We start from the raw sequence: 141029 nt of genomic DNA on the forward strand, positions 1-141029 counted from the left end.
GTCGGGCTCTCTGGCCCTGTTCACGAGCCTGTCCCCAGAGCAAAAGCTCCCGCTGGAGCTGCTCTAATAAAGCTATAATTCACTTGTCACTTGGCCCACCGCCAAGTGAAGCTAATAAGACCAGCATGTCATTATTTTGCTTCCACGATCGAACCCGTATGATCCCAATCTATTGAATTAATTAAAAGTGACCAGCAGTCCATTAATCTGACAAGAAATTCAAAATTATTGATCTGAAAGATCACTTTTGGACATTAATGATTCAATAATTTATTTTTCTTCTTTGAACAGTTGACATCCTTTCATAATCCTGAAGCACTCACACTTGAGTTACTAAATCAACTCAAATCCACTACACTTAAATCAGCATATTGTATTATGTGTTTTTGCAGGAACCTCTCTTTTATGAACTAACCGTTCATAAACTAAATTGAACTTGTATTTTCAAACTTAGTGCCTTTAAAACTCGAAGTTTTCATAAAACAAATATACCCATGAAAACCCGACATTTTTCATAAAAATCATGTCATTAGAACTCGAATGTTCTAACTTTGATACTTATGGATGTTTTATTATCCATAGCATTATTCACAATCTTGTTACTTCCATTAAGTGGATTGTCAAACCGTCACAAGTTCAATTTTCCTGATTTGGACGTTACTAATAGAAACCATTTTATGTGTGGTACAAGACGTAAATCTCCACTTGATTATCAAGTAGCTAAGAAACCATTGTAGCCAACAATGGCATGGAAGAGCTGAATAAGCCTCTACCATGATTTTCATTCGAAAACTTATGCTCGAAGCATTACCCACTGGAAGTACTTCCCGAACGAGGATTTCATGGCTCTTTGGCTCACTTATATGAACTGGTTAATCATGAAAGACATTGCCTGAAGCACACCATGATTACGTCCAAGAATGAGTATAATTATGAGGTTCATAAATGCAATCGAATTTGACTGGAGAATATTTTTCTTGTCATTCCATGTTTCTGAGTCGCTCTTGAAAAAGCAGTGTAGAAAGTGAAAGTTTACCAAATTCTCGAATCTAATTACTACCACAAACGTGATAGAAAGGTATAGACCCATCTTCTACTGGAGTTTACCAAACAATATAGGCCCAGTTGGGCTGGAGTCTACCGAATTGCTCAACCTAGTTTGGTTAAAGCCTACCGAATGGTGGTGCCCTACTTCGGTAGGGGTGCATTGAAGAGCATACTTTGCTTCGGCAGAGGTGCACCGAATGGTATTGCTCTGCTTCGGCAAAGCTTTCCAAACAAACCCTTCCAGCTTCAGCTAAAGCTTATGAACCCAAGTTTAGGTCTGTCTTTCTCACGATCCAACTTCAAGTTTGTTTTTATAACCTATGGTAGAATTAGGATCTGCCAAGGTGTGGCATCATGCCCGAAGTGTGATCCTTGACACCTTAGACCTAAAACTTCAAGAATAAGGGATAATATTTCCAAACATTAACCTTGCAGAATCTACTTCTGTCTTAATGGAATAGATCATTAATTATGCATCTGTTCGTGCCCTTACCAATGTTGTTAAGGAGTACCATTCTAGTAGTCAATATGTGAAACTAATTTGGCACTGAACATCGTTAGAAGAGCAGACTTTTGACATGGATGGCCTTGTTTTCTGAATCCCCTTAGTAAACCATTTACTTTATGAACACTTTTCCATGTTCTTGTTCAAGTTTGATGTATGTTTTAGTTAAGGATAATCTTATTGATATTGTCCTCGAATATGAGTTAATTGAATCATATTTCTTGTATACATGTGACCGAATTCAATTAAACACGTGATTAGGTACGAATGTGGGAAAGTTAGTTGCCTGGATGAATACGATACTACGCACACTAACTTTATACCTAAATCACACATTGAACAACGACTTTAGGTTCATCCAACTTGATTAAGAGCATTGGCATGCTCATCGTTGTATGAATGATACTAAATTACCATTTAAGAGACCTTATATTCTTCCTGTTTCGGAAGAACGTCGTTGAGTCTTAAGGATATTCGAGAGAACAATGCTCATGAATGAAATCACTGAAGAAAATAGAGTGGAATATCTTTTCACCACCTCCAAAAATGAGCCTAATGCTTTGATTTGGAGCCAATGGGTTGTCTACCAGTTGAGAACACACCACATGTGGCCAGCCTAGAACCTGGTGATTGAGTAGTTTACTTGCTTTGGCATGACCATTTGGGACATTTAGGTTAAACAATGATGTTACGACGCATCTCCTTACCCGAAATAAGGATCATGTGCTTACAAGCACACTTTGCCAAGCCCGCTCATTTCGGAAATTTAAGTTCTAAATCATCCCTCGCAAAGACACGAAATCACCCTCTTTTCACAATGGATTCAAGGGAATATATGTGGACTAATCCAACCAAAATGTGGACCATATAAATATTTATGATTTTGGTTGATGAATTGACAAACTGGTCACATGTTTGTCCACACACATTGCTGCTAAACCTCCTAGTTGATTCTAAGTGTTCACCACCCTCCTTATCCCATAAAGTCTGGAAGACTAGATAATGCATGGGAGTTTATATCTATGATTTTCGATAAGTATTGCATGTCTTTTGGGTTTATAATTGAATGTCGAATTCCTATGTTCACCCCAAATATCCTCGCATAATGATCATAAAGTGCAATTTAAATGATCGCCCAGACCTTGGTGAATGTACAAAGATTTTGGTTTCTTCCTAGGACTATGCAATCATGTACGCAACCATGTTGGTCCGCCCTGAGGCCCATTGCCACCCAACCATCTTCGACGTTACAGTTGGTTACTGGATACGAACCTAACACTTCATATTTATGCATTTTGGGTGTGCATTCCATGTGCCAAGTTGTGCTGCTGCAACGTACCAATATGGGTCCTCAAAATAAGGATGTGAATTTTTATCAATTACGATTCTCCTTCACACTAGCTTCTTAGAGCCTTTGCATGCAATCTCTTTACCGTTTATTTGTGGATTGTCACTTCAATAAGACAGTGTTCCCGCTGTTAGAACGTTAATGTTCCTATAGAACGTCACAAATTTGTGTGGATGTTGCCCACTATGTCTCATCTTGATCCCCATACCGCACAAGTGTGATAAGCAAGTGCAATGAATTCTAGCTTTCAGAATGTTGCTCCAGACATATTCCTCTGATCTAGCTAAAGTGACGAGAGCATATACCATACATTCTTAAAGGACATTGAATCAACATCCCCGAAATGTGTGATGCCCTTGTTGGACGGTTTGGCCGCCCTTGTTGGACGATCCAGTACATCAGTGGATAGCCAATCAATCTGTCTTGGCCTGAAGCACGGTAGACCACTAAATTCATAGGATTCACTTCCCTAGAAGAGGAAGGTCATGACACAACAAGGAATCCATACTCGATCGCTGTCTCAAATCATTTCCATCTCATGAGATTAATCCGAATTACTTTCAAAACTTGAAGATCTTGGTCCAGTATACTAGTTTTCATGAGTTAATGGAATTGAAATGGGATTATCATCGATGATGTTTTTACTTATATGGTAGCTACCGACTTAAATGAAAGCGACGATATCGAACCGTGTTCCTTGATTAATGACAACATAGAACTAATTGGACAACAAAAATTACAATCCAGGTTAAATTCCTTACCAAACTGTGTTTTTGACCTATTGTTCCTACACTACCTAAGGTAACCCTGTCATGTTACATGTAAGAAATGAGATGTAATAAGATGAATGGAATAATGTGATATGATGCACGCCTTACGACACAAGGTTTCTCTCAAGTACGCTATGATTGATAGCAACATTATGAAATGTAGTTAGTGTTTCTCCATGGGGATAGTAATATGGAGATTGACATGTAAGTTCCGAAAGAATTATGTGGACTGGTTCAAATAGTTTCAAACCATGGAACACCCTCTTAACTGTTTAAGGCGTTCATTTACGGATTGAAGCAATCCGGCGGATGTGGTATACCCATCTAAGTGATTATTTGATCAATTAGGTATATGAATAAATGCCCTTGCATGTTAAATTTTGAAATCTTATTCTGAATTGCTAAAGTTACAATTTATGACAAAAGACATGAATCTCACTAAGACTCTAGAAAAGCTTGAGAAAACTGCCTCGCACCTGAAGATGGAATTTGAGATGAAGGATCTTGGGAAAACTCGTTTATGCCTTAACCAGAAGTTCAAGTGTTGTTTTGACGGTACTTTGGTACACAAGCTAAACTACACCATGAAGGTGTTACCTTTGAGTATACCTATAATCTTCTATACTTTATATGCAAAGATATCCTTGAAGAGGTTATGCAATCTGAAATTTAATAATTGAGTTCAACTTTGCCCTTCGCTGTACTTAGCTCATTGTATTAGCTAGAACATCTCCGTCACTGTTGATCTGTTGGTAAAGATGTAGCACCACGCTCACACACAACCACCGAATTGGTATTAAAGACGTTTTTCCGCTACCCTGAAAGGTACTACAGATTTAGGCTAATACCAACGCATTTCCAGCGAATCCGACCCTCTTAATCCTCAGAATGATGCTTGCCTTATTTGTTATGCTGAGGTTGGTTACTTATCAGACCCGCACAAAGCAAAGCCCCAAATGATTATGTCTTACCGTTAGGGATATCGCAATATCTTGGAGGTCCACAATATGACCTTTGCGAAATCTTCAAATCGTTCGAAGACTCACCTTAGTTCACTACACTATATGTGAGACATGGTTAGGAGTTCTTGTTGAGCATATTCGAAGTACTTGCTGTTTTTCATCCATCGTTGAGTTCCGATGATGATCCATGAAGACTATGGCGTATATATCTACGCGACCAAGACATGATACATCAATGACGTCAACACCAAGACGTATTGCGTCTACATCACATCAATAAAGCATTAGGAGATTGAAGTCATGCAAGCCAATCCTAGACAACCTTGTCGACCTTTACACGACGTCACTGTCGAAGTCAAGCTTTCAGAAGCTTGTCTGAGGAATTCGTATACCTAACTATTCATATGCAATGCTTGTAGTTCTCATTTGGAAGTTTTGTCAAACTTGGGGAAAGTATCTAGAAGTATACTCACTGATCTTAATGTACTCTTTTTCCCTACAACTATGAGCATTTTTGCCATTGAGTTTTTGCTGCCTAACTAGGTTTTGATGAAGCACCCATCCTGGGCTGGTCATGCCCCTGTGAGCTCTTCTACTTGCGTCCAGAAGACGTATAGTTTTAACTTAATGCAACTTCTCACTTTTCTCCTTAGTCTATGGGTTTTTATCCCACCTTTGGTTTTACCATAGCAAGGTTTTGTGAGTTTTACCTTTTATGAATTCTTCTGTTGATTTGAGACTCATATTCGCTCATTGTGCCGACGACTTCATCAACTGTACTTGCTTCATCGCTGAAGACCTGATATGCCATTTAGTTGAGTATTTACACACTAAAGAGGGAGTGTTGCAGTCTTACTAGATTAGGAATGTGATTGTGTAGATCATATTGTATCTAGGTATATCTTGGAATATTTTCTAGGTTTAGATATTATCCTATTAGAGTTGTAATCCTATTAGGGTTATGATTTAACTTTCCCTACTACTATAAATAAAGGCACAATGGAATGGAATAGAAGACACCCCACAATTACATCTCCTCTTCTCTCTATGTGCCGCACCCCCTCTCTCTGTGACCTTCATAATTATTCAGTAAATTATGCATATAATACGTGTTTTTTTCTCTATCTCATAACTAATCGTGGCCTTATCCAAATAATTAGACCAAATAATATTCTATTCAACACGATTATGCACGCAAAACGTTTTTTCATCTGCTTTACTTTACTTTTTTGTTGTTTGATATATGTTTTTGCTTCAATAATATCCACTAATCATTATGTTCCCAAAATTTATACAACTTAATCACTGACTGATTAATTTGGACCCCTTCACCAAGACAAGAATATTCTCTCTTCATATAATATTAATTAATTTATGATAAATGCTAAATGAGACTCTATGCCACCTTACAATTTAATGTTAATTATAGTGCTAATATTATGAAATATTATGCAAAAAAAATGACGTGGCAGAAAGTTCATAGAAAATCTCACTTTTGAAAAAATTTCTTAGCATTTTTCTTAATTTATTTTCCATGCAAATTAATTAGGCAAGCATTTGTAAGATTTGGATCAGATAAACATATATGGAATTTGCAGACTGTACTCCATTGGTTCATAAGAAGAAATGGAACAAAGTTACAAGGTCCACGCGTTGGTTGCTTTGCTTTGTTGAACTATGATGTGTCATTTCTGTCATTTCTGTCACTTCTGTCGTGCATGGGCAGGGGTTCCCCAATAATATTCCCACACGCTTTCTTAGTTTCTAGTTTATTAATCTTGGTGATCAGCAAATGTAGGTTGAGGGACCATCGATCAGCCTTTACATTGTCTTTTGGAAAGGAGTTATGTTGGATGTAATCTGTGAGCAACCACCGATATGAGTGATCCTTCGTTTATTTTACACTACTTTTGGCTAGCTGTAACCCTATATGGCAGATTATTGTGTGTAATTGCATGTGATGTTATTCTTTTTTTGTGGAAGTATGTGATGTTATTCAATTATCCAAATTATAACACGTGTACATTTAACACATGCTTACCTAATAAAATTAGACATTGAGATTATTTTGATTCTTAAAATTCATGCGTTCATTAAAACATGGATGATTCATTTCAGTTATGAAATAAGAAAGGTGAGTTTTTTTTTTTTATTAAGAATTGTAATCAAATAACAAAAAAATCGTGAATTGGATCAACTAGCTAGGAGGATTAAAGTATAAACTACGTTGACATTTCGCATAAATAGTGACTGTTAGCGGATATCCTATTGAATGTGTTGTTAGGTCATCTCAGGCCATGGGCTAGACCACTTTTAACCTGAATTTGTACAAAACGCATCTTTAGCCAAGAGCCAAAATGAATCTGTTAAAAAGAATCAGGTTAAATTTATTCAAAGTTGACGGCATATAATAAGTTGAGGCCCCTCGATGAAACCCAACATGTGCATCCCAAGCCAAAATAAAAATATTTAGCTCTGCATGGTTAGAGATGAAAAAAATTTGACCCTACAAATATTCTTTAAAATATTAATTTTGAGAGGCTAACACATAGCCAACGACAACGTTTAACTCTGGAGAATACAAACCATAGTATCATTCTTAGTATTATACTTTGAGAGTACTGTGCATGTCTATAGTTGAATATAGTTGGTCAAATTTATTCCATGTTTGCTTATGTACATGTTTGATAGATCATATGCAATGGTGGCAGTGCTTGCCGCACGATCCAGCGATGCAAATTTGTTCAGAAGAAAATTTTGAAATGTGGAATACAACCTTTCCTATTATGTGTTTGAGTTGGATGCCACTTCACCTACCCCAACTCAAACACTCTCTTTCAGAGGTTGAGGTCAGAGCTCAGAAGCCAATTTGCGGTTGTAGATAAATGATAGGTCCACCTGGTCTTGAGACTTTCATGGTTTCATACTGGGAGAGGCTTCTGGCTTTTGGGGTTCATGGGCTTCAGAAAACCAAAGAAAAAGCACTGTTTTATGTCATTGGTGTGTACTTTTTAAAAATTTTGATTAAACTAGTACTGCAAGCCCTTTTAATTTCTAAACGGGACAACATGGTACCTGAAACTGAAACTGCAAACAAGATATGCATAACAATGTCTGATAAAGTTGGAATGTGTGTGTGTGTATGTACACACACACACATACATGTCTGAATTTACAGTAGTGATTATTATGTACATACGCTAACAATGGAGAAATTCTTGATTGAGGGTTACAGTTTGTATACATAGCCTGATCACGTGAGGAGAGATGAGACATAACGATGCTATGACCGTTTCACATAACCTTGGCGCAACACAAATGTTGTTCATTTGTGACCAAAAGGACACGAGTTAGAGTTGTGATCATAGCTTCTTTGCAAAAGTAAGGGTAAGACTGCTCATCTCCTGATTCTTACAAAGTGATGAGTCTTGTTGGCTTGGAACCGCCCTTTTATCAACATGATGATGTAAAAACCAATCTGACAAAAAAAAGGTGGTGCTACACACACACTCCCTGTTCATTTTTCTCTTTTGGTCTTCTTAAATTCATGCAACCCCACAAAAAATTGAGAAGATTTGGTATATGAGGAGTAAAAAAAAGATGGTGCGAAAAAAATTGCCACTCACCAAAAGTGGCTTTATATTGTTGCATTAGATTTACAAAGATTCAAAATTTATTGGCACATTAACATAACATCGGTTACTAGTGTAGATAAAGTTGCAAATCTAAATCCAACAGAAAAATCTAGCAATTAATTGTTTCATATTAACTAAAATGTACGCCAAGAAATGATGATTGATGGGAAATCAAAAGCTAACACAACTTTAGTGAGGTTTTTGCTTTATCGTTCAAGAGGAATTTAAATAATTGGAGACAAAATCAAACTTTTAAAAAGTTTAATAAGCTTTTGCTTTATGGAAAATTAATAAAAATAATTTGAAAACTTTGAGTTTTAATGATAAAGACAAAATAAAGAGTAAAGTGAATAGTACAATGATTGACTTTTTAGTGTAAAAATGTAATTTTTCGTTAAAGTGAACAGTACCTGAGAGATTTTCGTTAAAGTTCAACAATAAACAGGTAAAAAAAGTAGGGGTAAATTACATTTTACCATCTCAGATTTGAGGTCTATTACAACCTCATACAACATCTTCAAAATATTTCACTTTCATACCTCACGTATTATTTTATTTCAATATAATACATCCGTTACATTTTTCATCCATTGATCCGTTAAGAGCTGACGTGACGGTCACATTTGTGCCACGTGGCTGCCAAATTTGTGCCACATGGTAATTTATTTATTTAAAATATTATAATAATTTACCCTAAAAAATTATAAAAAATAAAAAACCACAAACTAAAACCCACCTTCCTGCAACCCCCCAAATCAAATCAAAGTAATTGAACAGCAATATGCAATTAGCAGAAATCCCAGAAGGCATCTTGACCACGGAGACAGTCATCAACCTACTCGTGAGGACGCTACTCACCTTCATGGCAGCCATCGAATTCGAACCCTCCACTAGGAAACGAAGAAGACATTGCCAAACCCCCAACTGCTCTTACTTTTTTGAATGTTCAACCCGATGACATGACGACGTTGTTCAGGAACTCATGATTCCCTATCACAATTCCATACGACGACAACTCAGTAGGAGGCGAGGTGGGGAAGTGCTCATAGAAGTTGTTGTAACTTTCGACGAGCACAGACTCTTGGGGGGTACGTGAGGCGGGAACAACAGAAAGAAAAACCGAACGGCTGGTATCAGAGGAGTGACGTGGTGGGGGGATCATTACAGGAGGGGGAGTTGGAGACGGGAGGCGATGAGGTCGGGCGAGGCAAAGAACTCGACTTGTTGGACCTTGGGAGGTTTTTAGGGTTTGTGTTGCGGGGAGGTGGGTTTCAATTATTTATTTATTTATTTTAAGGGTAAATTATTATATTATTTTAAATGAATAAAAACAAATTGTCGCGTGGAACAAATTTGGCAACCGCGTGACACAAATATGGCCGCCACGTCAGCTCTTAAAGGATCAAAGAATGGAAAATGTAACAGATGTATTATATTGAAATAAAATAATATGTGAGGTATGAAAGTGAAATGTTTTAAAGATGTTGTATGAGATTGTAATAGACATCAAATCTGAGGTGGTAAAGTATAATTTACCCCTACTTTTTTTACTTGTTTATTTGAGATAAAAATTAAGAGCTCGTTTAGATGTACTTTTAAAATGACTGAAAGCGCTTTTAGTGAAAATATTTTTGAAAATAATCCTTAGTAAAAATGCTAGTAAATTCTAGAAAAGCACTTAAAGTGCTTCTCGTAGAAAGCACTTAAAATACTTTTGGAATCCAAGTTTTCAGTCATTTTAAAAGCACATCTAAACAAGTATTAAAACTTTTACTTAATGAGTTAGGTAGGAATACAACTTTTGACGAACTTAGACATTTTTTTTGTAATATTTTTTTAAGTGATTTTTATACATTTTTCTCCCCGTGCATGCCCGTATTTATTTATGTTTTTTTTTAATACAAATGATATTGCTATTGCTATTCTAAATTATTCTGACCAAAAACTATTTGTGTCACCCCGTTGTTATTCTCAACTTTCTTTTTAATTTCAACTAAATTTGAATGAGTTGATATACCTGCTCAATTGCAAATTTTTATAATTTTAGTCAAGGGTAACCAATAATAATATATTCATCGGTATTTTCATAATTTGCATATTGATATTTCACATATATTGATATTTTAAACACTAAATCAAATGACAAAAATAAAGATTGGGCATGAGATTATGGGTGTGTGAAAATCAATTTTTTTTTGGCCGTTACAAAGAAAATGATTTTCTGCTAAGAGGCACTGGTAACACAATATATAAAGTTTGACACCAGCCTAGTGTTGGAAGGTCGACAAGAGAAGTGTCTTTATATTAGGGGTTGTTCATTTTAGTTTTTATTTTTATTTTAGATAAAAGGAGGACAACTGGTGGTAAGTCACGGTTATCCTCTTTCGGTCCCAAAGAAGCTATAGAAATTTCACCTTACCTATGACTACAGTCAAGCAGACTCACCAACTTAGAATGTTCTACTTTAGGGTTGGGTAAAACTGAAATTTCTAAACAAAAATTTATAAAGGCAGTGATTTTCAGAATCTCGTTTTCTTTTTCGCACTCCTCCCTCGTTTTTATAATGAAAAACTACATTTCTCCAACACATTAGAGAAATGCAAAACTAGACGTTAATGGGATAATACCAGCATCCTTGATAATCTTTATTGAATTTCTTTCTTTTCTCATCATCCAAACACTTAATTTACACGGCGGGATATTTTCAGGAAGAAATAAAAGACAGTTCATCTATAATACAGAGAGCAATGGCATATAAATACAATCATTCAGCTTACAGCTCTCTTCCTTTCATCATTGACAACTTTAAAAGCCCAAATTGTACCAGAAATTGCAGGGATCCTCGCGAAAGTGAGATGACACTTTTGTGGAGCGCTCAGTCCTAACGCAATGCATCTGAACTGATGAAACCAGTAGTCTAATCCATTTCTAACACACGTATGCGATGGATAATGTATCTTTCATCCCCTCATTGACCATGGCTTTTCCTTCTTTCTGAAGAGGAATGGGGTTGGAAGTCTGGCTGTCGAGGAGAATTACTCTTTGATGCTGAATCGCTGATAGTATGACACATGCTGTAACCCCCAGGACTGCAGTTTCCCTTGTTCAGCGAACCTTATGAATATCGCCATTGTCAAGAATGATGGAAAAAAACTCCTGTCTGAAAGGGCTAAGAAAGATGCAATATGACACACAGCACTTCTTAAACGTTATCATCTGTTCCAAGGGAAACTTTCCTTTGTACTACACTGTACGCTAATATGGAACCTTACCACCTTCATTCTTCCCTCTAGCATTCTCAGATATAGAACAAATTGAAAGAAAAATGAACTTGATTCTTTACATCTTGCAGATTATTGCTAACCTCATGAACCCGTTTCTCCTCACATCAGCCATAAGAAACGCCTTTCAAGAAAGCTAGTCCCATTTTTAGCTGCCAATTCTCAATTTCGGTCTCAGAATGGAGGATAAGATTTCCATGCCCTGCCTTTACTTGAACACCACCAAACCTCAAATTTAATGGCATGGACAAAGAAACTTTGTTCATTTCACGTGAACTGTTTTCTTTTGTTAAAGGAACCTGTGAATTTCAACAAATGTCAAACTTAATTTTATCTTAGATCAGCACTCATCAATAAAACCATCAGCAGATTGTAAAACAAATCTTCCTCTACTAATTTGAATTTGCTCCAGCTGCATGTCCAAAAAGAATAAAAAGATTAGCAAATAATACTGTTGCCGATGTCCCTTGGCTTCATCATTACTGCAAAACGTTGAACAGCACTCAGTTCCGAGACGAAAAGTGATGTTCTTTTGTGTTTTCACAATAGACGGAAAGTGACATTTTGCATAGTTACTAAGAAATTTCATTCTTCTAAGCATCTACAAACTGGATCATACTGTCAATATTTCTATGTTCTTCTAGCTAACTCTTTTGTACTAAGTAAGATTGTATGAGAATTAAACTTGAAACTGGATTCTATGAGAAGATTAGAGAAACATGAAAAGATAAGAAAACAAAAGGTTGTACCTGGTCCAGTTGTTGCCCTATTCAAATAGAACGTGTAGGCAAGGCTCGGGCACTCTGACATTGTCAAAAATAGCCAAAGGTGTCACTACAGCTTAACAGCCTTTGATATACTTTTTCGCCTCTTAATCAGCCCATTCATCAAATTAATGTAAACATCTTTACTTAACGTCGTGCCTTTCTGCATTGATTCTTCCAAAATGTGCATTGCATCCTTATATTTACCTTGAAAGCAACACTCAATGATTTTTTCTGAATAGGCTCCTGTGCTTGAATCATATTCAACTGAAGATTCGGCCACTCCATTTTTAACCTTCTCCAATTCTGGGGGCCAATCAGGTAACTTTCCCATATCAATCATTTTCAAAATAAATTCTTCTGCTTCCTTAATCCTACCAGTATCCGTAAGTGCACCAAGAATGGCAGTGTGTGTATACTGGTCTGGCGCTAATTTCTTTTCTTCCATTTCCGAAAAAAGAGCAAAAACATCATCAAACCTTCCTTCTTTGCAAAGGCTTGATATCAATGTGTTGTAAGTAACTGCATCAATGTCTTTCCCTTTCGAAATCCATGTGTTAAAAAGCTTAAGAGCTTTTTCTAACATACCCTCTCTACATAGCCCACAAAGAAGAATATTACATGTATAGACATCTGGCTTGAATGATTCCTCAACCATTTTGTTGTGGAACTGAAATGCTTTCTCAACATTCCCCTCACGGCAGTAACCATGAATTATCGTGTTGTATGTAGTTCCATCAGGGACTAGACCCCTCTCTAGAAGCTCATTCAACTTGTCGAATGCTTGATCAGTTTTTCCAGACTGGAAGAGGCCTCCAATTATAGTGTTATAGGTGACAATGCTGGGAACAACCTGCTTCTCCTTCATCTCATCCCAAAGCTTGAAACCCTTGTTGGCCTTTTCGTTCTTAAAGCATCCCGTGATCAAGGTTCCATAGCTTACCTCATCAAGAATATAACCCCGCTTAGTTGCAGTACGAAGCAACTCAAATGCCTTGTCCAGCTTCTTCTCACTGCAGAGAGTGTAAAGAAGAGTATTGAGAGTAAAGATGTCCATCTTCAAACCTTTCGTACCCATCTCATTCATCATTTTAAATGCTTCTGCCATTTTCCCTGCCTTGCAATACTCGTTAATCAAAGTATTATAAGTGACACAATCAGGAGCAAACCCATCTTCCTCCATCTTCCTTATAGTATCACTGGCTTCATCCAGCTTCCCTTCTTTACAGAACCACTTTACTATTATATTGTAAGTAACTGCATTTGCTTTCACTCCCTTTTCACGCATCTCCTCAACCAACTTAAAGGCCTCTGAATCACTGCTCCACTCAAAATACCCATCAATCAATGTGTTATACGTGACAACATCAGGCATCAACTTCAAATTTTCCATCTCAACCCGAAGCCTCAGAGCCTCCTCAATCCTACCCTCCCTACACAACCCCTTAATCAAGACATTGTACGTCCAAATATCCGGCAACAAACTGTTCTGTGTCATCAACTCGATCACCTGCATTGCCTCCTTCAACCACCCTATCTTACAATACCCACAAACCAAAATGTTATATGTGTTCCTATTCGGAAACAACCCTCGATTCTTCATGTCCAACAACAAGTCCCGGGCTTCACTCAACTGCCCCTTTTTACACAGCCAGTTCAATATCGTATTATAGCTCACATTATCGGGCACGCATCTGAATTCACTCATCCTACTCAACAACTCTACAGCATCCCTAAACTTATGCTCCAAGCAATACCCACATATCAAAATGTTAAAAGTATTCGTATTCACTTTAACCCCTAACTCAACAGCATGCTTAAACACACCTCTAGACAATGAAATCGAATGCGATGACCGGTACCTCACCAGACCATTAATCAGAGTATTGCAGGTGAGCAAATTGGGCTGAAGCCGAAGCCGCTTCATTTTATCAAACACTTGGGCTGCAAGGTGGGGTTTCCCGGATTCCACATATGCCCCAATGGAAGTGTCCAGAAGGGCCTTCGAGGGCTTCCGCACGGTGGGGTCCGTTCGAAGGATGAGGCGGTGGAGATCGTTCTTGCGATCGGCGGCGATGAATTGGACGAGGAGTGCTTTGGCGTCGGAGAACTTGTGGTGGGTGAAGAGGGAGGGGAGGAGGGCGAGGAGGGTCTGTGGGGATTGGGTTAGGGAGGGCGTGTGATCCTGGACCCACCGGAAGAAGAAGAGGAGGGCCGTGGGTTGAGAGGCTAGGGCTTTGGAGGAGATGATGGAGAGGAGGAGGGGTTGGGTCAGGTGAGGAATGTAGGGTTTTAGAGGTTCTGGGTTTAGGATTTTTGTTGAGGTCAAGAGGTTGGTTAGGGTTTTGAGGAGTTGACGCTGAGTTAGGGCTTGAGTTGGAGCTGCCATGGGTTGCGAGTGTAAGTTGCAGTCGGTTGAAGAAGAAGAAGAAAATGCTCGGTGTTTGGAGTTTGGGGAAGCTCGAAACCCTGCGTTTACTTAGATTCAAGAGAACGGCAGCGTTTCGATCCTCATCCGTCGGAAAAGGACGAGTAGGGAACAGAAAATTTCTACATTTGGATTTTTATTTAGGAATGAGGATCCATCCCGGATTCTTTTTGTGAGAATCCGGATATCTTCGAATCACACTCTATTTGTAGATTGTACAATCAAAAATGAAAACTGACCGCACGATATATAAACAGACATAGTTAGAGCAAAGAATAAAAAAAGATGGAAATCTACAGCAAGTCAAAGCCGGTGGAGCTCAAGGCCATCACAGCGACTCCGGAGAGCTTCGGAGAGTACGGTCAGGTGGTGGAGGCGTTGCCGACGGCGACAAGTTTGGTCCTTGGGATGCTCAATTAGACCTCATCATGGAGCTCCAAGATACCTGGCTTGTTATGTCAGTCGACTTCCGAACTTATTTCAGAGATGTGTATCTTAAATTAACGGATTTCAGTACTCAAATTTCAGAATCCGGAAGAAATTATGGCCATGAAAGATTAGAAGTCATACAATTTGGAATATTCAAATTAAAAAATAAAAATTATCCTGTTGATGGTACAAACACAAGATCTGTATCTACCTAGGTGAAAAACAATATAAATATAAATACACTCCCAAAAATTGTTCCTAGAGTATCAAAAATACAAATACACTCCCATCAACCAGCACAAGAACGGTAGCATTGATGGATCCGCCGAGGAAGCAAGAACTTGATGCTCCATCGCGCCACTATTCACCTCCCATCATCTGCATAACAAGGATGTATGTTCCAATAAGAATGCTGCTCAGTTATTTCAAGACTCACTCAGTTTTTTCCATGGAACAGAGTCTCCGTCAGAGTTGTATCGTTATTATTTTGTGGATAACTGTTCATAAGAGTTCAACTCCGTTACAAGCTACAATATTGTGGGGAATGCATAATTACCTTGAAAATCTCGCCGAACATCCCCATCCCTTGCAGTGGATTTCTGCGTCGTACTCCATAAAACTTCTCCGCAATTTCATCCAGCAACTAAACCATAAATTCATAGTTAGCATATACCTTTGCACAAAAGTACACCTTAGTGAGAGCCATTTAACACAAATTTGTAAAAGGTTGTCACGCATAAAAAATCGCATACCTCATGAAATGACGGTTCTCTGTCTAAGCTTGATTTGTATTTCGCTCTCAACATATTAAAAAGCGGAAGAGCATCTCTCAACAACCTGCGTTGAGAATAACATTCAGAATAATTCAGCAATTTGTAAACCTCATAGTCATAGCATACAGATCAATAATTGAAGTTCCTTCTTATTTCATAATCTAATTAAATCTTAATGATCTCTCGAGACTTTGGCTATCGATATTTTGATGCATGAAGATGAGGGGCATAAATAAATTGCATATTTCCAGTATGATTATCGATATTTTGATTGCCCAAGTCACCGAAAATTACACTTTAGGATTTTACTTTTTAATGGCTTGATTCAATATCGATTGCCTCTAAAATGAGCAAAACGGAAGCCAAGCAACAGTACATTTCATTTTCTTTTACCATGCTCCAAAATCCATTTAGACAGATAAGATTTTTATGGATCCTTCTCTAGAGATGGGGTATAAGATTGTTACGGTTCATGAATAAAAAGGGAGAATTGAACGCAACATACGTTTGCAAAAGAAAATTGATGAACTGGATCAAATCGGATTTGGGAAAGTCAAGCTGCTTAGACTCCACTTGCTTCTTTATCTCATCCATGAGAATATTGGCATCTCTCAGATTACCAACTGACAAATACCTACAATAGAAAGACACAAAATCAGCTCTATAGGAAAACCGAAAACAGAATTAGCTGGATTAGCCTACTGCTCAATCTCAGAACAAAAGCAAAAGGAAATGTATATAAACATGGCGAGACGGTAGTTGAATGTGTATGTTCAATTGTTCTCATAGTTCCCAAAAAAAGATTATAATTTAGAAAGGGAATTTCACTTTACATTGTAATCAAGTTATTGTTCTCATTTTTACGAAAAATTCACTCAGGTTATGGAGTTATTGCACTCATCGTGGACTTCAGAAATTGAAGCTAATCCAGGATTCAGGTCCGATAATCCAGATTGGGTGTTCAACTATCATCAATGATACCAATGGGAACAAAACATTTGAATTGCCTATACAAGCACATAGTGGAGATGTGGCTTACATTAAAATAGCTCGGGCAATGGCCACATCATCTTCCCCTGGATAACACTGCATGGTCAAGAAGTGTGAACCACATAAAAACTTCACATAAAAAAGGTAACTATAATTCCATTCACGTCAAAGCATACATTTTTCCGAATTTTTGAAAATTGATTTCAAGTGTTAAGTGGGGGAAAAAGCCTCACCTTGCCCATAAAATTTACTAAAGTCGAAGCAAACTCTTTGGGGTTGTTTCCTCTAACAAAATGATGTGACACTCTAACCATGTCCTGTAAAGCAATCAAACGAGATACTGGTGTTCACTCTACGCTAATAGCAAGAGTCAAAAGTACTCAAGGTATAAACTGGACCTTTTGGTTACACGTTTCAAATTCAAGTACATTAGAACAAGTGAATACAAGAATAGCTTGAACAGTATAAAGAACCTATGAGAAAAAAAATGATTCCAACATTTTCAAGTAGAAAACGACAGTAAATAAATGTGTATAAATAGTGATCTGTTGGCCAAAATCAAGTTGGTCCAATATTCCATTTGACCCTACTAGCAATTAAAAAGCAGTTATTTGTGAAAGGTGGACAAAAATTGGAACTCCCAAATTCTAGATATGGAGACTATGCATGAGATGTATGCACTTGCGAGCTAAATACAAAGATTGAATATGTATAGATATAGATATAGATATATAAATGTATATATACAAACACATATATATCAAGGTGCTACTTACCACCTCAGGAGATTCAAAATATATGTAGTTCGCTAGCATAACATGTATTTCTGGAGCTCCACTCCTGGGTGCACCAAACTCCTTAGACCACCTGAAAAGAGAGAAACAGCAACGCATTTTCAGTGCTCGATGACACTCTGGGATCTGATATAAGTAAGGCGCATATTTAATACATATTGCGTGTGCTCATCAGGTACACACATATTTTGTACAATCACGAATTTAACTAGGATGTAAAGAATCAAAATTGATATTTTCCTTAATAGGGATAAGTTGGGGGAAAAAGTTGAATATGAAGTGCGGTTGTGGGTATAATTGGTTTTTCAATATTTAATGAGACCAATTTTGTCCTGAATATCTATAAAAATGCTAATAAATGTTGGAAAAAGCGGGGCTCCGGGATGGAGGAATAGCTTCCGTTAAAAGGCTATAAGTAACAGCATTATCTTCTTTCCCTTAGCATTTATGACAAAATCTTCACTTCCTTGCACTTATCCAACATGGGAAAGTAAACGATTTCTCAAGCCCCTTTTCCCACCAACCAAACGCTTAGTTAGAGTTAAATAGCATGGATTAAACAAAAGAAAAAAAAAGCACAAGAATATCATATAGCATTGAATAGTCATGATAGAAAGGAATCAAATATCTTCACTCCTGCATAAAAAAAAAAAACCAAAAACATAACCATAAAATGTCTTTCAAAATTGGGAAAAGTAAAATATTGCACAAAAACTCACTTAAGAGCAGCCTTTAGGAATGATGAGCAGCCCTCAACACATGTTTTTGCTGCCCCAAGTGTTTCAGACAGTTGTTGCATGTCATCTAAATCCCCTAACTGTTGCGGCACAGGTATCCGAGGAAATGCTTTATAAATTTTCCTGACACGAACTGACAAAAAATTGTCATAATCACGACGAAATAGAAGAATCATAATACAAGAAAGACCGAAACGCCAAAAATGGCCAGGAAAACATGTGAATCATGATTCATTTCCAAAAATTCTATTTATCATAACACTGATATTCTGATACGAACAGAACCTGCTAGAAGAACCATGTGACTAGAACCAACCAAGATAAAGTTCCAAAGCATTTAAAATTACTACAGAAGATAAGAACAAGCCAACAGTGAATCAATCGAGAAATGAATTCTATACCTAAGATAACAACTCACCTAAGGTTTCATCGTCATAAGGGAATCTTCCTTGACAAGTGTTTCCACAAACAAAGCAGCTAACTCAGCACCACAAGTAACCTGAAATTGTTTCCGTAATACAGAATCAGTAATACAGATTTGATTATGAAATGTCATGTTATATTTTCTGCATGTTTGTATCTCAACTAAAGGTAAGATAAGTATTGATGAAGCAGAACCATGAAAGTAATGACCTGCCCATGATTCAGTTGGTTGCATGCGCCGGACTGAAGGATATCCACAGCCTCGGAAAACCTCTGAGCAGCTACATATCTGCAATAAAGCAGCCATATTGATCAAGGTGCATGCCTTTAAAAAAAACAAAGGAAGAAAGTGGGTTACTGGGTTCCTCAACAGCCATGCTGACAGTTACATAAAATGAGGCTTTCTCCAATGCGGAAAAAGCCTAGCTAGATGTGAACCCAGCCGATCAACCGGGCACTCACATCCCTTAAGATTGATCCCACATTGGAGAATTTCTGTCACTACAATTCCCAAGATTCCCTGATTGATCATACTCTTGAGTCCCGAAACTAAATAATAGAAACTATGTAAGTAGAAATTATAAAGAGCATATCACTCGTACCTTGCACTAATTGATTTGTACATTTGTTGAGCTCCATAGAAATTACCTTCCTCTACAACTTTCTCTAATTTCTGAATATTCTGCATTTAAAGTAGATAAACAAAAAGGCAATTGGAACCCTTCCTTCCTAAAACCGTTGCTGATAGAATGCAACTGATATCTGTTCTGCATTGAAACTAAGCATCGAACATCAAAGAAACAAAACACTGAACATCGAAACAAGAATTATCGTGTCATCATAATCTCAACAACCAAATTCAGGCTGCAATTGTTACTTTGAATGTAGGAAATCTAAAGCAAAAACGTTTTGTAGAAGAAATTAAACGTTTATACAACAAAAGCCAAAAGCCAAAAGCAGCTTTATGGACTAGAATCTGCAAATACGATTAACGCTGAGCACATCACAGTCCAAATCAAACAGCACAAAACAGTGCTGATCACATCTATCACAATTCTTTCAAAAGTAGAGAAATTACGAATCAGAATCTCAAATCTGAGAAATTGCATTAATTTTCAGTACAGAAAACAAAACCCGCCACATGGATTTATTTAATTGAAACGTTTTCGAATCGTGGAAGCAAAGACTAGAGCAAAACTTGAGCAAAGATCCAAACTTTTTTCTTCGTTTTCACAAGAAACCGAGAAAGTTGAAAGGACGATTTCGGGTAGCGTACCTCTTGGGCGGGAGGCAATGCGCCTCTTTTGGGTCTCTCCCGCGACATGATGATGGTCTCAATTTCTGGGAGCGTCGAGTTCAAAGTAAGCAAACGTTGTACTCTCTCCAACTCGAAACACACAAAACGAATCCGGGTTTGGTAGTTACGCTGAATTACATCTACACCCCTTAATATAAAAAAGGATGTGATATCACATATCTTATTTTACTTCTCACACACTCTTTTAATTTTCGACCGTTGGATCGGATAAATTGAAGAAGATCAACGGACAGAAATTATCAAGGGTGTGTGAATAGCACACTCCTATAAAAATCCATGGCTTAAATATCAAAATGATCCCTGTGTTATAGTCATATGGCTAATTTAATCTCCGTGTATTCAATTTGGCTAATTTAGTTTTCGGGTTTGTTTCTGTTAACTAATTAAGGACATTTCATTCAATATTTTATAAAAATTTCATAAGAAAAATCATATGAGAAATAATTATCATTTCTTTTTACAGAAAAATGCAAATCAATGAAATATAATACATATAAGAAATAAAACTTTTAGTCTAAAAAATGATTAAAGTTGTGACATAGAAAAGAGGGGGGTGATTTTTTTTTTTTTTTGGGGGGGGGAGTGTCGGAGAGTTGGGAGGAGAATAATATTTATTTTAATTTCTAGTTTTATTTCATTTAAATCAAATAAATTATAACAATTATTTTTTTTTTTACAAAAATTGAATGGAAAATCCTTAATTGGCCAATGGAGATAAATACAAGGATCAAATTGGTCAATTTGAAAACACATCAACTAGATTAACCCAATGACTAAAACACATGAACATTATTTTAACATTTAAGCCCAAACCAATTTTATTTTATTTTAATCAATATAAGACTCAAATTTTGACACCTATACTTTCTATAATCGAAATTGCTACGTGTCGTCATAGTTCAATAATTAAGTGTTATGTAAAAACTTTTACAAATGATTGTACGTTGTTTGCTTGAAATGTTAAAGTGATAATAAATTTGTTTTGTATAAGTTATTATCTTCACAGATTGTTAAAGTTATTTATGTGTCACAAATAAAAAACTTGCTATTGTTACAACAGATGGCGCATAAGCACAACATCATTGAAATAATTAAGAGTGGTGCTACATACATCAAATAACATAGCACATTTTACATTATATAAATTTATATTGTGATTATTAATCAAATTCATTTTAATGCCAAGTACTCTAATTTGTGGAAAAAAAAAAAAACTAATACAATCAAATTTTGTTTTTATAATAGATAGCAGTAGCAACTTTATTTTGTTCCTTTTGCTTAATTTGGCTTACCCATTAGCCTACATTAGTCGTAGAGTCGTGGGATGGAGAGAAACTTACCCGCATATGATGGTACGATTGGCACAGTGGTTGTATTTCAAGTCAATCATGCATTATCATGTGTTTTCTTTCGCACATGGCATTGCGTGATTGAATTGGGAGACCGCCACCGTGGAATCCAGACTCGAGGAGGTTCTTCTCCTATGGGGGATTAGGTGTAGCCATTTTCATGGACCCAGGTAGCAATTTGGCAGTGGTGACACTTTGTTTTGCTGCTATATCTCAGTTACAAGCGGTAGAATTTTGCATTTCTGATTTGTAATTGTGCAGCCATTCGGTTAGTAGTGTCTGTATACCTCTTGCCCTTTTGTCGTTACCCCCTCCAAACCTTGTGATATATAACGACTTCATGGCACAGAAATGAATGAAATTACAAGCAGTTTATGTTATGAAAATATCATGAAATTACACCTTCATGGCTATGCTACTTTTGTGGGTTTTTTCTTCCTTTCCTTATGAAGATCTTCAAGCAATATTATTGTTGTTGAATTTTACTTTCTTTTCATTAGCCTTGTTCAAATTTTTACTGTCTTGGTGTCTTTTCCTTATATAAGAAGTTTCTAGTGTTTTTCATGGAGTTTGAAAGACTTGCTTCCGATATCAACTAAACGTTCAACCCTTTTTGTGAAAAGAAAACATCTGGTTCCTGGTGCAGGGTGGAGATATAGAAAAGATAGTATAAGCTTGAGACAAAGGTTGAAAATGAGCGGCAAGGCTTTGCAAGTTGCTAAGGTGTACCGTCACCTTCTCAAGGCCATGAAGAAACACGTTGCGAAAGAAGAGAATAAGAGGCATTTTATAAAGTACGCAACTGAAGAATTTAGGAACAACTGCAAACTGTCAGACCCATCTTCCATTCAGCGTAAGAAGCTTGCCGAGAACTACACTTTACTTCTCAATAGTGTGCACCATCACAAGGTACTGCAGACCTTCATTGCCCTAATCAAAGTTCTTTCCTTTGTTTTTTTTTACTTTTTGCAAAGTTCTTGTGATGTTTCATTATATTGGGCCGCTTTCGTGATTGCTGGATTGAATACATGTCTTGTGTCGTAGGATAAACAGATACTGAAATGGTTTCCTTTTAGTTGCATCAAGTTCTAGATGTGCCATTAGACTTGTTTACTAGTTCAATATCTGCAGTTAGAGTCTTCTATTACCATTGCGCTTGACTGCCCTTTTAATGCACAAATATGGAGTAAATTAGTATTCTCGTCCAGGCTGAGTACACAGCTTCTTTCACCGCTGTGCCTCCTAGCAAGCACTAGTTTCTGCTCCAGTAACTTGTTATCGAAGAAGCCCTATAGCTGCATCGTAACGTTGTCGTTTTATCTCCGCTAAAGCCTCTAATTTTGTGTATTTGTTGTGCAGGACTTGTTCTCTTACAACATTGCTGTGGATAGAACAGATGAGATGAAGAGAGTGCTTGGAAAATCAGCTGCAAGCGTGGGGCTTCAACTTCCCGACGTTTATCAGCCTTGATTATTATTTGGGCTTTCATAAAAATAATTAAATGTATATATTTTTTTTTTGCTACCAAAAATTGGAACGGAAAATTTGTTTGAAAGGTTATATGTTCCAAAAGAAATAAGTTCTGCTGCAGCAGCTGAATCAAATCAGTACTTTTACCCTATTTCACATTTTTTACAATTTTTCTTAATTTAGCATTGTATAATATATATATATATATAAGGCTAAATTTTTTTTCTTGATCCTTGTGGTGAGACACTACTTTTAAATCGATCTCTGTAATAAAGTTCGTTATCAATCGTAGTCCAAATTGAAATTTATGTCAAGATCTCATCCACTTGCAGGGGTAAAAGGGTCATTCCATTCTTTTTTTCTTTTCTTTTTGGTAATTCCACTTTTTTATTTGGTAATTCCACTTTTTTATAGTCAACAAAACAAAAAGGAAAAAAAAAAAAAAAAAAGAAATCCCTCCCCAATCCCTACCCTTGTCAGCCACAGCCACAGCGGCCACTCACCACCTTCCCCTCTCTCTCTCACATAACCCTAGCCATCCCGTCCGCCAATGTTCTTCTTAAAATGAAACTCAATTCAATGTTTGCATAATAACTTATATTTTAACCTAAACACAGTAAGGTACTTTGTGATTTTTTAAATCTTGAATTTGGACGGTTGGCTCTCTTGAAATTGAAAATGTCTGATAATATGAACCTTGCAATTTTATTGTTTATTTATTCTTTTATTGTAACTCTAAAATTTTTAAAAATAAAAAAATTTATATCCATATGGCGCTTTATGATTGATTGATGGAATCAATAAAAACGAAAATAACAAAAGAATGAGGAAAAATCCAATTTGAACTATGATTGATAACAAATTTCACCACAGAATTACAATTAATAACATTTTCACCATAAAATCTATTTAAAAGTAGAATATCATCATAAAGATCACAAAAAAAAATTTGACCTATATAATATATCCCAAATACGGAGGGTGAACGCAGAAGTGTCCCTCCTCCGCCCAACATGTTGCACAAAGTTTATAATACTTCCCGTGGATCAAAAGTGCATGGAAAACCAACAGCAAAGCTTGATCTTGACACGTGTCGATCTCTTTACATCCCACGTGGCGACAAGATTTCTAGGCTGTGACACCTATTAGTAACTGTGACTTTGCCTATTTGCTTCTCTTATATAAATCCACACTTTGAGCGAAGTAAATGTAAAGCACAAAATCGTCACCCATATTTAGCACAAGTTGTGGTTTTCATTTTTCAATCGTCAGAAAAATGGGTTCAGAAACGTTTCTGGAAGTGATATTGGCAATCATCCTCCCACCTGTGGGAGTCTTCCTTCGTTATGGCTGCGCAGTGAGTGCTTCTTTCACCCTATTTTCCCCAAATCCCGTTTCATTTTTGAGAATTCGTCCGGGAACGATCATTTTTCAAATCTCAGTTGCCGAAATGAATCGTTTATCAGTGTGTCGTCGATATCAATTTTAACAGTTGAGCAATTGAAATTTGATTTCCGATCATTTTAACCAATTCCTCGTTTATTTTTATATTTTGTAAGGTTATATTTTGATTTCGATTAATTGTATGTTGGTGTTAATTATTGTGGGTGAATGCAGGTGGAGTTCTGGATATGTTTGTTGCTGACAATATTGGGATACATACCTGGAATCATATACGCATTATATGTACTCGTCGGATGAATCGGTTGAAGCTTAATTTGGATCGTCAAGAACAATAAGTGTGGGTGTTTAGTTTGTTCAATGTATGTTCGTCTTTTTTTTAATCCAGGATCTTAACTTTTCCTTTTTAATTTCAATTTTTTCCTTTTTTTTTTTTTAGTTGAGCGATATTGTCATTAAATTAGAAATTAGATTTGACACTAATGGGTTCCAACTCACGCTGTCATACAAATGCACAACATATTTCTACCATTGTGGTAAAGGACCACCAGGTTTTTAAAACCTCACAAGTAAACTGTTCGCTCTAGTCTTGTAAACAAACAAAACGAAAATGTTGTGGTCTCGTGATCACGGAACGTATGAACAGTGTGAAGGAAAAGATTGCAGTGCTTATTGTTTTCTATTTCTTGTATATAAGGTTAAAGTAACACTTTCTCTTAACAAAAAAAAAATGTTTGCACTCCATTTAAACATCTTGATTTGTGTGAGATATTGGGGCAAACTAAATGTGTTTGTCAAATGGAAGATATAAAGGATATGGGCGTGTTTGTTTATGTTTATACAATTCTACTTTAGATTTCATTTTTGAGCGATTATCCAAGACGTTGAACCACATAGTCCGCAATTTTCAATAAAGAAACTAACATTTTAGATATTTTCCAACAATGCACCGTGAGCTTTGCTCGGTCACACTCGTGCTCTAGTTATGTTAATGTTTAATCGTAGCCATCCTCTTCTTACTCTTATTCATCCTCTTCCGTAGCTTTTCTCAACGCCTTGTCTAGATGTCATCGTTTTTTGGCTTCAACCTTTAGCAAATAAACCGAATCCTCTCTAACTTGTTTCAAATGAGAGACTCGTGATTAGGAGGGTGGTCGATTTGTTTATATATTTAAGATACTAAAAGTTAGAACAGTTAGATTTAAAAATAATAATCACTAAGAAGGAAATCTTTGCTTTGATGTTTTTTTTTCTTTTTTCGCTTTTGATGATATTTCATATTTCATAGAATGTTTTCTTTTCCTGTGAACAAAACTTCATGTACTCTGTCAATGTTGTAGTAATGTATCAGTGTTTTTTTCCTGTAATGGTAAGAAGTTTGTTCACAACATTGATAACGGAAGGAGAGAAAGATGTTTCTCCTCCTGTTTAGTAATGTAAAGTTTTTTCCTTGTGAAAAAAAAGAACGACATATCAGGGCGGGGAAAGAAGTTACAGTTTCTGTGTGTGACTTGCTACATTCCAAATTCATATACATGAGTTCCGCGTGACTTCCTATATTCCAAATTTAAACATGAATTCCATGTCAAAGTTGAATATAGTTCTTATGTACAAACTTTGGTATATATATCTAGTTCATTGATCATTATTGAAAACTTTTTTTTTCCTCAAATCCCTCAATTTCCGTACAAACAACATAATAGCATTTTTGCAGATGGAGGCGGAAAATGATATATAATGCTTATACATTTTTGTACGGGTTCAATCTTCACGTATATTTTTTTCTTAATATTTAAAATTTAATCTATACTAGCGCTATCATTTATTAAATAAAAATAATATTAACAACAACATAAATTAAAAAAAAAGTGCATAGTACCATATCCATATAAAGTTATAGACGTATGATGGATTTTCATCAACTTGTAATGCTTTATCACTTTCATTGCCTTCAAGAATTCGGGATTCTGCAGGCTGTGGATCCGTATAAAAACACCAACTAAATTTTGGTAATCCTACACTTGAGAGGGATTGTTTAACAACAATTTTGTTTTCGGTTTTTAGTTTCAGGTTTTTTAATTTATAAACTAAAAACTTGTTTGTAATTATTTATTAGCTTTATTTTTTCCAAAAAAATGGAAATTGGCGAACATGCTCATTTATTGAATCCAATTGATGGAATGATAGTTTTTCAGTATGTCGTCTATATCTCTAGTTGATTTGTCTTCAATGTTTGATCATTGCCTTATGGCTCAGGCATTCATTTCTTTCCTCTCTATTTATTATCTACTAGCCATGTACAGTTCTTTTTTCTTTTTCAGTTTATTTACGCGTAAAGACATTTTTTTTTAAATTATAGTGCTCATCGTACAATTTTTTTTCTTGTTTTTTCTTTTATGCGTTGAGTAAATGTAAAAAGGGAAAAAAAATTCTATACGCCGTGTAATGCAAAAAAAAAGCGTTTTCACACATTTTCCATGTCATTCATATGTTTTTACTGAATAAAACATGTCTTTTAATTTCATAAGAAAATATTTTTAAAACTAAGTAAAATATTTTTAAAACAAAGTAAAGAAAAATACAATCAAACAAAAGATGAAACTTGACAAAATCATACAATACAACCATACTGGCATATTTGTCACAAGAAGGAAAATGCCAACAAACATAAAATAAAGCTAAACATATTCAACAATTACATGATACAGTTTAAGCACTATCCTATTGAGTAATCCTGAAAGAAGAATGCTCCATGGCATGTTTACCAGCAAAGAACCAAGCACAATCCAAAACCCTGTGAAGAATCCAAGCCCAATGCTCACGTAGAACCACTCGTCTTCGAGTATATGGTATCCTCCTCCTCCGTCTTGCTCAACTGTTGGTGGCGGTATCACTCCATTCACGCTGCAATTGTTGTTGAGCGGAGGTCCGCAGAGTTCATTGCCGATGAAGCTAGACTGGTCAAGGCTCTGCAGCTGAGTGCTTTCCGGAATTCGTCCTATCAAATTGTTGTATGACAAGTTCAAGTGACTCAGAAATGTCATATTCGTCATGCTTGGAGGAATTTCACCATGGAGTTGGTTCATGGAAAAATCAAGAGATTCTAACTGTGCCATATTACCAATCATTGAAGGAATTCTTCCGGTGAAAGTATTATTCGATAAATTGAGTGACTGCAATGCGAGCAAGTGGGTAAGTTCTTCAGGGATCTTTCCATACATAAAGTTGCATGAAAGATCCATGCTTTTTACGAATCTCAGATTCTTGCTGTATTCCACTCCTATCCCTTTCGTTACCAAGATTGCATCCTCTAGAAGTGTATGAGTCCCAAAATCAGTCGTTAAATAAGCCCCAAAAACAATCTCATAATTATCTGACAAAGATGATTCTGACAAATTAGCCATGGCGCTCAAATTGTAGAAACATCTGGGTATCGTTCCTGAGAGTTTGTTACATGCAAGGTCCAATATCTGGAGTTTTTTCAAATAACAAACTTCATAAGGAATGTCTCCTTCAAACTCATTCGATCGAAGGTTAAGAACTTTCAACCCTGAAAGGCTTTTCCCTATCCATATTGGTATGCTTCCGACAAACCCATTTCCACCAAGGTCAACAACTGACAACCAGGTACAGTTCTGTAGTGAATGTGGCAATTCTCCGTACAGGAGATTATTGCGCAAGTGCAGCGATTCCAGCTTGTGCAAGTATCCCATGGACATTGGGACTTTCCCTGTTAGGTGGTTACTTTCTAAATTTAGGAATACCAAGTTGCGCCAATTCATCCAACAATCGGGTACTTTTCCAGCGAGATGATTGTCCCCCAGATGAAGAAGAGAGAGTTGCTTCGGTTCATCTGTCCCATCACAGAAGAAGTGGAAAACAGATCCAGAAAATGATGAACTGGAAAGATCTAGCCAATATAATGAGGTGGGAACATAAGGCAATGCACCAGTGAACTGATTAGAACTAAGGTCAACCACTGAAAAAGGACCAGCAACTATATTTTGAATCTCCCCGAACAATTGATTTTGAGAGAGATTCAAATAACGTAAGTGGGAAGATAAGTTCCAAAACCAAGTTGGAATAATACTTGAAATTCCTGTACCAGATAAGCTGAGATCTGTTAATTGCGTTTGTGTCTGAAGCCACATTGGCCATTCAGGTCCCAGGAGGCATGAATCCAATTGCAAACTTTCAAGTTGAAAAGGAGGAAGCCAATCTCGACTAGTTTTGAGAGTAAATGAGTTTCCGTTTGCAATGAAATGCTTCAATTTTGTAAGGTTGCTAAAAAAGGCTTCTGACACTACACCTTTTAACGAATTATAAGATATATCCAAATCCGTTAGCATTTTGAGTTGACCAATAACTTCTGTGAAAGTTTCATTAAACTGATTTCCAGAAATGTCCAATTCTACTAAGCCTGACAGATTTGCTAGAGACATTGGAATGGGACCTGATATATTAGTACCCCTCAACAACAATGACTTTATTCTATCTGGACCACACCCATACAAACTTTCAAAGATTTCAGATGCTCTTTGAACCATGAAATTGTTCTCTGACAGGTCAAGAACTTTCAACTTACAAAGATGTCCCAAAAATTTTGGGATTTTCCCTTCCAAATGATTATCATCTAAGTGAAGATCGACAATGGATGTCAAGTTTCGAATGGAACTCGATATTTCACCACGTAAGGCATTGTGAGAAAGAACTAAGGACTCGAGATTGTTCAAGCTATACAACCATTCAGGTATGGTGGAAACTGAATGGTTGAATTGAAGTAGTTCCATCCGAGATTAAGAACTTTAAGACCAGTCATATTCTGAATATTACTTGGAAGTTGTCCTGTAAGTTGATTCCCTTCTAGAGTCAATGCAAGGTCTTTTTGGTTAAACAGCCATTTCGGAATTGGGTCAAGACTAATAGAATTGTCTGACAAATCAATTTCCCTCAAAGATGTGATATTTTGTGAAATGCCTGGAAATGGACCTTGGAAATCACAAGCAACGAGATGAAGAGAGACTAGATTTTTAAGACTGAAAACCCAGCTTGGCATCAAAGAATTAAAACTGTTTCCAGAAAGATCAAGGACGACCAGGGAAGTAAAATTTGTGGTGGGTGGAGGGGGGATGAGAGGAAGTTCACAATCGGACATATTTAACTCTACCAAAGAAGGGAGCATGTTTGTAACTTGCAACCAGTCAGATGCTTTGCTAAGATCTACAGAACTCAAGTCTAAGTGTTTCAACAGAGAAAGACCAGAAATCCACTGAAGGTTCTCTACCTTCAGATTGATACCATTGAGAGACAGATAACGTAGACTGGAGAGATTTCCCAGTTTATGGGGAATTATTCCATCAAACCCTGAGTATCTGAGATTAAGGTGTGTTAAACTTCTCATAGAACCAATGAAACTAGGAATTTGTGTTGTACTGAAATCATTGTTACTCAAGTCCAAGTATTTGAGATGCTTTAAACTAAGCAAAGAAGGATTTATCTTACCTGCCGAACCAAGAGTCGAGATCCAAATAAGAGTCAGTATTAAGGTGCAGCTCGTGGATGTGGCCGGTTATGTTACCACAGACAACTCCTGTCCAACTGCAACAGTCTGAATCTTCTTCTGCAACCCACGATGAAAGCCGATTAGCAGGGTCCTTGAGATCATGCTTGAACATCAGAAGTGCTTGTCTTTCGCTGTCTTTGCAGAGTGGAGGCCAAGCGGGATCTCCATTGCATAAACCAAAACTGAAAGTAATGGTCGCAATAGCTGCTAGAAACCTGATTAGTAGTAAAACAACCCTCATGCTTCTCTCCATGAAGTTTTAGTCTATGAAGCAGGTGATGTGTACGAGCAATGAACCATCCAGAGTAGATATACTAGCGAACCTCTCTTTTTCGTTATCAATGACAGGAAAAGATGGATTAAACTATACGGCCAGCTCTTGAAATCTTTGATAAAAATTTGATAGATGATAAGATGGATTAAACTATAATACATTTCGTGCATGCATTTCATTACACACTTCGGTACAAACATTTCGGTATACTAATTCAATATAATATTATTTTGGTACATACATTTTGGTATATTAATTCAATATAATACAGTTCGATATATACATTTTGGTATAAAAAAAAAATTAATGTGTAAATTAATAAATTCAAATATTTAATAAGGAGACATTGAATAAAATACACATTAATTAATAAAACTAAACTGTTGACCTTTGAGTTACATGAGGTAAAATGAATTAAAATCGAGTCCCGAATGACGTAGCTAAATATAAGCCTTATTTGTAATTAAAATTCAACATATATTGAGTCTAATGAAGGCCAGTTGATCTGTTCCCATATGAGGTAATGCATGACTGCATTTGGTCTAAACCACACTCAACGGCAGGAGAACGTACGCTTTTTTTTACTCCATGCCCATGAATGAGTCCGTCCGACTCTCTTTGAATGTTGGACAATGCAAAAAAGTTGACAATATCAAATTTTTTGTGGAAAATTTGGCCAAAAACTCTTTAAATACGTTAAAAAAAATCTTATTAGGGGTTGGGTTCCACATTTGTTTCATGAGCCGACCTATGAGTTTTATGGAGAAGAGAGAGTTCAACGGTCAAAGTTGAACGAATTTTGAGTTTTAGAAAATAAAATGGTAACTTTTAAGTTACATGAGGCAAAGTGAATTAAAATCGAGTCCCGAAGGACTGTTAAAAATAAGCCTTATTTTTAATTTGAAATACTCATTAAAATTTAACATATATTGAGTCTAATGAAGGCCAGTTGACCTGTTCCCATATGAGCTAATACATGACTGCATTTGGTCTAAACCACACTCAAACGGCAAGAGAACGTACGCTTTTTTTTTACTCCATGCCGATGAATGAGTCCTTCCGACTCTCGTTGAATGTTGGACAATGCAAAAAAGTTGACAATATCAATTTTTTGTGGAAAATTTCGCCCAAAACTCTTTATATATTCCATATGATGAATGCATGAAAATTCAAACAGAATAATTAATTAAAGCTTTGGCTTTTCTTGCTCAAAGATGATAAAAAGGGTTGAACTGTACAGCTGAGGTACACAACACGTAGACTTGAGAGATTTCCAAGTTCACAAGGAAGTATTCACTCAAATGATCAGAAAGTAAAACAGATCTCATCAAGTTAAGTTGTGTGAAGTATGACCAATGAGCATTGAAGACATGCCTCGTTTGGTCTCTAAGATTGTATTGGAATTAATAACATTCTAGAAATATTGAGTACAGAGGAGAATGATTTTTCATGTTGAAGGAAACTTCTCCCGTCTAATAATCCTACCATTTTGAGAGGATTTGAATGAATAAGTTTTCTTTGTAAGTAATGATAGTTTATTCATTTCAATTTAATCATCTATATCAAATGAGGCCTATTCGTATTGGGGACCAACTTTGTTGACAAAAGTTATAAACAACTCATGCAATATAGCCACATATATTAAATAGGGGTGTACTATCCACACATCTCATTTTACTTCTTACACACCTTTTGTTAATTTTTATCAGTTGATTTTCTTCAATTCATTCGATCCGACAGCCGAAAATTAGAAGGATCTGTGAAAAGAAAATGGGGTGTGTGAATATCACACCCCTATTATATATTTTTCTTAAATATTGATTCTTTTACCAACAAATGAGCTCAGCCTCTGATTGAAGTTGAAGAAACTTGCTCCTCTTTTCTTCTGAATCCAAGTTCCAAACCATGCATGCTTTGAAGCCTGAGCCATCCTAACGCTGAACATCAACACTCGGGGCGAGTCAACCCGTTCTGACTCACGAGGCATGATAATTAATGGGCGAACTGACTCGTGAAGAACAAGGAGGAGGACAGGACCAGAAGGCGGGCTATGGCGCTTTGCTCTGGAGTGGTGATATGGTTTTCGAACACGTGCGGGGCAATTTTTTTTTTTTTTTTTTCTGAACGAAAACCTCACTTGACAGCAAAGGCGAGTGAAAATAGGGACGCATAAATGATGTGGTAAAAATCGATAATGCCCATACGTTGGCATAGGCATAGATATGAGTGACGGATAGATAACCGCGATTATTTATCTATAATTGTTTAAATTTTTACTTACATAACTATTTATTCATTGAGTAATTGCATAAACAGGTATATTTGTATTCATAACTATTTATAAACGGTTAACCGTAACTATAACCATTTATAAACGGTTAAACATACTCATTTAACTGTAACCACACATCTGCTTTTTAAACAAGTTAAAGATGAGAAGAAATTCTGTCACACTTTTCTTTTTCTAACAATTAAACATTTATAGGTACATTTATCTTCATCAAAACTATATGCAGCATGTTTAACAGACTTATCACCAGGTATACACTGGACTCCTGTTCTTTGTCTTCAATACAGGACATGCTCTGACATGTGAACATAAAGATGAAGTACCAACATTGAAGGTTCATCTGATTTTTTTGTATTGGACTGAAAATTTTTAATCAAAGAGAGTAATGGAGTCACGAAAAAAAAAATTAACATTGAGATAATTATATAATAAGCATTGAACATCTTTATAAGTTCCAAGCACACAAGCAGAAGGATTTCATGTAGGCCCGTGCCTCTCCTGGTTCTCAAGTGGCTCCGCCACTGCCTCCTCACGAAACCATTTTTCCTTTAAATGCTAACCGACAATTGAGGTTTTTTTTTCTTCCCACCAGAATCATCATCCAAGCTAGATTCACTTTGGTCCAAATTTTGATCAAGATTAACTGGTTCATTATTTTGGTTTTCGCTTTGAGTCTCATTTACCAACTACTGCACATCACCACACAAAAACCAAAAGATGTAAGTATTGCACTATATTTATACACTATATATGTATATATTACATCAGTAATTATAAACCAATTATTTAGTAAAAATACAAACTAATTGGATTCACATTTAGCAACAACTATATAGCTAGCAAGAACACAGAGGAGCATATATATATATAAATGGATTTAGCTCGTGTTTATTTACTATAATCCAAGTCATGAACATATGATAATTAATCACTCATCTGAACACCAAAATAATTAATTTATTGTTATTTTGAGAAAATGCATGTTGAAGGAATGATTAGTTTAATTAAGACTCCACTGGTTAAAACAATACCCATAACCGTAATCGTCAAGTCTCAAGTGTAAATGGATGAACAACCGTGGTTACCCATATCCAAGGGTATTTTGCCAATGCTAGTACTTTTGGTAAATGTCCTTTAAAATGATTGGAAAACATCCGTAATTCCTCTAGGCCTGTTAAATTTCCCAAAGAAACTGGAATGGGATCTGATATTGATTAGCAGAATGATCAAGGTGGCTTGATTTTCTAATATTTTCTACGTTCCCTGTTTAATGAGAGATTATTGTACTGTAACGACAATGATTCTATTCGATTTCAACTACACAGAGAGAAACTCACAAAGATTGTTGATCCGTTTCCATTGAAATTGTTCAATCACAAATCAAGAGTCACCAATTGAGAGGAGTGATATTATGTGGATGGCTAGAAATTGAACCTTGGAGATCACATTCTTTTTTTTTTTTCTTTTTTTTTTGGAAAACGATAGATTTTGTTAAATTAAATATTAAAATAGTCATCGACGAGGTTCGAACTTATGTCGTTATATAAGAGCTCAACATCTCTTCACCACTGTGATAAAGAACCGCTTGCTAGAGATCACACTCTCTGAGATAAAGTAAAGAGAAACTAGATTTCTAAGACTGAAAACCCACCTAGGCATCAAAGAATTAAGTCTGTTTTCGGAAAGATCAGGTAGCGGGGGGAATGTGATTGAGTCCACAACTAAGCATATATAGTTCTTCCAAAGCAGAGAGATTGTTTATTGCTCGCACCCAAGAATAAAATCAGAAAATTTGGTGTACAGGAAAACTTAAAAACGATTCTTCGTTGCTTTATGGAGGTAGAGAAAATCCAATTTTCCAAGGGTTTTTTTTATTATTTTTTTAATGGTCTCTAAGTGGCCATTTTTTTAATTGAAACCAGTTTTTCAGTAGAAAAATGAAAATTGAATGCTATTTTTTTAGTTTTTAAAATTTAGATTCGAAAACTGTTAGTAATTAGCAAACGAGATTAAACACTCAAACAAAAACAAAAAACTGAAAATGAAAAGTAGTTATCAAATGAGATTGAACACTTGGCTTCTAAAATGTAGCATTTTTCAGTAACTAAATTCTCGCTACAAAGTTGTTGAATAAGTTCTTAAAACCCATTCAATCTTGTTTCAAGTCACAAGCTCTAATTAAATAATTATTCATTCATTTAATGATATATTGAATTGTTTTTTTTTTTATTGAATGGGGAGAATTTTGAACCTTTGTTTTGCTAATTTATAACATGTGTCACTATGAGAACCCGTATTTTTCAAATGAGTATATATATAGATTAGATGAATTGGTAAGTTAAATTTAGTGTTGGCAATTTTACGATTAAGCAAGTATTTATATTAGCATGAGAGGATTTTAATTGTTTGAGGTGGAGCTAATACTATGCACGTTTTCATGGCAGAGTAGAACCTTCTTGATTATAAACCTATCCAATCTGGAGTTTTTGCCACCCATTTCATCCAATGAGGAAGAAGAGATTTCGGATCATTTCACCTATAAATAGGAGCAGCACCTCCTCAGTTTCAAGTGCAGCAATTATATAGTCGAGAATTAGGTGAGCTCAATGTATGATAATGGCATACAATGCATGGAATTGTTCACGCAGACAGAGAGTGTGTCCAGCTAAATTTCAACCACGTTTACGTAAGTAAACTTTATGCGGATGCCATTACCTTTGTGTTGCAATGATTTGTATATAAGTAAATTTTATGCGCATAATAGATTCGTTATCAATAAAAGCAAATACGTGTCCTTCAATGTAAACAATCATGCTATTACTTAACCATTGATCTCCTATTTTGTATGCAATGGTCTTTCATAATATTATAGCAGAAAAAGTTCTCTCCACCGAAGCGGTTGCAACCAGTAACACTAAAACCAATGTAAGAAGCTTATACGCTATCATATAGCTTGCACACCTCCCGATCTTCACCAACTCCTTTGCAAAATCACTAATTTCTCTCGATTTTAAACTCTTAATCCTAGAGTAAAATATACCATATGACTACTAACTAATTAAACCAACAATTCAATTAATCCATACCAATAATCACATAAATGATTCAATATACCAAAATTCAATTCAATTAATCAAGAATCAAGAATTCAATTTTACCCTAAAAAACAGTTTCATTCATCAATAATCATTTATTGGATTCATATCTATAATCAATAATCAGTAATCAATAACTATATTAGTGTATTACTTCATGATTCTATGTTAATTAAACAAAATTTCATATTAATTAATCAACTAGGGTTAATTATAATATAAGTTAAGAAATTAAGGAAAAAGAAAACAGGAAAACCTTTACTTTTTCGTTGGTTTTCAAAAGGGCATGAGGGACGTGTGAAGACAGAGGTGACGGGGGACCAGTGATCCCACTTCAATTATTTTATTTTAACCAACTAATTAAAACACATCGTATGGTTAAGTATTTTCCAGAAAATAAAAAAATAAAAGCACTGCTGCACAGCAGCAGGAACCCAGAAAACAGGCCATACAGCCATAACTTCCGATGGAACCATAGGGGCAGAACCACCGTTTCTAGGCTTAATTTCTGGCGAGGGGAGGGACGCCCCACCTTGTTCCTCTGTAGCTTCACCATTAAAGTCTTGGGTGCTACCGAGACTTCTCTTTAAATTAAAGGAAAACTAATGAAAATGGTTTGAAAATTTTGAGTTTTAACGATAAGACAAAATAAAGCGTAAAGTAAATAATACCATGATTGCCTTTTTAGTGTAAAAATATGGTTTTTCGTTAAAATGAACAGTACCAGGAGCTTTTCGTTAAAGTTCTCTTGAATTAATTCATTTTCTTACCTAAAAAGAGAAGGTAAACTTATATTTACTTTTGCAAGTAATGTGTTGTCTTGTAAGTAGAGTTCTCTCTTCAACACACTACTCTTGGGTTCAACCGTTTCCTAGGTGGATCCACCTTAGGGTAAGGTGCGTCAGCTAACCTCCTAAAGCTCCCAAATCCTCTATGGAAGAGTTGGATATTGCTCTTTGAAAATTTGAGATGCCCTTTAAAGTTGTCCTTTAATTTATCAACGAATTACCTCTATGACACTGGGTAGAGCATCTGCTAGCCTCGTGCCTTTGGATGCACTGTTATGGGCATATGTCGATAGACTTGATCAGCATATCTTGACATATGTCGACATGCTCGCTCAAAAGTTATTGACATCAATTGACATGTTCATTCGAAAGTTGTTGGCATATGACGACAGGCGTGCAATATGACTTAACAAAAGATCTCACCAAAACTCGATGAAATGTCAACTTGCATATTATACTGTCAAAAAAATTTGGGCGCCCAATTATAGTTTTTAGAACCGCCACCTTTCATATCCTTCCCTTCCGTTAGGCTAAAGTACGGCTTGTCCTTGCGTTCGGGTTGGAAGCCTCGTGACTCTCGCACCTGTCGCCGCTTGGACCTTCCGATACTCAGACCCTCTCGCTTTCTTCATAAAGGTTCGATTTTTTCTTCATCATTTCTTAAGCGCAATCAGATTACACTTATTTTCGACCGAATATTTTGTGGGTATGTTGGATAAAGCAGTTTTATCTATTTTTATTTCTTTGAATTTGTAGAATTTATGATTGAATTTTAGAGGTCACTGGATGTTTTAACGGAGGTTGTAACTGTGAGATTACTCCATTTTGTAGATGACCTCTACTTATAAGCACACGCAATACATCGTATTCCTGAAACACCATTGCAGCATAACAACCATAGATAAATCCGAAATTAAATTTTGATAGACCTCCATTTCCAAAATTCTGTTTCGCGCGGATGCTTCCTGATTCGAATAACAGGAACTGCTTAGAAACTGATAAGTTGTTACAACTATGATCTAAACGAAAAACTACGCTACAATGACAGAGACTTAGGCATAGATGAGCTTCCTTGACAAGCTTACGACCTTGGCTTTTCCTTTTTCTCCTTGAAGAGGGCCAGGAGAGAGACACCGGATACCTTCACAACCTTGAACCTGACTCCGGGAATATCTCCCACAGCGTGGCCCTTCCGTCCGAATCCAGCAATCAACACCTCATCCTGCGCAAACCACATCACATATATACTGCTAAGTTAAGAAAACTGAGACGATATCGGGCATTCACCAAGGATTCCTAGACTGTTATTCAAGATTTAATACACTTTGCGGATGAAGACCACAATCGTTGAAATGAGATTTGAAATTAAATCCAACATCCGGGCAGATGATGAGACTTACATTTTCCTCGATGTAGTTCAAGCAACCATCGTTGGGTACAAAAGCAGCAATCTTCTTCCCATTTTTTATCAGCTGAACACGAGCGCACTTTCTAATAGCGGAGTTAGGCTGCTTAGCCTCAATACCGCTGCATTAACAATCCACAATTGAAACCATTCAATTAAACCTAAACGTAGAATTAAACACAAAACACAATGTTGAGAGAAAGAGGGAGAGATAGAGATCTTACATCTTTTCTAGGACAATGCCTTTGGCATGAGATGAACCAGAGAATGGCTTTTTCCATTCATTTCCAAGGTGGGACTTCTTGTACGACTTGTCCGCCCACCTCTGATTCCTGCGGTGGGTCTTGAGCTTACGAGCAGCTCCCATTCCACGTGTTTTCCTGCATAGCACCCACAATCTCTTAATCTCGAAATAAATTCACTTAAAAACCAGTTTACAAGAGCCAAAGAATGCAATCCAATCCCAAGGACAACGGAGCAAAAATTCCCCACCGTTAAGTTCAATGCAATCATGTAGGCATCAGTCAAGTGAAAAATTTAGAGCCAACTGCTCAAGCTTTCTCGCATTCAACAAAATCACTAAACTTCAAATTAGTTCAGAGTATAATGACAAACGAACCATTCGATGCCCCATGGTGCAATCAAACATCAATGCCCGCATAAAATTCAATTCACTCATACAGCAACCGCTACTCGTTCCCAATCATTCATAATACGAATGCTACACCATATCGCCTGTAAACTTAACGAGGCTTGATCACAAAACCGATGAACCTTAACAAATACAATGTTGCTTTGATCTCGAATAAAAGAATCAAGGCTTCAACCACATTTGTTCAAATTACATCATATTTCCTTAGAAAAGCATGTCCTAATCTCATTGCCCCAAATCAAAACACAAATTAAGCTTTGTCCAAGCTTGATTTAGCTCTTTGACGGTTTGACCCGAGCATAATTCAAAGCAACTATGTTACGACCTCTTTTAACAGTTAAATTAATCCTCTTTTGTTTCAAATGCTTTCTAGTGAACCAAACAGAAATTGAAAACAAAAGATTAAACCACACAGAAATACATTGCGAAAACATGAACCCTAATTGAAATTCTTTAAAGCTATGATTTTTACCATGAAAATTTTCAGTTTGGCTGCACACAAAGCTTGGGAAAAACCAATCCGAGCCAATAAACTTATTCCAAGTAAAAATATGAGATTGCAGAGAGAGAGAAAGATAGAGAGAGTGTGTGTGTTAGGTACCCCATGGCGGCTGAGAGAAGAGGACTCTGGACTGCAGCGAAGCTACTGTGAGGAGTGAGGCGAAGAGGAAAATGCCGGCTGCTGAAAAACCCTAAACTCCACTTTTTCAATTCGGAGATGAGGGATTTTAAATAGCGTTAGGTCTCTGTTGTTCTTTAGTTGGTACGGTGTCGTACCAGTGGAAAATTACGTATGTGTCCTTCTGACTGACTGAGAGTTGGGCTTATTGATTTGATTGTTCTTAGGACCCGGGACTTGGATTTGGGATTGTTGCTACTTGTATTGAAAAGACCATTTTACCTCTGTATACATCTTTTGATTTTCGATCGTCAGATCAAATAATTGAAGATGGTCAAAGAACAATAATTAATAGAGGGTGTGCGTGAGATAAATAAAGATATCTAGATAGCAACATCCATATTGAAAATTCTAGACTAACAATACAGTTGATCGACCAGCCATTCACATCCTACAATTATCCTCCATTAGAGTAAAGCGCAAAACTTGTAAATAAATCAGTAAGTATAACAAATAGTGACTTGTTATTGACATTTTAAAAATGTCGTCATACACTCTTAAGAAGAAAAAAAATCAAAATTGTGCTTTGAGGCTCATAAAATAACTTTTCAATAACAAAACTTTTTTAAAGTGCTAACAATAGCGCTCACTTTTTGTTACATATCTCATGAAGAATTTGTAATACCTAATAGTTCCAAATACTTAATTATTAGTGAAGAGAAGTGATTTTCACACTCTTTTACCTTCTTACACATCACTCTTTATTTTTTGGCAATCGAATTTGATAAATCGTCCAAAAACAACTGATATTATTAAATAGAGTTGCATAAGAAGCTAAAAATAATGCGTGTTTATCATTTCCCTTTGGTGATCGTCGATTATTAGGCAATGACATGCACTCTTGTTTGCCTTCGATCTCCTCTTTCACTGCACAACATTAATCCAATTCCAAGATCAATGGCACCAACATTAATCCTTGTGACTTCCTGCAGGAGAATGCACGCTTGATCTCACCAAAGAAATCTCCTGTCAATTGAGGAGTTTTTTCTCAACAGCATATAGCGAATTTGAAACACTGAAACCATTCAGTTAGTACAAGAATAATGAAGAATGCATATAAACTAACCTTGTCGAAAAAGCCAATCTTTGGAGATGGCGCTCGGAGACATGAGGGCCTGATATGTTTAGAAACACTGTTAGGATCCATAGGGCTACCTCCCATTGACATATTTCCCTCGCGTGGATTCAAGAGCATTGCTTCTTGATTTCCATGTCCAATGCATGGTTGATCATGTGAATGACTCTCCAGAATTGATTCCCGAGAGACATCACTCTCAAAAAAAGCCTGTCCGCTGATGAAAGTATTCAGACCGACCTCAGACTTCTTCAATCTTTGATTCGCAGACGCTGATGAGGATGCTGAGGACCAGCCAACAAGGGAACTAGCAGGTGATGGATAAGGGGAAGACTGCGGCGTGCGCACTAGAGTGGATGGGTGACAAGAAGTTTCCAGTTCACCTTTGTTTTTCATTGTGGATTTCGAAGGAGTTCCCATGGTAAAACCACGGGAGGCCAAACTGACAAGTGAGGAATCATTTTTGCTCCTCGAGTACAATGGAGATTACTGAATAAGGAAGAACTATAAACCCGAGACTCGTGTGTGGCAGTGGGAGAACAAAATGGAGATGTCTTTGGGGGCGGTGTAATAGTATTGGTGATGCTGCACGATACTCCTAAGCAAGGCATTTTAAAATGAAAAACTGTGTGCGCTCCGGTTAGCGTTTTACTTGATCTTCCTTCTTACCAGGGGCAGCTTTTGCAGTTTCCATTTTTCATTATCTCCACCCAAACAAGCCCTTTTCGCTGCAGGTGCATAAGATTAATTAATCCGGCTAGATATCTTTGACGGTTTGCGAGATGCTGATGAGTTCAGTTTCCTACTTACAGCAGCAAGGTTCATTTCATTTCTCCGGTCCACGCGCATTAAGACTTTGCCTTTGGGAGGTTGGCATGGCTCTCATCTGAATGCCAAAACAGACATATTCATCCTGAAATAACCTCAGAAACATGATTACTCACAAAAATTATAACGAAAGAAACTTACCCTCATCCGAGGAGAAGCGTCAGGATTCTTGGAAGCTGAAAATTTTTACGCAAAACAAGGACATGTTTACACAAAGCACATAAAAAAATACAAAGGTGAGGTTCACTTGTTATTAGCAAGGCCAGTGTATACGTACGGCGAACATTTTGCAGGCCTCTTCCTCTTTTTCGACTTGAGACTTGAAGTCGTGACACTGGGTAAACTAGTCGGTTTCTGCGCAGATGATCTGTTGTCATCAAAAAGCTCAAACTCAATGCTTGCCATCAAAGAGGAACATCCACTATGAACTGTAGTCATTGACTCAGCAGACCTCCAGACTTCTTGAATCCCTGGAAGCTGATTCGTTTCGGATTTCTTGAATCATCTGTTAACCATACACAATTCCTCAGGATCCAAAACCCCTGAGCACTAGCAACCAATCAGAAGTTTCAAACTTGTGCAGCAAGAAAATGTTCATAACAAGCACATGTATAACGATTTTCAACCCGATTAACATATACCTGCACTGGTGAAAAAGGCATTATCCCAAGCCAGGCTTTTACGAAAGCTACACCGGTTAACTCTCCGTGTTCTTTCGCGTTCCAAAGACTCCGAAGGTAAGAGCATTTCTTCATCATGCCCCTGATAGTTAATGGCATTGCCCGTGGTTCATGAATTCATGGTCTCAAGCAGCTCCTCAGGCTCCAACACCCTAATCGAACTCTCCCATTCGATGTACTCCCTTCCTTCTTCCCTTTTCAATCCTCTTTTCTCTGTTGCCTTTCCAATCCCTTCCCGTTTATAACCACCATAGCCACCACCTCTATCCTTCTCCCTCCGGCCAAGACAAATCGATCTCTCCGGCCTCTTCATTCCTCTCTTCTCTGTTGCCTCTTCAATCTTATCTCTTCTCACTTGCATCCACCATAGCCACCAAATCTTCCCTATGGTCGTTGGATCTCAGGTTTGAGATTGCCAACATGATTAGCCTTTGTCAGCGCGAGTTTGGAGTAAGGAGTTGGTAAAATAGCCAAATGAGTCGCCGCTAGGGAAGTGAAGGATGCGGTGGTCAGGAAATTGGTCTTTAGCCACTGGGGATGGGAGGGATGAAGTGGTCGGGTAATTGCTTGGGCTGGGCGTTTGACTTTTTCTGTTTGGATTAGTTTTCAGAAAATGCATACCAAACAAGGTTTTGAATTTAAAATTTTTAAATCAAAACATGTGTTTTTAGAAAAAATTAAAATTTTTAGTTTCGTTCTCAAGTTAGATACCAAACAGGCTCTAAAATATCTGCGGTGAGAATTTGTTTGAGTACCCAAATTGCCACATTTACGCGAACTGGGCATCATTGGTTGCTTGGAAAATGCAGCAAAAAATAAACAGAATTTAAAGAACATGAAAAGAGATGAGTTTCTTGGAGAGAGAGAGAGAGGACCTGGGAAGGTAAGTTGTTGAAAATCGCCATTGGAGGACATCTCTGTTGTTCTGGAGCTTCTTCTAGTGAAGATTACTACTGGGTATTTGTGTTCTTGAAGAGAGAGAGAGAGAGAGAGACAGAGACAGAGAGGTGGAGAGTGAATTCACACGAGGAAAATCAAAACTTTTTGTTGAGAATCAATTAACAAGCGATTATTGGACATACCGAAACTGAAAGAAACGCCTGATTTAGTAGTGTTTATTTGTACAGACTTTTGGGTAGAAAATCAACCATTTTATTTGCATGCAATATTCCGACGATGAATATATAGTCGGAAAAGGATGCAGTGAGGATCCTTCCGTGAATCATAACCCTTCATCGTACATCGTGCGATCATAAATCATTTTAAATTTAAAATTTTAAATTAAAATTAAATAGTACCTAACAAAAACTGACCGCACGATATATAATGAACGGTCATTATCACAAATCCCTAAGAAAAAGGATCCGGCGAGGATCCTTTTCCTATATAGTCAACCATAAGTCTACGAAAAACTGGTCAACAATTTATATAATTTACCACCCAAAAATAAAAGTGGAAAAAGTAACGTTTTCCTTTTATTGATGAGGTTATTTTAGTTTTTGTTGGATCATGAATATTTATACCCTTGAACAAGCAGAAAAAGTATGCTATCGCCCACCTGGGTAAAATACCAGCCCAGGAAATAAAAACGCACGACAGCCACCACAAGTCGGCCATAATCTTGCTAGATAATTCACTCACATCACCCAAGATTTAACCGGCATCGGAGAAAAACCTCCACGATGGTAACATTATACCGACGGATGGGAACGAAGTGAGAATGGACTCTCTGCATATCGTGCTTTGCAACCACGGGAAGAGAAGGCGCACACATACATGTATCACACACACATCACAACGCAAAAGCATGCTACTTTTTCCCCCAAGCATTAAACTTAGAATTCTAACACGCTGTTTGAAACTCCCAAGTTTCCGAGCGCCCAAACGACCCTCAGAACCCTCCAGTAATCAGCATGGTTTTCAAAAAATTTATCGGTATCACCGTTATTCAACAAGGGATAATGCACAATCATACACGATCTTTTGGCCCTATTCATCGATACAAAATGATGCCACAATTGCAGCCATCAAGGAAGGATCAGCGACCTCTGCTATACGTTCAAACAAAGAACCCTAACATGCATAAGAGTACAGAAGGAAGCAAAAAACAGGCATCTTCGTGACTAGAAAACAGCAAGAACACTTGGCACAGATTAAATTCACGACAACCAGATGAATACACGGTCTGGTTACCTCCTTCAGCAGCCGATTCAGCTGTGCTCATCCAAGGGCTTCCCAGGGCATATATACCCGCACGCTATGATTGCTATCTCTCTTTTTTCTTCTTCAGCATTTACTCTCCCTGCAATTAAACATGCAAAAGAAAAGTTAACTATTGAAACAAATTGATACCAGATAGAAGACTACAAAACCAAAGTTGTGAAAAATCGGAAGTAGAAGAATACATCAGATAATTGCATACTATCAAAGAAGGATATAGAGTAAAATTTGCGCATTATTCTTTATGCGACATGCTGTAAAACCTTATTCCCATACATCGGTCCAAGTGCCAGGGCACATAAAAGTAAGACCAAATTCAGTCTGATATGGAACGATATACATAGTTATCTCTCTCCCGATACCAAGTATAGATTTGGAAACAACTACAGAAATTCAGGACACAATGTCATTCTTTAAACTTCACCTCCCCCACCAAACAAAAGAATTTGAAAAAAGAAACTCTGCACAGGTAACTATTTGACACGAACCAGGGCGTAATAAGGCCTTTGTTAATTCCTAATTCCCCAAACCCGTGAATCTGTTCACTTCCTATAGTTTTTCGTTTTCATTTTTAAAGAAATAAAACCTTTAAATGCTACAAACCTAGTTGAAAGTTTGCAGCTAAGCAAGCTTAAGCAGAATTTCAAAGATCAGTGCAATGAAATTTAATCCAGGTCCATTATTACCTGACAACTTCACAGGTTATCGAAGGTGGAGAGATCAAGGTGCATCTGGTCATGGGAGGAAAGATCAAGTTGCATATCCAGTTGCATATGGTCGTGGGTGGAAAGATCAAGTTGCATTTGGTCGTGGGCGGAGAGATCAAGGTGCATCTCATGATCATGGGAGGAAAGAACAAGTTGCATCTCCTGATCATGGGTTGTGGCACTGGGAGAAATGCTAAATTGGATAGACGGAGTATAGTTGAGCTGAGATGGAGTATAATTGAGCTGGTAGTTTACAGGTATTGATCCGAAGATTTTGAATTTTCCCGCACTATCAATAGCTACCTCTGCATCAGAACATTTCTTGAAAACAACTCTAGCACGACTGCTCTCCCTATCAACTTCTGTTTCAGCTTCCTTCAGAGGTCCAAAGCGCCTAAACATTCTATTTAGCTTTATTTCTGAGGGAACAGAATTCACCTCAGAGAAGTTCATAACAAGTTCTGTTGGGGCATTCTCATCCACATAGCCAACAGGTTTCTCTGGCGGCAAAGCATTAACGGTTTGGGAATACCGCTTCCTGGTGTATGGCCTGCGACCCTCTTGAGGGGATTTTTCTGGTTGGGCGAGAACAACAGGTTGATAATTAACCTTCCTGCCCCTTCGAGGTGTTTGCTCTTCAGCGCCATTTTGGATTACCCTGTCTGTCCAATAAGTATCATTCATATCATCAAATTCAAAAGTTTCGGGCATCCCAAATGCAGAATTTGACTTCCTCTTTCTACCACCAACTTTGTCCACAGCTACATGCTCCATCACAGGAAGCTGACCTACAGCTACCGAATTCCTAAAATCACAGAAGAAATTAACAACAGTTTTCAAGCTATGGTAATCCTTCCGCGGATCTTCTGCTGCCGACTGAAGTTGTGACAGCAATTCATCTAGCGATGAGTACTCTGTTCCATCAATTGTTTTCCCTCTATGGACATCACCAGAACTCGGGATGGCAACATCAGATCCATCCCCAGCAGGTCTGTCACTGTTGGACTTCACAATAGGAGACCCTGTAAGTTGGCTTGCAACTCTCTGGATACATTCACCAATCTTAAAAGACTGCTTTGGGGGAGGTGTGGTGTTAGAAACTTTTGCAACGGTAACTTTCCTTCCATCATCATCAACATGATACTCAAAACCCTTCCGTCTCTTGCCAGAGGATGGTGAGACCAAACCACCAGTTTCGTTCCCATCCAACCAATCACCACCGTCTAGAGATTCTAAGCCGCCGTCCATTAATTCAGACAGGCTTCTTTCTTTTACCTTAGAATACACGCCACCTCTTAAATTATGTTTACGCTTGTGAGAATAGGTAATAATGTTGGGGCCAGAGAAAGTATCTTTAACATCCTTACCAGTAGGAGTTGTATGCTCAATCCTTTCATCTTTGTTTTCCAATATATCTCCACAAGATTGGAATTCTGGCAAGTTGTAGTAACCCTTCAAGCGATAAAATGCTAACATATGAGCCTTAGCTATCACAACTTCTAATCGGTCACTGTTACCAGACGGAAACCGTGCTAAAGCTTTTATGTATTCCAGCAATTTATTACATTCAAGAGAACTGGCACTTGCCGATTCATCCACTTCATCTCTTCTACTGGATTCTTGGCAGATCCCAGCATTTTCAACTTTCTGGAACCTAATCTTCTCATAGACTTCTTTTGGTATGCAAGAGCATGCTAGCCCCAATCCAACACGTCTCGAAACTTCTTCCAGTGCACGATTGACAGCATTCTGGAAAGCTTCTGAATTACCTTGCTTTTCTGACTGGGAAAAGTAAGATCGAAAAGGCTTTAAACTAGATGGTTCATTCCAAGCAAACGTGCGGTCCCCAAAATATGCTACCAAAAAGCAATCCTTTTTGTGATATTTCATTGCCTTCTCAGATGCAACTGTATAATCAAATATCTGTCCAGGCCACCATGGATGGCTCTTCACTTTACCCCAAACTAAATCAGATGCAGAGAACACATGATTTTCTGGTGGCAGCTCATATCTCGGTTGAGGCACAATTTCTGAGCTTCCTTCGATAGCTTCTTGTTTAAGAATTTCCTCTTCACCCGCTTTTGGTTGTTCAGCATCAGTAGCTTCTTTTTCACCTTCCCTGTATTGCCCTCCGTGTAAACCATCTAGCACAGCATCAGTAAATTGTTCTTTAACTCCTACCTCATGCACAACATTGGTCTCGGCTGCAGTCACAGAATCCAAAACCTCCTCAGTGTCCATGGGAGTAATATCCCCTTCATCTTCTATCTGTTCCCCTCCATTTAATACACCCTCAGCATCACTCACTTGTTCATTGACTTTCTCTGCTTCCATATCGGGATGAACTGGAGCAACAAAAGCAGTCGCAGACTTTTCCAAACACTTTTCAGACTCCAGGGATTGATCTGCTCCATCTACGCCAACCTGTTCAGTACCATTACCATGGCTGTCCTTTTCCATCTCTTGCTCTGTATTTGATTCAACCAGCACAGTATCATGGAACGTGTTCTTGCCTAGACTCTCTTCAGGTTTCAAGTGCAGTTCTTTTTCAGAATTCAAAAGGCCCCTTCCATCTGTTACTGAAACTACACCTCCAGCATTACTTGAGCTGGCAGAGATAAGGTAGTTGAAACCAAAGCAATATCATGAACCATGTCCTCTACACTCTCTTCAGGTTTCAAGAACTGATTTTTTTCCGAATCTTGTGCACCTGTTGCTCCCGTGTCACTTCCAAGAACTACTTGAGGCGGCATAGGAAAAGACACTGAATTTTCAGGTACATTGCTGCCACTATGGGTGCTACCACCTACTGGCTCAATCTTAACCAGCTGTTCTTCAACTGGTTTACTCGAATTTTCGTTAGTTTTATCAGTTTCCTTACCTGCAACTTTGGAAGTCAGAATATCTACAATGTCCACCCCGGCAACATCACCACCACCAGCAGAAACTTGGCTTTGTTCACCTGAGGGTTTGGGATTACCTTCTTCATTAACAGTCACTGTAGCTTTTTCAATTCCAGGATTCCATACTTCATCATCTGAAACACCAGCTTTTTGTGCCTTCAAATCATTGAGTGCATCAACCTCACCAACAACCAACTTCTTTTCATGTTCCACAACCTCCACCAATCCACCCCCGAAACTTCTACACTTTCCCTCACAACTACTTCACTGACGATAACTTGTGTTTCACTACCTACAGGTCCAATGAAGGAACCCCCAAGTCCATTTTCTGCTGTGGCATCCTCTGCTTTTTCATCCGAAACATTAACTTCCTCTAAATCCACATCCTGCCTCACAACCATCTCAGCTTCCACAAAATGAACAACCTGGGTTTCTATAACTGTTGAACTAACGTCTGCAGCCACAGAATCCAGCTCACCCACTTTACCACCATCTCCTCCGGAAGATCTCACATTTCCCTCCGACCCCATATCAACCTCAACCGACTCATCACGTCCCACCCCCTCATCGCCCCCATCCCCATTGGTGCAAACTCCACCAACATAGACATTAGAACCCAGAACCTCCACCATTATATCATCCCCCTCACAATCACCGCCTTCATCGTCACCAACATCCTCCACAAAAGACCCCTCAACCTGACCCTCACTCACACAAGCCTCGGCCCCAGCTAGGGTTTCACCAGCTACATGTCTACTTACACTCACAGTGGACTCTGACCCACTACCCACAGCAACATCCGTATCCTTTTGCTCATCCATTGAGAGATTTTATCTGGGTATTTTCCAAAACCATCAACTTCAACTTCTTTTCATTTTTTCACTTCCAAAAATTACCAAAAAATTCGAAAATTTGATAAACCCTAATCACAAAACTGAGCAAATCTAAGCATGCAATCGAGAAAATTAAAGCAGAATATGTGAAAGCAACATAATTTGAAAGTTTAAAGCTCGAAGGTCAGTGATTGTGTGTGTTTACCTCCAGATCTTCCGAACAAGATTAAAGCCTTGAGGCCTGTGGGTTTAGGGAGGGGAGAGAGAGAGAGAGAGAGAGAGAGAGAGAGAGAGAGAAAATGGGTTTCGCGATTTTGGGTATAAGGGAAGTGTACTTTTGGGAGATCCAGAAATATTAAAATTAAAATTGCACGCAGAGGCCCAACAATTTGGTTTTACGGGTGATGCTTAAAACTATTTATTCAAACCAGATATAGGGGTTAATAGTCGAATTTTTTTAACAGTGATATAAGGTAAATTTAAGACAGATCATTACGAGTTATTAGTAGAAAATAAACATGTTAGTTAATATTAATAACCACATTATATAATTTACAAAATATAATTTAAATTGATAATCACCTTATATGGTTTAAGATGATTGAAATTTTATTCCATTTTAATTTTTTTATCAAGGTTCTTCTGATTTTTATCCACGTGGCTGTATTTCCAAGGACCTCAATTAAAAATAGTTTAGTATAGGAGGTTGATCTCATTTCCTCGATCATTCAGGAGAAATCTAATTGCTTAAAATTGTGCCACATATTTAACGAGCTTTATTTCATTTTTTTTTTTTTGTTGATTTCATTCAAACCCTATTGAATCAACAAACCATGAGCATCAAATTTTTCCATGAGATGATTTTCAACACCGACGGAGATTAAAAAAATGGCCAACCAATGGCTGACGTGTGGAAAAGAATAAGTGAAGGTATAAAAAGTGATGAAAAAGAATCATAATTGTTAAATAAAAATCATAAAAAAAGAAGCTCGAAATCATGTCAAGCAAAATCAAATCATAAATTTTTGTAGCAATTGTTGACCAATTTTTCTTAATTTTTTTGGGACTTCGAAGTACCTCACGAAAAGTGAATTCGGCTTATTAAAAAAAAAAAAAAAAAAAAAAAAAAAAAAAAGAGTTCAATAGTACTATTAGGCTATCCTCAATTGATGACAGCTGGCTTAGTAGTGACCCTGACAAAGAAACATGTGGCTCTAGTTATAAAAGAATTACAGACTCGCCGGATCTTTTAACGAGGATTTCACGAATCCTCTAATTATATTCGTTCATTGTATATCGTGTAATCAGTCTTCATCCAACAATGTTTATATTTAATTTTAAATAAAAATTGATAATAATATTTTATCGCACAATGAACAATGAACAAACATAATTTAAAAATTCTCGAGATAAGAAGATCTAACGAGAATCCTCACTCATAAAAAAAAAAAAATGACATCATCATCAAAGCCAATCCAGATGACGTACTTCAATTTTATGGGATCTTTGACTATTTTTTGTTTTTTATTTAGAAAAAAACTAGCCCATAGGTGTTACTTCTTAGCTCGGCGTCTGGGATTTAATAATTGGGCCTGCTCATCCTTCTCACATGTACTTTATGTACTTGGGCTGGATGTTTTATTAGGAGCCCAAATTATTGAGCCATTTAACTGTTTTTCAAGGGTATACTAAGTTAATTTGAATTACGGAAATGTGGATTCAAATTTGGATGCATAGAGAGCAGCATATTGTTACGAATAAAGTCAGTGGACACCAAATCACTTCTCGTTCTCCTTTTTTACTTAATAATTATTTAGAGAGTAGAGAATCAAACACAATACTTTAGATACAACGAACTAAGGAAAAATGTTAAGGATACCACATTTTTGTACCATCTGATGTGCATGCCACGTCAATGATTGAATTCATCTCATGGATGTCAATGACTCAGTTGTATGCATCAATTACCACATGTGATGGTACACCAATATAATATAATATAAATATGTGGTTTCTCTTGCATTACTCCAAAATGAGATATAAATCTTGCCTTATTATCCTTTAATTCACAAGTAAATAAGTATTTTGACTTCAATTAACGTTACTCCAAACTGAGATATAAATCTTTTCTTATTATCCTTTAATTCAAAAGTAAATAAGTATTTTGACTGCAATATTCTCGAATTTGGTTCACTCTAAGAAGAGTAGTAAGGTCGGTTAGACTTTTCATAATTAAGTTAAGAGAAGATTGAAATATATATGGCTCAAAATGGAAAAGTGATAAGTCATACAACGAGAGAGATAAAACAAAAGCGGTATACACTCAGTAATTGGTGACCCTAAGTTGGTATCATATCTGTAACTAATTGATTTTACACTTATTGTCTGCATACTCCGCAACTCAAATCAGCCCAATACATGAATAGAAATTGCACTGGCTTGAACATGTTGAAGTATCGAATAGTTCTTTATGTTGTGCGAGTGCCCGAGCAAAGAATTTGTCCTACAATCTGGAACATTATATTTTATGTCTATAAAAACGATAACACAACCAGCGTTGTAAACACAAAGAGATGTATACTCCATGGACATAAGATTCAAGTGAGAAAGAGCGAGTTCATGCTGAAAAAGTCGAATGAAGCCATGAAAAGCAACCCACAAGATGTGGGCAATCGAGAGAACATGCATACAATGACTTCTCTGTTACATTGTTTTGGTTGAAGGGTTCACAGCTCAAGCTGAGATGGATATGTTAGAGAGAGAGAGAGAGAGAGAGAGAGAGGAGAATGAAAGAATTTATCAGAAACACCTAAATTAATTAAGAACACTTATGGAATTAATTAAAAATTAAATTAATAAAAATAAATTAATTGGAAAGAAAGAGCTACAACAGATCAGAGATAATAATGTTGCTCTGTGCGGCCACCACGTTCCCCCTTTTGTTATTTTGCCAACTAATTTGAATGAGTACTGCAGTGCATGCCCTTCACTTTCTTAAAGCTCTCGTCCTCTTCTCTGCCAACTGCATCTGCTATTCCACAGCCAAGCACACTGTTTCTCTAGCAATCAGTTTATATCTATTCATAACAAATATAATTAATTAATTAATTGCCTTAAACTACTACCAATATATGGAATCTACAATATCTACTTGGATTTAATGAAGAAAAATGCCAACTTGGAATGAAAACAAATAATTTTGGTCTCGCTGTAACACTGTTACGTGATATTATGAATCCATTCGTATTATATTGTGTATTGAACATAATCATTTGTTCATAATATAGTACGTGAACGCTACAAGGTTTCATATCAATATGATATAAATGAATCAATAGCCAAAACTTGTCCTGTTTACCATGTTTTGAGCCTTATATAACATTTTAAACTAGTATTATGCGAAGAAAATTGAGGTGACACAAGCCCCCTTAACATGGGCAAATTTTGAAGCCAAACAAATGGGCAACACAACTTGTGCGACGCAGATTACGTGTGGTTGTCAAGTTTCACACATGGATCAACCCGCTTTGATATCATAAAAAATATTGAGATTCGACCATAAAACCTCTTATATGTTATTTCAAGGTTTCTCATTTCATTCATGCATGACATTTTTACTTTCACATCAATACATCACGTACACTAGCTAAACCGGATAGTGATTTCATACTTCTTTTTTTCTTTTCTTGATGCACTAATTTCTTTGTTTCCGTATACTAAATTGGATGAGATGCAGGAAGAAAAAATGCGAGTGTGAAATCACTTCATTCTTGACGTATCTAAAACGCTTAATCTTAACAATTGAAAAATTATTTGGATTTAAATACGAACAAAAGTCCAATAACCATGTTCAAGCCACGTGAGTTCACCAAAATTAGAGTTGGCAATTATTTTTTTCCACGTTCCCATATGGGGACACTGACTAGGTAGAACATTTTAGCATGTGAGCAAGTACACCGTAAGATCAGTGCATCAACCATCTATCTACCTGTGTTAGGAGCAATGGATGCTGGTTTGGACATGATGGTTGGGACTGCGGCCACATGTGCGGCCGTGGTTGGCGAGTAGATGTGAGCAGGTAAGCCCATTGTATGTGATTGGTGATGATAGTGGTACTGGTAGAGAGGATACATTGGCATCATAGTGTTGTGTCCCACCATAGGCTGTGCTGGGTACACTTGAGCAGCAGAGTAGGGCCCGTTCATGTAAGCTCCACCTGTGTGGCCCACCTTCTGCAAATTCACCATTGTCATATGAAGAACAAGTATCAAATCACATTGACCCCTCAAATAATTCAATTTAGTTTAAGTCACAAACATAAATGTAAGTTAGATCAGTTAATCATAATATTATGCTCGATACTTGCACTTAAGTTTGACTTCTTTTTCTGCAACAGTAGTTTTAGCCATAAATACATAGAAAACACGACAAGAAGATTGAAGTTGGAAAACACATTACTTACATGATGGTAACTCATATCATGAGCAATGTATGTGGGGGAGTAGCTGAAAAGAGAGAAAATAAAATCGTTTTATTTCCCTTAATTGTTTGCATTATTTAACAGACGTACCAAAAATAAAATGGGGAATTAGTGGCGTGGAAATATTGGTAAAATACCCATAAAATGGAACGGCCTGGTGATGCTGGTGGTGGAATGGGGTAGTCGTCGGAGTCCCTGTTGGTGCTGGGTAGTACCACTGCACGTGATTTGCAGGTGACATGCACCTCGCTCCCCCACCGTTGGATCCTTCATAATAATCATTTAGATGCAATGTCAGATGAAAATCCCACCTTAGTGAATATCGATAATGTATCAGATATTGTAGATTGTAATATATATACCTCGTTGAGGAGGAGGGGTGGTGTTTGAAGCGGACCTAGGGCGGCGAGCCCCGAGGGAAGCGAGGTTGCAGTTGGCACGGCGGCCGTTGATGACCGGCGTGGCGTCCTCACAAGCCTTCTTAGCCGCCTCGGGCTCCGTGAAGGTCACCTACGCGTTACATTATAGAAAAACATCATTAAAAACCACCGATCACCACCACAGTAATATTATTATCAAAGTTGCCAAAAGAGAGAGAAAATAGAAGACTCACGAAACCGTAGCCCTTGGATCGGCCGGTGAGTTTGTCGGAGATGATGACGGCCTCCAAGATCTCGCCGTACTTTTCGAAGTGCTCCCTCAGGGCCTCTTTGGGAGTCTCCCACGCCAGCCCTCCGACGAAGACTTTGGTCAGCGTGGTGTCACCGAACTGCCCGTGAGTGACGTTGTAGCTCATTGTCATTCTTGCCCCCGGAAAAAAACCACCACGGCAATGCAAATAATATCCTCCAAATAACGCTTCTTGTAATTTGGCACTACTGTGTTTGTGTTTATTCAGAAAAACTTAAGCTAGAGAGAGGGGAGGAGAGGGAGGGAGGGAGGGAGGGGTGGGGAGGTTTTAGGGGGAGAGGAAGGAGGGAGGGTATATAAGGGGGGAGGAGTGGAAGCACTGTAAGGGAATGCGGTGGAGGTAATAAAATATTTGGAGAAAAACAGAGAGGCAAAGAGAGAGAAGACTTTGTTGAGGCCTGAGTGAGCACACACTAATGACTCATAAACTCATTTCTCTCTTTGGATGTGGGTGGGGAATTTGATGTGGCTCTCTTTTGTTTAGGTGAAGGTAAATTATGAGACGAGTTGTAAATTCAGATATTTTGAATTTCTAATTAAGCATACTAAAACGTTATACGTCTTCGTGGATATTTTAAGATTTTTTATGTGTAAGTTATGTATGTCTCTCTTCTCACGTGACAAGGTACACGCGAAAATAACTAGTTACAATTGTCGTATACAATTAGTACAACTAGCACCCACGATTTTGTGCACAATATCCAGTTGTACACAACTTTTGTTCATTGGTTTTGTATGTTTCTTTTCTCAAGTGACACGTGCATTGTAAATTCAGATATTTTAAACCTCTGATTAAGTGTATTAAAGCGTTACACATGTTCGCGAATATTTTAAGATTTTTTATGCATCGGTTATGTATGTCTCTCTTCTCAGGTGATTAGGTACACGCGAAAAGAACTAGTTACAATTGTCGTATATAATTAGTACAACAAGTGCTCACGATTTTGTGCATAATATCCAATTCTACAAAACTTTTGTTCATCGATTTTGTATATTTCTTTTCTCACAGTGATAAGTCATATATACATCTAAAGCATACGAAGTAGTACAACTAGCGCTCTGTTTCCTTCTTTTTACTGCATGAATATTAATTTCTCCATTTTCTAAAAAATATATGTGGTAAAATATTAATATTTACCAATTACTTGCGCGTGAACCCATGCGCCTGGTTGACGCGTGGGAACATGTTACAAAAATGGAAGAACCAATTATCAAAGAGACAGCCAGACGCCGTAAGTTAGATGGGTGGTCCCCACGTATTTTTAATGAGACGGACTTACATGACGTGCAGTCCTAGAAAGAAAGGCAGTCGACGGATCCGATATGGGCTCCAGAACACCTTCACGCGCTGGATACAAATACGACAGTACATTTTTGTGTGTTTTGGACATGATCACCTGTACCCGCATGCAACCTATATCTTCAAGGTTCGGAACAACTAATATTTTTGTACACCTTTTGTTTTAAGTTTTGTGATGTTTAATCAAGTAGCTTGCTGCTTGCCTTTAAATGAGACCAGATTTTAGTTCCTGATTTTCATGTTTTAATTTTTGATTGGTTTTTTTATTTTATTTTATTTTTATACTATTCCATGATGGTTAATAAAGGAAAGGGATCCTCTCCGAATCCCTTCCACCAAGTCTACCAATCCGGACCATTGAAATTTGATCTAATGGCTACAAACAGGGGGCCCTTTTAAAAGTTATAATAATTTTAACCGTTGGATCAAATTTCAATGGTCCAGATGGATGGACTTGGTGAAAGGGATCCGAAGATGATCCCTTTCCGTTAATAAAGCATTTATTCAATAAAAAAAACCTAAAAGATGTGGACTTTAAATGACAAATACAAAAGTAATATGTTGAGTGTTTTTGTCAAACAATAAATTTTGTTATCACATTGGTGGAAATAAGTTCAGCCATTGCATGACGGCATGAATTTGAACTCCGTCAGTGGCTAATCTAATATCTAATCTAACAAAATCTATCATTTGATAATCTATTGAGTGTTGAACTTAAGACCTTGTTGATTACAACTGGAAAAAAAAACATCACTATACGTAAAATCATTTTTTAATACATATATATTTTTTAATTCGTGGAAGAAGGAGAAGGGGTGAAGGGTTGAAGTAGGGGTGCAACTTGGTTGGGCCAATTCGAATCCGCCCATATCCAATCCGACTTTAAACCCAAACAAGTGGGTTTTTTCAGTTATAATCTGCCCGAACCCAACCCAATTTCAACCTGTTCATTGATTGGGTTGACTTGGGTTGATCATTTCCCCGTCCATCCCCAACCCAACCCAACCTGACTAATCAAACCCAATCTAACCAGATTGTAACCCATATCAATTAATGCTCATACTACACCCAAGTGAGTCAAATAAAAAAACCAACGCCCTTTCTAATATTTTTTTTTAATAAATTACCCTTTATAATTACTTAAGCTTTTAGAGAATATGAGCCTTTGATTAGTCATCATATTCGTAGTCTCTAAATCCTAAAGCTTTATAGTAGATTGATTTATGAATTTAGAGTTAGCTAGCTTTGATGCTACTTGGCTTAATTTTTTTAGGAATTCTTGGAAATAAAGTTGTTACAAGATTAAACTTGAAAAAGTTGGGCAAAACTCAACCCAAGTAAACCCTAACCCAATTAAACCCGAGCTCAAATGAACTTGAATGAAACCCAACCCAAACCCGAGCCCGAATTGTAAAAATTAGGTTAGGATTAGGTTGACCTTCCAACTCATCTAACCCACTTGAGTTGCACCCCTACGTTGAAGTGGAAGACATGGATCTCTTTTAAAATCTTTTTGCCTTTTATTTTTTATTATTTTTATTAACTGTTTGGCTTATTTATCCATACTTAATCAACTTGTTTGATAAAATTCAGTTGTATGTAAAAGGTTACAACCGTCATTTAAATGAGTTTTTAGTTCACAAAGCAGTGTTTTGCATAATTTGGGGACTGGCCCCAAAAATGGCAAAGTTGTGGTTTTGGAGTGAAACTGCTTGCTCTGTGTCTGCATGCACGTATATCATACATGACTAGATCATGCATCGAAATTTTTTGTACGCAACGATACGGTCAAAGGACAGAAACCGTCTGATCTGATGTGCATAAGTTTAATTTCATAAATATTAACTGTTTGATCACGTGGACCCACTATGAATTCTAAATTGAAGCTCTCTTCCTTGAGGAAAATTTGTGTACCTTCGCTAACAGAAGTACGAGACTCTCTCTGATTCCGAACAAAACACGGGACATTTCTTACAAAACCATGAATCCTAAGTTTTTGGTTTACGATCTATTAGTCGACTATCTATGGTTACATTGGTGTGCTTGGGACAAAAGTTTGTGCCATAGTCAATTAACTTAGTGTAATAATTATTGTAACATCTCACATCGCCTAGAAGAGTGATCCTTAAATGTATATTCTCATCCCCACTGTAGCACGATATTGTTCACTTTGGGCTTACCATTCCCTTACGATTTGTTTTTGGGAACTCACAAGCAACTTCCCAGTAGGTCACCCATTATGGGATTGCTCTAGCCCCCTTCTCGCTTAACTTCGGAGTTCCTACGGAACCCAACAGTGAGCTCCCAAAGGGCCTCGTGCTAGGTAGGGATAAGAACATACATTTAAGGATCACTCCCCTGGGCGATGTGGGATGTTACAATTCACCCCCCTTAGGGGTCCAACGTTCTCGTCGGCACACACGCGACCAAGGTTAGGCTCTGATACTAATGGTCACATCCTGCCCCGGGACGGATCACTTCCCTAGACGATGTGAGATGTTACAATTATCCTAATCAGACAATATTTTAACAGTTTCTTTTGTCGCAATTAAACATTATAGTCAATCAAATGCAGTCATTGTCATCATGTAAATAAACTCAAATAGCTGAGGAAAAAAATGTGTTAGAAGTTTCGTTGACATGGAAGTAGATTAGTTAGTTTATGAAAGATGATAGGACACACGTTTTTTCTCGCAACATTGTTTGATGTCCCTGTCTGTCTATGCGATCAAACATGGCTGCAAAGATTAATCCCAAAACAAGGGCAGTTTCTAAGGGTAATTAGTGGCGTTAATGAAGGAGGCCGTCACATTTTCTTCTCACTAGCCTTTTGCTGCGCTAACGCATGTGACAATTTACTTTTTTTTTGTTTAATTTTTATTATTTTTTGAATTTTATTAAAAAAAATTATTTAATTTACAGTTTAGATGATTTTTTTATTTTATTTTAAAAAAGGGTTAGTTACTCGCTTTACGTGGCGTTGTTTTCTTTTAATTATTTTACTAATGTTTCTTATTTAATGAATTGTTCTTTTTAAAAGTTGTAAGAAGAGATGAGCATTTTTTGGTATTATGAATATTTTATTAAATTTGTCTTCTCCATCTATATATAAAGATACAAAAGTCAATTATCCAAATAAGACAATAATTCCTTCATTCAGAATAGGCCATTGTTTAGAGTTTTACTTTTTAAAAAAGCAAATATTATAAACTATTCTCATTTACAGCGATGAAGATTCAAATTTGAATGAAAAAAAAAGAACATTAACCTGACTAACTGATTTAATCAACATCTCGTCTATTTTAGAGATTAATCTTACATTTCATGTGAAAACATATTGTCACATCCCCGCCCGGGGCTGATCACTTTCCGGACCCGCTCCACCACCGTAGCACGATATTGTCCGCTTTGGGCTTACCATTCCCTCAAGGTTTTGTTTTTGGGAACTCACGAGCAACTTCCCAGTGGGTCACCCATCATGGGATTGCTCTAGCCCCTTTCTCGCTTAACTTCGGAGTTCCTACGGAACCCGAAGCCAGTGAGCTCCCAAAAGGCCTCGTGCTAAGTAGAGATGAGAATATACATTTAAGGATCACTCCCCTGGCTGATGTGGGATGTCACAATCCATCCCCCTTAGGGGCCCGACGTCCTTGTCGGCACACTTCCGGCTAGGAATTGGCTCTGATACCAAATTGTCACATTCCGGCCCGGGGCGGATCACTTCCCGGGCCCGCTCCACCACCGTAGCACGATATTGTCCGCTTTGGGCTTACCATTCCCTCACGGTTTTGTTTTTGGGAACTCACGAGCAACTTCCCAGTGGGTCACCCATCATGGGATTGCTTTAGCCCCTTTCTCGCTTAACTTCGGAGTTCCTACGGAACCCGAAGCCAGTGAGCTCCCAAAATGCCTCGTACTAGGTAGGGATGAGATTATACATATAAGGATCACTCCCCCTAGGTGATGTGGGATGTCACAATCCACCCCCCTTAGGGGCCCGACGTCCTCGTCTGCACACCACGGCCAGGGTTAGGCTCTGATACCAAATTGTCACATCCCGCCGGGGCAGATCATTCCCGGCCCCCCCACCACGTACCGATATTGTCCGCTTTGGCTTACCATTCCCTAACGGTTTGTTTTGGAACTCACGAGCAACTTCCAGTGGGTCAACCATATGGGATTGCTCTGCCCCTTCTCGCTATTCGAGTCTCGGACCCGAGCTGTGACTCCAAAGGCTCTTGCTAAGTAGAGATGAGAATATACATTAGGATCACTCCCCTGGCCGATGTGGAATGTCACACATATTTTTACAAATTAACGTGAATGAATTTAGGGTTGAGCAAGCCCTGAAATGAGAAGACTCTGAGGATTGAGCGAAAGATAAAACAAAAGTACCTAAAGTTCTTATTATCTTTAAGAATTAATATTGGACGCACAATGTTATGAAAACAAAAAATTAGGTTATTTGACATTAAAACTAAAATAATAAATACAATACAAATAGTAAGATGCATTGTTTATATCTTCGATATTTAACTAATATGACGAAAATATAGACGAAATATGTCGATTTAACCAAAATTTTAGAGGTTTTTTTTTTTTTTTTTTTGTATCCTTCTTTACTTCTTTCGATATTCGACCAGAGAAATTTCAAACATTTCAGACAACAAACGGAGTAGAGACGTGGGAATATAAAGAGCATGAAGGGTGCTCGGTGGCTCTGTCCCAACAGGATCCTCTCCGGATCTTTTTCGGTGAGGATCTTAGAAATTTATAAATCGTGTTCATTCATTTTACATCATGCGATCAGTCTTTATCAGGTATTATTTATGTTTAATTTTAAATAAAAATATTTAAGATAATTTCTAACCGTACGATATACGATGAACGAACACGATTTATAAATCTCCGAGATTCTAAAAAAAAATTCCGATCGGACTCGGCTCTGTCATCTCTTGGCAAACCAGTTTTGGTCCCACGTGAGGAGGTTTGCCGGCCGAATCTCTCAAAACCCCCCAACCCTTTCTCTCTTTCTCTGTGGATTATAACGTGGCCAGCTGTACACCAACAGGGATAATTCGTCAGTTCATAAATATGGGTTCCTTTTGACCATTGACCAACAGAGACTTTTGGGATGGGGGGTACAGCAAGTAAAAAGGTAAGATTTGAGGGGAGAAAGAAGAAAGAAAGAAATAAATAAAGGGATTTGATATTAATATATCCCATTTTACTTTTCACACATTTTTCTAATTTTCGATCGTCAGATTAGATGAATTAAAGAAAATCAACGGATAAAAATTACCAAGGAATGTGTAAGAAATAAAATCCACACACCCCTAAATAAATAATAAAAGGAGGCATGAAGAAAGGGTGCTACTGGTAGTGGTGTGAGCTGGACCAGACATGGATCCTCTCTGGATCCATTGGTCCTAATCCACCAAGTCAAATTATCCGGGTCATTAAAATTTAATCCAACTACTACAAACATGGGCTAACTTTTAAAGTTATAATAACTTTAATCGTTGAATCAAATTTTAATGACTCAAATGATGTGACTTGATGGATTAGACCAATGGATCCTGAGAGGATGCATGTTCTCATGTTCTACTTTTGAAATTTGGATTTCATCCTAATCTACTTTGTGAGGATTCTAGTGATCCTTACAATTTAGCCATTCATTATGCATCGTGCGATTAGAAATCATTTGATTTTTTATTATTTAAAATTACATGCAAATAGTAACTGACGAAAACTAACCGTACGATGAACGATGAACGACTAGAATGTAAGGATTTCTAGAATCCCCACAAAGTGAATTCGGAAAGAATCCTCTTCCCTTCTTCTGAGTTGGCCTAAGTGGCACACATGCTTCTCTATACACTCACACACTCACATGATGCATTGCAGGATGTTTATGTAGAATCTTTTATTTTTATTTTTATATTTGTTTTAAATATAGAAAATTAATTTTTCCTTTGAGTGGTACGTATAATGAGTAGTTGAGATTAAATATAAAAAATTCAAATAATTGTAAAAAAAATTAATTTTAATAGATTCGTAGTAGTGTTGAAGTCACACTCAATTTGTATAACATATCGCTTGCATAACACACCCAATTTGTTCTCAGACATAAAAATAAAGAGACCATATCAATATGATTATGATGTGTCCATTACTCTCTCTCTCTCTCTCTCTCTCTCTCTCTATTATCATAGCTCACGTGCGAGCAACACGACGCCTGCTCCTTCAAAAATCCAAACATTGCTGGTGACAAGGATCACGTGCTGTCACGTGTGCCTGTGAATAATGAAGGAGTACTTGGACAAGGACATGAGGAGAACTGGCGGTCGGTGATTGTTTTTGTGTGCGACTCACTGGTGGTTTTCTGCATGTCCTACTCATCCCTCACTGTTTTTTTCTTGTTTGGTTCATGCCTGGTGGAGGTCTCTGGTACACACAAATACAACTATACCCTCTCTAGTCTCGACATTTTCACAACGTTTCGGGTAACTGGAGTCCCTAGTCCGACAAGAAGTCGTAAGCCAAGCATGTCGAAGTGACGTTCGACGTGCTTAACCAACTAGGTTTAGGTCCGACCGCGTCTCACTAACTCTAGGCTTCTAGGACTTCAAGTCACAGCAACACAATAACAAACGTCGGAGGTTCATTAGTTTAACCCTCGACTCAAAAATCACAGTTTGAAACATACACAGCGAAAAATTTAAGCTTGAAATATACACAGAAAAACTATGCGCACAAACTCAAACTCAAATCTTCGAATGATTTTCGAGCCTCATCATACAACACCAATTCAAGCTATTTACTTCGTTGCTATAATACCGGCAACGGTGCACGTTTGGCTTGTGACACAACAAAAATACAGTCATTGAACGGGATAGCATTCCGAATAAATCACAACACGCAGGGCAAAATCCATGCCCCAAATCCCCAAGGACAATTACTTGCTATAGCTAGACAGCAAAGTAAGATAACCAAACTTGTTATATGAAAATCTCCATATATTTCAACCTTTTTTTTCTTTAAATGGGGTTCTAAGAATAGCAACCGATTAAACAGCATTTCTTAACACGGTCAGGCAACTAAACTAGACACAGAGCCAAAGAAAACTTTACACAAACCCAGCTAACGGTAGCATCTGCGAAATACAAATCAACCCTACCCCAACCAAAGCAGAGACCCCAGAAACATAGTTGTCATTCACATAAATGATACTATCAGTATTGAAAATTAAACTTTACCACCTCCGAGTTCTTAAAAATGATATAAGACGAAATTAAAACCTTCTACTCATTGCTTCGCATGGAATGAACAACGAGATGCTGTGCCTGGATTGCAAGATATTGAGGAACACATCATCAAGATCAATTGCACATTGACCACAATCCATGTCCTCTCTTCTTCCTCATATCACTCGCAAAAGCATCAACTTCCATTACCCATATTGTTCAATGGCACATAATAATCCTCCTACAATTGAGCAGAAAAAAAAAATTATAACGCAAGTAGATTCTTTAAGTGAACTAAAAGAACCATACAAACCAATAAGAAATCATATCCTTTCCAAAAAGCAAAAAATAATGTAACAAATTCAGCATCATGGCATGTTTTGACAAATGCAAGACATTACAAGGTGAGAGATTCTGTTCTTAAAGCAGACACAAATGTGATGCAATAAAAGCATGTGCACACTAACAAAGAAACACTTAAAAGTGCCACCCGAACACTTAAGTAACACTTGGTATTAATGGGTACACTAGACACCTTCACCTGCAAACAGGTTCTTAAGGAATGTGAAAACCCGTCACCAGTGAATCTGTTCTTATGAAACATGGATATCCATTACTTTCGGTGATAGTGCAAAATGTGCCTTAGTTCCCTATTTAAATAAAAAGCTTTGAAATTACCATTAGGAAAAATAAAAGTAATCTAAAAGAGTAAAAGATTTTTGTAAGTGACAAAATGTTTCTCTTAAAAGACTATTCTAAACAGTCTATTAATGTGTCAGGCAAGTTTTCTCTATATGACTAAGATGCTGCATCTTATTAGAATCCCCAAGACAATTGTAAAGCCTATAGTTGGTAAAAATCAAGCTATATTTTTCCAAACTTCAAACAGACTTCATCGAACTGCCTTCAGAGTTATGGTGAAATGTTGACAACTACCAAACCAGCCAATAGATGGTACAGGCAAAGCTATAATTTCTCAACTTCAGAAAGTTTCATTGGAGGATGTAAATCCTATAAAAAAACCTTCACGGGCATCAAAGAATAAAAGGCAGTTGATTTTTCAAGCAGCAAGTTCTTCGCCAACCATAACTATCGATTAATTGTATCATGTACACATACTGAAATTTTGTTATACACAATTCACTCGAATTTATGTGTCCCAGAATCACTACATCTTCACCTAGATATAAAAAAACACACAATCCCCTATGGTCTTTGTCATAAGAAGCTACTGGTGGCTTTAATGGACAGCATGGACTGAAAGCATTTACATAAAACCAGTGCAACTCTAGTCCAAATGTTTAGCAAGTACATATCATATGCTCAAAACAAGACTAATGTGAAAACATGTCAATTGTACATTTTGGTTAAGATTCTGTCATTCTAAACTTTTTGAAGGGGCAACCTAAAAGTTGAACAAAGTCATTCATATGTCAATTACAGAGATTCCCATTCTAGAATAATTCTAATTAGCTTGTTTCTGAAAAATATCAAATGCATACGAGGCTGAGAGCACACAATGTGTGTGTATATATGTCATGTGTTTGTCCATGGGAAAATAGAAGAGAGATAAAGATAGTTACTTGAGGGTTGCCATAATTCAATGCTCCCTGATGAACAAACTGCCAATATTTATTCACCACCCAACAAAAAGAGAATTGAGTGAGGTCACAATTCAAAGTTCAAAACTTTACACAGAATAAAATTTTAATCGGCTTTATAAAATTACACCTGTGTACTTGGGCCAGGCATTGCTGGAACAGCATTCCCTTTTGAAGAACCATCTCCACCCCTAGCAGACCCCTTTGCATCACCCTGTTCAAAGCTTTCCGGTCAAGTCATTTCTAACGCTCCAAAAGCGATACAAACTAATAAACTAAACAATTCAAACGTAGTTCAAACTTCAATCGAACATAAAACTAGATTTAACACTGAAGAATGTTTAGTTACCTCTGTCTGTGACAATCCAATGATCCCAACCAATCAAACCAAAGGGGAAAAACAAAGAAGAAGAAAAGGACGTGTTAGATTGAACTGATAAGGAAAACACCATTGCATAAATTAAAAATAGGAAGGAAAAAAAGCCCAGAAAATGCTACAACCAAACTGCAAATTTCCATTTGAAAAATGATAATATGTAAAGTGAATTTAAGTAAAAGAAAAGGAGAAATAAAGGCAAAAGTTAAAGAATAGTTACCTCCCTGTACCTAGCCAAGTAAATCCTGAGGGGCTCGATATAGTCCTCAAACCCTAACGTGGCCATCGCCCACAACAAATCGTCGCCGTTGATGGTCTTCCGCTTCTCCTTCTGGCACTTATCGCTGGCCCTAAACACCCCAAAAAACCCCAGTTCAAATTAACACAAAAAATTCCGATTGAAAAGCAAAGTAAATAACAGTAGAGAGAGAAGGGTGAAAATTACTCGCTGGTGACGAAGCTGATGAATTCGGAGACGCATTCCTGGACGGTGTCCTTGGCGTCCTTGGCGATCTTGCCGTTGGTCGGCAGAGCCTTCTTCATGATGCGACTGATGTTGGCGATTGGCAAATACCTATCCTGCTCCCTGACGCCGCCGCCGCCTCCTCCTCCTCCTCCTCCCTGGGGGCTCTGCTCGCCGCCGCTTTCGTGGCTCCCGCCGGCCGGACTCGTCGGTGCCTCCGCCATTACTCACAACGATTCACTGCATTTCATCAAACAATTCAACAACAAAATCGGAAATCGGAATCGGAGCCCTAGGCCGGCCCGTTAGGTTTTGGTCTGCCGCCGTTAGAGCAGAAAGAGGGGAACTTTTCGTACCTGTATACGTAGAGAGAGAGGGGGAAGGTGAAAGTGTTTGTATTTGGCGCGCGTTGGAGAGGAAGCGATCTGACGATGGAGAAAGGCAAGGAGGAAGGTTTTTGGCTTGATGCTTACTACCATTTATCAACACCGTTCGTTCTGGTTTTCCTTCGGTTACTTTTTTTTTTTCCTCAGATTTTTTTACAGGGTTAAAGGGCCGAGTTGTGGGCTTCGTACTACCACACTATTGGCCTCAAAAAAGTTCTTTCTGAGCATTTTCTAAGTCCAAATTTCATGATTTTCGATTTAATTTTGATACAAAGGTAGCGAGTTAGAGTTAATTTTTTTTAAACTCTTGACATGAGTCGCTATATGATTGATAAAATGTTGTGTTCCTGCTAAATACAGACAATTTGAGTTTTTGATGCAACAAACACGTTTAACTAATGTTATACAAGGAGATGATTAATTTTCACATTTTTAAATGTTATGGGTTTATTATGCCTTTTCTAAAATTAGGATGAATTGAATTTATACTTTACGTTAAATACGTAACATAAACTTGTTTTTCTAAGAAATAACGGAAATCTAAAACAATAGTAACATGATACGATTGAGCTTTAATTTTAAAGTCTGAACGCATTATGATATGATTTGACATGACACGACATAACTTTTAAGACTTATTATTGTTTTTAGTACTACTTTTCGATTGGATGACCAACTGACAGGGTGTTATTAACATATAAAGGCACTACATAATTTATAGTGGGTCTCAAAGTTAGGTGAAGCTGGTCTATGCTAATTGTCATCCCAATCCATTCAAATTTATAAAGGGGTGGTGCAGCTAGGTTTATTATTATGAGATATGTAGGCAACACTGTGATAAATTTTATTGCGTACGAATACAGGATTTGGCTACAATACTATGAACGACTTATAGTTGAGATTTTGACTGTATCAAATACATGTAAAAACTGTAGTCAGTATCAATATTATGAAATGTCATAGCAACGTGGATGTAATAGTTGTTCTTTTCTTTTTTTAAAATATATATAAATATATATATATATATATATTAAGCGCATGAAATCATCCAACGCAAAAATACAATGCATGTGGAGCTAATTTGGTTATAACAGTGTGCACCTCCTCCCGCACCAAAGCGGTCAATTGAACTCAAGATTTTGATGCTTTTCTTATCCCTAAACCAATCTTATCACTATATTCTCGTAAACCAAAATCCAATCCACGATTATGGAGGAAAGATACCAAGGTCCACATCAACAACAACAAATGAAGAGATGGAAAACAAAATTAGAGATGTTTTAGGCCATAAGTAATTAATTAGCTACTTAATTAAGGAAAGATTAGAAGATGCCTGTTCTACTGGCAAACAGCAGCCCATGTTATGTTGTTATTCCAACTCAGAAAAAGCAAAGACATTGGACAATAAAGCATTTAGCTTTTACATTTTTAGGGTTCACACACAGCTTTAGCTGCAACTGTGCAAAGGATGAAGCAAAAGTTGGTCCCCAACAATTAAGGGTGCCACCAAGCTGAATTCCTGCTAAGATCGGCTATTCCGGTGGTTACAAAGACGGGTTCTGTTCTTTTGATGAGACCGTACGTGACAAGTTACTGGGTTCTGTTTGGTTTCCGGGATTCTCATATATGACAACCGAGGTTGCTCGTGCCTAGTTTGGAATGGGTACACTGGAAGTATGAGACATGTCTACCAATCTTCACAGGACTAAACCATGAGTACCAGCAGTAATATCAAATATGCATAACAATGTCTAAAATATAAGCATATCGAATGTCTTCAAACTTATTGCCAATTACATCGAGCGCAAAGAGATCAAACTAATTTGTATCTGTGATAGAGGCTTGATACTATATAGCTATGTTCTAGGAGGGTTTTCATTCTATACAAAGTAGATCCGTTACATTATATTCCTTGGTTTGCTTGAACTGGACTAAAAGAACCATAGAAAGCTTACTTGACAAACGACGTAAATTCAAGCTTTGTTATCACCCGTTGCAGCATTGAAGGGAGGGACACGACGATAAACTCGTGGAGACGTACAAGTACTATGCAAGAAGAAGATCTGTCCACCTTTTATACAAAGTAACTGACAGAGTACCCTTCTAAAACTGCCTTTTCCATGACCTCTTTCTGCTCGGAAAAAAAAAAAAAATTATCAGAATCATGAGGAATGATGTTAAAGCAGTTCACTTTACACGGGGTATTGACTACTTTATTCTTATTTCATTGTGGGTGGAACAATTTGACATTTTGTGCAAGAGAAGAAGAATATCTAGATTTACCTGGATTATTGTAGTGATCATCCCAGGGCCGTCCTAGTTATATTAAAAAGAATACATAGAGATTAAAAAGCGGAGAAATATGATAAGCAAAGAACGGATGCGCCATCTTAAAACTTTAGATGCACACACCTCAAAATGCTTGTCTATCCATGTGATGTCCTCCGAAGAATTAGAATCCAGTGATTCCCATGAACTTGGAAAACTAATTGTCTTCGCGTGCTGCAGAAGTCTCAAGCTGCCTGCAATATTAATCATACAAAATATTCTAATATATAGTGCAGTGTTGCCTCAAATAAAATCCCTTGGAACAGTTAGCTTTCATAGAGCATTTGATAATCAGAATGGGAATGCATAGCGAAAAAACTATTGACCCCTAAATTCTAATCTAATTAACTAACAAGCTAATGTTATTTCATGTTCTGACACACAAAATGTTACTCGTTTTCATAATATTAAAATCAAATGGCATACAACTTTCCATGTAACAGTACGACAATTATGCCTGATTGTTTCATCTGACTTTAATATCATACAAAAGCAGTGATATATGTAGAATTTAATCCTTTCATTATACAATTAGCAGATATGATGTTGAAACTCAGAAGTTGACAGGAAACACAAATAATTAGACTTGAAAATGTCCCCAAAAGGTTTGCAGAATTGCAACTGAACTAAAATCCTCATTTATATTGCTTGCTGGTCAAAGCCCTTTGCTATACTGGCTACAATGCAATTAGTTCTAAAAGTGGTATCAGTCCTAAATCCCCACAACAAGTGTCGACAGGCCTTAAATTTACTGATCTCTTAGGCAACGATATTTTGTTACTTGAATAGTTAACAAATTGCATGGCACTGAAAAAAGAGAGAAGTAAAGGCTTACTTGTAATGAATGCCTCTGCCCAATATTCTCTCTCTGACCACAATGGTGCAACTTCTCTCAAGGGAATTCCCTTGCTCAAGCAGACTCTACATAAATTACCAGAAGAAAAACCAACATAACAGATCTCAATATGCGCACTTTATCAATTTCGATATACCTATCAAATTGGAAATCAATTAATCAAAAGTAAACTCAGTGCACGATCCTAGTCTCGAATTGCCAATTTAATACCGCCTCCAGGGTCACTCGTTAGTGTTCACTTACATTATGGGGAAAACATTACAGACTTGCAATAGTTCAACTTTTAAACCATCCACCAGAGTAATAATAGATTTGATTTCAAGCATACAACTAAATTCGTGGACACCAAAGAAGTCTAATAGGACTTCCTGTTTTAAATCATAATTTGTTTGGCCACCAGAGAAGAACAAAAGACTACCATGCATAAAGAAACAATCAGATGTCAGCTACCAAACTCTGGTAGCAACATAATGAAAAATCCAAATGATTTCTATTTCTTTTTCTTTTCTGTTGCAATGGTGCTGATAACGCTATCTGTATAGTAAATACATTTGAAAAAAATAGTAGGAGGGAACATACTCAATGACCACTTGCCGAATAATTCCTGGAAGGACACCACTAAGAGGAGCTGTCTGTACTTCAAAACAGTCCATACTTTTGGCTTTAGCTTCACTGATATCCTGAGAACAGTTTCATTGCTTTTCTAATTATGCAACTATCTATAACTGGAACTTATTGATAACAGTAGCAAGACATAATACTTAGTTACACACGAATTTTCCTAATGTGGTTCGAAATTACAAAGTCTTATAGCCTCTAACCTTCCGGCGGACAACGAACAAGTTAGACACGGTGCCCTCAAGAATCCGATCACCATCATTGGACAACAAGAGCTCCGTCCCTTTCTGCATATTATGCCAACCCAACAGTCAAACAGCTCAAAATACTTGAAACCCAAGTAACAAAACAATAAAAGTGCTCAAAATACTTGAAATCCAAGTAACAAAACAATCAAAATGCTCCAAATACTTAAAAACCAAGAAACAAAACAATCAAACTGCTCAAGAACATTCAAGCTACCCAACAATCAAACAGCTAAAACAACTTAAACGCAAGCACCAACTCAATCAAACTACTCAAAATATTGAAAACCGAAGTGAAAAAAAAACAATGAAACAGATCAAAATACTTACAATCCAAGTAACAAAAACGAAGAATGAATCATTCACAACACTGACCTTACCCAATCCGAGTACTTTGCAGCAGCCAAATCTCTCCCGCGACCCACCACAGCCAAAAACGCACCGTTTTCTCTGATACCAAACACAGCAGGCGCATAACTCCCAATGTAGATACTCACATCAAAACCCTCATCCCCAACTCTCAATTTCTCCAAATTGCCACTGACCAACGCCGTAATCGACAGCTCCTCCCCCTCCCTCCTCTCCTCCATAGCAATCGGCAGCACTTGCTTCATCGAACGGTTCACGAGCTCGCGAATCGTCGATCGGAGCGAGATGGAGTTGGACGACAGAGACGGCAGCGAAGGCGGCGTCGTTTTGCAGTGGGGTCCGAAGAGAAGTTGAGGATTCGAATTGTAGAGGATTGTCACAGAGTCCGCCAGCCTCCTCAGGTGCTTTTCCCAGAACAGCACGAACGACGCGTCGTTGTGAGTTCGGGACGTCGTGTACGCGCCTGGGTGGGTTTCGAGGAAGGCGGCGACCGGAGGAGTGGTCGCGGGTGGCGAAACAACGCCGTTGGTGAACAAGAAACGCACCATTAATTTCTGAGCGAAGAGGTTAACTGGCGGCGACAATATACGAGCGCAGAAAATGGCATGCCGTTGCGAAAAAAAGAATTTGGTCGTTTTTGTAATGAATACGGAACTGTTTACAACTGGCGGAACCGGTGGTTTTGCTAACCAACCTGCGCAGCCACGGTTTTCAGTTCATACAGATTTCTTGAAGCTGTTTGCTCGCGAAAATGACAACCGATTGTGTTTCCATACTGAAAAGACTCGTAGAACATTTCAACCTTCCCTTTATCATCATCGGTTAATTATAGTTATGGTGCTTGCTTGCGAAATTGACAACTGATTATGTTAACAAACGAAAAATCTTCATTTTTCTCGAACCGAAAAGACTTATAGAGGTATTTTAGTCTTCTCTTGACCACCATCGTTTGATTATGGTTATGGACAATGGTTTTTGGTTCATACAGATTTCTTGAAGCTGCTTGCTGCCTGGTTGCTTGCGAAATTGACAACCGATTCTATTTCCAAACTCAAAAGACTCACAGAAGCATTTCAATCATCTCTTGACCATCATCGGTTGATTATAGTTATGGTGCTTGCTTGCGAAATTGACAACTGATTGTGTTAACAAACGACGAAATCTTCATTTTCTCGATATAAAAAGACTTATATAGACATTTCAGCATTTTCTTGATCACCAGCATTTGATTATAGTTATGGACAATAATTTTCACATACCCTCTTTATTCTTGTACACTCCTACTTATTTTGATTCATTGATTTTCTTTAATTTATTCAATTCAACAGTTATAAATCCATTGGTTATAAATCCATTAGTTTTCTTTGATTTTTATCACTTACATTTTGTATGCATGAACAATCGTCTAATGAAGATAAAAAAGAAATGAAAGTTTCAAAGATGACATTACGCAGTTGGCCCAACAAATAATTAGCAACATATGCACTATCTTATTAATTTATTAGCACTTGAGCACTGTGTACTGTATGTACTGCATACGTAGAACAGAGCATCTTGTATCATGCACCCTGTATATTTCAAGTAATCATAAGTAACGACGCACGTATGACATAAATTGAGTCAGAAAAATATAAAATTTTCTCAGATTAATTCCCAATCTATCATACATTAGGCCATTTTGGTTGGTTATATGTAAAAGACCCCATGCCATGGATGTTTTCTTATTTATTTTTTTGACCAAATTCATAGTATAAATAATTGTAACAAATGTCTGCAGTGTAAATTTGTGTACATATACACACGAATTAAATGCATATTTAATTAACTCATGCCCAATCTTCTTATATATAAAGCCAACAAGCCCATGAATAGTGTTTTTTGGCACAAGCTTCAAAAAAAAAAAAAAAACAAAAAATTAGACAAAAATAGGGAGATACGCTACCAAGTCTCACACTTGATTTTAAGGAAGGAGAAAACTCACTCTCTTCTTACATTAACTTTTTAATTCTCTAATTAACTACTTTAAAAATACATTTGAAGCCCTTTAAATAGGAAGATACATACGGTTCTCTCTCCATTTTTCACTCATTCTTTCAGTTTTTGTTTCTTAATTGGTTCCTTACTTCTTCAACCGATATTGTGACTTTACCTCATATGTTTTTATTTCGCGTCTAAATAAGTTACCTGATTCAAATCAGGTTGGTTAAAAGAATCAATAACTTGGCTAATGTGCATGGCATAAGGGCATTATTTTTTGTTAGTTTACCATAAGTCGAGCTAAAGAATTTTTTTTACCAACTTGACAGAATAAAGTAATATGAGACACGGAACAAAAATACGTGGATCAAAGTCACAGTCTGAGGATCCTCCTAACCAAGCCCATTGGACCGTTGAAATTTTATCCAACGGCTACAATTATTATAACTTTTAGAGGGGCCCCCTGTTTGTAGCCGTTGGATAAAATTTCAACGGTTTGATGAGCTTGGTCAGGAGGATCCTCACCCTTTGCTCAAGAGAGGATCCTGATCCGTATGTTTTGATATGGGTCTAATGTATTGCACAGTCATATGTAGGGTCTAATAAGTAGAGCAATTAAAGCGTACATAATTTGAAAACAAAATTGCACCGACTGTCGTTAAATGTTTTATCATGACTCTTCTAGAATTAACATGGAACTTTAAGTTACACATCAAATCTCATCATTTCATAAAAAAAACTCTCATCTTTTTTAGTGTAAAATATATTGTTGTATTAAAAATAAAATAAAAAGTTACTCATCAAATCTCGTCGTTTCATCAAAAACTCTATTCGATTTCTGTTTTGAATTTTCCTCGCGATTCCTGCAGATTAGTATCCAAATTTGAATTTGAATTTGCATGAAGCTATGAGAACTACAAGTAATTTTACATGTTTTCGTTGAGTCGTTTACAACAATAAGCTTCATTTTTGCTGATATTTGTTACATGATTCTAGTCTACATGATTCGTGAGCATTATACATTAATTGTCTTACGTAAGTAATTGCTCAAGAGGCTTTTGACATTGATTGTGTTAGCTTCGGGGGCTTTTAACATTACCAAGATGGAGGACTACATCTTACTGTTAGAATCATGTAAAATTACTTATTCCACCATGATAGGTAGTTACAATACGATAGGTAGTTTAGCTTGTACAAGTACTTACATGGCACGTAGTTCAGACTGTAAAAGTACTTATATAATAGGTAGTTTAGATTATAAAAGATCAGTTGAAATCTAAGTTTATGCTGCCTAATATTATAATATGATAGGTAGTTTAGCTTGTACAAGTACTTATATGACATGCAGTTTAGACTGTAAAAGTACTTATATGATAGATAGTTTAGATTGTAAAAGATCAGCTGAAATCTGGGTTTATGCCGACTAATAGGGTACCTGAGTTGAAAAAAAAAATAGAAAAATAATATAACTAATAGCGAGGTCCCCCAAGAGATTTATAGGTGTCCGAATTTTGGAAATGTCCTAAATTAATTTTAGGAAATATGTGGTGCTAATTGAATGACTCTGACTTTGGCTTATAGCACACAGTTTTTTGTGAAGAAAAAAAATTTGAAATTTTTAGCTTTAAGAAATGTTTTGTGCTGGAGTTAAGGAAAATATTGCAATACCTTTGATGTGATCTTACCGATTATTAGGTCCTGAAACTATTTTTTATTGATTCTTAAATCGAGAAAATAGAAAAATATCTTTAAATTTAGGTTTTAAATCATTGATTACAAGTGTTTAAAAATGAATTATAATATATTCTGCAAGAAAAAAATATATTTTGAAAAACACGAAAATGATAGTTTGTTGTTATTATAAGCGAAAGAAAAAAAAAAGAAAAAAAAAATAAGGCTGAAAAAAATTTGAAAAGGGAGGGATCGGTACAAAGATAGCGACTCTAAAGCGAATCAGTCGCTATATTATTAGCGATTATTCTCAATGAGAATAACTATCAACGTACCGATCGTATCATTTTCTTATTTTTTTGCTTTTTTTTTCTTTTTCCATTGAATAGCTATAGTAGAGTAAAATAGTAATCACAATGCAAAGTATCAACCTAACAACAAAAAGTGATAACATATGGAGTCCTATTCATGTACCTAAATAAAAAAATAACTAAAAATTGGACTAATCTAATTGTTAGGCCATAAAATTGGGAAAGGAATCATTTCCAGATCTCTTTCACCAAATCCACCCAATTACCTAGTTCGGACCATTAAAATTTAGTCCAACAGCTAAAGTTATTATAACTTTTAAAGGGCCCCCTATTTGTAGCCGTTAGATCAAATATCAAGGGCTTGAATTGATTGATTAGGTGGATTTGGTGGAAGGGATCTGGAGAGGATCTCTTTCCATAAAATTGGATCTATTTCAAGTTTGTTTATTTACACATAACAGATTTGTAAGAAAGAAGTTAATTTAAACCACATATTAATGAAGCTCTTTTTGTCAACTATAAGAAGGTGAAAAAACATTTTTGTATTCTATCACAAAATAAAATTATGGACAATAAAGTAATTTGCACAAACTAAATTTTACAATTGTTTTTAAAAGCATCATCTACGTGTAATCCTAACAAATCACCTACAAGAACTCCGGATTTTTACGGGTGTATTGTTTTATGAAACTTCGAATTTCTATGGCACTTATTTTCAAAACTTCAAGTTCGAGGTAGGAATAGCTTCGAGACCTATGTGTGAAAAGAATGAGTGATGACCCAAAATGTGGGACTGTCGTGGCTTGCATGCCAAAAAGAGTGGTTGTTGGGTTGCTGGGCAACAAAGGAGAAGTAAATGGGTTAACAGATTATATACCTAATTATTGGGCTAAGAAGGAAAAGTGAAAAATAAGGCCTAACCCACATGCTTGTTATTTCATGCAAGCCAAAAATAAAACATGGCCCAAAAGAAAAAAAAAGCAAGTGGGACGGTTTGGTGCATATGCCCAATTGGGTTGTGGGTCGACTGCAGGCAGCCCAGGTTCGTAAGAAACGTGATGCAAAACGGCTTTGTTTTGGACCTTAGAGTTTTGGAGTAGGAACAACTTGGTGGCTTGGGCAATGCGGCTTCAAGCTGCTGCTCCCATGCGTGAAGGGTTTGAAAAATCCCTTTTTTTTTTCTTCTCTTATTCACGCATATTCAATTGACCACAATTAAAAGAACAATAAATTTAAGTTGAATCTATAATTTGGAAAAAAAAAAAAACATAAACTTAGAGTTCATGCTTCATGGTGAATGTTTCATGCAATCATTGTTGAAAAATATTGAAATTGAGACCATCTTTTATAGATTACTTGGATTGCTTGATGAATATTGTGAACGGCTTTGTAGTAAACAAGCATTCAGTTCCTTAGCTCAGTGTCAGGGAGCGTGTTTGACAATGCGTTGTGGCCTAAATTTAACTGAAGGAGAGAAAGAGGGGTGGAGCTACATAAAGAGAAAAGATAGGCTTGAGAATTACTGTGATGATATTTCTCCGTACCTTGTGCCTTTTTTAAGAAAAATAATGGGGTTACTTGCCCTTCAAGTAATACAAAGTTGTGCCTTTTTGTTTTTTGTAATTAATTCTTGAATTGTTTCTCACTGACATTAGTAGTTGTTGAGACTATAAATACTCAAATAATGATTTCTATTGTGAAATTGGTGTGAACATAAAGAAAACAACCCCATATGGCTAAGGGTGGAAAGTGGAAGAATAGAAGTCAAAATTATATTGCTTAAATAGTAGAAGTTTGGTTTTTATTGTTTTGGTGTGTAAGCCTTTTACATACATAAAAAGAGATGTATGCTTGTATCATATGGGTAGTACAAAAAGATGAAAAGCAGAAAGTAATAATCATGTTTTCCTCATTTGTCCGTCTCTACGTTCATTTCTCTTATCTGATACTAATGAAAAAAATAAATAGAATAACACATGGCTCCCGTTTCAATTCAATCTCTAACAACTCTAATAATATATATAGGTATGCATCATTTGATAATAACATGTTTCTAAATACTCAAACGAATGGGAAGGTAGACCAGCCTCCTCGTTTAGGATGATACTCATCATCACTGCATATTTCAACTTCTTTTTCTTCCTTGCCAGAGAGCTTTCCTTCAAATTGTTGCAGTTCAGGAGCAACTGCTTCCATTCTCTCTCTCTCTCTCTCTCTCTCTCTCAACTAAAATGGCATGGAACTATGGTTCAAGGTTGTACATATAAAGAAGCGTCCATGTGTGGAACGTATTGGTGGTTAATTAATTTAATGAGCCCACCCAATCCGACCACTATTGGAGTAAGTTTTGCTTGCCCAGGAAAATTATTTAACTAAAGGGCTTGAAATTTAATAAAAATGACAAAATATAATATATTAAGGACAAAAACAAAACCTCAAGAGTAACAAACATGCCCCGTGTTTGACAAAAAAAAAAAAAACAAACATGCCCCGTGCAAAACTAATTTTTTTTTTTCCAGTCAATGCCCCTGTCGGAACCTCATTTCATCAGGGTGGGAAAGGGAAGGAAAAAAAAAAAAAAAAAAAAAAAAAGAGAATCCTACTCCTTCCATCAGTCCAACTCCGTTAGAAAAAATTGTCTTTATTTGTACTTGTAGACAATAGCAGTTGGTCAATGCTCCCTTGTAAAGTCGTCTTCTTCCCTACTTAAAGCTAGAAGGGGCGCAAAATGTCAAGCCTGTTAGGCGAATTCTTTCCTGCCAATCGCTTATCTCTTACTTGCTGTAAGGATCAGTCTGTATCATTAAAGTATTGAAATGATCTATTTCAGGATGCAGAATTCTGTATGGATTTGGAAGGGGCCAAAGCAAACTTGATCCGCTCACTAATTCTATTGATACGTGATATTTGGCTCACTTCTGCTGGGAATTTCTTCTTTTGGTGAATTCAATAGATTACATTTGAATCATTTGGAGGATAAGGTTTTTATGTATATGCATTTATATAAGCCATCACCTAATCCACACAAATTTCCAAACCAAACTTTCATCGAATGACAGCTAAACCAAACATTATTATTGAAAACCAACCAAAGGATGTACTAAGTTCACCATGGGCTGATGCACCAACTAAAGTTTAATCAGTTTCAACTTCAAAAAAGTATTTGTTTTAGAGTAATATGTGTTCTTTGTTTGTCTCAGAAGGCCCCCGAGAAAGACTTTTGTCCTCATTTAGGTCTGGTGCGCGAGGGAAAAAATGTTAAATTGTAATCTTGTCTTGGCCCAAAGATAATTGATCCGGCCCATACACAAAGAAAGATCCATGCACATGCTAGAGAATTCTAGCAAAGTTCAAGTTGGTGGAAGAGTCTAGAAGAATGGTGAAGATTCCACCAACATACAAGATTAGTGTAGATAATTCTAGCTTAGGAAGGTAGTGGAATTATCTAGATATCTCTAGCATAATGTTTTCATGCTTCTCCAAGGTTCCATCCATGCCTATAAAAGGAGAAGGCATCCACACCATTTGTAACAACCAAGAGAGCAAGTAGCAAGAAGTGAGAGTGTCAAGTAAGAAGTAAGAAGAAGCAACAAAGCTTCTAAGAGTGTTTTCTCTTGTACTAAGATTGTGTGAGAATAAAAAATTTTATATAACACGTTGAATGTTCTTTCTTTGTCTTGCCTATCAAATTCCGCTGCATTACATTCTCCTTTGTGAGATAAACATCTCCAAAGTAGTGAAGCATTTTTAAACCCCAACAAAAAATAATATGAAGTTTATTGAGAGTTTGTACCGCAATTTTTCTTAAGTGATGAGTAAGTTGGTCCCCCTCAATTCTTAGAACTTGGAGACATTTTCCATTACAATTTTAAGTTTTAAGTTCAACATTTTGGTTTTGATACTTAAAAAACTTGGTACAAATCAAATAGTACACAAAATTCACCACTCCAATCACTGCCAACATCCAAAACACATTGTCCAGCCGCCCTTGATTTATATCATTTGGTAACCACCCTGTGGTCCGGTCTACCAAATTCGTGATTGCAGCGCTCAGAAAAAATCCAATTCCAATCAGCAACGATGACATAGCCGTTGCAGTACTTTTTAGTGATTTTGGGAACTCTTCATAGAACAATGCAACTTGTCCAGGGACATAGAACCCCTCTCCAATTCCCAAAATAGATAGCGATGCCACGAGCCATAGGGCTGACATGGGCACCACTGAACCGGGATGGTTCATGAGGTTATGTTCTCTAACCACTCCTAATCGTCTCCTTTCAATTAGGGCTGACACAATAAATGCAACAATGTTGATCACATGACCAATCCCTATTCGTTGGAGGGGTGTTAACTTGGGTGGACCGAATCTATCTATTATGAAAATGGAGATGGTTGTGGCTAAAAGGTTGAAGACTGCGAATGAACCGGCAGGGATTATGAACTGTGGTCCAAGGTGCCTGTCCATAGTTAGGGCTTGGAGTACGAAAAGGCTGGTAGAAATACCAATTGGAGTGCTTAAAAATATACCAGTAGACCATAGTGGCATGATTTTCATTAGGGTTTTAAGGTCTTCCACTTCTTTGACAGTGCACAGCTTCCATGATCTTGCATATAAGCCATCAAATTGCTTGTCTGTTTCGGTTTTTAGCGCCGCACAATTCAAGAGTCTGCATAAAAAAATGGAGTACAATAATGGAGCTTCCTTGTGTTATAGAATAAACAAGGAGGGTACTAATGCATAGTGACATGATGTACCCATGCAAATAATCTTTACAACAATGTTGGTTGTTTAAGAACACAATTAAGTGAAATATTTGTTTATCTGACGCTTGCATTTTTCAGGTACATAAAGTAAAAATAACTTGATGATGAATATATTTTCATACTAATTTTTGTCTATGTGGAGTAGCCAATAAATTTAGCCAAAATACAAAATTAAGTAAGAATTCAACTAACAAAACAAATTTAGACATGAACAGAATTATCAGCATACCTGAATCTTTTTGTTGGTATTGTGTTGTCAACCAAAGTTCCATCTCCGTAATAATAATCTGTGTCTCTTGAAGTTGCAGCTGATGCTTTCCTCTTCCAAATGGCTGCAACCAATACACGTGCTATGAAAACGAACGGGCTACCCTTTGGTTTAACTTGCTTATAAAATCGTTTTCCCGACAAGAACACCACTAATCCAATAGCATTTGCGACGAAACAAATCCCAAACCCTAATCCCCATCCCACGTTGTTCTGAATGTAGATGATGCCTGTGATGCTGATGACGTTGGCCAAGTACAAGGCCAGAAAATACCAGTTAAAGAAAACCCCTTGGTCGTGGGGCTTATCAAATTGGTCAGCTCCCATGGTTGCAATTGTGAAGCTAGTGCCTCCAAGTCCTAGAGAAGCTAGTGATATTGCTGCATAGAGGACTGAGAATTGAAACTTTGATGGAGCTTCACAAGTGAGGGATGAGCCGATTGTTGCACATGTTGAAGGCCTCAAGGAGGGTATTGAAGCTATTAGGGTTAGTATGATCATACCCTGATGAAAGTTAATCATTCAGTTATTTAAGATAATTGACTATAGTCATCACACACACACACACACACACATATATATATATAAAATTTTCAAATGATATATTTGTTAGATTAGATGTTAGATTAGGAAGCTGACGGACTTTGAACTCACGTTGTGGTGTAAAGGACAACACTTCTCCCTCACTAATGTAGTAGAGGACCACCTGCCAGCTAATACCATTAACTAATCGTTATGGTTTGTTTTAGTAGAGAATTGTCGCTTGGTTTAACATTTCACTTTTGTTCTCACACCCGTATAATAAAAGTGGCTGTCACTTCTCCAAGATTCCCACTATCTTTCTTGCTTCTTTGGAATGACAAAGTACCCCCAACTTATAAAATTATGCCTTTAGTTGCAGACAGCATAGATGCAGTAAGTTGAAATTGATCGAGTATAAAGTAGTTAACTAGTGAGTAATCTTTACCAATAAAGAAATGAAGGAAAAAGTGGCGACGACGGGGAAAGGTCCGAAGAAGGAATCAGCAATGAAGGCTCCGACGATGGGGAGGAGATTGTTGGTGCCAAAAATGACATTACCGATTTTTGTAGCGCTTATGCTCTTCACATTGAATTTTGTTATCAGAAATACTAGCAAATTCGATGCCCACCCGCCACCTGCTACAGACATTCCCAACATACCTCCTGCATTTGTACGTATATATGTTCATCATTTAATCAGGAAATTATTAACCCAATAGGCATATCTGTGCATAATGAGGCCTATGTGCTTTGACGAAATAAATCTCACTCATCTCCTATGAATTTTTAACTATGCGTCTTTGATCCAACTTGATTGGAATCAAGTAGCTTATTTAGACGTGAAATAAAATATTATGAGGTAAAGTCACATTGTTGCAGGTTTAGGGGGCCGGAGAAGTGAGATTTTGGTAAAAAAAAGCCTAGGTAACATGCATATACTAAAATTGAAGATGAGAAACGTTATCTGGCTAGATTGTGGCCGAATTCATATTCGTCTGGCATATATATATATATATATAGTCGACAATAACATAATTCTAGTAAGAGAAAATTAGTAGAGTGACTCATTGTTAATTTGCATATAACATGTATACTGATGTACACTAAGATCGGTTAAAGAATAAGCAGCCAATTAAGAAAAAAAAAAACTGAAAGAGAGAGTGAAAAGTGGAGAGAGAACCAGTGACAAAAGGGAAGGTAATCCAGCCTCCTCGTTTAGGATGATACTCATCATCACTGCGTGTTTCAACTTCTTTTTCTTCTTTGCCAGAGAGCTTTCCTTGAAACTGTTGCAGTTCACGATCAGCTGCTTCCATTCTCTCTCTCTCTCTCTCTCTCTCTCTCTCTCTCTCACAACTACAATGGCATGGATCTATGCTTCAAGGTTACATATAAAGAAGCGTCCATGTGTGGAACGTTTTGGTTTAATTAATTTAATGAGTACCCAGTCCGCTTATTATGGAGAAATGGTTGGCCAGAAAAATTATTTTAATTCTTTTCACAACGACAGTACACTTTTCTTCTTATTACGTACAAAAATGGTGGAACCTGCGGAGAGACATAATACGTACTTCACACACAAACGAAAAGAAAAGGAAAAAGAGAGACGTAATATGTACTTCACACACAAACGAAAAGAAAAGAAAAGAGAGACAAAAGACAAAGGACTTACGTACAAAGTTTTTTTATTTTTAACTAAGGGAGAGGAGTGGACTTAGTCTCACAATGAGCTAGTAATAATATGGTTTAAACTTGCATTTGGCTAGAATCGAACTTAAGACCTCTCACTTACTAGTGAAGAGAATACCACTAGACCGTAGTACTAAGTAGCTTACAAAGTTAGTTTAATGACTTTATACAAGTGAGAAAACTACATTTCTTCTTTTAGGGACTATATAATGCCATATAAGTGATCATGTTTCTCTCACACTAATTTTTATGGAAAAATAAAGAACACGATGCTAATAAAAGTCTATAAACTAAACGCATATTATTTATATATAGTGCTATATAGAAACAGAATACGTATATTCATTAATTAAAAATAAATAAATATAGGGTATACATATTTCGTCATTGGTATTCCTGTCTCATGTGCACAAAGCCATGAGTTTTATTATAGGTCAAAAGAATCATGCGCATTTTTAAGGGTGTGTTCTTCTGTACATTTGAAGGCATGGTTTCAATCTTGTATCTCTGAAAATCGCTTGTGTATAAACAAATAAGATAAAAAAAAAAATACCAGTTATATATTAGTAATTATCAAGGAATTAAAAGGCAACACATGGAACCAAAAGGAAACAAAGCTGGGGTTGGGGTTGAAAGGTCTTAGATTTGATTCTTGCTAAAGACAAATTTAAATCACATTATTGCTAACCTATTGTGAGGCTAAACTCTCATTCTCCCCTTTAATGTGGATAATATCGTTTGTTTAAAATAAAAAACAATGCAATTTGAACAATGTATCGTTTCAACCGTCCCAAAACCCTGTATTTATTTATTTATTTTTATCTTTTGACATAATTAAGAATACTATTTCAATTGTCCCTTATACATTCTTAGGCTTCCTTGTTATATGGTTGTCAACATTTGATTTCGCAATTTAATCCATGTGGAACTATGCTTCAAGGTTATACATATAAAGAAGCGTCCATGCGTGGAACGTTTTGGTTTAATTAATTTAATGAGCCCACCCAATCCCATTTTGTTGTACAAATTTGGCCATGAAAATTATTTAACTCTTCTCACAACAACAATGTACATTTCTTCTTATTACATAATTCGCGTACGTACAAAAATGATGGAACCTTGCGAAAGACACAATACCTATTTATACACACAAACGAAAAAAAAAAAAACAAAATGAAAAACAAAAAGAAAAAGACAGAGACAAAAGACCACCTACAATGTTAGATTAATGACTATATATATGTAAGAAAACTACATATCTTCTTTTAGTGATTATATTATGTGATCATGTTTCTCTCACACTGCTTATATTTTGCAAAAGAAAAGAACACGCAGATGATAAAAGTCTATAAACTAATTAAACACATAGTATTTATAGTGGCATATAGATAAAGCATACGTATATCTATTAATTAAAATTTAAACAACCTATTAATAAAAGTCTTATTTGTTAATTAAAAAATAGTGAAAAGACAATTTAATTTTTTATCACAAATAAATTCATGAACAGTAATGTAATTTGAAACAAATTAAATTTTGATGTTACTTCAAATCTCACTCATGTTTGCTCAATGACTACTAGTCACTTGCCACATTAGCTCTTTTTTACTGTTTAACTTTATTATTTATTTTTTATATTTTTTAATTTTTTTTAATCTACTTATTTTAGATATTGTTGTTTTTTTAATTAAAATATATTTTGAAAAATAATGACTGTAATCACCCATGGTCCCACTACATGATTTTTTTTTTTCTTTTTGCATTCTAACCAAAAAGAGTAATTTGAATATTATAAAAGTTTCACCATTTTTGTCTTCTATTACAAAAGTCACATATGTACACAAAAATGATGAAAACCTTGCATAAAGGCACAGAACCTACTTCTTCAAGCGCACAAAAAAAGAAAAAAAGAAAAAAAAAAAGGAGACAAAATACATAGCCTACAACTTTAGTTTAATGACTACTAACCTCTTGTCAATGAGTGCATTTGTACTCATCACCCCTATTTATCATTGTTAGATAAGTTTGAATTTTAAGATTTGTGCTTATCCATTACACGAATTTCGAAATTTAAATTGATCTAATGATGATAAATAGGGTGGTAAGCATACACTGCACTAAACGGTGGTAAGCAAAAATGCTCCCCTTGGCAATTAGCTCTGTATTTATTGTTTTACATTTTTTTTTTCATTTTACATGTTTTAAACATGAGTAAGGCTAGAAATACCAAATTTTCAAATCAAATTTGCAAATTAAATTCTGTGCCACCAATAAGAAATAAGCATGTTAATCAACCTTAAACAAAAAAAAAAAAAGATAAAACAAAAAAATTCTTGTAGAAATAAGTTTGTAGAAGTGGGAAAATTGGCAGTGATTACAATTTCTAAAAGAAGCAATTGATCCTACCCACTCTGCTTCAGCGATGGATAGCCGCTTCGATGTTCACTTGGATTGCTAAAAATCTTGTAGAAATAAATTTGAAACCCCTCATACCTTAAATTGTAGACAGCGACATGGTACGGTTCGATGGCGTTCGTACGAAAACAGCTCGCCAGAATTAGAAGACCTAGAACCTAGCTGCTTAACACTTGAAATTGATTTGTTGGTTTTGAAGTTCGGATAAGTGCGGGAATTCGCTTTGCTGATTTGAGGTTTTCTTCGATTTATTGGTTTGAGGTTTCGAATATTTGTTCTGTTAATTGTGAGCAACAAAGTTAAAGGGGACAATGTTTTGCCAGATGAGGCGAAGAGGCGGAGGGAAGAAGCGGTGAATATCCACGTGTCACCATTGTGCTCTCCGTTTGACAGTAAAGCAAAAGTGGCAAAGTTGAAATAACAACAAAAAAGGGGGGGGGGTAAAAAGGGAAGCACACTGTTAATGAACAGTAACTTGTGTTGAGTTTCAGTATATGTATAACTAGTCATTGTCTCCGCATGTTGCTGAGGGTTTAAAAGTGTATGGATAAAATTTGTAGAAAGTTTTACGGACATGTATGTGTATTCATTTTATTTACAGCAAGGAACAAACATACATGAATAAGAGATGGTTCAATGTTGATCTGGTAATGGAGTGATTGTAGCAAACAATGTAGTTGTAATTCAAAGGGTAAAGTTGTGCTGTAGAGTGAAAAAATCTGAAATATCTAAACTACAACAAAGCAAGTTTGTGAATTTAGCAGACACGGGAATCAGGCACAAAAGAAATAACTTTCACAGTGGAAAAGACAGCAAATAAATGTATTTAGAATTGTCAGGGGAGGAAGCCAAACACAAAATCCCTTTTAGCCAGCAAAGCCTCGACAAACAGCCACAACTGACCGCAAAACCAAACCGTTAACAGTTTTGTTCAAATCAACACAAATCCGAAATAAAAAATGACATACAGCTGTTATAGAATCTACCTGAGTTCAATAGAATTTGTTTGACGGTCATCTGATGGCAAGCCATGCCCAGACTGGATTGAAAAGTCGCCGGAAAGTCGGTCACAACTCTGCAATCGCAGACTGAGAAAGGAGGGGAATACTCTGAAAATAGGGCAAACAATGACAATCCGACAAAACCAAAGCTTTAATTAAATAAAGCATAATTCAGTTTGAATTTCATAATTTATTTCTTTCATTTTTTGACCAATCAGACAAACACTCACTGGAGAAAGATCCAACACGGAAAAAAAAAAAAAAAAAAAAAACACCTTATAATCCCGTGTCTACTTATCGACATAAACTATAATGTATGCTAATCATCAAATTATAGGGAATGCCCTGTCTGCACCAATTCCATGTATCCAACCCATCAAGTCCTTTTTCTCTAACCTTCTCCAAATTTGAATTTCAACAGAAGTGAGGTTTTGTTTGAGTATTGGTAATTTGTTGCTTGCATTTTTGATCATATTGGTCGTTTTATTCTATTGGTAATTCGTTGTTTGATTGGTTTTGTTGCTTTCCTCCACATTTGAACTCATATTCGTTAATCTACCAATTTTATGTGGGTGCTAAACTGCCTCTGTTACTCAAGGTTATTGTACTTTTAGTTAGATTGTTCTGTAATTTTCATTGACAATGCTTTCAATTCTCCTCTCATCTTAATTAAGTTATATAGTTTGAATTTATGCATTTTAAATCTTCCCTTTTATCTGGACTATGGTTAATAGTTATTTATATTTATCCGTCTCTTCTTGCAGGAAAGAAAAAAGACGGATGCTTGCTTTTACTGCATTGCACACACATGAATATGACTGCAAAATTAGTCACTACCAAGGTAAAAGACCATCAGTGTTTCTTTATTCCTCTACCGTACACACGCATGCATATATATGCTTTTTATTTATTTATTTAAGCTTTTCAATTCTTTTATCAAACATCAATAACAATGTTGAAGTTATATATTATTATTGCATCTTTCTTCTTCATGATAATTTTCATCACTTTCTTTCCACATTATCCCACTTAATCATCTTTCTTTATAAAAAGTTTCAATAGTGAGATGCAAATTTGAAAAGAATATTGTAAGGTTAAGTACAGTAGCATGGAGTTTCATTTTCTTATGAACCACCAAAATCAACATAAAAATAATAATAATAAAAAAAATAGTAGCATGGAATTTTATCTACCAAGATACGAAAAGAGAATAAGTAGCATGGAGTTTCCTTTTTCTTATGAATTAAATCCCGGTTGTTTATATTATGCAAATGCAGGACAAGTTGCTTCTAAGTTCTAATAATGGTTTTGGTGGTTGGTGGAGATCATATTATTGTTATGAAGTGTCTACCATTAAGATTTGATTGCCAAAAGTTGATGTTGCTGCCTTGCTTATTAGTTTGAAATGTCTTTCAAAGATTCATAAATTAGACCCTCAAGACAGAATCATACAATAGTACATGCTTATAGATGCATGTGTTTGTATTATATCAAACGTGGAGTAAATTTTCTTTTATTCTTGGTTTGGATTAAATGTAATAAAAGTGTATATATGATTTTTATTTTATTTAAAATGTACTACTATTACATCCTTATTTACTAATGTATTATTGCATAAGAGTAAAAAATACTGCAAAGTAACTTCTCAACGTTGTCCAACACAATACTAAAATAAATTCTCTAAGTCTAATCCTAAGGTAAACCTTGAGTTGAAATCCGGTTGTGCTAAGATTTTGAGGAAATTGTGTGATTGTTGTGAACTATTTGTGCCCAAAATACGGGAAAAGAAAGGAAATTTAAGTTATTAAAGTAGAGTTCTAATCAATGGTAGAAAATGATACATAGCGCATGTCCTTCGAGGATAATAAAAAGGGCTTTCTAAATAGAATATGTCGATTCAACATATATAACTTAGGAGTGCGTAGCGACCGTAATGACGTTTCGCACACGCAAGAGTGCATGTAAAAAGGCTAGATGCCTTTGGTTCTTTTATAGTAACATATTCCTGGTTCCAGAGTTAGTGCTTACTACTTCTAATCAAAAGGGGGAAAAAAAAAAACACACGTTGAAGGTATCTATTGAAAAGATAGGAGGAATGATGGGTATTGGCATCTCACAAGTTCGTTGGAAAAATGAGTTAATCATCCAAAATCCAAAACTTTGGATGGGCAAATAAGAAAACAACTAAAGCAACATATTTTAAGGGCGCGTAACGTTCGTGATGAAAAAATACCTCTCACATGCGCTCACGCGCATGCGGAGAGGCTAGTGACTTTATATATGTGGGCAAACTACGTATCTTCTTTTAGTGACTAGGTAATGCCCTAAGTGATCATGTTTCTCTCGTACTGCTTATTTTTATGCAAAAGTAAAGAACACGCTGATAATAAAAATCTATAAACTAAACGCATATTATTTATATATATGATATTTTGTTATTTTTTTTAATAATGATATTATCTACACTAAGGAAGATGGAGAGTGGGTAAAGCTACTTGGGTGATTCGAGTTTTATAATTTTATTATAGGCCAACAGAACCATGCGCATTTTTAAGGGTGTTTTTCTCTACATTTGAAGTCATGGTTTCAATCTTGTATCTCTGAAAATCGCTTCCGGAGCTGGGGTTGAGGTTTAGCTGTGGTATCAAACCATTGAAAGTGCGTTCAAACCATTGAAAGTGCTTTCAAACTATTGAAGGTGCGCACATTACCCGCAACACTTGGGAGCACTTTATTCTGTCACCAACAACGCCCAACTCTTACCACTCTTTAATCGAACAACGGAATTCGAACAATGTGTCGTTTCAAACTTTCAACAGCTGTCCCGAAACCCTTTTATTATCTTTTGATATAATTAAGAATACTCTTTCAGTTGTCCCTTTTACACTATTTGGCTTCATTGTTATATGGTTGTCAACTTTAGATTTCGCAATTTAATTGATGTGGAACCATGCTTCAAGGTTATGTACATATGAAGAAGCGTTCATGTGCGGAACGTTTTGGTTTAATTAATTTAATGAGCCCACCCAATCCGATTTTATTGGAGAAACTTTTGGTCAGGAAAATTATTTCACTCTTTTCACAACGACAATATACACTTCTTCTTATTACATAATTTGCCTACGTACAAAAATGGTGGAACCTTGCAAAATACACAATACATACTTCTTTATACACACAAACGAAAAGAAAAAGAAAATGAAAAACAAAAAGAAAAAGACAGACACAAAATACCACCTTCAACGTTAGATTAAAGAATATACATATGTGAGAAATATACTTTGAAAAATAATGAAAATAATCACCCATAGTTACACTACGTGATTTTTTTTCTTCTGAAACCTAATGAGAGAAGGGTAATTTGGATATTAAGAACTCTTCACCCTTTTGCCTTCTCGGTAGTGAATAATGAAAGAGAAGAAGTATTTATACTTCTCATTACATTGCTTGGAATTGAAGCTACCCTTCTAACATGTAACTAACTGCTGATGTGGCACTGCTGACGTGACAGTCCTATACATGAAATATCCAAGGATGGGATTTAGACCTCATCCGGATCCAAATTGTGAGGATTTTAGGAATCCTTACATCTTAGCCGTTCATCGTATATCATGCGATCAAAAATCATTTGACTTTTTATTTATTTAAAATTAAACACAAATAATACCTGACAAAAACTGACCTTACAATGTATGATGAACGGTTAGGATGTGGAGATCCTAGATCCAGAGAGGATCCTCTTCCCCAAGGATGTACCAAGTTCACCATGGGCTGATGCAGCAACTAAAGTTTAATTGGTTTCAGCTTCAAAAAGGTTCTGTTTTAGAATAATATGTATTCTTTCTTCGTCCTTGGAGGCCGTCAGAAATATTTTTATCCTTCTTTAGGTCTGGTGCGCGAAGGAAAAACTAATATGAAGTGAAGTTTACGGAGAGTTTGTACGGACAATTATTCTTAAGTAATGAATAAAGATTTGTACCCCTCAATTATTAGAATTTTGAGATATTTTCCATTTTAATTTTTGAGTTCAACGTTTTGGTTTTGATACTTAAAAAACTTGGCACAAATCAGAAAGTACACAAAATTCACCACTGCAATCACTGTCAACATAAAAAATACATTATCCAGCCGCCCTCGATGTATATCGTTAAGTAACCACCCCATGGTCCGGTGTACCAAATTCGTGACTACAATACTGAGATAAAACCGGATTCCAATCAGCAACGAAACCATAGCTGTTGAAGTACTTTTCAGTGATTCCCGAGCTGGGGTTGAGGTTGAGCTGTGGATTCAAACTACTGCGCACACATCACATGCAAGATTCTGGAGCACTTCATTCTCTCACCAACAGTGCCAAACTCTTCCCAATCTTTAATCAAACAAAGCAGTTCGAACAATGTGTCGTTTCAACTGTCCCAAAACCGTTTTTCCTTTTTCTTTTTACATAATTAATAAAACTCTTTCAATTGTCCCTTTTCAAGGGTGCGGTGCAACATTTCCAATCTTTGGCTTGTTATATGGCTGTCAACATTTGATTTCTCAGTTTGGCCAATGTGGATTGAGTCATATCTTGAAAGAAACATGATGGTTGATGGTTAGGCGAAGCTGAGTTTTATGTCGACGTTGAGTGTATTGTGTTCTATGAACCTACTCTGTTCATTATCAATTACTTCTGGATAATCCTGTTAGAGTCGTGGTGTAAAGCCGTTATGGTTGATGTTTTTCTTTGTTTAACTTTTTTCCTGCCCTCTAAGCTCCCCTCGTAACAAAAAAATTAAAAGAATTTCCACTCCTTTTTTTCACTACTCTATTTTTGTAGTCTTTGAATTGAATAAAGGAAAAATTAGTATATGGTCCATAGTTACTAATGTTCATTGACTGAGACCTTATTAGTTTTCAAATTTTGATTGAAGTTCCTAACATTAATGCGATAATGAATTTACATGTTTATTACATATTTTTTTTGAAAAATAAAAATTAATAATTGATTTAGGATTTTAATACTCACACTTCTATTAACTCCTAATTAATTTTCAATTCAAACATTTAAAAAAAAAATTAGAATAAGTTTGTACCCATTGGTTTTTTTTTATAAAAAGATTCTTAATTTTTGAATCTTAAATGTACCCATTCATATAATTTTCAATTTTTTTAATCTTAAATGTACCCATTCTTAAATATACCAATTTGTTATATGTAAAATGTACCATTTTTAAAATATAAAATGTACAACATTTTTATATAAAATTTACCCAATTTTTTAATATAAAATCCATTCAAAAAATTTTAATCCATTTTTAAACTTATATGGGTACATTCTCTTTTCGATGATTTGAGAATGTATCTATATCAAGTTTAATCAAAGAAATTTACTAATGTTATTAAGCCTAATATCTTCATCTTTTTTTTTCTTTTTTTTTGTGTGTGTTTTGAAGAATGTATCCATGTTTTGGTACAATAATTTTTTTTTTTGTTAATTTTGATGAATGTACCCAAATACACACACACAAAATTAATAGAGAGTATCATTTATATTTTATTATTTTTAATCCCACAAATTTGGGTTATATTTAAAATCTTATTAATATAAACAAATACAATTTTTAATTTTTAATTTTTAATTTAAAAATATAGTAACTTACATTATTACATTAATGTCAGGGATTTCGATAAAAAACTAAAAAACAAACAAGGTTTCAATCAAAGAATATTGATAGTCAGGGACCGCATCCAAAGTGTCCCTTGAATAAATAACAAAAAAGAAAAGATATGAGAACATTGACACAAGGAGACAAAAGAGAAACGGAGTCCAACATATATAGTTTGCCACATTATTGCAATGAGAATATTGACCAACTTGACACAAGGAAAAATTCCTATCTTATGTCCACGCTCATCAGATTATGAGAAGCTCAAATCATAATTACATAAAGTGAAGCTGTATGAGAAGTGTCTCTGTGTTTCCTCTGAAGGCAAATAAGGATATTGCAAGTCTGAACACAACAAGAGACAAATTGACAGGGGCAGTCTGGTAGCGTCCGAAATAACAATAATCTTCGAAACTATCGTCTAAGAAACCGTCCAGGGCAACTTCTTCATATGAATGGATGTCGAACGTAACGCTTGGTCTGGGTGGATATCGACCGTCTAGTAATTAATTAGGGCATGTCAAGCCGGACATATGACATATGGGACCGAACTCACCAATTTGCGGCACGCGAGTCTTTTAGACTTTTGGGCCTTTGACTTGTACTTTTTAATATTGGCCTAATAAAAGAGAAGAAAACGTGGAGGAAGTTGATGTACAACGCGAGGCAAAGTCTCAAACCCTAATCTAACCCTTCTCGTTTCCTTCTCAAAGAATTTTTTTTATTCCTCTGTTGGTTAATCTTCAAAGAAGACAATTTGGTTATCCAAAACCATGGAAACAACAGCTCAAGGAAGGATAAGGCTTACCAAGGAAGGAGAGTTACACACTGAGGGAAGCAGTAGCGACCGAATCAGTAATCTTCCGGAAGAAGTATTGCATCACATAATCTCTTTTCTACCCATCCAGTCCATCGCACAAACAAGTATTTTATCAAAAAGGTGGAGTCATCTATGGGCATCCCTTCCTATCCTAGACTTCTCAGATTTAAAACAACGAGAAGTGGAATTCGTAAACACAGTACTGAGGCACCGTGATGAAAACTCCAATATAAAGGTTTTTAGGGTTAAAGGTGATCTGAGTTCTTCTTGTTTGTATAATTGTATTGATCAGGCGGTGAAGTATAGAGTTGAAAAACTTAAACTTGATGTCTCTTTAACTGACAAGTATTTTTTCGGTGACAAATCTGGTTTGCTAAGGTTGTTTAACTGTGATTCATTGAGGAGTCTCAAATTGGCAGCCAGATATAGTTCATATGCTTGGCAAAGACCACTTTCAAGCCAACAGTTCCCGATTTCATTATCTTATTATGTTGTGGCTACCATTGGTGTGCACGCACTTCGCACATTGTGTCTAACTAGTATGAAGTTTCTGGACAGTACTTCGGAGCTGGATTTATTCTCTGCTTCTTCTTTCCCTTCTCTTGAGAAATTACGTTTAGAAAATTGTATTGGCATCACTCATCTCAAAATTACTTGTCCAAAGATCAAAGATGTACACATTGTCAGAATGTTTCTCAAGTGCCTGGACATTTCGGGAATGAGACTGGAGAGTTTGGAAATCACACATGCTTTCGAAGGATACCTTCAAGGAAGTCGGGTCAACATTTTAGCCCCAAATCTACAAAGTTTCTATTGGGGGTCAATCTCTAGTACTGAGGAAAGCTCAATCACCAGCTTTCCCACCCTAAAAACATGTCACCTAGTTTGTTCGCAGGCAACAATGGATATGAGCATGGCACAGACAGCAATTGTTATGAGCATGGCGAAAACAATAGTCAATCTTCTTTGCAGTTCTTCGCAGGTCCAAAACCTTTGCATTGTTGATGGCTATCTCCGGGTTAGTTTTCCTTCATGTTTCTTCTTTGCTAGTTTGGAGAGACCTGTGCATTGTTAAAAATGAAAAACCTTTACTTTACTAACAATGGTATAGATGTCAGTTCATTATTTGAGAGTCTCATATACTATGTAATTATTGTTTAGAAATGTCATATTGTTGCACATTATCTACATTCTGTAAGCAAGCAACCAGTGTGTAAACACGAAAAATTCCGAAATTTCGATGTCTACACAGTGTTTTGCTTTTTCAAGGTTTGCTACCTGCCCATTGAGGCTAGGGTATGCCATACTAACCCATGGGCTTAGGGCGTACTTAATTTGACCTCAATAAGTGGTGATAATGATCTCTTATCCACTTGACTTATCTGCCATACAACCAATGATTTTAATCCCCTGCTTAGTTATAAACCTACGTTACCAAGCTTGGCAGCAAGCAACTAGTCATATATGCGGCAATGTTTTTAGGTTGTGTATTAATGCGGGTTATTTTATTTTTACAGATTTTATCCAGAATTGATTTTGAAGGCGGTTTACCATACTCATTTATGGAACTCAAGACGTTGCAAATTTTCGTTGATTGTTTGAACAAAGCAGTCATCCCAGGTTTAGCATGCCTATTCAAGACTTCTCGTATACTTCATACTCTCAGTATTTACATATGGCACAGAGTTCTGGTAAATGATTCAACTGTAAGTTTTGGCAACACTTCTCTTTCAACGCTCGTTCTCTTGTTTTTATCCTTTGGTTCTCCTTTGCTTATTCACTTTTAAAGGGAACTTTAAAAATCAATCCTGTTACAGTTTATATATCACTAACATGCCTTTAAAATTAAATTTCAGAACTGGCAAAAATTTTTGTTGGACGATGTGGATTGCACCGAAGAGCGATACTGGGAAAATGAAGCTCAGAATATGAGTCACTTCCTACGTCACTTAAAGGTGGTGAACATTCATCATTACCCCTATGTGATCGACGAAAATGTGATTACGTTTGCAAAGTTTTTGCTTCAACATGGAGAGGGCTTGCAAGAAATGCTTTTTAATGTACGAGACTCGAAAGGTTGGGAGGATAAAATCAGTTTGCTGAAGGAGTTGCCCTGGGCAAATGGTGATGTCAAAATCTCATTTTCTGTAAGTGGTGCTAATTTTCCAGATACTTATGACAGAGTAAGGGTCAATTACTACGAGTAAGGTTCAATTAGTTTTGCTTTTCCATGACTTAAGGTTCGGATTGAATGTAAAATTATTCAGTATCAACTTTTTAGTTTTGAGTTGGACAATATTTCAATCCACATTGTGAAACTTCTTTGGTTAATTTATGGATACCATTATTTACAAACTTGACGCTAGGAAAATACCAATATTAGGTTCACATCTCCAATGCACAGAAAAAATTGGGGTTAAAAGATATATTTAACTCCAGTTTAATTGTTAAATTTTACATAACATCTACACCAAGATCTGTCGAGAAAGTAGGAGAACTAAGAGAAGTTGATGAGTGAAAAATGAAGAGAGAACCTGTGATAGTCCTGCCTCCTTGTTTAGGATGATCCTCATCATTACACGTTTTAACTTCTTTTTCTTCTTCGACAAAGCTTCCCTTCAAAGTATAGAAAAGCGTCTGTAAAATCGGTTGTATATATTTTATCATCACTCATACATCAGTCTGTCATCATTTGTGCACCACAAGTGCTCGCTGTACGCTATGTGATGGAGTTGTAGAGGAGAAATTCTTTTTTTCACCAGATTGGGAGGTTATTGGGTACCATATAGGTCAGCTCTCTCACAGTGGGGCGCGCGTATGCATTCGGATTCACCTCACAGCGACAGCGTGAGGGAGCTGTTATGTACATGGCAGTTCTAGCCAAGAATTTTTCGATCGTGATCACCAGGCATGGATAGGGTTGCCACATACGTCTTCTCTCACAGTGGAGTGCAGCCTGCATTAGGGTTCCCCCACAGTGTGAGGGAGCTGTCCGACATTGCAACCTCTGCCCAAGATTTCTCTCGTGTTGTGTGAAGTAATCAAGGTGACACATGGCGCCAACAGAAAAGGAAAATACTCTAAACAGGAGTTGAACTGTGGACTTATACCCAATTGAAAGTTCGCACAGCCACAGGTCTCCTTAATTACCATACCATCCGGTGCTTGTACTGCAGTAGTTGGAAGCACCTTATTTTGTCACTGACGATGTGTCGTTTTCAAAGCATTACTGAATGCACAAAACGGTTTATTTTTCTTACATAATTCAATAAATTTTTCTCGTAACAATTGATATAGGAATTACACATATCAGATTATAAGATAACTCTAATCATATAAAACAATACTGGTATGAGAAGAGTAAGAAGCAACAAATTAAATTGGAAAAGAAGAAGAAAGGGAGGGAGGAGAAAGGGGGGGGGGGGTGGGGAAGGGGAGGGGTTTGGTTTGGTCAGTAAAAACATACAAAGTGTTTGGGTTAATATTTAATTTTGGGCTTAAAGGGAAGGAAGCCCAAAAGAGCTCAATAAAGGAGATTTTACCCGAGGTCCAGAGTCAAGCCCAGATACCTTTCATCATTCTTTCAGTACATAACCCTTTAGAATTACAACAAAGAAATTGCAAGACGTTCAATCAATAGATCTATTGGTATGATGTATTCCCCAATACATATTCAAGTCATTTCTAGTCTTTTGGTGATCCAAAGTTCCATCAGTTCCCATATTTGGTTCATTTAGTGGTTCTATGGTCATAAGAGGATTAAAAGTGATTAAAACTGATGACTTGATCAGATGTTGATCTCCGCCCTTTAAGCATACATGATAAAGAACTAAAAGTCATTGATCTCGAGACACATAAAAGAACTTAATGTAGACTTAACCCATCTACGACAATCCTTTGATAACAAGAAGTCATAATAACTTGTGGCGCAAGTAATCGGCTTAAATACACTTATTCTACATCTGCCATACAGAGATGGCACGCCTTAGCACTTAGTTTTGATTGCGAGCCTCAAGGCCTACACCTAAGGGCCCACAAAGGCACCTTTCAGAACTAACTTTGTCCCCCTCTTGCAGCATGTCAGCAAGCCAGAGCCCGACAATCAACCAAAGTGCCAACTCCTCAAGAAGCTGTGTGCTCAAGCCAGGGACCTCTCCCCGCAAGATTTCATGCCCGAACACAAAGGTTATGACGTTTCATGAATGGCAAAGCCTTTCTAGACTTCATGCATCACAATTTTGAGGAGGGGAGGGGGGGTTGGTTTGGTCAGTAAAAACATACAAAGGTTACGACGTTTCATGACGGTAAAGCCTTTCTAGACTTCATGCAACACAATTTTTTGTTTTGTTTTGTTAAATAGGGGCTAATAGCCCGAAAGAAGGGGAATTACAAAATAATGTGACAAGGTCGAGATGCCCAAGTAGTATAAGCCAAAAGTATTTGCTTACAAGAAAGAGCTTGCTCAAAATAGACCGGAAGTAAAAGAGAGATGGGTTGGCCATTCACCAATGACAAAATTCATCCTAAAATAGATATGTCGAATACTACAATATTCCTAGTCACGTTTTAACATCTCACTTAATTTGAAATAATCTTTGACACTGTGAGCTAAGAAACCTCGATTGTTACTATCATCAGGATGGTTATCGTTGATTCCTAGTGTTTGGTATGGGTGGATGTCGAGTTACGACTTGTCAAGCTCGACATATGTGATATCCATGTTCCAGTAGTTTGTGGAAAGTGCTGGAAAGTAATTTGTAGTTGAGCAAATTAGGCGGTCATGTTTTATTTTCAGGGTTATATTTTTAGAGAGCTGCTCGACTCACCCTGTTATCTTATTTCCTCACCCACGTTATATTTACACCCACTATAAAAAGTTAAAAAAATTAAAATGTTATTTTCTCACCCACTATTATTCCTAAAATAACCCTATATATAATTAGAGATAAATTTATCTTAAAAAAAAAAAGAATATAAACAAATAATATTACTCTTTTCTAAAAAAAAAAAAAAAAAATTAAAAACCGTTTCCTTTCCAAATTCCAACCGGAGTGGGAATGAAGAATTCTGGGTTTTCATTCGTTGCCTTTCCCCTTTTGTTTTCTTTTTCAAATGCATTTCCCTTTTCTAAATTCTAAGGGCTCATCCAAGGAAAAGTTCAGAAATAAAGAAACAGGAATACATATTTGTTTTCGAAGTTCACTTCGGTTTCAAAATTAAAATAATTAACTGAAACCAAATGTTCGAAAACGAACCAAGGATGAAACAATGGAGTTCATCACCATCAAAAGGCTTTGAAACAATGTGTGCCCAGTATGAAGCAAATGGTGTGAGATTTGTGTTTCACCTTCTGGTTATTCGAAGGGTAATTAATTATATTCAACAATACTGTAGAAAGGAAAAGAGGGAAATGGTTATTCAAGAAAAACTCGTTAAAAAACAAATCTACCCTAACCTAATGAAACAAATTGCACCCTAACCTAATGCAAATTCAAATAAAAAGTCACGCAATGCTTCAATTGTACGATGTCGACAAATCAAGACGACCCACATAAAATTATCTTTTACCTTTTCGACAGAAACATAATCATCTACTTCTTCCATAGAAACGTCATCTTCTCAATTCATTCTTTTTGCTTTCTCCGAATGATTTTGCTTTCTTTGAATGAAAGGAGATGGGAAGGATAAGTTGGGCTTTAATGAAGACAAATTTTCTAAACATAGTGTGAGAGTTATCATGCCCAAACTTTTCTTTTTTCTTTTCTCTAAAAAAAAGTAATGCAAAAGGGGGTAACGAAGGGAGTATTTATCAAATATAGCCAAAAATTAATCCTTAATTTCAAAAATGTCACTTTTTATAAAAACTTTCAAATATATCCAAAATTCCACATAATGACAAAAATATCCTCAAATTTAACAATAAAATAAATTAAAGGCTTTTAGCCAAAATGATTCGTGACATTGACATAACTCCTTAATTGGTCTTTAACAATTAATGATAAATCAATAGTAGTGTTCTTGAATTTGTCTATCGTGAATCGTTTTAATCTTTCTTTGAATTTGTCCATCGTGATTGTTTTAGTTTTTTTCGTGAAAAATCTGTCAATTGCTCTGTTAGTGTGTTGATATGGCGTTACGTGGGTCTCACAAATACAATCATATAACGACATGTGGATTAACTTTAAAAACTATTTTTATATTTAAAACTAAAAATGATATTAGTAAGAAAAAAAGCATTGAATGCATGATTGAAATTATGCTGCTCCCGCTTGTAGTAACCACAACAACGCTTAATATTGGTGATGAGGGGGTTGAAGGGGATAGGGTTGTGGTGGTGGAGTGTAGAAGCGAAGATGAGTTGGATCGGAGCTTGAGGCGATGGTAGCTAAAAAGCCTTTAATTTATTTAATTTTTAAATTTGAGGGTATTTGTGTCTGTTTTAGTGAAATTTTGGATATATTTGAAATTTTTTATAAAAAAGTAACATTTTTGAAATTAAGGATTAATGTCCTTAGTAGTCATTTTACAAATGGACAAATTTGTAATTAAAAAATTCATAAAAAAGTGGATGGGAAGATAAGACATTGGGGTGAGAATAATACCTCTCTATTTGTATTATAGTCTTTCGGAGGAACATAGTAGTAAAGATATAGGTTTTCTTATCCTTCGTTATTTTTTATTTTAGGGCAAATATCCTTGTGAATTTGGATTGGGAGCTTTCGTTGTTCAACTAGGATTGACTTGTTTACTGTTATTCAAATATTAATAACATAAATAAGAAAACGTGGAGAGTAAACGGCAAAGTAGGTCTAAAACCCTAACCTAACGTTCTTCGTTTCCTCCTCAAAGAAAAATTTTTCCCCAATCGGTTAATCTTCAAAGAAGACAATTTCGTTATCCAAAACCATGGAAGCAAGAGCTAAAGGGGGAAGGCTTCCCGAGGAAGAAGAGTTACACACTGAAGGAAGCAGTAGCAACCGAATCAGTAGTCTTCCGGATGATATATTGCATCACATACTCTCCCTTCTACCCGTCGGATCCACTGCACAAACCAGTGTTTTGTCTAGACAATGGAATCATTTATGGGCTTCCCTTCCTATCCTAGACTTCTCCGATGTTAAAGGTGGAGCAGTGGAATTCATAAGCAAAGTACTGAGACACCGCCATGAAAACTCCAATTTAAAGGTTTTTAGGGTTAAAGGATATCTGAGTTCTTCTTGTTTGTATTCTTGTATTGATCGGGTGGTGAAGTATAGGGTTGAAGAACTTGCACTCGATGTCTCCTTAACTGACAAGTATTTTTCCGATGACGCATTCGGTTTGCCTAGTTTGTTCAAGTGTGATTCGTTGAGGAGCCTCACATTAGCCACCTATAAAAATCCATATTATTCGCCATCAATTCCAAAACCATACTTTGGTCTTTTATTATCTTCTAATGCTGTGGCTAAAAGTGGTCTGCACCAACTTCACACATTGTCTCTAACTCGTGTGGAGTTTTTGGATAGTGCTTTGGAGCTGGATTTATTTTCTGCTTCTTCTTTACCTTCTCTTGAGAAATTAAGTATTACAAATTGTCAAGGCATCGCTCATCTCAAAATTACTTGTCCAAACATCAAAGATGTACACATTGTCAAGATGTTTCTTAGCAGCCTGCACATCTCCGGAATGAGACTAGAGAATTTGGAAATCACACACTCTTTTGAAGTAAGGGTTAATGGAAATCGGGTCAAAATTTTTGCCCCGAATCTGAAAACTTTCTGGTGGCAACATGACTACGGTACGGAGGAAAGTTTTGCTCCGAGCTTTCCCATCCTGAGAGCATGTCACCTGGCTTGTTTCGGTAAAGTAGTCGATGTGACCATGGCGAAGCCAACAGTCAATCTTCTTTGTGGATCTTCGCAGGTTCAGAAGCTTTGCATTTATGATAGCTATCTCCGGGTTAGTTTTCCAAAATTTATGCATGTTTTCTTGTTTACTTAGAGGTGCTGTGCAGTTCATCTATAAGTAGTGAACTGATCTCATGACATCAAACATGCATTGTTTTGTTTGTTTTCAGAAAACAAAATGCATTACTACTCGGTAGATTTCGTCCTCCAATCCATAAACGTTTTAAGAGAGACTTGCAATATATTGTTTGGAAATTTCAGAGATTATAGCGTTCGGAATTCTTACTATCCTATAAGATATTTGGAAAATTTTGAAGTAACTATTCTAATTATACACTATTACACTTACTCGTATTTAGAGAGAAGCAAATATGGGGGACCGCGTTCATTAAGTCGGACACCCATAATTATATATGAAAGCTATATAATTTAACACACATTTTCTTACCTCATACACACTTTAGTTTTGTACCCGTTTAGATTAAACAGTTAAAAGGAAAATCAACAGAGTCAAAACTAAAAGGTTGTGCTTAAAGTAAAAAATGGTGTGTTGAATTGAAATCACTGCCTATATGAAACATCCATGTATGGTTAAACAACTTTTCGTCTGTTTTTATCTTATGTTTACATTTGACTTCTATGGATTCAGGATCTGTCTCTTTGTAATGCTTTTTAACTCATAACCTACATTCAAAATGGATAATTTATAGTCTCTTTGCAAAGTAAGAGTAAGGCTGTTTACGATAAACGCTCTCCCGCCTTCGACCCTCGCAAAGCGGAGAGCCTTATTGGTTTAAGGTCGTTCACGATGATGTATTATATAAGTTATTTAGTGTTTTTGTTTTGGTCATTAATTACAGTCTATCAATTTTTCATTTATGCAGATTCTATCGGATATTTATTTTGAAGGCGGTCTACCGTACTCATTCATGAACCTTAAGACATTGCAAATTTTTATTAGGGTTTTCAACAAAGATGTCATCCCAGGTATAACATGCCTATTCATGAGCTCTCCCAAACTACATACTCTGAGTATTTACACAATGAACACATATCTCGAAACTTATTTACCGGTAAGTTTCCGCACTCTGGTTTTGTTCGTCGATCGTTTTATAGTTCAGTTTATATTTTTACTATCAATTTCGCTCAAATTTTGAAATCAGACATGGCACAACATTTTGCTGGACGATGCCGGTTGCACTGAAGAGCAATTCTGGGAAAGTCAAGCTCAAATTTTGAGTCACTTCCTAGGTCACTTGAAGGTAGTGAATATTCATGATTACTCACATAGAATCAATGAGAATGTGATTAAGTTTGCAAGGTTTTTGCTTGAACACGGAAGGAGCTTGCAAGAAATCATTCTTCATTCCCGACACCCGAGCAGGAAGGAGAAAATCGGTTCAGTGCTCGAGGGGATCCCTCGAGCATCTGCTGGTGTCAAAATCTCCGTTGCTTTGGCTACTCTGGCTAAATTTTCCGATGCGTGCGACAGAGCGAAATCGAATTTTTTTCCTTTTTGGTAAATAGTGAAACGACGATACGCTTTGTAGTTTTGAATTATTTTGTTTTCCCATGACTTAAGGTTTCGATAAATTCATCATTGTATAGAACTTTCTTGGATTGTGGATGCCAACTGACATGAGGAAAACAGCAATACAAAATCTATGATTTATTTATCAGATCATAAGATCAATTCAAGTCATAATTACACAATTCAACTAAGCAGAAAGCAACAAATTTGAGAGGGGCTGTAAGATATACAGTGATCAGGACATTGTACAAGGGCACATTCGACTTCGTGCATCATCGATCCTGGGTCTAAAGCGAAGCAAGTGCCGACCTGTGGACAATGTCGTAAAGGGAGAGAAGAATTTCAGCACCTATTAACGCAATGATGAGCCATTCCAAGAAATCTGACTTCCTGTTTTGAAGAATTTCCTGAAGAAAACGAATATTGTGCTGCAACGAAGAAAACAAAATGTCAGCACAACATCCACAGCAGTTGAAAAGTAGTTCACCAGATTTAGTAAGCCAGTATTGAGAATAATTTGTTTCGTGTACCTCCACAAACTTCAACTTAAAATCAAGACTTGCAAATCTCTGAGTCAACTCAAATTCATCCCTGAGATATTCCCATATCTGTGCATATTTGGCATCCTTCCAGGCAATATCCGATCTGTAAAGTCAATCAATTTTTCATTAGTTGGATTAAACATGTCAAGAAACTAAAACCTTCTCAGATGGGTGAAAAAGAATAGCAGAAGGGTTTTTTGTCTTCTGATTCATTACTTTTCCTGTCAATCATAACCATACATGCAGATAACATTATGCCCGTCTTACGGAGGATCACTGTTATCCAAAACCAAATTTCAGATTGGTAACTGCAGTATGGATCTAAAATTATTACCTCTCAAAAAGTCCGAGCTTAAGAATCACATCAGCAAGATTAGAATTTGCCTTTCCCACTAACTGAAACAGTTTCTTCCTCTTCATTTTAAACTTCCCAGTAGTTTCCATTTCACGATTAATGTCCGTAAACTCAGGCAACCATTCCATCAACCTAAAAGAAGAAACAGAGTTCTGAGATAAATCATCAAGTTACGTTTTCACAAAGTTGAAGTTCGCAAGATTATGCACAGCATATATACCTGGCGCACATAGTAATCAAGCGCAATACTTTGACCTAGAACACTACCAATAGTACGGATTCCATCAACATTCAAGTACTGCAACATTATGTAATCTAATCCACCTTCCATCCATGTGTGCAAAGTGGGGTTCTCTCTCACCTCATACTCTGATTTCATAACAAAATAAAAGTTCAGATGTGAAAACTATCCCAAAAATTGTAATCCACAGCCACTGGAGCAGCAATAATGAAGCAGAAAACAGAAAATTTTACTTTGCAACGTTAAAAATTAACGAAGGTCGCAGTCCAACAATATTGATTGACCAAGAAATAAAAAATAAAAAAAACAATTGAGCGCAGCATGAATACTCAGTCAATAAAAAACTTTCTTAGCTATAACACAACATGGAATGTCTGTGCACAGAACAGAAAGATTAACGAAATGAATCAGATAGTGCAGAATTCATAAACTTCTTATCTGAAAGGATATAATTTTGTTTATACAGTCTCACCATCTTTTCTCATTTCAGGCAGCGATCCTGATGCGTGTTTTTCCACGATTTTCAAATACCCATCAATATCTTTTTCACGGACATTGAACAAGACAATGGAGCCATACTGAAAGACTACCATGTAGCAACAGTCACTCCCACTTAAACTAAGGCCCAAACCCTGAAACATAGAAACTGCATTCAACTTATAGTATCATTTTTTTCGAGCAAATACAGAAAATGTAGGTAAATGCAGGAAGCGGTAAAAGGTACAAGATTTTCGCATCTGTAGAAAGGGTCTTATTATCCCTTCTTTGTTAAGAAAAGAAACCAAATCAGAGCCGAAATCACTGGAAATCAAAGAAAAATGCAGCAAACTTACATCGTTCGAATCGGAAAGCTCCCCGAACTTAAAAACAACATAATTAGTCATTCGCGATGTAGGTGGGATGAAATTCAGCCTGTTCTGCTCTACCAAGCTTCTTAAATCGACACTACATTTGACAAAGATACTTGCAAATTATAAAAACCAAGTAGAATCACAGAATTCACACTCTGATCCTAAACAATATGAACACTAAACTAGTGAAATCCTCTGCCTTTTCATTCGCAAACATTTCTGGGACAATTTCGAAACAAAAAGTTACTAATTCAAAAAAATGAAAGATCCGAAAACAGAACCTGGTGGAGAAGAAGTATGCTCGGACAGGAATCGAGGGCTTGGAGTCTTCGTCCACGGGGGCTTTGTGGCCATCGCCGACCTCCGAGCACGAAACCGGCTCGTTCCACTCCAATGTATCGGCATGCGGGACCGACGAAACGCAGCGCACGACGGCGAGGCCAAAATTGGAGGCGACACCGTGGTTTCTGAGAATCGAAGAGCAGGACGAAATTGTGATCGAGTGGAGGTTCAGCGTTTTGGAAATGGAAGGAGCGTGGGGATGAGCTAGGGTTAGGATTGCACTGACGGTGACGCGAGGCGTAGACGGTGAGGAGGAAGAAGAGAAGTATGATAAGGAGGGAAAGAGACGCGCCGCCTTGAGGTGGGCGTCTATGGCGCGCCGCATTTTGGTTTCGGGGTTTTGGGGTTTTGGAGAAGGAGACTGAGTTGCGAGTTGCTACTGAGTTACTGCTGGCTACTCGTGGGATTTATCCATGGACAATTTTTAAGTACGATTTTCCAACATGGGAAAAACGATATGTTTATAATTTCTCTATTATAATTTATACATATATTCACATAATTTGTACTAATTATTGAGACGGTAATTGTACTAAATAATTGTAAATATAAGAGCTAAATCTCTAATATATAACGTTTTTGGTTTACTCACATAATTTGTACTAACTATTGAGACGGTGGTTGTAATAAATAATTGTAAATATAAAAGCTAAATCTCTAATATATAACGTTTTTGGTTTACAAAAAAAATTCTAAAAAAGAAAGAAGATAAAATACTACTAAAGCAAATTAAGGCTATAATCAGCTTGAAACAGTTCGAAATCGCATTGAAAGAAACAAAGCAAGCCTTTTTGGAAAGAAAGAGTGTTGAACTTGAAACCTGAAGGCAAAATGTAAATGTTATGAACTAACTAAATTACAAGTCTTTTACTAATAAGTTTATGTTCAATTTATTTATTATTCCATGTTTTATTTTCCGACCAATTAAGAAATTTTATAACATTTTATTGGTATAATCTAAAATGTTTTTTGTTATATTTATTTAATGAAAAATGCTAAAGACACTCTCTTAAAGTGGAACTCTTTATAGACTATTTACCACCTCACAGTTTAACATTAATTTTCGTGTCAGCATTGTGTAAAATATATAATAGAAATTTCATGAAGAGTTCCACTTTTAAAAAAGTATCCTTAGTATTTCTTTTTTTATATATATACTACAAATTATTTATTAACATTAAAATACGTGACAAGCTGTGTTAATTTGTTACAACACAAATAAATTCGATACAACTTGAGTTTAGTATCATGCTTGGAATTATTTAACTTGTACAAAAAGCAGCCCGAGCTCAAAAAGAAATTACACAAGTTAAGTTTGAGCATGATATTCAATTTGGTCTATTTACGACCGTAGATCAACAGTCGTCTCTCATTTATCGACCAAATTGCATTTATTTCGTTTATCGTATATAGGAATGTGACTTGTGTTTTAATCGATTTCAAGAACAAAGATGAATTTTAAAATATATATGTTGGAATTTCTTTTTCAGTGGAGGGCTTGGTTGGACTACGATTAGGCCTAACCATATCGTGGTGTATCGTACTCAATGTCTCATAATATAACTAGAACACATCGTTCGATTTAAGTATAATACATTTCCTCAGTGCTGTTTAAATGACCTCTTTCCAGCCATTATGTTTCTGCGTTAATAAACATGCCCTAAGTGGTTATATTCTTATGTTGTGAAACATAATACGTTTCAACAAGCCAAAATATACGACTTCTTTTAAGCAAGCTGAGTTAAAAATTAGTGTATACATTACCTAATTAAGGTTTGAATTAAGGATATTAATGCTTGTGTCTCATGGGGGACTTACTTGTCCTCTTACTTGTGATTAATGAACATTAACCGTCCAAACATTATAATCGGAACCGTTCATTTTTTTTATCATCATTGAAATATCATACACGCAAATGATAACGTTAGTAAGTTAAATAGTTAGTAGTTAGGATGGAGGGAAATCGGTAGAGATGAACCAACACCATGGTGCATAGGCATGATTGCTATCTGTCATTGCAGTAAAACGCCATCTACCTAAAGTAAGTAAACACTAAATTACGGGGAGGGAGATTCGAACACAAGACCTCAGATTGAAAAGCGAAGATTTTTAACCAATTGAGTTACAAGCCATTTATATTTGCTAATTACCATATTAGAGCTATATTCATAGGTGCTTAAAGATTTAAATAAATGTTACGTTCATTCTAGTTCAGGGTTCAAGGACAAGGTTGATGAGCATCAGGATCCAAACTACCACCTTTCTTTCTAGCATGCAACTTGGATGCCTTGAAACTTATTGAAGCTGACCCAACGCACAGAACATAACTAACAAAGTGAATTCAAGCTTCTTGCATGTCAGAAGGTTGGTCTGAGACTTTAAATACGCGTTATAATATGAATAAAAGACATAATTGATATGTCAAATATAGTATTAAAGAGTCTTTGAAAAATTGGCTAAGCAGCAACCTAACTATCCGTCTTAATTAAGTCCAAGACACTAGCGTTATATAATATATTTTATTAAATATATAAAAAAAAAAACTGCCCAGGCTTCCGCCTAAGTATCAAGGCACTACGCCCCTTTCCATCACCCGCCTACTATGTAATGATTTTTAAAATTGTGGTATTAACAAATAATTATGTGTTAATATGAGCCAATTGATGTATACTTTCTCATGCCGATGTGACAATCATACATGAGAAACTTCTGGTAACATACAAGTTTCTTTTCCGCATGCATTCCACCTTCGCAACTGGAAAGATATAACCGTTTACTTAAAACTGAAGCTCATATACAACAGCAGGGCGGTCTGGAGATTTTTGAGGTCCAGAGCGACGCTAAAAAATATGAACTCACTTTATATAAGAAAATTATTTGTTTTCACATGTAAGATAAAATTATACTTATAAAAGCACTTCAAACTTAACAATTTAGAAATACAGAAAAAAAAACTAATTTATTTTGTTTCGTGAGAAGGAAACAAAAAAACTCCGGGTTTACAAGTAGTTAAATATGAGTTTTTTTTTTTTCCATCTGAACTTTTAAAGTATTTTTGTATAAATCGTGAGGTGTTTTTTCTTATTTACTAACCATGTCAATATGAGACTAAAAAAATAATGATGTTTTTTAGTATTGTCGATATGTCTAAGTAATAAATGAGTATTAAATTAAACTTTTTGATGACACGTCATATGATTTGAAATTTGATCTAAAAATTTAGTCAACACATTACTCTTTGTTGAAGATAGACTTGAATTGGAACAAATGTTTAAAAATAACAATCCACATAGCTATTAGCTACTAATTAAAAATAAATTAACAATCAAACAAAAATTCGTAAAAATTGAAAAGAATAAATATGCACTTAGTATTTTGAACTAAGAACCTCTTGTTAATTTTAAACAACAAAAACCATTGATTTTAATTAAACTTCTTGATCACTTAATCAAATTTTATATATTTATACTCTTATGAAAAGAAATTTGTAAAAATTAAGTAGTGAATAAGCACACGTGATGTTTTGAACCCAAGACCTCCTTATTAATTTCAAACAATAAAACCATCAATTCTAGTTAAATTTATTTGTCATTGAACTAAAATTTTATAAATTTATACGCTTATGAAAACATATATTAATTTCTTTGATGCCCTAAATTATTTTGAGCTCCAAACAATCACCCTGCCAGGGCCTGGGCCGGCCCAACAATTACAAGGACAATGTTAGGTGATATTACATACCACTCTGTTTGATAATGTGAAACACATTCGAAACGAAAAATTAACATCTCTGCACATTACAAACTAATACATTTGCTCACGACCTAGCCAGCCTTTCAAAAGCACTAGTACATGCTGGATGCGGCTGGGAAAGGAAGGCGGCGGACGTTTTAGGCGGAAGCGCTACCGTCTTGGAGGTTCGGAGGAAGGTAAGTAGCTGATGGAGGTGTAGTAGCTGTGGAAGATGGGAATCCTGATGATGCTGCAATGGAATACACATGCATTGGGCTGACATTGTTGCTGTTTCCATGAACTTGCCATGCCCAGTTTGTGTATCTCGGCGAAGAAATTGGTTGCAATCTGTTATGACCTGAAGCCATTTCCTGCAAGAAAAGGTTTAGGTTAATTAGTATAGACTAATTTGAAACGTATTTTGCGAATAAAATGTCTGATCTGGATCGTTTCACCTGCATAGCAACCTTTACGAATTGATGCAAAGGAAATGACATAATTATCTATTATTTTTCTTCACTCACCTTCAATCTGGTGAGGGGGCTCAAAAAGGACCTGGATTGTCTTCCTTCCCATCCCATTCCATATCCTTCCCATCCCCTTCTATTTATGTGATCACGGTTAAGCTACGTTAACATTTTATATTCCTATTGCTTTTTGTCTTATTATTTCTATAAAAAAACTCAATATAAAATGTTGACGTGACTTAACCGTGATCACAAAAATAGGAAGGAATAGGAAGGATATGAGATGGAGAGGACAGACAATCCAGGTCTGGCTCAAAAGACATGCGAGTCAAAAAATGGACCAGGGTCCTCTTCCATGTTTGGTGGTCTTAATAAAGAAGGGGACCATACACATTAAATTGGATAATAATCTCACATGTTAAATATGTTAGGAGTCTCATCTCTACGAGGACTTACATGGCATGGCCGCACAAGTACACCATCGTAGTGGCAATCCATGTCAAAGAAATAAAGACATACATAAGTTTTTTGTCTACATGTCTTGTTCTCCATAACAGTGTACCCGTGTCATGTAAATTATTTTTCATCTCTAGAATGAGATTCTATAGGACGACAGTAGACATGATGTGATTCCAATCTTGCCCGACCCACTAATCAATTAGATGATGCCTAAGTAGGAGACAAACTTAGGTGTGAGGATAAAGATGGAGCAAGAAGTGATTAACGCTATTCATACCATATTTTCATATCATCTTAAGTGGCATTTGATGTGGATAGCCATATCATTTGAATTAATCAGATTTTTAAATTTGGTTCATTATTTAATAAGCTAATAATTAAAAAAAAACTAGTTAATTAAATGATGACTGTGGTATACGAGGAGTCTTTCTCCTTTCTTTCCTTGAATTTTGCAAATTTTTCAAATGATGTAGCTGTCCACATTAGATGCCATCTAAGATGGTATAGAAATGTGATACAAAAACATAGTATGAATAACATTATTATTTACTCATCACATAAGATGTATGCATTTTAAGTAACTCAAACCCATCAGTTAATTTTTTTTTTTTTTAATCATTCAACGCAATCTAATCATTATATTCAGCAATTTCATTCATTACTCTATAATTTTATGCATTCGTATATATAAACTTCTAAAAACTAGAATAAAAAGTCCATCTATCTTCAAAATAAATAAACAGTTAGCAATATATGGTAGAGATGAGAAGTATTACCTCATGTTTTTGTACGAAACCTGGATGTAGGGCAGGATGCTTGGCTACCATTGTTAAAACATGAGGGGGTTGTCCCACTCCCACAGCTGCAGAACAAAACCCATTAACCTGCACAAGTTGGCACTTATCATCATCAAACAGCCACCAACAAAGGGACTCACTGACGAATGCCACATGCATTCAGAAAATATCTCAAAAAATACAATAAAAATGAAAACAACATAAATATAAGAAGAAGAAAAAAAGAGGACAAAAACACGAAAATTACTAAAATTAGGATTTTTTTTTTTTTTAAGGAAATTAAGGACATACCATTGGCTTCTCTTTAGGAAATTGAAAATCCCCAAATTTTCCTTCCCCATTTTACCAGTAGAACAAGGTTGAGAAATCCCTAGGCTCAGATCAAGGTTGTGACCACTGCCTGCATTTACATCAATACCAAATTCATTGTATCACTTCATGAGTAGCCATGGATTTTTTTGTTTATGTTGTCATTTAGTACTAAAGACAACCCAAATCAAAAAAATTGACATTAGTTTTACGAGAGAAAAAGATTCACACGCACACACGCGCGTGAGTGAATTTTGGTCGGCCCTGTTAGTAGGTCAGGACTCATAATCAATTCACACGCTAGTTTGTGCACCACTAATACCAACATTTTTTAGTTTCGCCGCATACCTTCAATGCTAGCTTGTAAAACTATCTCCCCTTCGTAGACATTAGGGTCAAAGTTTGTAGCCGCTTCTCTTCCGGTCCTGCATTTGCCGGCCTTCTTTTCAAAGACACTGAAATCCAGCAACACAAAATACACATTAGATTAGATATATGTTTATGTGTGTGTGTGTGTGTGTAGAAGCTTCAGTTAAAGGAGGATCGTTCTCACTTATTCCCAGGAACTTGTCCCATTAGAGCTTCCCATCTGGCACCACATTTAGGCAGAGCAGCTGCTGCTACGCCTCTGTATTTTGAGTTCCCACGTGAGGCTCCTGTGCTATGGCGACGAAGCGCGTGCACAAAATCTTCTTTATTCAGATCCCCCAACTACAAAAATTAATCGATCATAACCATAATTAGAAAGATTCGACCAAAAAATGTTCGGCAATTAGTAAGTAAATCTGAAGTCAATCCAAACTCTTTAATCATTAAAAACTGAGTCACATTCTGTACCAGTTTCATATCTTCCTCATAATCTCCTAGGTTAAAATTGATATCGGCATCAACTCCGCGAAACTTGATTGCAGCTCGATCATATGCTCTAAAATCATTAAACCCGAGTGAGCTGAGTTTAGATTAGTTTAAAATATAATATCGCTAAATATTAGAAATCTGTAAACAAATTATGCTCGTTACAAAAATGGAAAACCGACTACCTAGCTGCAGAATGAGCAGTGTCAAATCCACCTACCAAAAAAGAAAAACAAAACAAAACCCAATGCAATTTAGATCCCATCCTGCAAAACCCATGAATCCAATCTTCTTAAAAATAATTATATGATCATCTGCTCACCTAAATAAACCTGCTTCCCACAATCCCTGCAAACCAAAAAAGAAAATAAATAAATTAAAATGATTAGATAAGATAATTAACTTCTTAATGATGATTAATGATGATGATGATGATGATCACCATATATGCGACTCCCACCGCCCTGTCCTGCGGTAAAACGTGACGCCGCGGTACTCAGAGCTCCGGGATCTCGGCCCACGGCGGCTCTTCCTGGGCGGCTGTTTTTTCTGCTGTACAACTCTCAGTTCGGCCTGAGTCTGCTCTTCCGACTCGGCAACCGACAATTTCAGACCCTGAGGCCTTGCCGTTGGCGAGGACGATGACGACAATCCCAACTCATATCCCTCCCCCTCCTTGCCTCCTCCACCGTCTCCGGTCACCGGAAAAAGCGACCTCGTCACGAACTGCATAGATTGCGCTTGGCCTCCCGCCCCATAATTGCGGAGACCACCTTTCTCTCTCTTCAGGATATCAAACATGAAAGAGGAAGTGGTGTTGTTGGTGGAGTCTTCGTCTCCGGCATTGCTCGGAGTCAGAGCTTCTTCGGCATTGACGACGGAGGAGTTGGAGGTCCCGGAATCTTCAACCTCCACAGAATTTGTCTCAGTTATGGTGATGAAATTAACGTTAAGATCCAACATGTTTGTGTGTAATTTTTTTCTGTGTTTAAATCTTTGAAACAAAAAAATCCAATTACAGAAATCAAATTTGGAACAAGAAAATCAAACCACCATGAAAGTTATGTAAAAATATATAGAGAGAGAAGTTTCAGATGGGAGAGAAGGCAAGGAGAGGAAGAAAGATAAGAACTGGCTGTGAGGTTTTGAGGGAGGTCTCAAAGACTAAAAAGAAAGAGATGGGAACGCGTTAGCTGTAAAAGAAAGTGAGTTACACTCGGAAATTTGGAATGGGGTGTTGAATTTTTTTGTGTATTTGTTTGGTTTTATTTTTTTAGAGAGCTTCTTATTTTTTTTCTGTTGTTTTTTTGGAAAGAGCCAAGGAGAGATTTTAAGGAAGTTAAAAGTAAACTTACCAAATTGATTTCCACTTAGTATGAATCTGAATTAAAGCAAGTACAAAACAGGTAATTTGATTGGAACTGAATAGTGAAGTGACTTGACCCAACCTAAAAAGCATCACAAGAGGAAAAGCATAAAGGAGCTGGATTTATGGGTTACTATATTTACATCATCTATGTTAGTTACTAGTGATTTTTTAATATTATGAAATTTCAATTTTCTCATGTTGTATTTTAAAGTTTTAAAATCGTATAAATATATATTTATGGGTTGGTTTTTTTGATAAATTAATCACATGATTCTTGTCGAACATGTTTATGGGTTGACGTGCGTGAGGCACACCATATGGACAAAAACGAACTTATCATCGAGCTTTATATTCTTCTAAATCGATGATCAGTTGCAAAGTTTTAATTAAAATTGTAACATTGTGGCTCATATGCCAACTTATAACGAGTCCCTCATATGATATGTCACCACTTTGAGAAGGATTCAATGTTCAAACAAGCGAAAAATATAAATTGATACGATGTGAAAATCTCATGATCTAATGTAAAAATAATGAAGATCATGATCCATTTTGAAAACAACCTCCAACTCTAAAAGGTGTAAAATGTAGTATATGTATATGTGTGAATATGATAACCATTTTTTTCCTTGAGTTATGTGGCAGTAATATAAGATGTTTATATTACTACACTACAAGTCTGAATTATTGATCAAGCTGATTTTCTCATGAATGTACAATTTAAATTCACACTGACAATATAAACATCTATCTAGCTTTACAAATTTTGCGAGACAACAATTCGCTATATAATCCCAAAATTCACATTGTGCATATGAGAACATGAGATTTTTTTTTATTATTATTTAAAAAGAAATAAATGGACTGACGAAAATCCCAAATGAGGTCTAATACAGTCAAATTGTACTATGTACATGATAATGCAAAACGGTTTCACATCAGAAAAATTTACAAAAATGACAACAATTAATTACTACATATAAGAAATGATTTTACTAATTTTACAAGATATTTTGTAACAAAACCGTATATCTCCTTTACTATGTATTTGTTAATACATTTAAGTTAAATAAAAAGTCGATAAGATTAGCAGTGAGCCGCCTTTCTAAAATCTTGAGAGAGACAAAACATACAATTATTGAGGCAAAGTAGTAACGCAATGGACAATATCATTGAAGAAAACTATTGAGAGTGAAAATGTGACAGAGAATAAAAGCGTGTTGCCGCACGATTCATGTGCAAGACAGCCAACCGGGGGTTACAAGGATTGTTGTTGTTTCTTCTTTCCCAAACGGTGCATTTCACAAGAAAATCCCAATCTTATTACTGCTTAAAATGGACCCCCCCTTAGAAATCCATCCATCTCACTGGCTCGTATAAAATTTGGATATGACATCCTCTTTAGATCTCACAATTCGAAGCCACTAATTAATCCATGGCGTTTAAGAAAGAGATATATTTAGGTGTTTGAGGTAAAATTGTAGGTGAACTGAACCAGTAAGACAGGCTAATAGAGACTGCAAAATTTAACTTAAACAATCTAGATTGTTCAATTCGCATGTTTTCCGAGTGTGAAATCTAAAGAGGACCTCAACCCAAAATTTGGAACCACATTAATTTTTCGTATTGCAAATGGTCATGTCATGTCGTTCTCACTCACCACCTTCATCGTCACGCACCAAAAAGTTTGTTGCCATTATGGGATTTTTGTGTTCGATAAAAACAGAGTATAAGATGAAATAACAGATGTCCAGTATTAACCTTAATTTATTTTAATTAAACTATAATATTTATTCCAAAACAAACGAAAAACATAATTTTTTCGTCGGATGTAGCGCACTTTGCCCAATCCACTATAATTATTATTTAAGAAAATTAAAGAAACGTTTGAACTTAGAACATTGTGTAATTAAGCGGTTAAACAAAACATAATTCTATATTAGCAGGCTAAAAAATTTATGATGTGCAAAATACCGAAAGCCGTCCAAGATTAGAAAGAATTTCAACGTGAATATTTTTGTACCTACTGTTTAGATTACGTTGTAAGAAAGGAGGAAAAGTCGTAGGTTTGGCATTCAACAATTTTGGACGGTCAGGAAGTCAGCTGGCAAATGCGAATTCTTATACAAAGATATTAATACCTTATTCTAAAAAACACTGGGACGGAGCTGTTGCACCAATATTTTTACACAAATTTTGATACATATTTTTGTCGGTATCATTTCGTAATGTATTTTAATGATTCGAATCATTAAAATATATTACAGAGTAAACTCTATAAAAATTATTTGTAAAAAATCGTGTAAAAAAAGTGGTGCAATGGAACCTCTCCAAAATAATAATTAGCCTCAGTTTTATATCTGAATGGGACCATGAAATACGTGGGATTATCTGGTTCGTCGAATACCCCAAAGATGGACGGAGGTATCGGAGTTTGATGCCAAAAATAATGAAATATCAACCGTCTACGGGTGTATCCTTTATTTGATGGACCACCTTCTTATATTATATTGTTTTCAGTTCTATTTGTATCTCTGGTCAATCGATAGCCTCTCAATATGTGGTGTATATGATGGTCCCGTATAAGGTTCAATAAATCCAACGGTTGGGCTTGGTAATCACCAACAAAACGTGCCAAAAACGATAACTTGAATCATATATAGCAAATGTTTTTGGCCTTTGTTATATATCTTAAAACAATGTTGGTTTATGTCTCTAGTCATGTTTTATATACAGCATAATTCAGGGACAAATATGCATTTTGTATTTGCGGCAAATGGATCGTAAATATCATATTTTTTACCGACGCATGAATGTCGGCTATAGATATCCTTGTCAATTTCAATAAGGTTTGTCAAGAAAGGTTCATGATATCTTTAAGGTTATGGTTTACTAAAATAAGTTTATGGTTTTGAATTTTTCAAGTTTAACAACAAAATAATAAAGAAGGTTCACACATCATGACGCAGACATAACTTGTTAAGACTTTTTAAGGTAGTGGGGCAAAAAAATTTTGTTGAATAAGTCGGTCAAGAAACGAAATAGAAGTAAAATGCGTAAAATGATTTGCATGATTATGATATGTCTATATATATTTATTTATATGTTTATTTATTTTTTTTTGAAATGTAAGTACGATATTCATTCATAATAGGAATAACGTACAATCAGAGATAAGGGTGATAACAATAGGCCTCGATAAAAACGTTCTCGAGAAGTAACCCGAATGAAGGGAAAAAGAGTGTCCCACACCAAACAAAATAACAATTAAGACTATCCTCCCAAATAATCAAAACATTAACAATGAAAACCATCCTCCAACAGAAGGTTAGAAATTAAATCAGGGGGTTCCTCGAACAAAGAAACTAGGTGCTCCAAGGTTAGACTGAGGTATGGTTTGGGATTGAGGTGATTTTAAAAAAAGCTGATATCAAAAAAAGTTAGGGGTCATTTTTGTGTTTGGTAAACTTTCAGCATCATCTTTTTTTTTTTTTTTTCACAGTTTTGAGTGAAAAAAAACCAAAAAACAGAAGTAGCAAAATGCAGCTTTGAAAAGATGGCTTTTCAGCTTCTGCACAAACCTCTAAAACACGAGTGAACAATGACCCTTTAATAAAAGTTTCTGGCAATCATACCCTGAGCTCTCTTTTTCGCCTCCACACTCCTCCGTCAAACCCACCACTCTCCCACACCTTTCCGCACCCCCTCCGCCTCTCCTGCTCCTTCAAACCCATAAAACCCCCCAAACCACCTTCTCTATCCACCTCAACACCACCGCCTACCAGAGACATAGTCATCGACTTTGGAAAATACAAGGGCAAAATGATGGGCACCCTCCCTTCAGCCTACCTCAAATAGGTCTCCAAAAATCTCCGAGCTCACAACTTCGAGGACTAGGCGAAACTCGCCGACCAGGTCCTTGACGACACCATTTACCAGGACCGGATCGAGTGGGAGCTGGCGAAGAACGTCCTGAATGAAAATCGAAGGAAAACAGACTCAACCTTTGACGTTGTTTCGTCCACCGAGCTATGACGGCTCCAAACCCATCAAGAACCCTAATTTCCCAAAACCCATTTCTCCATTTCACCGATACATTCACTTAGCTCAAGCTCAGGCGATTGATTCTGAGGATTCCGAGCAGGATGAAGAGAGAGTGCACAGAAAGAGAGAGCTGATGTGAGATGGTCTAAGATCGAAGGTTTGTGTGTGGGGTTGTCTTGGTGGAGGAGAGAGAGCTAAGGGTTTCGAGAGAGTTCGAGAGTGTATAGGGAAAAGAAGACACAGGGACAAGGGAAATGGGGTGTGGGCCCCACGGCCACACAAAATCCTTACATAAAAATAATAATATTAAATAAAATATCATAATCATAATATAGTATTATATCCTTTTTGATCATTTCACACAATCACATCTGTTTTACATAAAAGTTTATCAAACACTATCATACTACTTTTTTTTCCAAAAGCACTTTTACAAAAAGGTTTACCAAACACTCTGCTGCTTTATTTCACAGTTGCTTATTCTCACAAGCACAGTAGAAGCAGTTTTTTTTCAAAGCACAGCAATACCAAATCGGCCCTGAATTTGGCTAGCCGATGAGCCACTGAATTAGCATCTCTTCGCACAAAGCTTGCTTCCACTTTTTGAATGATTGCAAGATCCTTCGAGTATCCTCCAATAAAAGCCCAAATGGCCCGTGATTAACCACCGCATTATTTTGAATTGCGGCAATGACCAACAACGCATCACCCTCGAATATGATCCGCTCAGTCCTCCATTGTAGCGCAAAGACGGCTGCTTCACGGGCAGCTGCGATCTCAGCCTGCGTAGGAGATGCAATACCAGTCATCTTCATAGCCAAAGCTGCTATAAAATCACCAGCTGCATTCTTGATGATGATGCCAACACCACCCACTGCCGCATGTTCATCCCACGCACCATCAAAATTACACTTGAACCAACCTTCCTCCGGCCTCCTCCATGTTTGCGCATCATTCGGTTTGACAGGCTTTTGTACCACATTCCACTTTTTTAAACTCCAATAGCCATGTATGAGCTTGTAATTGGATTTCTTGTGGTTGTAAAACCGATCCCTGCCAAAGCATGGCATTACGAGTGTTCCATATCTTCCAAATCAACACCAGTGCCAAATCAAAGCTCTCCCTAAAGAGAGACTGAGCCAACTGAGCCAGCCATTCTTGAAACCCAACCTCTCTGTGCCGTAACGTTTGCAACCCCAAAGGACTAGAGAACCATATCGTTGATGCCCGGGAGCAATGCAATGTACCATGATCAATTGCTTTTGGCACATTGGCACAAAAAGGACAACAATCATCTACAATGACCCTCCTCTTCTTCAAATTGACTCTGGTTGGCAGAGCGTTCAAACAACTCCTCCAGATACATATTTTAACTTTACCTGGTACCTTAGCCCGCCATAAAGCCTTCCAGAGAGTCATCGCTGAACCATTCAGTATATCTCCACAAATTTCACTACATGATCGAACAACGAAGTATGTACTCTTAGTCGTAAAATTTCCTTTGGTTCTTTAATCCAAATCAACTCATCAGGTGGACTAAACAAACGCAAAGGAATAGTCATAATAAGGTAGGCTTCCTCTTCAAAGAACATCTTAAGAATCAACTGCGTATTCCATTGAACACAATCAGAATCCACCAAGAGAGATCTCATGGTAAGGTTTGGGTGAACTCCTAGGTACAGGACTAAGCACTTTAGCATAATTGTCTCTCGGGAGCTAACTATCACCCCATATTTTTATATTCAACCAATCACCCATGCTGAATCAACACTCTAGCTGCCGCACACTTTTCCAACAATAAGACGAATTTGTCTTCACCGTAGCTTGAAGAAAAGCCGTATCAAGGAAATAACGAGCTTTGAATATTTGAGCAACAAGAGAATGTGGGTGGTGGATAATGCGCCAACCTTGCTTTGCCAGCAAGGCAAGGTTAAAAGCATACAAATCTTTAAAGCCCAACCCTCCTTCACTTTAGGCTTACACATCCTCTGCCAACTTACCCAATGTAAGCTCCTCCTTCCCGCTTCTTTCCCCCACCAAAACTGAGCCACCATATATTATGAGAATACACAAATTTTATTGATTAAATGCAATAATATGTCAAACATGTGTATAAAATTGTAGAAAAATAAAAGTAGTATGCAAAGATAAAACTAACACAATTAAAAGTCATACTAACAAATTAAAAGTCTAACAAAACTAACCTGTGATTCTTAATCATTTCAAAAGTTATATGTGACTTTAGTTCTTTAATTATTATGTTTGTTGAATAGTAATTGAAGGGAGCTAATTATTTCAATCTTTTTTCAACATCTTGCATTGCTCTTAGCATTTCAAGACATCTAATTAAATAGGTCAAATAAAAATATTAAATATAATAAAATAAGAGTGTGTAAAAGAACAATAGTGTGAGTATTATTTCCCTAATTTTCAGAAGAATTACGATATTCATTTATTTGGAATAAATCATACAGAATAGAGGATACGGTGCTAACAATGAACCTCAATAAAATCTTGTCAGGGTTTTCAAACGGGTCGAATAGAAAAAGAGTGTCCCGCACTATATTAAGTATTAATATTATCCTCAAGAAGAATATCAGAAATTACATTAAGTGGTTCTTCAAACAAAGAAAGTTGACTACTCAAAGTTAAGCCCAATTGTGCCAATCTGTGTGCTGCCTTGTTCGTCTCTCGTCGACCAAACGTAACTTTCCATTGTGAAAATGAAGCCAACATATGTTTAGCATCCTGAATGACATGCCCAAATTCACCATTCAAATTTGTTATCTTGGCTTGTAATGCATTAATCACTACTGCTGCATCACCTTGTAGCTTGAAGAAAATCCGTATCAGGGAAATGAGTTTCGTTCTCCAAATCAACACCAAAGCAAGCAAGATCAAAACTTTGCTTCGAAAGTTCACCTGCCATTTGAATCATCCAACTTCGGAATCCTCCACTTTCCATGCCTCCCGTTCTCAAGCTCAACGGACTCGAAAACCAAATAGAGACCGACCTTGGGCAGTCAAGTTCACTCGAGTCGGTAAAGCATTTATACAACACCACCAAACACAAATCTTTATTAATAACCCATTGACCGTAGTGGTAGGCGCAACACCCGTCGGAATTGGGCTTAGAACTTTAAAGAATTGTGCATGGGGTAACCAGCTGTCCCCCTATATTCTAACCTTCTCTCGGTCGCCGACTCTCCATCTCGAACCTCGGCAAATAATGGCCCTGGCTACCGCAATACCACGCCAACAATAAGATGCATTCGTTTTCACTGGTGCTTGCATGAACTCAGATGAGGGAAAATAGCGGGCCTTGAACACCTTTGCCATAGTGGAATCTTTGAAGGTTAGTTTTCTACTAATTAATTAGCCTTGAGATATATATATATATATATATATATATATTTTTTTTTTTTGAACAAATTATATTGTTTACATTAAGGGAGAGATGATAGACTTAGTCTCACAATGAGTTAGCAATAATGTGATTCAAACTCGCATTTGACAAGAATCAAATCTAAGATATTTCACTTACAAATAAAAAAGAATTCTACTCGAGATAATTTTTATAAACTACGTACGGACCATGGAGACGTGGTCTTTCTTTTCTCGTGTTGAAGACTTTTTTATGGCTTTAATGGGTGGAGAAAATCTTTAAAAGGACAATTGCCTTCGTTGCTTCTCTAGCTGGTTGTTTGCCTCATTGTAGGCTCTCTTGTTTCCTTTTGGCCTCTGTGCCCTGGAATGCTATTCCTTGTTCTCATAAAAATAAACAAATAAAAAATCTTAAAAGGGACAAAGAAACGGACGATGAATGGGCTTCGATAAGGATTTGTCCTTTTCTTAAATGCATAACTGACGGTTTGCAAAAGAAATGTTTATCTTTTCTTCTCTTCTTTCAACAAAAACCAAAGGTTTTTTTTTTCTGTGTACTTCCACTCATACTGGCGTGCGAAGTGCCAATTCTTCCATTGGTTTAGTGGCTGAGGATATTCGAACTGATTTAGGGACTTTGCTCCTTCTCGAATTTGCCATATTCGCCATTTTACGAACATGCCGCACATTGAATGCACTAAGTTAGCTTAGTTTATATCTTGTTGATTTGAGAAGTCTTCAAATTTAATCGAAAATGTTCTCTTAACGTTTCAAATAAAATATTACCATTTCCAAAAAAGTCATCGTATATAGGTATGAGTTCCTCATATATATATATAGTTAGAGAAAAATTACAAACTGTAATGACTACTCACTCAATTTGACTGAGATTTGAGACTAAAAAAAGAGACAAGGAATCGTGAACTAGAAGTTGAGACCAGCAAAACAAAAGAAGAAATAAATGAAAGAAGAGAGTTTTAATTAGTAGAAATGTTGTCAAATGAACTAATACGTATATCCATATTTAAAAAAAAAAATTGACAGAAGGAATCGTGTCTCCGCTGCTGTTATCACAAAGCAAAAGCATGGAGGTAAATTAAACAAACGAAACTCTGACCTAACATAGAGTTATTTCCATTGGAATAGCAGTGGGAATTTTATCTCTAGAGGGTACGTGAGAAATAAATGTGTGCATGTAAAATTTAAAAACATGACGATATAAGAACGACGTCACTAAATTTTACGATTTAACAGTATTCTTCTTTATTTGTAAGTGAAAAATCTTAAGTTCGTAAATAACAAGTTTGGCAACAATTTATTTCACCCACACACCTTAATGTAAATATATCGTTGTATTATAAACAATGATGATAACTTTATTTACATATATAATTTACTGCATGAGAATAAGTGTATGAAGAGAACTTGCATTTCAGCTATTAGATAAATATATAAAGGAACAAGATGTATAAATCTGTAATGAGATATGAATCAACTTTTCACATTTCAACTCTTTCAAAACCTTCATATTTCATATATATATATATATATATATATATATATCTTTTTAATTTATAAAAGGAAAGAATTTGAAACTATTACAACAAATAAGGAGTGTCACATCCCGGCCCGGGCGGGATCACTTTCCAGGCCCGACTCCACCGTAGCACGATATTGTCCGCTTTGGGCTCCCAACACACCCTCACGGTTTTGTTTCTGGGAAGTTGCTCGTGAGTTTCCAAAAACAAAACCGTGAGGGAATGGTAAGCTCAAAGCGGACAATATCGTGCTACGGTGGTGGAGCGGGCCCGGGAAGTGATCTGTCCCGGGCCGGGATGTGACAAGGAGAATGAGGGGGATGGGAGTTTCGAATTCGGGACACATACGTATATAGTAATAACCTCGTATTGTAATAATTTATAATTTTTCTAGGACTCGTATTAGGAAACTTGTCACCATACATAGTAATAATATAAGTTTTTCAAGATGAACTTTTACCAATCTTCCTAACCATTTTTTTGGTTGAAAACAGGGCTAAAAGCAAGAGCCCAAACAAACCTACTTAATAATAAATTTAGATCGGGACATCCTAAGTCAATCCTCACGAATAAAACTAACTGAACAAGAAGGAGTATCAAAATAAAAATGATCTAAATCTAAATCAATTATCTTCCTAACCTTTATTTACATGCACTAGCTTTCTAAAACCAGGCATCTATTTTTGCAATGTTTACATCATAAAAATTGACACACTCGACTGTTAATGCACCATATTGTATCCATACAACGGTCACTAAAGATAACTAAATAAATAAAAAAAAATTAATTAGGGTACCTTTATTCAATAATAACCTCATTATATAATAAAGTTGAGTTGGTCCGAGCATTATTACTAAAGAGAAGTTTTATTATACATGATTTCACGAAAGGCCTCACAAATAACTCAAATAGTGCAACAGGTTGCTTGTGAAATGGGATAATGACCCACAATGGAAACGATATCATAAAGAATCAAGAATAATATTCCTCTTTTAACTAACCGCAGAAGAATTTGCAAATTGATATAAGCACGCAGGGGCGGATCCACTAAGGGCAGTAGGGGTCAGTTGACCCTCCCAACTTTGGCAAACCTCCATGGAAGACCTATGTGCTGCCCCCTTGATGTTTAGAGTAGTCCTTGAGATATGTCCTCCAGCTGCTCAATGAAATGCCTCAATGAATAGGCAAGGCTGGGAAGGGCAGGCATTGTGTACGGTATGGGTGAAGGCTGCATCGTGCCCTTGACTCCAGTGATACTACTACTACAACAGAGTTTGGTGTTGCAGCCTCTATTTTTCCACCTCTGGATTTCTTGAACTTGCCTCAACCCGCCAAGGAATTTCCTAAAGAGAAGTGGAAACAAGGAGATACATGTTTGATGCCTCGAGCTGGAATATTGCTGCTCTGAGGTCCAAAGCTGCCACTTCCTACCAAACCCTATTCGCTTTGATGCAGTGCTGTACCTCATTTGGAAGTGTGCTTTTGAAGCAAAACCAAGTAATTTTATATATTTTTTAGAAATAAGATCTAGCCATTTAAAAAAACTTAAGCTTCTAATTAATCTAGACATATATAAACCCAAATCTGTAAAATCTTAATTTCTATCTATTCACAACCCAAATCACGATTTATAAAATTATAATATTCATTGTATTAAAAATGAAACTATTGTAAGAATTTCGAATCTCTTTCCCTTCCATTAATAGTAGTAAAGTTAAATAATAATAATTATGAAAATAATAATGTGGAGCAAAAAATAATCAAGAAAATTATGGAGGTCACGTGGACTTTTGGGTGAAAATGACAAAATTACCCTCGAGGCATATCTGGATTACTATGCGCATGCAAGTTTGCAATGGACAATAACAGCTCAATCAAGGAAGAGTCAAATGTGATCAAAATGATATTTATGCAAATCCCTCTCATCACTCCTCATCAAATCCTTATTCAAAATGTAACTCCCAAATTTCCTATTTAATTCAAGATTAATTGCCAAGTTAATTGCAAGTTATTATTTCACATAATATCTTGCAATTATTCACCCAATTACACCATTATGGCCAGCCACTATTCTCCAAAATAGGGTCGGCCACTCTCCTACTAATAGCCCAATTATTCTACTAAAAAGCTAAGTCATTTGCTACCCACAAACTCATAAATACATTATTTTCAGAATTCTAACTTTGACATTGGAGATTCTTCGGCCAAAGCCCCCCAATTTATTGTGGGCGCGTGAGGCTTTTGGCTATAATATTAAGTGTTATAATTTTGCAAGTACATTTTCATCAAAGGAGAAGACAGCGGAAATTTGCATCCATAAATATGATATTTTCAGAATATGAAACCGTGTTATGAACAATTGTTGCTTATAATGAACATGGACCACGCGACTGGATTTTCTATCTCCAAGACTTCTAAAGCAACAAAATTTTAGAGAAACTCCTTTGTTTTTTTTTCCCTCTTATTGATAAGATTTATAATGTAAATGAATTGACAATGCTATATGTCACATCCCGGCCCGAGCCCCACCATATTCCGGGCTCGATTCCACCATAGCACGATATTATCCTCTTTAGGCCCCGACCACACCCTCACGGTTTTGTTTCTAGGAACTCACACGAGAACTTCCCAGTAGGTCACTCATCATGGGATTGCTCTCGAGCGCTACTCGCTTAACTTTTGAGTTCTGATAAAACCTGAAGCCAATGAGTTCCCAAAAGGCCTTGTGCTAGGTAGAGATGGGAATATACATATAAGGCTTATATGATCCACTCCCCTTGACGATGTGGGATGTTACACCATAATATTTTAGAATAGTCCTAAGAAACACCTACTTGTGAAAGAAGAAGAAAACGATAAACTATAAAAACTTTGGGATAATGTATATTTCACCCACCATACATTTTATACATACTAGCCTTCATGCACATGCAAATGGCATTTTTTGAATCATAGCGTGCCATGTGCGACTTATACGTTTTAAATGTATTTTATATGTAAATTGACAAAAGGAAAATTAAATATTTGAAGTAAATGAATAATTTTTTATCATACTAAAACAAACCCCTTATAAACCAATTAAAGTCGTTGAATTAACATAATAAAATCGGTTTGTATAAAATTTACATTAGGAATAGAGAAAATAATATTTAATAAACAATTGATTGAATTACATTATTGTTAGCTCATCGTGAGGCTAAACGCACTCCCTCCTCCTTAGTATAGATAATATTATTTGTTAAAAAAAATCATTTGACAATTAATTTAATTACATTATTATCCGCGTGCGAAAAACTTTTTTTATAAAGAAAAAAATGATCATTTGACAACTAATTGAATCATATTATTATATGCGTGCAAAAAACTTTTTTTTATAACTGGCACTATTCACCTCTTAATTAAAAATTAAGAAAGAATATTTAATAAACAATCGCGTGTAAAATGTATTTTTTGAATCACAGCTCGCTACCTGTGATTTATACATTTTAAATGTTTTTGTCATTTGTTTATTCTTTTCTTTCTTCCCTTTCATTTTTTTATTCTTTTATTTTTTCCAACTTATATTTATATTATATTTTATGATAACCAAATTAGCCTTACTGCATTCATTTTGCTGTTGTATTTCTTGTGGCTGAGCGGCATTTTGGTCCAACCATGCATGACCCCAAAATTTTGGCTGCATGTGCACTGTTGATCCCAGTTATGACTCAATTATTTAAAAGTAAATTCACCAAACTACCCTTGAATTATTTTATGCATTCATATTTCATGCTTTGAAATTTTTTTAGCCGAGGGGTATTTTCGTCCAATAATTTTGTCGGTGACGCCAAAGTTTTGTCCGCATGCTGAGACCCAAAACCACTGTTTTGCACTATTTACTTTTCCTCCGGCTTTCTATATATATATAAGATATGTGGTATATGATCCTAACTTGACATCCAAATCATTAAGTTAGTTGTGCATGTTGGTCAACTGCAATTTACAATATAAAACATGTGACACACAATTTTATAATGGGAGGTACTTGCCGCACTTTTATACAGTAATCTTATCTAGATAATTAAATAATAATAATAAAAATAAAGAAGCCAACTGTTCCCTGCTTTTTTTGCAGCGAAACCAGCCACAGACGTACACTGATAATCTTTCCACGAAGAAGGAGATAGCAATGCACGAGAGGGGCTCCTCCTATCAGTTGCCAGTTGTTCATTCGTCAGTGTCTTTTTATGTAAATTAATAGACCCAACCGCCAATCAACTCCAACTAGAAAAGCAAAAAAAAAAAAAATTATATATATATATATATATATATAATAGTTGTAATACCATATATGTGTATTGGACGATGATTGACAGACGACCAAATCTGGCCGTACGTTTCTCGATATGGGAACAAAATGGTTGACAGAGAGAAGCACAAGGGACTCAATCGTTCATACCCGCGACGCCACGCGTAGGAACATTTCTGCTTATAGTAACCCTAGCAAGCTTCCTTCTACTTTAAATCTTATAAATTAACTTTCTTTTCTTTTGTCTATGTATGTATTTTGACCTAAAACTGACATGCTAGACTACTACTTCTGGTAAATATCTTAACATAGTATCTTCCAGCTCACTTCTGGTAAATATCTTACATAGTATCTATTCTTTCCAAATTTCGTCCCCACCAATCTTCTCCTTTTTCATTTTTCTCTTTTCTTTATCTTTCTATAAAGAAATTAACACTTTATGTTTAATCGTGATTATTCAAATAAAAAAAAAAAAAGTAATTTAGAGAGAAAAAAAACCTACTCTCCAATTTAGAGGGAAGATGATCATTTTCTCTATCTAATGTATACAAGATACCATTCATCGAATGATGTTTGCCTCCACCAATTCATTACATTTCCTTCTTATTTTGTTGGCTTTTGACTTTTGCTTTCCCTTCTCTTTTTTTTGGGTTTTCCATTTCTTGGCCATATATGATTCATCGTGATGAAGATGTAGAGCAACTTTCAAGTTTTCCACAAGGAGTGATCGTTTACTCTCTTAAGCATATGGCACAAGAACAACTTCGTATCTACATTTTCTTTTCTTTTAATTTACGTAATTGATTATGCAATAAGATAAATGATTAGAGAGGTATATCAAGTCAGTTCTTCGCTCTAGCATTCTTAAGTAACGTTTTCATAGATGTGTGCGCAACTCCTTGAGAAGATATATGTATTAGGGTTTTATCGAAGAAACGGATTTTGCAAATCATTTTACTTTGTTAATTTAGTACGAGTCAAACCAGTATATTCTACCAAAAATCATATTATTTATGTATTTGACAATAACTTAATGTGTTTTTTATTCATGTGGATCAGTCAATTACAAGTTGGTAGTCCTTGATAAGGAGCTATATTTCACAGCTTTCGTGTTGAGAATTTCTAATTATATATGTTCATTATAAAAATTGTCAATCTGAAAATTAGTACAAGTTTGTGTGGTCAAGAGCGCATGAACCTTAATCAACTGTTGAAGTACGTCATTGCTTATATCATTGAGGATTATTAAAATATTATCTTCTGTAAACTAATAAAATTAAAAAATTGATCCCTTAAAAAAAGGGGGTCAGATATTCTAAACTTCTTTGGAGAACCAAAGAAATATTCTTGAGTTGTCTCACCTGAAATACAAGGTCAATGTAATAATTATCGCCTAATTTCTAATTAGGGCTCCCCAAAGTTTCCCTAATCGAAAACAATAATTTCCAAATTTCCTAACCAATAACACTAAACATTCGTGTTTTTTTATTAAAAAAATCAAGTTGTAGTTTTATCATAACAATTCACCTTTCAGAAAATTATGAGAAAACTAACAAAAACATATATTCATGTTTATTGGAGGGGCTACAAAAGTGGATGATATTATTTTTAATGATTAATTTATTTCGAATGAAGGACCAACACGTGTTGGATTAAATAATGCTGAACAAGATAAAGCTCTTTTGTGTGAATTAAATATTCAATATAAATTTTTTTTCCTGTCAAATTAAATCTAAGTTGTTAGGTGTGGTAAGTTGGGACTGATATGTGCTTTAAATCTTCTTTTTGGAAAGGAATTATTTTCGAATATCTTTCACTAAATTTATCTAATCAAGTAATCTAGATCTTTAAAATTTGATCTAATGGCTACAAATAGAGATAATTTAAAAGTTACAATAACTTTAACTGTTAGATCAAATTTCAAGAATCTGAATCCCTTAATTTGGTGGATTTGAAGAAAATGATCCAGATCCGTCCTTTTTTTATTATTTCTGTTGGAATATGATTATTTTAAATGAGAGATAACCAATTGGTTGGAAGAGATAAGAAATAATTGCTTCTGCTGTATTTGTCGGCAAGTTTACGAGGTTTCTAAGGTTCTGACTGACGTGGCTGCTTCCCCTCCTTCCGTACTAAAGTTTTCAATCTTACAGCTTTACTCAGAGATTTGCATCTATTTACAGTTTTACCACTTATTTTCTCGCGCGTGTTTTTAAACGTGGACTCGAACTTAAGCAATTTTTTTGGGAGGTGATTGATCGGATTGGATCGGAAATATGAATTGTTTCGGAACTAAATATTAGTTCGAAGTTTAAAATTATGAATTATGAAAGGAGGCGGATTGTTTGTCCTCTTGTTTGGTGCTCTTCTCATCTTCTTCTATTTTATACGATCACGGTTAAGTCACGTCAATATTTTATATTGATTTTTTTATAGAGATAATAAGACAAAAAACAATAGGAATATAAAATGTTGACGTGATTTACCGTGACGGCACAAATATGAGGGGATGAGAAAGGCATTCAAATAGGAGGGCAGACAATCTGCCTCCATTATCAAAAACTTGGAAATCGATTTATTTTGAAATTTTAGGAATATGAATTTGAAAATTTTCAAACTTTTACATATTCACTATTTAGATCATCTCCAATGGAAGGCTGGCCAGATGGCTCATTTTAGCCATCTGGCCCTTCAAGAAATTAATATTTTAATAAACAGTGCAGTGCCATATTTCTTACCGTCTCAACCGAGAGCCAAAGAGCTATAGTATGGAATGTGAAGAATTGAAATAAAATGAGGTAAGATAGTATGAAATTATGAAAAATATGGCATAGGAAAAAAAAATTAGAAATTAAGATTAAAAAAATAAAATGTCCCAAAAAAGAAAAGAAAAGTTGGCTGGGCATAAGTTGGGACAAAAAAAAAAAACCCAAGCCCTAAACCCTAAAGTGGGCTGGGCAAATGGAAAAGAACCAAAAAAAAAAAAAAAAAAACCAAAGATGAAATTGGGCTAGCCAGAGGGCTGGTTGAAGATGGCCAGCCGGTTGATCATTTGGTTTTTTTTATCCAATGGGGCTCAAGAATTCTTTGACCTGGCCTTCAGTTGGAGGTGGTTTTGGGACTATTTTCGGCTCTCTTTACCCTTCAATTGGAGATGGCCTTAGTATTTTTTTTCTCTTTTGAATTTTTGTAGTATTCGTAGCCAGTACATGTGTATGAGATAAAATTATATTAAACAAGACAAAATAGTATGTCTTATTCTACTTTTTATTATTAATATATAATAATATAATTAAAGAAACAAAATTTCAAATAAAACATATCTATATACAACATAAATAAACATGACAAAATAAGTTTGAGAAATTTTGAATTAAAATTTCCGAATTTTGAATCGGATATGTAAATATTCCAATTACCACCCAAATCTTCAGAAATTTCGAAATAAAAAATGTTCGGATTCAAGACGGAACTTTTCGGTTGAATTGGAATTTCCAATTGAACTTTTACCTCGATGGAGGTCCAATAATTCCAAACATGAAATAATGCGAGTACTGTTTGAGTGTTTGGTCGGCCATTTTCCATATTATTTTAATACATTGTGACAATGTAGCATCTTACTTATAAATAAGTAGGGTAATTATTTTTCCCAACAAACTTCACTATTAGTTTAGTTGGTGATTTAATAACCCAATTAAAATTTATCACAAATGACACAAGTTTTATCATTTTTATCATTTTGGGGAAATAATTATAAGCTCTCAATGTGTCTTCATTGTTTTAAGAAAGATTATTTTATATCTTAACTTTGTGCAAGTGATACAAATAATTCTTATATGAACATTGGGTTTTTGGTTCATGATCATTGTTATACAAGCTTCAATTTTTTTTTTTTTTTAACTATTTGCATTTCCCATTTTATGTGATAATGTGTATGGATGGTCACTCTTTTATGAACGTTTCTCATCCATTCTCATTCAATATGATAATTTCAAACATAACTTGTTAACTTGACATGAAGTGACATGAAAATAACAGGTTTTGTTTCCTACTCTTATTACAATGAAAACTTCATAATTCGTCACATGTCCTACAAAATCTTAAAGAGTAATTCTTTGCGTATGTTCAAATCTTACCCAAATAATCTTGATTATATACTAGTATATAGTATGATATATGAATTAAAAAAATATATATATTTCAAACTAAATCTTTGACTTGAATCCTTTTACTTGATTTCATACAATTAGAAGAACATTATAGAAGACAGTAAAATCGAAATTTCTTCTTTCTATGGCCAATGAACAAGAACAAGCAAGCACCCTTGCAATAATCGTGGATCGCATGAAGCAAAATAATATGTGTATACATACATACATACATACATACATATATATATATATATATATGTATTAATCCTTCTAGTTAGATAAGTGGGTTGTTAGGGTTGATATGCTACATTTTGCAGCAAAAGGTGAAAGTGGGGAAATGTGGGAACCACATGTTCCATTTATAATAATGTGCTCCTATAACTTTGCTTAGATTAGTCTTTGGAAATAAGATAGGGCATAAAAATTTTGGGAACCAAAAATTCCCCACTTTGGTTCCAGCCTCTTCTTTCTCGAAAGGGAAAATTTTGGTTCGTTTCAGGGATTACATCTCCAACTTGCAAGGCTATTGCCAATATCTCCAAGATCTTAAGGGGACACATAATTCTTGTTTGATACAAACGATATTGGAGGAAGAAATCAAACGCATAATTTTTTGTGTGTAAGAATGTACGTAGTTAGCTATTAGAGTTACAAACCAAAAAACAAATTAAGTTACATGCGACTTTTTTTAATACAAATATATGTTTACACTAAAGAATGTGAAAATAAATTAGTATTGAACTTGATATTTTACCTCAAACTTACAAGTATTTTACATTTGTTAAAGCTTTCTACGAATGCATAAATTGTAGAAAGGTTGTACAACCTACCAACCTCTAGAAACCCATCCAAAAAGGCTAATCATAGTGTTTTGATATAATATAATGCACAACTTTTAAATTTGGTTCAACAATCTATGCCATTAGGAGTCAAATTCCCCTTATTAAGGCAAAGAAGTACAAGGCTTTTTCACTCATATTTGGGGCCGAGGTTTCCTTTTGTTTTTAACATGCTTCCTTGCAGGGTTCTTCCAAGGCCAACATAATAAGAAATTATAATTAAAGGGTTCGGGGAATTGCAAAGTAAAGAGTTAAGCTCCAACAGAAGAAGCAAAGAATAAATTATTAATAATCATAAAAGTATTGGAGTGGACCATCAGCATAATGATGAGATGCGACTAAAGCTAATGTGAGGTATCAAGTTTGCCTCACTTAGATGATGAGTTTTATATTTATTATTATAGATGATTTATCGTATAACTTTGCACAAATCTATGATCACTTCTTTTTTTTCTTGCCGAAACTTGGAATAGGATTTGCTCCGGATTCTCTTTGTGGGGATTCGGTAAATTAATTAATTGTGTTCATTTATCGTATATCGTGCAGTTAGAAATCATTTTAAATTTAAAATTTAAAATTGAATATAAATAGTACCTAACGAAAACTGACAGCATGATATACGTGAATATACATGATTGATTGATCCCCCGGATCCCACAAAGAGGATCTGAAGAGGATCATTGTCCCTGAAACTTGAGATATGTCATGTTGAAATACCTCACATCAACTGCATCTCTAAGAAAAGAAAAGTTTAAGTATCAAAACCTCACTCCAACCGCATCTCTAAGAAAAGAAGAGTTTAAATATCAAAACCCCACTCCAACTAATATCGAGGTCTTTTGTGATAAAACTCCACACATGACGGATTGTGTAGATGATAATTTCTACATCTCACACCCTGAAGGGAAGGACTAATCCCCTGTAAGGCCCAAAAAGTCAAAGACATTTCAGCTTACAGTCAAATAACACACGTCCTTCAAAAACTTTCAACAAAAGAATCATTTTTTTTTTTTGGCAAACTTCTTGTCTCGAACCAAAGTAAAGAGAAAACTTGACTTAAAATTTACCACATTTTTGTTGAACGACTTGTCGTGGTTAATCTCTCAGCACTTCTTAGAGTAGCATATCATTGTGAAAAATGAAACTAAAAAAGAACTAATATGCAACCAATTTTAACAGTGAATTGGAGTGGACCATTAGAACAATGACAAAGAGTGCAAACACATGCAATCAATTTGTTAAACCATATATGATTTTGCAGGTGGAAAGTGTCCAAATTGACCTGGCAGAAAGTGATCAAGCTAAATTGTGATGATCTCTTATCGTTCATTGTACATTGTGCGGCAAAAGTTATTTAAAATTAAATATAATACCTAACGAAAGCTGACTAAATAATATACGATAAACGATTAGTATGTGAAAATCCTAAAAATTCCCACAAAAAGAATCCTAAGAAAATCTTCATCCAACATGACATATGGCTCAAACGCTTGGGACTAGATTCTCCGCATATCCGCACGACTCTTCAGGCAAACATGTGGCCACTTTGCTCATATTTTACTTTACCTCTTTAAAAGAAAATGTTTTTCGGTTGTGCACAGCGCTAAGAATTACTTATGTAAGAGCCGGTACGGTACGGTTTTTATTTTAAAATTATGGGCCGAACTGAAAACATATACTTTGTTTGGATCGGTTTCAAAACCGATGATTTTGAGTGGAAACCAAAGCATTACAATTTGGGACGGTTTCAGTTCGATTTCAGTTGGGCTGTTCAGTTTTGGGATGCATGGTGGTGACGTCAGGGTTTAGATCTTTGGAAAATCAAAAGAACAACATAGACTTGTAAGTAGGACATCTGATGATAGCATGCAACTTTATTGTTAGTGATAACACATTATTATTTTTATACAACGATATTCTACAAGAACGGAGAATTTGACTAAATTTTACACGATATCAAATAATCTAACATCAAACTCGTCATCTAAATGAACTAAACTTAAAACTCAATTGCAAGTGAAGAGAGACCAGAATTATAGTGCTAGTGAAATATGAGTATAAGACCAACTTTAATCACCATTAACGTATCAATGATGGTAGTACTAGAAGTTTAGAGTAGTTTAAAATAGAACATCGTTCGAATATTAAAAACAAAAATTAGAATGACATATCCGGGTAAAATTCCATTTAATCATTTCTGTCTAGGCAGTTCTTAATCCACATGGGCACATACAAGGTACACAAAAAAGCCCAAGCAAGTTTGCATCAGATCTTTTACTTCATATCGACAAATTTACACGCAGGGAGACCCATACTTCAGGTTCTAAACTAAATGTAAGATCGATCTAACTAACGACAGAACAACCCGTGTTCGCAGAACAGTGACTCAGTACCACACGAGCACCTTTCTTGTGCACTGCTGTCTCGGTTCCTGGTTAGCTATCCCGATTTCCTTCTATTGGTTATTTCTTCACACCTGCAACTATCTTCTAACACGACCACAAAACATATAACCCTTGCAGTAAGGAGGGATGGTCCGAGTTGAGTGTCCCAAAAAGGCATGGCTTCTCTGTCAGATAGGAACGTCAGTTGCGATTATTGTTGGAAAAGCACGAGTTTGCGCAGAATGAACCGCATCTGCAAAATGAGGGAAATCCGAAGAGAGTTTCTGGCGTTCCATCGTTGCAAAATCACACTTTTTACTTTTTCCTGCTGTAGTGAACTCCGCTACCGGAATAACTACCGTGATATCTATGACGTGCTCCACCACCTCTACTGCTAGTTCCTTCCCAAGTGCTGCCACGACTGGCAAGTCTATTGCCGCCACTCTGCATATAGTTCAGAGTTTGGTTCCCCAATCCATTAAGCTCCTCTTCTTCTCTGTCATTGTATTCCAAAACCAACCTCTTGATGTCTTGTTTCTCTTCAAGCTCTGCTGCTTCTTTCTGTTTCGTACTCTGGATAAGTGAGCAATCCCGTGGGATGTACATCTGCTTTGTTTGTTGCTTGTTACCACGCTTGACAAGAACTTTCACCTGCACCTCCTTGCTTCCTCCAGACTCTTCATCCAACGCCTCATCTCCACTTTCCCCTCCAACCCCTCTTCCATGATGGTCCTTGGTGGACCCCTCAAACACATTCATCGGTATCGTCATGTTTAATGTTGGTCGGCTTCTCAGCTCTAGCCTACGTTGCTCCATGCTTTCCTGCATTCAGAAATTGTTTAATGGGTTAAAAACTGCACTTAAATAATATCACACCCTTCAGCATCAATACATCATGTACAAAATCATTTCCAGACCACGGACATTAGGACCGCACAATTTTCAATTTTTTAGTGACCGTGATTGCATTCGTTCAGAATGTGCTAACAAATATATGCGATACCATAATAAATGAATCTGTTGTGCAAATCATGCAACAGCAAGAGCACATACAACAGTAATATGATCTTACCTGCATAACAGCTTTGAGATCCAGCTCAAACTTTTCTGCTTCTTGAGGGTCCACTTCTGCAACCTTCTGTCTGACATGGACTTCATCGTCCTCATCGGATACCGGTCCACCACCACCATCATCATCATCATCCTCATTACTGTCAGATCCACCATCATGATTCTCTTCACCCAGTCCTTCTTCATCATGTCTATCTCGATTAATGGTGCCACTTCCTGAATCACTCTCACTATCTCCAAGGTCTCCATGATCAACACCATTTTCCTCGGTTCCATTCACTGACATTTTGTTGGAGGTGTTCCTCCTTGAAGGTTTTTCAGTGTCGGAGTGCTTCTCGTTATTGTTCTTGTCAATGGGGACAGTACGATCACGCTCCTCAAGTTCTACAAGAGCTGCATTAACTTCTTCAATGGAAGAGTATCGAGTCATGTTGGGGCGTAGATCGGCAAACAAGTCCTGCAAGTGCTTTACTACATAAGCTTTCCCATGTAGAATTATAGATAAGATAGATCATTGGAATAGCGTATTTCACATAAAGGTACAGTAGTAGTTAAGAGAAGAAAAATAGATAAAGGTCAGTTTACTTCAGAATTTATATATGATTCTAGTTTTTCATTAGCAAGAAAAACAGAAAAATATGTAGGGTGGGGTACAGAATACAATATATGAGCAGCATGACTGACCTGTAAGTCAAATTCAACATCAAGCGGTAGTACACCTTTACTTAGAATATATCTCTGAAAGTGCATCAAGAATCGATCAAGTTTCCTCTTGGAAGAGCCTCGATCAAAGTAGTGACCACAGGTTTCAAGAAGAGTAATGACCATCCTCATGCGGAAACAATCTTCTGGTGGATCCAGTACATCTTGCTGGTGAGACAGAAAAGAAAGTATGGCCAATGTAAGAAGATCATCATGTACACAATTTAAGTAACTTCTGATTCATAATTAAAAAAAATGGAAATGATTAAATCATCCATATCTTTTTGCTTTCTTATAAAAATAAGAGACACAGACAAGTAAGTCTTAAAAAAAAAACATAAACACTAGAATCGTGAGTAAACTTGGGTGACAATCAATTGTGGAGTATACATTCTTGGAGATTTCAATTTTACTCCCCAAAGTTTCCTAAACATAAAAAATATTAAGATTGGAAAGATGTCCAATAGTACTATATATTCTAAATATGCATTTAAGACACCTAATTTAGTATATTGTTACCGAGATAAGTGTGACTAGCACTGACTATGGCAATAGTCCTCAAGTACTATATGGTGATGTATGGAAATGCACGGAAAATTACATACCTCTGGTGTGCCGTGGCCAAAGGCAAGAGTCAAATACAGAGTCTCAAAAATAACAGAAGAATCTACATGCTCATAGTTGTATAGCTCTCCTAAGAATCGCATATGGGCAATCCGTCTTTGCTGCATCCCATACTCATTTAATTCTAGGCCAACCCGTATCTCCTCTAGAACCTGAAAGTGAAGATATAACTTTGAAAAATCTCCAGTGGGTCAGACAGAATCAGAAATGTCCGAACTTGCACACATATGCACAGTTCATATCTCAGAGATGTCAATGTATATTTAATTTCTCCCTTTTCCCCTACTGGTTCCAAATATATTTTTTAAGTTGAAAAACAATTATAACCATAAATTGGAGGCAAACTGTTAAGACTGCTAAAAATGACCTGTCCCCTCCCTCATCTTTCCTTTATCCTTTCCCTAGAATGATTATTGTACTAGCACCAAGACTACCTAGAATGATTTTTGTACTAGCACCAAGACTACTGTTTGACTAAAGTAGGAGACAGGCAAATCATAAGAAAGTATATTGAGCCTCAAGGCGTTAGTGACTTCAGAATTAAAACCTACCAAGTCTGTTGCAGCATATAATTTATTGCTACATTAAATTTGTCACAGCGGGCAGCTTACCTCTCAATAAATACAGAAAATAAGCAAACGAGTAAGTTAAAATGTCCTTGATGTTAAATGAATGAACAATTAGCACATGTTTTTCTTCTGTATTCTAGTTAATAGCAAGAGACGATAGCCTTCCCCTTCCCCTAAATTACCCCACACTTTGTGCATCTGGAGTTAGACAAATCTAAAAGAGATACTACTGCACAGCAAAGGGCCAGTCATATTTAACATGGAAACTAAAATGCTACAAAAAGATTTTTGGAATGAAAGAGATCACCTCGTCAACAACAGATACAGCAAATTCATCATGATAGCGGCTCAAACCAGCGGTGAGAGAAGCAATCAAGTGGATCTGACCATACTTCCCCTTGTGAACCTTCAGAAAGCATTTTAAAAGATACGGCTCACATTCACCCCATGGTAGTTTACGCAGTTGCCTGAGCACATGCTCTATGGTAGACTTGTCAAGATCTGAGAAGAGCAACTTTCTTATATACTGCAAAAGAAATAAATGAATGAAAGGTTAATTCAGACTTCGGATATTACCAAAATAAATTATGAAGAAGAGTTGAACCAATAAAATGATTTACACCTGATGCAATGGAGGACGGACTTTAGTGACCCGTGCAGATCTCTCAGGTGGTTTGCATAGGTAGTAGGCATTTTCAACAAGGGTGCTGTGCCGAGGGTCTAAATTTTTTACATTCTTTAAGCGCATTAATATTTCCAACATGTTCGCCATCCTCACAGTAGTTTCAGGAGATCGATACAGAAAGCGCCCACAAGTCTCAAGAAGATTGCAAGCAACATCAATGTTATGATGACTGAAATCATCCAAACAAGCCTGGCACCAAAGTAACATCAACTGCTAAGTAAACAGCTCACAAACTAAATGCCACTATGATATTAAACTTAAATCTCACTGATAGCACTGACTGTGCTTCAAGTCTTCAACCCATCTTCTAAATTATGATTACCACACAGATGTTGCAGTTAATAGACAAGTAAAATAAAATGAGAGCGAAAAAGGTTGACTGCAAAGACAGTGCATTTCATGGATTCTCCTGCAACCAAAAGGGGCAAAAAAATTTGATACAAGTTTACAAAACACACATTGAAATCTGTAGGCAAAAAATCTAATAATATTTTCAGCAACTCCTACAAAGAAGTATGATAGAGCTAAAAGAAAGGAAAAGTAAGAAGAACCCTTCTCCAAGCATGAGTGCACTCAAAGACCTTTCTGAGAGATATATTATGGCTGCTATACAAGGTACTGAAGATATTATCAATCGGGCAATGCTAGATAAACCATATTTTGAAAACTACAAGTAAACTCTCTCTCTAATAGAGGAAGGGCCATACCAATACAAGTAGGTCCCAACTCTATTAGAGGTGGTACACATACAAAATGTGGTCTCCCTAGCATTTTCCTTATCAATAATGCACAACTGTACCAGAAACCTATGCATCAATTCTGTTATGTGCATATTACCTTCAAACAACTAAAGACAAGACCAGCTGGTGCAATCTTAAACTTGCAGAGTTCTCCAATAAATCTAATGTTCCTAATCTTTGTTTCAATGTTCATTTGATCCTGCATAAAATTAAAATTATATATGAAAATCATGAACTTCTCAAATGAAAGCGACACAAGTGAACTTTGTTAAAGAACTCCTATTCGACAAAATAAATGACTTGTAAAACCCAACCTTTTTATTAATTAAGAAGTTGAACTCTTCTTCCAACATCGCTAGGAGCATGGATGAGACGTCCTTCATACAAGTTGAGAGTGTGGCAACCAAACGTGAATAGTAAGCTAGTAGCTCCAATGAGGTTCTAGGGACATTAAATACTGCCCTCACAAGCTTTTTCCGATTTGCTTTTGAATTTAAATAACAAAACTCTACCTGAATATATATAATAAATTTCAACGTCAATCATAAGGTTAGATAGCCAAATGTGTGTGTATTGTGTGTGTGAGAGAGAGAAAGGAGTGGGAGTGGGGGTGGGGTGGGGGTGGGAAAGGACAGTACTAAAGCTCAGACGGAGGTAAATTACAGTCAACTGATCAATAAGATCACGGCTCACGCAACCAGGAAGCCTCTGCAGTAAAGCATCCAAATTTGTCCCTTCAATACTTTTGAGCTTCTCTTTCTCATGCTCTCCTTTTCTATCACCTTTCTCTTTGTCTGGATCTTTGATCTTGTCTTTTTCTTTTTCTTCCATGTCCTTTCCTTTCTCTGTGGTTTTGCCCTCTTGTAAAGCACCAACATCTGCAGAAGACTCTCCAGTATCTTCTGTAGTTTGTTGACTTTGGTCTGATTCAAGCGTGGGTTCCTTAATAAAGAAAATTTAAAAAATGTTCATCTGAGTATATAACTACAAGTATAAACTTTTGCTAGAGTAATCGGGAACCTTATTCTTCCAAAGAAGGCAAAGTACTTATATAGTCCACAAATTAAGCAACACAATGTTATGAAACTCAAGTGAAAACAGAAGATAAATGAGGAGAAAGATCACAGAAAAATGATCTAGCGAAGACCGAGATTAGTGAATACAGAACCAATTGGATTACAGAATAGCAATAACTGATGATAAATGATGGTAAATGCTGAGATTTTATTCCTTACAGTTGATTGTTCCTGGGTCTTTGCAGATTGATCACTGCTTTTAGACTCTGCTTCTCCCAGTAATACTGCCGGAACAAATGCTCTGGAAATAACAAAAAGATACATTTCAGGTCAATCTCTGCTGTATAAGAAACACCATCTAAGAGAATTATAAAGACTGACACATATGAAATATATAAGACTTATTCTTTCCCCATTTGACAAGTGACAGAAAAATATCATTGGACTGAAACAAACCTAAGATCTGGTAAGCATTCGTAGAAAGCCCTTGTATCTTCATCATCCCATATGGCTTCAAGTGCTGAAGAATCCTTTCCAGCAGCAGCAGATGAAGCATCCTCCCCACTAGTGACCCTTGTTGTGTGACCATCGTCTGGCATTACTGGGGGCTGCATATCAAGTGCTTCTGCTAAACTGTGAGAAAAACAGTTTCTAACATAAGTTATCCAGAAACTAATAAAGAAAAATAATCAAAAAAGAGTTTATGTAAACTAGTGGCTAGTGTGACTTCAAATTAAAGAAAGCAGGAGCATCTGGCACCACAGTAGAGATGTTGAAATGAGATGCTTTCATTTGCATCTATGGGTATAGTCCCCATTCTGCTGTTAAATTTCCTAGGCATTCTCTCAGGTCACAGTTTGCTCCTACTACTTCTCTGATTTTTTCTTTTCTTTTCTTTTGTTACATATAAGGGATTATCAAGTATTATGCACCTAGCCAATGCTTACTTTAGAGTGGTTTAACAAATTTAATTACTTATCCAATAGGTGAAAGTAAAGTTACATCATCTTCCTCATACTTGCAATCTCCAGCTAGAATCTTCAGGCCATGCTAAGATTTCATGACATATACCACTATCTAAAATTCAGGAGGGATTATAAAATTCCCATGTCAGAACCACAAGACTAGTATGCCAAGCTAGTTCATTAAGAATTGGGTAACATCTGGTTCATTTCATCCTATGTTATTGCATTATTTATGTTGGAGAACAATGCAGGGTTTTTGCTAAATGACAATCCATAAAAATTGGGGATGACAATGATCATTACATGTTCAATAGAGTAATTGGAACAATTAAGGTGTGCAAGGTTTGAAAGATTGATCCTGGATCCAATGTCACATAGAAGACTAGAAAGTGAAAGAAGACTCAGACCACAACATTGCCAGACCAGGTCACTAGCATGATAACAGATACAGACAAATAATTGCAGTGAAATAGTACAGCAACTTACGATGAGATATTGCGGTACAAATGTTCATATGATTTCCGCAGCTTCTCATATGATGAGACACTTTCATCACTGAGCTCTCCTTTAGCATTAAGGATTTTAGCATTTTCATGCTCCATTTGGCGAAGTGACTGAAAGTATCAAGAAAATTCATTATTTACAAGTTGCAACCAGTATTCCACTATGTGAGAGAGAGAGAGAGAGAGCTATCTTAGATCAGGCAGAAAACTCTTACAGCATGCTCGGATTGCAACAGTTCTGCAGCAGCAACATAATATGTTTGAAATGCCTTCCTGAAAAATTTCTTTTGATCTGTCGTGATATTAAGGCCCTTAAAAAACTGTACCAAAATCAGGATAAATATAAGTGACATACATGGTAATTACGTAATTACAGAGAGTCACTTCTTGTGCCTATATGATACTATAAAATAACTTCAATGGAAAGTCAGATAAGGCAAATAGAACAACACTGAAATACGAGGAATGGACTAAATAACGAACAAAGCCACGAGAGTTCATACCTCTTCATGAATTTCCGGCCCAGAGAGTGGAAGGCCAAGAAACATTCTTCCCTGACGAGCAAAACTAGCAAGAAGAGTCAAATTCGTCTGAGTAGTATCCCGATCCTTTAAGTGTTCTCCGCTGGTAAGATCCTTAATGATATTCACGAAAACACCACCGTCTTCTATAACTCCAACAAAGAAAAGTTCCACAAGGAGTTTCAAAGTGCTTCGCTTCTTCATGGCCCTCAAGTTCTTGTCTGCTTCTAAGTCATCCCCAGACTTTCCTGGAAAAAATACTTTCAAAAGACCTTGAAGCAGAGTTGGGGAGAAGTCTTTGTACCTTTGATGAAGCAGAGAGCAGATCTTTGAAAAATAGAGGCGTGTTAGAAGTATTGCATTCAAAAATGTATTTTATGCTATACAAAATGAACAGGTAAATCTTGCAGGTGTGCATGCCCACTCGACATACTGCCCGTTTAAAAGTAACTTCCTTTTTCTCTATGAAAATTCAATTACTGCCAAACCTATCAAACTTACGTACTAGCTGAAAAGTGTTACCGACTTTTTTCCCTGTAAAGACCTATGTGATACACCCTGCTAGTTTTCTCTTTTAGGCTAAAAACATCCAACTAGCTAGCAACAGCAATATTCAGAATTTTTTCCCAAATTCAAATAGGGAAAACACCAAATACCCAAAGACGTCTAACTGGATGCATGTGAAACAACAGAATGAGAAGTACGAACCTTGAAAACCGATACAAATAACAAGTGGTGAGGCAACTTATCACTTATCCAAAGACCCAAAAGCTAGACAACATCAGCATCAATTTCAGCAGAAAAAGTACTAAGCATTTGACAATTATACACCTCGTCATTCAGCAAGTGCTGTCGTCTTTTCTTAAATAAAATCAGAAAAAATCAGCATTTGGAACCTGCGAGTACAACACTACACGACTAGAAGTTCGTGTCATTCTAGAAATGTTAAGATCTGAAAATAACCGTAGTGTTTTCTTAAGCAAATGCACTATGCAAACAGCATTAGCCAAGCACTTTCTAAGTCATTCGCCGGATGAAATCCAGACTAATAAGTTGAATGTAAAATCATGGGTAGATGACCCAAAGAACTTGATTAACTAAAACTTCAAAGGAAATGTAAAATGAGTAAAAAGGAAAATATATATAAATGCTTTTGAAATATTAATTAAAATAAAAAAATTAACCTGGACTGCTGCTTGTATGTCTGACGATCTAAGCTTGGCATCACAAATAGCAGTAACAGCTTCACTGACAAATTTGCTTAGGTTGACACCTCTCAAGTCATCCATCAAACCTTCCCGCTGCTCTTCATTTATCTGCTTCAGTTTTTTAATAACTGCTGTGTTGCGCTTAATGCTAGAATCCAGTGTCCTCAGAAATCCTGTGTCTGGAAGTCAGATAAATTGGTTTATTCTCCAGTATCATGCAGCAATCATACATGTCCACCATGCTATCAATATTGTGTTTTTGGTTAGCCAGGTGATTATGTTGAAAAAAGTATAAAATAAACATGTCAACAAGAATATCTGAATAAAAAGAAAGACATATAACCCTGAAGTACAAAATATCTTCGCAATGAACTTATTTAATATTTATTATATACAACAATTATATAGCAAAAACCTTCATTAAGATGTAAAACAGGAGTCATGACTCATAATACATCACAATTAAATCCAAATGTAACTGTCAAAAGTAAACCTACCCAAAACAGGGAAAAAAAAACTTGAAAGGGCTAAATGGTCCTCAATCCTCATCGGTTTAATGATCAGTAGCCTTTTTAACGAAAACACTGATAACCTCAAATGAAGTAAGAAGCCTCCCCAATATCCCAAAATGTAACGTGGTAGCGTCAACAAAGTGTAGGAGGGTAGAGGAAAGTTTATCAGCGTTATAATATTACACTTAACACACTAGTTTCGAAAAATTACCTGTAATTCATAGATTATTAGACATCTAATTTAGGGTATGACTTCAGATTGAAAGCAGCTAAAGGTAACTTATGTGGAGGACCTCAAGTCGTTTGAAAAAAGATAATGTTGTCAGCCCAATTATTTAGGATTAAATCAAAGTATAACTAGTAGAAGCAAAGACCAACCTTACAAAAATTGCCAGCCATCATCCCTTTATTAGCAATTTATGTCATTAGTAATGGCAACTGTGCAAGACTTACATGAACCTTCTTTCCACATACATTTTCACTCATTCTAAGTACTTAATAATTAGTTCATCATTCATTGGCATGATCAATACAAGAATACCACTATGGTCTTACCAGGCCGCTCAGGGTTCAGATTGCTTTGACGAAAAGCCATCTTTGCCTCAATAGATTTCTTGACTTCCTCAAGCCGAGCAGCAGCTTCCTGCAGAAAAGAACCAATAACTGCCTTATCAAAATCACTTCTGAAAGACATTCCGATTTCCAAGAATGCGCGCAAGTAACCAAACTATTAATTTAAGTTTCAAATTTTCCTCTACAATATTATTTTAAAAAAGGGAGGTGATTTTTACACACCCTTTTTAGCTTACACACCCCTCTTTATTTTTTGCCATCAGATTGAATAAATCAAACGAAATCAACGCACAAGATTAAAAGAGGTGTGGGAAAGGCTTAAAAGGGTGCATGTTAATCATTTCACTTGAAAAATTGTCCAGCCTTAGCTCAACTGAGGAATAAATATAACGTAAGTAAAATGGTCCCAAACTTATATCCAGAGTCTAAGAAACTTCTTCTTTTCAAATTACTAAATAGTTCCCAGAAAGTTCCATCTGACTACATGTTCCACGACTCAGGAATAAAAGAAGGAA

The 141029-nt window shown here is 36.3% G+C and overlaps 18 protein-coding genes and 1 non-coding gene across 30 annotated transcripts in view; 4 read left to right on the forward strand and 15 right to left on the reverse strand.

Moving 5' to 3' along the window:
* Positions 1 to 10888: 10888 nt before the first annotated feature.
* LOC103966655 (pentatricopeptide repeat-containing protein At2g16880-like) lies at positions 10889 to 14765 on the reverse strand. Of its 2 annotated transcripts, none has more exons than XM_009379851.3 (2): positions 12298 to 14765; positions 10889 to 11847 (listed from the first exon to the last, which is right to left on the reverse strand). In XM_009379851.3, the coding sequence occupies exon 1, from the start codon at positions 14699 to 14701 to the stop codon at positions 12383 to 12385; it is 2319 nt and encodes a 772-aa protein (XP_009378126.2). In that variant the 5' UTR covers positions 14702 to 14765; the 3' UTR covers positions 10889 to 11847; positions 12298 to 12382. The 2 variants fall into 2 exon arrangements, with proteins under 2 accessions (XP_009378126.2, XP_009378124.2); XM_009379849.3 differs by having other exon boundaries at positions 10889 to 12030.
* A 539-nt stretch (positions 14766 to 15304) lies between these two features.
* Positions 15305 to 20317, reverse strand: LOC103966653 (protein GET4). The gene is given in 13 exon segments (XM_009379848.3): positions 15305 to 15547; positions 15726 to 15812; positions 15922 to 16006; positions 16448 to 16576; positions 16982 to 17028; positions 17166 to 17249; positions 17709 to 17799; positions 18446 to 18596; positions 18882 to 18911; positions 18914 to 18962; positions 19097 to 19175; positions 19489 to 19568; positions 20163 to 20317. Coding segments are annotated over 13 exon segments (978 nt in total). The 5' UTR covers positions 20211 to 20317; the 3' UTR covers positions 15305 to 15529.
* Positions 20318 to 22246: 1929 nt separating this feature from the next.
* LOC103966652 lies at positions 22247 to 23023 on the forward strand. Its single transcript, XM_009379847.3, has 2 exons — positions 22247 to 22462; positions 22913 to 23023. Exons 1-2 carry the CDS (start codon positions 22247 to 22249, stop codon positions 23021 to 23023), a joined length of 327 nt encoding a protein of 108 aa, XP_009378122.2.
* A 1216-nt stretch (positions 23024 to 24239) lies between these two features.
* LOC103966651 (low temperature-induced protein lt101.2) lies at positions 24240 to 24826 on the forward strand. The gene is made up of 2 exons (XM_009379846.3): positions 24240 to 24380; positions 24641 to 24826. Exons 1-2 carry the CDS (start codon positions 24300 to 24302, stop codon positions 24722 to 24724), a joined length of 165 nt encoding a protein of 54 aa, XP_009378121.1. The 5' UTR covers positions 24240 to 24299; the 3' UTR covers positions 24725 to 24826.
* Positions 24827 to 27102: 2276 nt separating this feature from the next.
* Positions 27103 to 30307, reverse strand: LOC103966650 (receptor-like protein EIX1). The gene is given in 3 exon segments (XM_048590372.1): positions 27103 to 29184; positions 29187 to 29927; positions 29929 to 30307. Coding segments are annotated over 3 exon segments (3135 nt in total). The 5' UTR covers positions 30241 to 30307.
* A 7029-nt stretch (positions 30308 to 37336) lies between these two features.
* LOC103966656 (40S ribosomal protein S23) lies at positions 37337 to 39248 on the reverse strand. Its single transcript, XM_009379852.3, has 4 exons — positions 39093 to 39248; positions 38064 to 38219; positions 37835 to 37961; positions 37337 to 37656 (listed from the first exon to the last, which is right to left on the reverse strand). The coding sequence occupies exons 1-4, from the start codon at positions 39095 to 39097 to the stop codon at positions 37516 to 37518; spliced, it is 429 nt and encodes a 142-aa protein (XP_009378127.1). The 5' UTR covers positions 39098 to 39248; the 3' UTR covers positions 37337 to 37515.
* Positions 39249 to 39617: 369 nt separating this feature from the next.
* Positions 39618 to 41900, reverse strand: LOC125480234. Of its 4 annotated transcripts, XR_007260626.1 has the most exons (5): positions 41351 to 41900; positions 41215 to 41249; positions 41056 to 41131; positions 40237 to 40973; positions 39618 to 40136 (listed from the first exon to the last, which is right to left on the reverse strand). XR_007260626.1 is itself a non-coding variant. In XM_048590829.1 (3 exons), the coding sequence occupies exons 2-3, from the start codon at positions 40663 to 40665 to the stop codon at positions 40080 to 40082; spliced, it is 486 nt and encodes a 161-aa protein (XP_048446786.1). In that variant the 5' UTR covers positions 40666 to 40973; positions 41056 to 41189; the 3' UTR covers positions 39618 to 40079. The 4 variants fall into 4 exon arrangements, 2 of the variants coding, with proteins under 2 accessions (XP_048446786.1, XP_048446785.1); XR_007260625.1 differs by having other exon boundaries at positions 40237 to 41131; XM_048590829.1 differs by lacking the exons at positions 41215 to 41249; positions 41351 to 41900 and having other exon boundaries at positions 41056 to 41189.
* A 1767-nt stretch (positions 41901 to 43667) lies between these two features.
* LOC103966657 (PWWP domain-containing protein 5-like) lies at positions 43668 to 47442 on the reverse strand. The gene is made up of 2 exons (XM_048590400.1): positions 44660 to 47442; positions 43668 to 44055 (listed from the first exon to the last, which is right to left on the reverse strand). Exon 1 carries the CDS (start codon positions 47138 to 47140, stop codon positions 44669 to 44671), a length of 2472 nt encoding a protein of 823 aa, XP_048446357.1. The 5' UTR covers positions 47141 to 47442; the 3' UTR covers positions 43668 to 44055; positions 44660 to 44668.
* Positions 47443 to 47456: 14 nt separating this feature from the next.
* Positions 47457 to 48785, reverse strand: LOC125480112. Of its 3 annotated transcripts, none has more exons than XM_048590401.1 (2): positions 48622 to 48785; positions 47457 to 48417 (listed from the first exon to the last, which is right to left on the reverse strand). In XM_048590401.1, the coding sequence occupies exon 2, from the start codon at positions 48402 to 48404 to the stop codon at positions 47742 to 47744; it is 663 nt and encodes a 220-aa protein (XP_048446358.1). In that variant the 5' UTR covers positions 48405 to 48417; positions 48622 to 48785; the 3' UTR covers positions 47457 to 47741. The 3 variants fall into 3 exon arrangements, with proteins under 3 accessions (XP_048446358.1, XP_048446359.1, XP_048446360.1); XM_048590402.1 differs by having other exon boundaries at positions 47457 to 48505; positions 48622 to 48760; XM_048590403.1 differs by having other exon boundaries at positions 47457 to 48517; positions 48622 to 48757.
* Positions 48786 to 51281: 2496 nt separating this feature from the next.
* Positions 51282 to 54035, reverse strand: LOC103966658 (probable RNA-binding protein ARP1). 2 transcript variants are annotated; one of them, XM_009379855.3, is made up of 6 exons: positions 53510 to 54035; positions 53259 to 53406; positions 53034 to 53163; positions 52879 to 52921; positions 52405 to 52648; positions 51282 to 51493 (listed from the first exon to the last, which is right to left on the reverse strand). In XM_009379855.3, the coding sequence occupies exons 1-6, from the start codon at positions 53696 to 53698 to the stop codon at positions 51483 to 51485; spliced, it is 765 nt and encodes a 254-aa protein (XP_009378130.2). In that variant the 5' UTR covers positions 53699 to 54035; the 3' UTR covers positions 51282 to 51482. The 2 variants fall into 2 exon arrangements, with proteins under 2 accessions (XP_009378130.2, XP_009378129.2); XM_009379854.3 differs by having other exon boundaries at positions 51282 to 51467; positions 53510 to 54034.
* A 7849-nt stretch (positions 54036 to 61884) lies between these two features.
* LOC103966659 (nuclear transcription factor Y subunit B-1) lies at positions 61885 to 65090 on the reverse strand. The gene is made up of 7 exons (XM_048590528.1): positions 64930 to 65090; positions 64556 to 64813; positions 64331 to 64460; positions 64084 to 64089; positions 63865 to 63948; positions 63717 to 63755; positions 61885 to 62374 (listed from the first exon to the last, which is right to left on the reverse strand). The coding sequence occupies exons 2-7, from the start codon at positions 64795 to 64797 to the stop codon at positions 62330 to 62332; spliced, it is 546 nt and encodes a 181-aa protein (XP_048446485.1). The 5' UTR covers positions 64798 to 64813; positions 64930 to 65090; the 3' UTR covers positions 61885 to 62329.
* Positions 65091 to 66676: 1586 nt separating this feature from the next.
* LOC103966660 lies at positions 66677 to 70198 on the reverse strand. Its single transcript, XM_048590527.1, has 7 exons — positions 69387 to 70198; positions 68965 to 69048; positions 68723 to 68823; positions 68123 to 68208; positions 67372 to 67481; positions 67243 to 67275; positions 66677 to 67090 (listed from the first exon to the last, which is right to left on the reverse strand). Exons 1-7 carry the CDS (start codon positions 69921 to 69923, stop codon positions 67034 to 67036), a joined length of 1008 nt encoding a protein of 335 aa, XP_048446484.1. The 5' UTR covers positions 69924 to 70198; the 3' UTR covers positions 66677 to 67033.
* Positions 70199 to 77094: 6896 nt separating this feature from the next.
* LOC103966678 (protein NRT1/ PTR FAMILY 2.7) lies at positions 77095 to 80325 on the reverse strand. Its single transcript, XM_009379875.2, has 4 exons — positions 80068 to 80325; positions 79333 to 79550; positions 78328 to 78869; positions 77095 to 78001 (listed from the first exon to the last, which is right to left on the reverse strand). Exons 1-4 carry the CDS (start codon positions 80201 to 80203, stop codon positions 77203 to 77205), a joined length of 1695 nt encoding a protein of 564 aa, XP_009378150.2. The 5' UTR covers positions 80204 to 80325; the 3' UTR covers positions 77095 to 77202.
* A 9983-nt stretch (positions 80326 to 90308) lies between these two features.
* On the forward strand, positions 90309 to 92764 carry LOC125480270 (putative F-box/FBD/LRR-repeat protein At4g03220). Its single transcript, XM_048590888.1, has 3 exons — positions 90309 to 91478; positions 91978 to 92166; positions 92317 to 92764. Exons 1-3 carry the CDS (start codon positions 90414 to 90416, stop codon positions 92665 to 92667), a joined length of 1605 nt encoding a protein of 534 aa, XP_048446845.1. The 5' UTR covers positions 90309 to 90413; the 3' UTR covers positions 92668 to 92764.
* A 2933-nt stretch (positions 92765 to 95697) lies between these two features.
* Positions 95698 to 95830, reverse strand: LOC125480284. The gene has a single exon (XR_007260662.1). It is a non-coding gene; the product is annotated as a small nucleolar RNA snoR138 (small nucleolar RNA).
* Positions 95831 to 97366: 1536 nt separating this feature from the next.
* LOC108868654 (putative F-box/FBD/LRR-repeat protein At4g03220) lies at positions 97367 to 99869 on the forward strand. Its single transcript, XM_048590766.1, has 3 exons — positions 97367 to 98398; positions 99231 to 99419; positions 99510 to 99869. Exons 1-3 carry the CDS (start codon positions 97367 to 97369, stop codon positions 99867 to 99869), a joined length of 1581 nt encoding a protein of 526 aa, XP_048446723.1.
* A 131-nt stretch (positions 99870 to 100000) lies between these two features.
* On the reverse strand, positions 100001 to 102648 carry LOC103966661 (protein RETARDED ROOT GROWTH-LIKE). The gene is given in 8 exon segments (XM_048590399.1): positions 100001 to 100305; positions 100408 to 100522; positions 100754 to 100887; positions 100889 to 100906; positions 100995 to 101143; positions 101488 to 101647; positions 101849 to 101960; positions 102148 to 102648. Coding segments are annotated over 8 exon segments (1215 nt in total). The 5' UTR covers positions 102534 to 102648; the 3' UTR covers positions 100001 to 100164.
* Positions 102649 to 105799: 3151 nt separating this feature from the next.
* Positions 105800 to 110227, reverse strand: LOC103966662 (ethylene-responsive transcription factor RAP2-7). Its single transcript, XM_009379859.3, is given in 10 exon segments — positions 105800 to 106311; positions 107643 to 107750; positions 107955 to 108004; positions 108007 to 108063; positions 108321 to 108427; positions 108526 to 108683; positions 108810 to 108897; positions 109013 to 109043; positions 109150 to 109175; positions 109270 to 110227. Coding segments are annotated over 10 exon segments (1404 nt in total). The 5' UTR covers positions 109791 to 110227; the 3' UTR covers positions 105800 to 106053.
* A 20382-nt stretch (positions 110228 to 130609) lies between these two features.
* The window catches only part of LOC103966663 (regulator of nonsense transcripts UPF2), an 11473-nt gene continuing 1053 nt past the window's right edge, over positions 130610 to 141029 (reverse strand). For 4 of the 5 annotated variants that reach the window (XM_009379860.3, XM_009379862.3, XM_018652238.2 and 1 more), the window contains 16 exons: positions 140497 to 140584; positions 139406 to 139608; positions 138204 to 138548; positions 137916 to 138020; positions 137684 to 137811; positions 136689 to 136865; positions 136452 to 136533; positions 135880 to 136158; positions 135531 to 135728; positions 135314 to 135415; positions 134414 to 134665; positions 134099 to 134317; positions 133204 to 133374; positions 132581 to 132766; positions 131898 to 132353; positions 130610 to 131647 (listed from right to left, as the gene is read on the reverse strand). In XM_009379860.3, coding sequence (XP_009378135.2) covers positions 131141 to 131647; positions 131898 to 132353; positions 132581 to 132766; positions 133204 to 133374; positions 134099 to 134317; positions 134414 to 134665; positions 135314 to 135415; positions 135531 to 135728; positions 135880 to 136158; positions 136452 to 136533; positions 136689 to 136865; positions 137684 to 137811; positions 137916 to 138020; positions 138204 to 138548; positions 139406 to 139608; positions 140497 to 140584 — 3498 coding nt within the window. In that variant the 3' untranslated portion in view covers positions 130610 to 131140. Of the gene's footprint in view, positions 131648 to 131897; positions 132354 to 132580; positions 132767 to 133203; positions 133375 to 134098; positions 134318 to 134413; positions 134666 to 135313; positions 135416 to 135530; positions 135729 to 135879; positions 136159 to 136451; positions 136534 to 136688; positions 136866 to 137683; positions 137812 to 137915; positions 138021 to 138203; positions 138549 to 139405; positions 139672 to 140496; positions 140585 to 141029 lie in introns of those variants that run through there. The other variant, XM_048590448.1, reaches the window with a different exon arrangement.

This window comes from the organism of the source record quoted next, unplaced genomic scaffold (assembly GCF_019419815.1).
Source record: "Pyrus x bretschneideri cultivar Hongxiangsu unplaced genomic scaffold, Pyrus_bretschneideri_v1 Contig32, whole genome shotgun sequence".
Lineage (NCBI taxonomy): Eukaryota > Viridiplantae > Streptophyta > Magnoliopsida > Rosales > Rosaceae > Pyrus > Pyrus x bretschneideri.

What these genes read in the sequence shown, in the direction of transcription:
- LOC103966651 (XM_009379846.3), top strand. Translation starts at nt 24,300, where the DNA reads ATGGGTTCAGAAACGTTTCTGGAAGTGATATTGGCAATCATCCTCCCA. An exon ending in TCCTTCGTTATGGCTGCGCA is followed by an intron (nt 24,381 to 24,640) that starts GTGAGTGCTTCT and finishes GGGTGAATGCAG; the next exon opens with GTGGAGTTCTGGATATGTTT.
- LOC125480234 (XM_048590829.1), bottom strand. Translation starts at nt 40,665, where the DNA reads ATGGGAACTCCTTCGAAATCCACAATGAAAAACAAAGGTGAACTGGAA. An exon ending in AGATTGGCTTTTTCGACAAG is followed by an intron (nt 40,137 to 40,236) that starts GTTAGTTTATAT and finishes CTCAATTGACAG; the next exon opens with GAGATTTCTTTGGTGAGATC.
- LOC103966660 (XM_048590527.1), bottom strand. Translation starts at nt 69,923, where the DNA reads ATGGTGCGTTTCTTGTTCACCAACGGCGTTGTTTCGCCACCCGCGACC. An exon ending in TGTTCGTTGTCCGCCGGAAG is followed by an intron (nt 68,824 to 68,964) that starts GTTAGAGGCTAT and finishes AACTGTTCTCAG; the next exon opens with GATATCAGTGAAGCTAAAGC. An exon ending in TGATCACTACAATAATCCAG is followed by an intron (nt 67,091 to 67,242) that starts GTAAATCTAGAT and finishes TTTTCCGAGCAG; the next exon opens with AAAGAGGTCATGGAAAAGGC.
- LOC125480270 (XM_048590888.1), top strand. Translation starts at nt 90,414, where the DNA reads ATGGAAACAACAGCTCAAGGAAGGATAAGGCTTACCAAGGAAGGAGAG. An exon ending in TTGTTGATGGCTATCTCCGG is followed by an intron (nt 91,479 to 91,977) that starts GTTAGTTTTCCT and finishes TTATTTTTACAG; the next exon opens with ATTTTATCCAGAATTGATTT. An exon ending in TTCTGGTAAATGATTCAACT is followed by an intron (nt 92,167 to 92,316) that starts GTAAGTTTTGGC and finishes ATTAAATTTCAG; the next exon opens with AACTGGCAAAAATTTTTGTT.
- LOC103966659 (XM_048590528.1), bottom strand. Translation starts at nt 64,797, where the DNA reads ATGGCGGAGGCACCGACGAGTCCGGCCGGCGGGAGCCACGAAAGCGGC. An exon ending in TGCCTGGCCCAAGTACACAG is followed by an intron (nt 63,756 to 63,864) that starts GTGTAATTTTAT and finishes AAATATTGGCAG; the next exon opens with TTTGTTCATCAGGGAGCATT. An exon ending in TGAATTATGGCAACCCTCAA is followed by an intron (nt 62,375 to 63,716) that starts GTAACTATCTTT and finishes GCTCAATTGTAG; the next exon opens with GAGGATTATTATGTGCCATT.
- LOC125480112 (XM_048590401.1), bottom strand. Translation starts at nt 48,404, where the DNA reads ATGGATGAGCAAAAGGATACGGATGTTGCTGTGGGTAGTGGGTCAGAG.
- LOC108868654 (XM_048590766.1), top strand. Translation starts at nt 97,367, where the DNA reads ATGGAAGCAAGAGCTAAAGGGGGAAGGCTTCCCGAGGAAGAAGAGTTA. An exon ending in TTTATGATAGCTATCTCCGG is followed by an intron (nt 98,399 to 99,230) that starts GTTAGTTTTCCA and finishes TCATTTATGCAG; the next exon opens with ATTCTATCGGATATTTATTT. An exon ending in ATCTCGAAACTTATTTACCG is followed by an intron (nt 99,420 to 99,509) that starts GTAAGTTTCCGC and finishes TTTTGAAATCAG; the next exon opens with ACATGGCACAACATTTTGCT.
- LOC103966658 (XM_009379854.3), bottom strand. Translation starts at nt 53,698, where the DNA reads ATGACAATGAGCTACAACGTCACTCACGGGCAGTTCGGTGACACCACG. An exon ending in CACCCCTCCTCCTCAACGAG is followed by an intron (nt 53,164 to 53,258) that starts GTATATATATTA and finishes ATTATTATGAAG; the next exon opens with GATCCAACGGTGGGGGAGCG. An exon ending in CAGGCCGTTCCATTTTATGG is followed by an intron (nt 52,922 to 53,033) that starts GTATTTTACCAA and finishes CTCTCTTTTCAG; the next exon opens with CTACTCCCCCACATACATTG.
- LOC103966678 (XM_009379875.2), bottom strand. Translation starts at nt 80,203, where the DNA reads ATGGAAGCAGCTGATCGTGAACTGCAACAGTTTCAAGGAAAGCTCTCT. An exon ending in TTTCCTTCATTTCTTTATTG is followed by an intron (nt 78,870 to 79,332) that starts GTAAAGATTACT and finishes AACTTTCATCAG; the next exon opens with GGTATGATCATACTAACCCT. An exon ending in ATACCAACAAAAAGATTCAG is followed by an intron (nt 78,002 to 78,327) that starts GTATGCTGATAA and finishes TTTTTTATGCAG; the next exon opens with ACTCTTGAATTGTGCGGCGC.
- LOC103966655 (XM_009379851.3), bottom strand. Translation starts at nt 14,701, where the DNA reads ATGGCAGCTCCAACTCAAGCCCTAACTCAGCGTCAACTCCTCAAAACC.
- LOC103966652 (XM_009379847.3), top strand. Translation starts at nt 22,247, where the DNA reads ATGAGCGGCAAGGCTTTGCAAGTTGCTAAGGTGTACCGTCACCTTCTC. An exon ending in ATAGTGTGCACCATCACAAG is followed by an intron (nt 22,463 to 22,912) that starts GTACTGCAGACC and finishes TTTGTTGTGCAG; the next exon opens with GACTTGTTCTCTTACAACAT.
- LOC103966656 (XM_009379852.3), bottom strand. An exon ending in GGCATTGTCCTAGAAAAGAT is followed by an intron (nt 37,962 to 38,063) that starts GTAAGATCTCTA and finishes TTGTTAATGCAG; the next exon opens with CGGTATTGAGGCTAAGCAGC. An exon ending in TGAACTACATCGAGGAAAAT is followed by an intron (nt 37,657 to 37,834) that starts GTAAGTCTCATC and finishes TGGTTTGCGCAG; the next exon opens with GATGAGGTGTTGATTGCTGG.
- LOC103966657 (XM_048590400.1), bottom strand. Translation starts at nt 47,140, where the DNA reads ATGGAAAAGGACAGCCATGGTAATGGTACTGAACAGGTTGGCGTAGAT.